We start from the raw sequence: 144179 nt of genomic DNA on the forward strand, positions 1-144179 counted from the left end.
GTAACCCGAGGTAAGGCTCACCGAGACCCCCAAGCGTTCCATGAACGCCCCCCAGACTCTGGAGGTGAACTGGGGACCTCGGTCAGACACTATATCCTCAGGAACCCCATAGTGCCGGAAAACGTGGGTGAATAGGGCCTCAGCGGTCTGTAGAGCAGTAGGGAGACCCGGCATTGGGAGGAGACGACAGGCCTTAGAAAACCGATCCACAACGACCAAAATAGTGGTATTCCCCTGGGAGGGGGGAAGGTCAGTCACAAAATCCACCGAGAGGTGGGACCATGGTCGTTGTGGAACGGGCAGGGGATGTAACTTTCCCCTGGGCAAATGTCTAGGCGCCTTACACTGGGCGCACACCGAGCAGGAGGAGACATAAACCCTCACATCCCTAGCTAACGTTGGCCACCAGTATTTCATGCTAAGGCAGTGCACTGTCCGGCCAATACCTGGATGTCCAGAGGAGGGTGATGTATGAGCCCAATAAATAAGGCGGTCACGAACCTCGGCAGGAACGTACGTCCGCCCCCACCGGACACTCTGGGGGAGTAGGGTCGGTACGCAGTGCCCGCTCGATCTCCGCATCGACCTCCCACACCACCGGAGCCACCAGACAAGACTCCGGCAGTATGGGAGTAGGCTCAATGGACCTCTCCTCTGTGTCATACCGCCGGGACAGGGCGTCTGCCTTACTGTTCTGGGACCCTGGGATGTATGTGATCTTAAAAACAAACCGGGTCAGGAACATGTTCCACCTAGCCTGACGAGGGTTCAATCTCCTAGCCGCCTGGATGTACTCCAGGTTACGGTGGTCAGTCAGAATGAGGAAAGGGTGTTGAGCCCCCTCAAGCCAATGCCTCCACACCTTTAGGGCCTGGACTACAGCTAACAGCTCCCTGTCCCCTACGTCATAATTGCACTCCGCCGGGCTGAGCTTCTTAGAATAGAACGCACAGGGGCGGAGTTTAGGTGGCGTGCCGGACCGTTGCGACAGGACTGCCCCAATACCGGCCTCGGACGCGTCCACCTCAACTTGGAATGGAAAAGCGGGGTCAGGATGCGCCAGCACCGGAGCCGAAGTGAACAGGTTCTTAAGTTTACCAAACGCCCTGTCCGCCTCAGCTGACCACTGCAAACGCACCGGACCCCCCTTTAGCAGGGACGTAATGGGAGCTGCCACCTGTCCAAAGCCCCGGATAAACCTCCGGTAGTAATTAGCAAAACCCAAAAACTGCTGCACCTCTTTTACAGTGTTTGGAGTTTGCCAATTACGCACGGCCGACACACGGTCAACCTCTATCTTCACACCAGACGCGGACAACCGATAACCCAAAAAGGAGACGGACTCCTGGAAGAACAAGCATTTCTCTGCCTTAACATACAAGTCATGCTCCAACAGCCTCCTCAACACTCGGCGCACCAGGGCTACATGCTCGGCTCGTGTAGAAGAGTACACTAGGATGTCGTCGATGTATACTACCACACCCTGCCCATGCATGTCCCGGAAAATCTCGTCAACAAAGGATTGGAAGACTGAAGGAGCATTCATTAACCCGTATGGCATGACGAGATACTCGTAATGACCCGAGGTGGTGCTAAATGCTGTTTTCCATTCATCCCCCTCCCTAATGCGCACCAGATTGTACGCGCTCCTGAGATCCAACTTTGTGAAGAACCGCGCTCCGCGTAATGACTCCGTCATAGTCGCAATCAGAGGAAGAGGGTAACTGTACTTAACCGTGATCTGATTGAGACTACGGTAATCAATACACGGGCGCAAACCCCCGTCCTTCTTCTTCACAAAGAAGAAACTCGAGGAAACCGGGGAAGTGGAGGACCGTATGTATCCCTGTGCCAAGGACTCGGCTATGTAAGTCTCCATAGCCGCTGTCTCCTCTTGAGACAGGGGATACACACGACTCCGCGGAAGTGCCGCTCCCGTTTGGAGATCTATCGCACAATCCCCCTGTCTATGAGGTGGTAGCCGTGTTGCCCTAGTTTTGCTGAACACAAGTGCTAAATCCTCATATTCAGGGGGAATGCGCATTGCGGGCACTTGGTTCGGACTCTCCACCGAGGTCGCCCCTAAGGAAACACCTAGACATCTCCCCTACACACTGGGCAGACCACTCCATAAGAGCCCTCTGTTGCCACGCAATGGTAGGATCATGGGCGCTTAACCAGGGAAGCCCCAGCACCACGGGATACGCAGGAGAGTCGATCAGATAAAACTGAATGATCTCCTCATGACCCCCTGCGTCGTCATCTTAAGTGGTGCTGTGACTTCTCTGATCAACCCCGACCCCAGCGGCCGGCTGTCTAGGGCATGAACAGGAAAGGGGGCTTCTACCGGCCGAAGGGGAATTCCTAACCTATAACAAAATTCACGATCAACAAAATTCCCTGCTGCGCCTGAATCTACTAGCGCCTTATGCTGGGAATGAGGTGCCACCTGTGGAAATCTCACAGGTATACACAGGTGACCAACAGAGAGCTCTGGGTAAGTGGGGCGCCTACTCACCTGAAATGACTCCCCAGTGCGTGACCTGTTGTCCCCTCTCCCAGGAGACCCTCCCCAGCACCTAGCCGCTGTGTGTCCTCCACGGCCACAGTTGGTGCAGGGGACGGCCCCCCTCGGGTTCTCTCTCCTCCTCTCCCTAGCGCCAGCACCCCCGAGCTCCGTGGGAATCGGCTCGGAGGTGCTGGAGGGTGGAATGGACGACCCCCACTGGGACGTCCCGCGGGTAGCCAGCAGGGTGTCGAGACGGATGGAAATGTCCACCAACTGGTCGAAGGATAGGTTGGTGTCCCTGCAGGCCAGCTCACGACGAACGTCCTCTCGTAGACTACACCGGTAATGGTCGATGAGGGCCCTCTCATTCCACCCCGCATCCGCTGCTAGAGTCCGGAACTCCAGGGCGAACTCCTGTGCACTCCTCTTCCCCTGTCGGAGGTGGAACAGACGCTCCCCGCCGCCTTCCCCTCAGGTGGATGATCGAACACAGCCCTGAAGCGGCAGGAGAACTCCGCGTAGGTGATGGTGGCGGCGTCTATTCCCTCCATTCGGCGTTGGCCCACTCCAACGCCTTGCCGGATAGACAGGAGATGAGGGCGGAGACGCTCTCGTATCCCGAGGGCGCCGGGTGTATGGTGGCCAGGTAGAGTTCCACCTGCAGGAGGAACCCCTGACACCCGGCTGCAGAACCATCATATGCCCTCGGGAGCGAGAGCCGAATGCCACTGGGTTCCGGTGCTGGGAGAGGAGGACTGGCCGATGGTGATGGTAAGGTGTGCGAAGGCGTGGACACCTCTCCCGTAACCAACCGGCGCAGAGTGTTGGACACCTCGTTCATGGCGGCCCCAAGTTGCCGGATCATGGAGTTTTGGTCGCTGATCCGATCCTCCAGCGACTTGGGTGCCGCTGCTGCTCCCGCTGACTCCATATGTGGTGTGTTGTTCTGTCAATGGCTGAGGTGAATGTGGTGTGGGAGTCAGGCGCAGGACACCGAAGCTTAGTCCAACAAAGTTTACTAGTGCAACACAAGGCACAATACAAATGAGCGGCCTCAACACAAACCAGAGGCGAGCGATTACGCAAACTCTGCGTAAATTACAAAAAACAACAAACAGAGAAATCACGCAGCACTAACGGACAGGCGAATAACAACACACAAACTAACCAACACAAAACAGGCAACTTATAGGACACATAATCAGACACAAACGGACACAGGTGCAATAGACAGACAAAAGCAATCAAACACTGAAACATCTAACGGTGGCAGCTAGTACTCCGGGGACGGCGAACGCCGAAGCCTGCCCGAGCAAGGAGGAGGAGCAGCCTCGGCAGAATCCGTGACAATGACCTCCTGTAGCTCAGTTGGTAAAGCATGGCGCTTGCAATGCCAGGGTTGTGGGTTCGATTTCCACGGGGGGCCAGTATGAAAAATGTATGCACTCACTAAAACTGTAAGTCGCTCTGGATGAGAGCGTCTGCTAAATGACTAAAATGTAAAATTAAGCGGATGCTAAGCTACAGGACTGTTTCGCTAGAACAGACTGGAATATGTTCTGGGATTCATCCGATGGCATTGAGGAGTTTACCACATCAGTCACATGCTTCATTAATAAGTGCATCGATAACGTCGTACCTACAGTGACCGTACGTACATATCCCAACCAGGAGCCATGGATTACAGGCAACATCCACATTGGGCTAAAGGCTAGAGCCATGTTGTCATAATAATCTAATTGAGCATTTGGCTGACCAGTGGGCCACCTTACCAAGATATGCCGGCCCAGTTTTCTGATTGGCTGAGCTGAGGTGGCGCAAATTCACATTCAAAGTCAAAAGCGCACCATCAAAAAGAGTGAGACCCGCTCTGACTCTCTGTCAGTCACTCAGTCAGAACGGAAGATCATGGATCTTTAAAAAAATGTAAGGTGGTGCCTGAAAAAGGGCACAAATATCATACCCCCCAAAAATGTCTTGGGAGTCTGTGACTTTCTCACTTATCATTATTCACGATTCATTCAGGACTATGCGTAATCATAGTAGCATCCACATTCATGTAGAAGTGTTTAGAAACATATTTACAAAAAGTAACTCCAAAATGACGCTACATTATTAACCATTCATTTCTATTGGGTCACAAAATAATCTGAAACACAACCAAAACAAACAGAAAATGCATCCAACAAGTTTGTAGAGTCACAAGCATGATGTAATCATTGCATGCTATGAATATGGGACCAAATACTAAAGATACTATACTTTAATACACATTTGAGTGAATTTGTCCTATGTACACAAAGTGCAATTATTTCTAAACGGTTCACCCGATATGGATGAAAATACCCTCAAATTAAAGCTGACAGTCTGCACTTTAACTCATAGTCATTGTATCAATTCAATTCAGCCAAAACAACCAAAAATGTGTCGCTGTCCCAATACCTTTTGGAGCTCATTGTATTCCTGTTACCGTTCCTACTTCTTCTTTTCTATTACATGGTTGTATTTTTTAAAAATATATATACTGTATGTGTATTGCACTGTTGAGGAGAGCCTGTGAGTAAGCATTTCGCAGCAACGTTTACATCCTGTATTCTGGGCATGTGAACAATAAACTTTGATTTGATGACAGCCAGGCACTAATTAGCAAAATAAGTAGTTAGGCTTTTATAAGATACAGTGGGGAAAAAAGTATTTAGTCAGCCACCAATTGTGGTACAGAGAGCTGGTAGTCCCATCCACCAAACTACCATGTGTGAAACAGGGAAGAGACTCAGGGGGTATGCTAATTTGGTATAGAGCAGACCTAACCCACTCTATTAAATTAGTCAAAACAGGAACATTTTACATCTGGCTAGAAATTAATAAGGAAATTATCTCAACAGAGAAAAATGTCCTCATGTGTGCTACCTATACACCTATACGCCCCAATAGAATCCCCATACTTCTCCATCCTAGAGGGGGAGATCAACCATTTCCAGGCCCAGGGACATGTACTAGTCTGTGGCGACCTAAATGCCAGAACTGGACAAGAACCTGACACCCCCAGCACACAGGGGGACAAACACCTACCTGGAGGTGACAGCATTCCCTCCCCTATATGGCCCCCCAGACACAACTACGACAACATAACCAACAAAAACGGGTCACAACTCCTGCAGCTCTGTTGGACGCTGGGTATGTACAGTGGGGAAAAAAAGTATTTAGTCAGCCACCAATTGTGGAAGTTCTCCCACTTAAAAAGACGAGAGAGGCCTGTAATTTTCATCATAGGTACACGTCAACTATGACAGACAAATTGAGAATTTTTTTCTCCAGAAAATCACATTTTTAATGAATTTATTTGCAAATGATGGTGGAAAATAAGTATTTGGTCACCTACAAACAAGCAATATTTCTGGCTCTCACAGACCTGTAACTTCTTCTTTAAGAGGCTCCTCTGTCCTCCACTCGTTACCTGTATTAATGGCACCTGTTTGAACTTGTTATCAGTATAAAAGACACCTGTCCACAACCTCAAACAGTCACACTCCAAACTCCACTATGGCCAAGACCAAAGAGCTGTCAAAGGACACCAGAAACTAAATTGTAGACCTGCACCAGGCTGGGAAGACTGAATCTGCAAATAGGTAAGCAGCTTGGTTTGAAGAAATGAACTGTGGGAGCAATTATTAGGAAATGGAAGACATACAAGATCACTGATAATCTCCCTTGATCTGGGGCTCCACGCAAGATCTCACCCCGTGGGGTCAAAATGATCACAAGAACGGTGAGCAAAAATCCCAGAACCAGAAGAGGATTGGGAGAATGTCATATGGTCAGATGAAACCAAAATATAACTTTTTGGTAAAAACTCAACTCGTCGTGTTTGGAGGACAAAGAATGCTGAGTTGCATCCAAAGAACACCATACCTACTGTGAAGCATGGGGGTGGAAACATCATGCTTTGGGGCTGTTTTTCTGCAAAGGGACCAGGATGACTGATCCGTGTAAAGGAAAGAATGAATGGGGCCATGTATCGTGAGATTTTGAGTGAAAACCTCCTTCCATCAGCAAGGGCATTGAAGATGAAACGTGGCTGGGTCTTTCAGCATGACAATGATCCCAAACACACCGCCCGGGCAACGAAGGAGTGGCTTCGTAAGAAGCATTTCAAGGTCCTGGAGTGGCCTAGCCAGTCTCCAGATCTCAACCCCATAGAAAATCTTTGGAGGGAGTTGAAAGTCCGTGTTGCCCAGCGACAGCCCCAAAACATCACTGCTCTAGTGGAGATCTGCATGGAGGAATGGGCCAAAATACCAGCAACAGTGTGTGAAAACCTTGTGAAGACTTACAGAAAATGTTTGACCTGTGTCATTGCCAACAAAGGGTATATAACAAAGTATTGAGAAAGTTTTGTTATTGACCAAATACTTATTTTCCACCATAATTTGCAAATAAATTCATTAAAAATCCTACAATGTGATTTTCTGGATATTTTTTCCTCATTTTGTCTGTCATAGTTGATGTGTACCTATCATGAAAATTACAGGCCTCTCTCATCTTTTTAAGTGGAAGAACTTGCACAATTGGTGGCTGACTAAATACTTTTTTTCCCCACTGTAGATTGCATACAGGTGGATTTTATTTAACTAATTATGTGACTTCTGAAGGTAATTGGTTTTACCAGATCTTATTTAGGGGCTTCATAGCCAAGGGGGTGAATACATATGCACGCACCGCTTTTCCCTTATTTATTTTGAAATGCAACAAAATAGGAAAAATGCCAAGCGGGATGAATACTTTTGCAATGCACTGTAGACCGACAGACAGAGTGACAACAGAGGAGAACAAGGAGAAGCAAAGACCAAGTGATAGTGACAGCAGAGAAGATGCAGAAACAGACAGCACAAAAGTATTGCTGAGTGATTAACCAACATTTCGTAATTAAACAACTAATTGACCGATGTCAGTTCAATTACTTGAATTCCATTTACACTGAACAAAAATATAAATGCAACATGCACCAATTTCAAAGATTTTAATGAGTTACAGTTCATATAAGGAAATTAGTCAATTGAAATAAATTCATTAATCTATGGATTTCACATGACTGGGCAAGGGCGCAGCCATGGGTGGGTCTGGCTCCCCAGTGGCCCACCCACTGGGGAGCCAGGCCCAGCCAATCAGAATGAGTTTTTCCGCACAAAAGGGCTTGGCAAAGGAAAAATGCTCACTAACAGGGATGTAAACAAATGTGTGCACAAAATAAGCTTTTTGTGCGTATGTAACATTTCTGGGATCTTTTATTTCAGCTCATGAAACATGGGAACAACGCATAGACCACATGAGAGAGGAATGTACACAACACAATGACGAGAGGGACAGTACAGTTCGTGAAAGTATATCTTATCTACTTTGAAGAACTAGTAAAATGATTTCGTCAGACAGCTCTGCAGCCTAGATACAGTGAGGGAAAAAAGTATTTGATCCCCTGCTGATTTTTTTTGTTTGCCCACTGACAAAGAAATGATCAATCTATAATTTTAATGTTAGGTTTATTTGAACAGTGAGAGACAGAATAACAACAACAAAATCCAGAAAAACGCATGTCAAAAATGTTATGAATTGATTTGCATTTAAATGAGGGAAATAAGTATTTGATCCCTCTGCAAAACATGACTTAGTACTTGGTGGCAAAACCTTTGTTGGCAATCACAGAGGTCAGACGTGTCTTGTAGTTGGCCACCAGGTTTACACACATCTCAGGAGGGATTTTGTCCCACTCCTCTTTGCAGATCTTCTCCAAATCATTAAGGTTTCGAGGCTGACGTTTGGCAACTCGAACCTTCAGCTCCCTCCACAGATTTTCTATGGGATTAAGGTCTGGAGACTGGCTAGGCCACTCCAGGACCTTAATGTGCTTCTTCTTGAGCCACTCCTTTGTTGCCTTGGCCGTGTGTTTTGGGCCATTGTCATGCTGGAATACCCATCCACGACCCATTTTCAATGCCCTGGCTGAGGGAAGGAGGTTCTCACCCAAGATTTGACGGTACATGGCCCCGTCCATTGTCCCTTTGATGCAGTGTAGTTGTCCTGTCCCCTTAGCAGAAAAACACCCCCAAAGCATAATGTTTCCACCTCCATGTTTGACGGTGGGGATGGTGTTCTTGGGGTCATAGGCAGCATTCCTCCTCCTCCAAACACGGCGAGTTGAGTTGATGCCAAAGAGCTCCATTTTGGTCTCATCTGACCACAACACTTTCACCCAGTTCTCCTCTGAATCATTCAGATGTTCATTGGCAAACTTCAGACGGGCATGTATATGTGATTTCTTGAGCAGGGGGACCTTGCGGGCGCTGCAGGATTTCAGTCCTTCACGGCGTAGTGTGTTACCAATTGTTTTCTTGGTGACTATGGTCCCAGCTTCCTTGAGATCATTGACAAGATCCTCCCGTGTAGTTCTGGGCTGATTCCTCACCGTTCTCATGATCATTGCAACTCCACGAGGTGAGATCTTGCATGGAGCCCCAGGCCGAGGGGAGATTGACAGTTCTTTTGTGTTTCTTCCATTTGCGAATAATCGCACCAACTGTTGTCACCTTCTCACCAAGCTGCTTGGCGATGGTCTTGTAGCCCATTCCAGCCTTGTGTAGGTCTACAATCTTGTCCCTGAAATCCTTGGAGAGCTCTTTGGTCTTGGCCATGGTGGAGAGTTTGGAATCTGATTGATTGATTGCTTCTGTGGACAGGTGTCTTTTATACAGGTAACAAGCTGAGATTAGGAGCACTCCCTTTAAGAGTGTGCTCCTAATCTCAGCTTGTTACCTGTATAAAAGACACCTGTGAGCCAGAAATCTTTCTGATTGAGAGGGGGTCAAATACTTATTTCCCTCATTAAAATGCAAATCAATTTATAACATTTTTGACATGCGTTTTTCTTGATTTTGTTGTTGTTATTCTGTCTCTCACTGTTCAAATAAACCTACCATTAAAATTATAGACTGATCATTTCTTTGTCAGTGGGCAAACGTACAAAATCAGCAGGGGATCAAATGCTTTTTTCCTCACTGTATATAGGATGACTGAAGACAGCACGTGGAGCACATAATGTTAGATGGCCTGGCTGGCTGACTGCTACTGCTACTGCCTGAGCAGAGATGAGATGATGACTTTAAGGAATGAAAATAAATAATAAAAACTAAATAATATACACAACTGAAATATTGTATTATTTAATAGTAATTTCCTATTTTTCTATTGATGTCTACCCAATGTGGACCTGACAGAGACAATGGGATAATTAGACACGACGGTGGTAGGCCTGATCGCTGATGACGATGAGACAGTCTATAGGGAGGAGGTCAGTGGCCTGGCAGTGTGCTGACAGGACAACAACCTCTTCCTCAACGTCAGAAAGACAATGAGCTGATCGTGGACTACAGGAAATGGAGGGCCGAGTATGCCCCCATCCACATCGACACGGCTGTAGTGGAGCGGGTCGAGAGCTTCAAGTTCCTCGGTGTACATATCACTAAGGAATTAACATGGTTCACGCACACCAACACAGTCGTGTAGAATGCATGACATCGCCTCTTCCCCCTCAGGAGGCTGAAAAGATTTAGCATGGGCCCTCAGATCCTCAAAAAGTTATACAGCTGCACCATTGAGAGCATCTTGATTGGCTGCATCAGCACTTGGTATGGTAACCTATTGGCATCCGACCGCAAGGCGCTACAGAGGGTAGTGCGTATGGCCCAGTACATCACTGGGGCCGAGTTCCCTGACATCCAGGACCTCTATACCAGGCAGTGTCAAAGACTCCAGCCACCAAAGTCATAAACTGTTCTTTCTGCTACCGCATGGCAAGTGGTACCGATGCACCAAGTCTGGAACTAACAGGACCCTCAACAGCTTCTACCCCCAAGCCATAAGACTGCTAAATAGTTAACCAAATAGCTACCCAGACTATCTACATGGACCCTTTTTGCACTAACTCTTTTGACTCATCACATATGCTGCTTTTACTGTTTATTATCTATCCTGCTGCCTAGTCACTTTATCCCTACCTATATGTACCTTGTACCCCTGCACATCGACTCGGTACTGGTACCCCGTGTATATAGCCCAGTTATCATTACTCATTGTGCATTTATACCTCGTGTTATATTTTTATAAAACATTTCTATTTTTCTCTCTGCACTGTTGGGAAGGGCCGTAAGTAAGCATTTCACTGTTAGTCTACACCTGTTGTTTACAAAGCATGTTACAAATAACAATTGATTTGAACTCTTCCAAACAAGTTGAAGTGTTGAATTGATGAAATAAATGGGTGACAAGTCAGTATTTACAAATATGTTTTCACAAAATAAAAAGGAATGATCACTGCTTCATCAGATAGAGTAATGACATACTCATACCACTATATTTGAAGAAGGGAGAGTCACCTTACATCAATAATCAAAAGTCTTTCAAGGACTTTACTTTCCGCTTTCCCGCTGAAAGGTGAATAACAGGAACTTGAGAATGAACATTTCTTACAAATGTGCTATTCCTTTTCAAGCTTACAGACTATTTTATCCTATTCTGGCTTAGACACTATTTTATCCTATTCAGGCTTATCTGACATCTCACTCTCTCACATTTGTTACAATTTAATCGACTTGCAGTGAACACTGAGCCGTGTTTGATGGATGAATTAATTTCAGTGATTGAAGGAATGCAGGAATGTAAAAAGTAAATTGTGTACAAATCTGTTCTTGTCTGACTACTCCCTTCCATCTTTGAAGAGATTGAGAACAAGAGGGTTTTTATGGTTTTACAACCGCTTCAAAGACTTGGCAGGGAAGATAGCCACACTCAAACTGTCACAATAAAACATGCACACTCACAAACCTTAAACAAATCCAAACAAAAACAGAAATACACACTTATACATTTACATTTACGTCATTTAGCAGACGCTCTTATCCAGAGCGACTTACAAATAGGTGCATTCACCCTATAGCCAGTGGGATAACCACTTTACAATATCTTTTTTTTTTTAGGGGGGGTAGAAGGATTACTTTATCCTATCCCAGGTATTCCTTAAAGAGGTGGGGTTTCAAATGTCTCCGGAGGGTGGTGAGTGACTCCGCTGTCCTGGCGTCGTGAGGGAGCTTGTTCCACCATTGGGGTGCCAGAGCAGCGAACAGTTTTGACTGGGCTGAGCGGGAACTATGCTTCCGCAGAGGAAGGGAGCCAGCAGGCCAGAGGTGGATGAACGCAATGCCCTCGTTTGGGTGTAGGGACTGATCAGAGCCTGAAGGTACAGAGGTGCCGATCCCCTCACAGCTCCATAGGCAAGCACCATGGTCTTGTAACAGATGCGAGCTTCAACTGGAAGCCAGTGGAGTGTGCGGAGGAGCGGGGTGACGTGAGAGAACTTGGGAAGGTTGAACACCAGACGGGCTGCGGCATTCTGGATGAGTTGTAGGGGTTTAATGGCACAGGCAGGGAGCCCAGCCAACAGCGAGTTGCAGTAATCCAGACGGGAGATGACAAGTGCCTGGATTAGGACCTGTGCCGCTTCCTGTGTAAGGCAGGGTCGTACTCTCCGAATGTTGTAGAGCATGAACCTGCAGGATCGGGTCACCGCCTTGATGTTAGCGGAGAACGACAGGGTGTTGTCCAGGGTCACGCCAAGGCTCTTCGCACTCTGGGAGGAGGACACAACGGAGTTGTCAACCGTGATGGCGAGATCATGGAACGGGCAGTCCTTCCCCGGGAGGAAGAGCAGCTCCGTCTTGCCAAGGTTCAGCTTGAGGTGGTGATCCGTCATCCATACTGATATGTCTGCCAGACATGCAGAGATGCGATTCGCCACCTGGTTATCAGAAGGGGGAAAGGAGAAGATTAGTTGTGTATCATCAGCGTAGCAATGATAGGAGAGGCCATGTGAGGATATGACAGAGCCAAGTGACTTGGTGTATAGGGAGAATAGGAGAGGGCCTAGAACTGAGCCCTGGGGGACACCAGTGGTGAGAGCACGTGGTGCGGAGACAGCTTCTCGCCACGCCACTTGGTAGGAGCGACCGGTCAGGTAGGACGCGATCCAGGAGTGAGCCGCGCCGGAGATGCCCAGCTCGGAGAGGGTGTACACACAACATGCAAAAACATACACATCAACGCACCCACATGCGCACAGGCACGCACACACACACACACACACACACACACACAAACACAAGCCCGTACACATTTACAGACACACACATGCACAAATGCACGAACGCACGCACACACACACACGCACACACACACACATTCAATGGAAAAGTGAGTATACACAACAGGATTACAAGTATAGACAGGCATTTTTTACTTTGGGTGAGTGTCCCTCAACAGCCAATAAGATGCTCTCTGGAGGGGGGTCAGACCAGCTCAGAGAAACTGAGGTCAGCGCCTTCGTCACATGACCTGGGTCACACCAACGGGACCAACCGGTGTGGAGGACCGAGAGGGAAATTACTGTGGAAAGCTCCCTGGGGATTGAAACAATTTCTCAGACTTTCCCAGGCTAGGATTGGGATGTTCTGAAGCATTTTCTTATTTTATAGTCTAACAGCATTTCTTCACTAATTCAATCTTCTGTGTTCGATCACTCAAGTCATGTTTGTCTTGGATCTGCATAATGTGTGCCCTGGAAACCTAATCAGGTGAACTTCAAACGTCAGATCACATTCCATTATTATGTTGTGCTATGATGATAGAGATATCGTAACTATATACAAGTTGAAAACACCAACAAATAGAATATCACTTTAAATCCATGAGGAAACGTTCGAGATAACAGCTCCCAAATGCTTTGGATCGTGCCCTAACTAAATGGACACAGTTCGAACTAACTCACAGCATGTTTAAGAACTCTTGTTACATCCTTAAAACATCCTTAAATATTGGATTATCTTCTAATTCTGCATCTGGGAACGCACAACCATTCCATCCCTCTCTTTCAAGCTAAGCTGGGTTTGATTATTTAAAACCCATTTCAAAGACACTGTTTAATGGAGAGTTAGTGTCTGTTAGTCATCAGGAATAGAATAGCCCCTAACGTTTTGCAACTGTAACTGTAGATTACGACACATTATGGTTGATTTTTATATCGAAGGCTTCCATCACTGATGAGAATATAGTAAGACCTTGGCTCTACACCAGTTTGATGAGTAAGAATGCTATGATTACATTGGCTGGTCATTCATAAATTAGTAATTACCAGAGGTGGGACAAAGTCATTGTTATGCAAGTCACAAGTAAGTCTCAAGTCTTTGCCCTCGAGTCCCGAGTCAAGTCGAGTCAAAGATGAGGCAAGTCCCAAGTCGAGTCAAAAGTCAAAGCCATCAAGTCTCAAGTCGAGTCCAAAGTCCTACATTTTAGTTTCGAGTCATTTCAAGTCCTCTTAGCAAGCCTTTGCAAGTCATTACAAGTCCTCGTAGCAAGTCTTCTCGAGTCATAAGGCGCAAGTCCAAGTCAAGTCACGAGTCATTGATGTTAAAGTCCAAGTCGAGTTGCAAGTCTTTGTACATTTTGTCGAGTCGAGTCTGAAGTCATCAAATTCATGACTCGAGTCTGACTCGAGTCCAAGTCACATGACTCGAGTCCACACCTCTGGTAATTACCATTCTACTGTAGCTTGTTCATAAATAGTAATACTGAGAAGCTGTTAAGTTGTAATGGATGTACACTATTTGACATTATAATATAACTATACTATACCATTTAGCAGACGCTTTTATCCAAAGTGACTTACAGTCATGCATGCATTTTTCTTTATGTATGGGTGGTCCTAGGAATTGAACCCACTATGCTGGCGTTGCAAGCGCCATGCTCTACCAACTGAGCTACAGAGGACCACCATGAAACACTTAGCTAACACTTGATTTCCTCTCTTGCCATTATCTTCAGTGAAAGGATGTCTTACATGAGAGAAAGAGGAAGAGGACAGGTCACTGTGAGCGTGTTGGAGAGGAAGTTGTCATAATGGAATGCATTTTCCTTCACATAATGTAATAATTCTCATTACTTACTCATAGCCTTCTCTGCGTGTGATGCTTTTGGTTACGCCCCTATGCCAATTTACCTTCACATCCACCCTAAAATAACAATAAGCTTAAATAAATAAACTTGGCCAAATAGCATAGAATTAGTATGTATGTATTATTAGTTTTTTTTACCAACACACTGTCAACATCCTGACTAAGGCTGGAACAAACATTTAAATATTGTCCCTCTTGCAGCTGTTTTTTGTTAAAAATAAAATTGATCTTTATTTGATTCAAACAGAGTGTACCATATTTGCACAGTGACTAACATCCTTTGAGCATAAACTTCACGCAGAGTTACAGGCCTACGGGTTGAAATGGAGAGTGAAGACAATGAAACAGATTATTATTTCCAAAAACCTGTGTTCCCATTGGATATCAACTGTGTTATATCGAGGAAAACAATGTTATTTTAAATTGAAACGCACCACAAAGAATTGCCTTTTACAAATCACACCCTTGTTTGCACTCAGAAAGACAGATGTCTTTGTAAGAGAGAGGGTGCTGCGTCAGTAGGCCTATAACCATGATGTTTTTCTGTTTGCAGTAAAACCCAATGCAAAGCATCAAACACCTGTTACGTGTACAAATAAACAAATAAATACAGTACACATTCAGTAGTGACATACAGGATATCATGTGGAAACAGTGTCATACAGTACAGGAAAGGTTGCAACACTCTATAAAAATATTTATGCCTCATGTGGTAAAACCCAGCTCAGGGGATGCATCCCAAATGACACCCTATGCCCTATATAGTACACTATGGGCCTGATCAAAAGTAATATAAAGGGAATAGAGTGCCATTTGGGGCGCAAGTCAAGATGTTTACCACCCCAGTGAACTTCCTCTTGACATTGAGTTTTAACATTGCTGCGGTTCGCTCTTTGAGGTTATAGATATATAGCATCCAGAAAGGACACACATCTATATTTTGCATCTTATCACAGTATGGTTTAGCTTATATTTTGACTGATGCTATGATAATTATGCTTTAAAAAAAAGTTGCTATGACTCTGAAAAAAAAAGGCTGTTAGGTTTTCCGCCCCATCTATCTATTGTATATCTACGATTGAGACTGAGACTGAACCAGAATGCTGCTGGAAACTGTGTGGCCCACATCTTCAGTTTAAACGACACAGGTTTCGATTCCGTTTCGGCAAGTACATTCAGTGGTTCATCTAGAAAAAAAAATCGGGGGTTTCAAAAGTGTAATACATTAAATGTCTTGTTTTACTCACCTCAACTACGTAGTCATACGTCAATTGTTTTATCACAGATACCAAAACTGGTCATATTTGTAGGACATCGATGATAATGGTTGCCTACCATTCACACTGTAAATAGGTTTGTGTACGCTTTTTGAGACACCACAAACACAAACAATCAACTGAACTGTGACGAATTCCCCAAAACTTAAAGATTATATTTAGCATTAAGTTCATTGTTTGGTTCATTGCCTACCAATGGAAAGATGACCTTAGTGCTAAAGATTACTTTTAAGTTTTTGGGAAACTCACCCATGACACTTTTACATCAGATTACATATCCATGTCAAGCCAGACTAGGTAGGGTCAGATCCACTAATAATTGGGTGCAAAGTTTGCACTTGTTTTTTACAGAGGAAATTAAACAGATTACAAAAGGGTCACAAAAAGGTTAAGAGAAGGATTACGTCATTATGTAAGGTTATTTTTTGTTATTTTATCCCCACAGGGAAAAAACTATGCAATCTTTGAAACTGAAATCTAGCCCTCAATGTGTGTTCAACAGTCACTAGTTAAATATAGAGACACAGGTCTTATGATCTTCTTGTTTTTCTTGCTTTGTCATTCCCCACTAATTCCTAGAAAATACATTCCATTGTTGCCACACATATAGTGTGAACAAAATGTTATTTGGATAGCCATATCTAAACTGTGCTCTTTCCATAATCTTTATACAGCATCCTATACCACAATATGAGTTTGAACATCATATAACAGTATAAAAAAATACCAAACAGTATACATGTTATGAACAGTTGTCTTAGATGTTCTTCAATTATCAAAATCTACGGTGCTGAACTAAGGTTGACATTGTGACTCAGAAAAGGCAAATGACAACCATTCCATCCCTTGGATGGAAATGCTTTGAATATGGGAACTTCTAATTATTTCCAATGGCACCTTTACTCATTGCTTATAACAGTGAATCATGTGAGAGGTATCTAATGTTGCTGAGTAGGCGTGCTGTGTGTGGAATGAGGAAATGAGTTGCTATCTGTATGGTACATTTACTATGTACTGTAGCTAAAGAGATAGACACTGGTGCTGCAGGACAGTCAAGCTTAATGCTACTCACAATAATAACTCTAATGGGAATTCTACATCTACTGTGTGTGTGTGTGTGTGTGTGTGTGTGTGTGTGTGTGTGTGTGTGTGTGTGTGTGTGTGTGTGTGTGTGTGTGTGTGTGTGTGTGTGTGTGTGTGTGTGTGTGTGAGTGTGTGTGTGTGTGTGTGTGTGTGCGTGCGTGCGTGAAATTGATAGTGCATTTTCCATGTCATCTCGTTTCTCCAAACCAAACATGAAATGAGTAATTTCATGAACACCTGCTTATTCTAACATTGTTTTTATTTTCTATCAAGGATCCCAAGTTTAGTCCATTAATTAATCACTAACTTGTAAAACACAAATAATTTGAAATGGCGTGGAAACAACATTGATTCAACCAGTGTGTGCCCAGTGGGTTGTGACTTGAATGAGGCAATTCAATAGCTAATAAAACAAGCATGAAATTCAAATGTACAAATTCCCCCTGTCAATTTTCAAGATATAAACCTCAGTAACAGTTAAACATTTAATTTGGGAGGTATTTCATGTGTCAAGTCTCGAAATCAGACATAAACAAATGCACGTGACATATAATTAGGCACGCCTCTCCATTTTTCATTATTAAATTGTGCAAACTCCAAACATATCGCAGTGCATATCGGGATAGCATTTTGCTCTGAAGCCTGCAGCGTTGCTGGCTCGGTCGAAGCGTGTACCGGAGGGTGTAATTACCCCTACTACACCTGTTATGATAATTATTTAACAAACTATTTCAGTGTCTCTGTGCGTCTCCCAAAATCAAGAAACGGACAGAGTCCAGGTCTGCATAGTCAGAGATGTTTATTCATTGAGAATTCTGCCATCACAATTTCAGGGTCCATCTTTTATACTCACACGTCTTACAAAAATCCCTCCCCTCTTTAGGCGGGCTGTAGTTATCCACTTTAAAACTGCTCTCCTGACCATCAGTTCACACTCACACACACATACATACACACACACACATGCATTCCTTAGTTATCGCCGTCACCATATTTCATACTCCTTCAAAAGTCTAACAGTTTCTCTCCTCCCTAAATTGGGAGGCCTCTTTATCTTGGTTTCTCAGTTGTCTGTAGACAGTTCTCCTTGTCCTTTGTTGTCTGGTCTAACTCTTACTCACATTGCTAAATAGTAGCTCAATGTCATAGTCTTTACTGGTCCTACACTCACACATTCTAACACATTTCACACAGTCTCAGGGTGTAATAATTAGTAATTAATAATTATTCTATCAACACCCTCGATCATTTTCACTCCGGCCCCTCCATCAGCCACGATGGATTCTACAGCTGGCTCGGGTCCATCGGGCCTCACCGCCCATCGATCCTCGGGAGGTGTGCGAGACCACTCGAGGCGAAAGAGCTGCCGCACCTCAGCCTTTGCACCAGCTGGCATCATCGGCAGCACTATGGTGAGAAACATCTCAGTTCCCGGGGGAAAACACTGTGCTATCCTGGAGCACGAGTACAGGACATTACAAGGCTGTTTCCTACTGTTCTATGACAGATGCCGGGGGCTGACGCTATCGTAGTCCATGTGGGGTCAAACGAGATTAGGAAGGCTAGCTCGGAACTGCTGAAGATTGATTTTAAAGAACTGATTCTAGCTCTGAAAGTTTCCAAAAAGCTGCCAATTATTTCAGGACCAGTAACATCGTTGGGCTGCGGCTGTGAGAGATTCAGCAGGCTACTGGCTTTACACATCTGGCTAAAAGATTACTGTAGCTCTGTAGGCATAACTTTTATAAATAACTTTGACACCTTCTGGAAACAAAAGATGCTCTACAGGAATGACGGAGTCCATCCAAATCATCTTGGAAACTGGACTCTGTCCACTCATTTCAAGGCTGCGTTGAGACAATGACTTGTCAAAGATTTTACTGAGTTACAGTGAGGGAAAAAAGTATTTGATCCCCTGCTGATTTTATACGTTTGCCCACTGACAAAGAAATGATCAGTCTATAATTTTAATGGTAGGTTTATTTGAACAGTGAGAGACAGAATAACAACAAAAAAATCAAGAAAAACGCATGTCAAAAATGTTATAAATTGATTTGCACTTTAATGAGGGAAATAAGTATTTGACCCCTCTGCAAAACATGACTTAGTACTTGGTGGCAAAACCCTTGTTGGCAATCACAGAGGTCAGACATTTCTTGTAGTTGGCCACCTGGTTTGCACACATCTCAGGAGGGATTTTGTCCCACTCCTCTTTGCAGATCTTCTCCAAGTCATTAAGGTTTCGAGGCTGACGTTTGGCAACTCGACCTTCAGCTCCCTCCACAGATTTTCTATGGGATTAAGGTCTGGAGACTGGCTAGGCCACTCCAGGACCTTAATGTGCTTCTTCTTGAGCCACTCCTTTGTTGCCTTGGCCGTGTTTTTTGGGCCATTGTCATGCTGGAATACCCATCCACGACCCATTTTCAATGCCCTGGCTGAGGGAAGGAGGTTCTCACCCAAGATTTGACGGTACATGGCCCCGTCCATCGTCCCTTTGATGCAGTGAAGTTGTCCTGTCCCCTTAGCAGAAAAACACCCCCAAAGCATAATGTTTCCACCTCCATGTTTGACGGTGGGGATAGTGTTCTTGGGGTCATAGGCAGCATTCCTCCTCCTCCAAACACGGCGAGATGAGTTGATGCCAAAGAGCTCCATTTTGGTCTCATCTGACCACAACATTTTCACCCAGTTCTCCTCTGAATCATTCAGATGTTCATTGGCAAACTTCAGACGGGAATGTATATGTGCTTTCTTGAGCAGGGGGACCTTGCGGGCGCTGCAGGATTTCACTCCTTCACGGCGTAGTGTGTTACCAATTGTTTTCTTGGTGACTATGGTCCCAGCTTCCTTGAGATCATTGACAAGATCCTCCCGTGTAGTTCTGGGCTGATTCCTCACCGTTCTCATGATCATTGCAACTCCACGAGGTGAGATCTTGCATGGAGCCCCAGGCCGAGGGAGATTGACAGTTATTTTGTGTTTCTTCCATTTGCGAATAATCGCACCAACTGTTGTCCCCTTCTCACCAAGCTGCTTGGCGATGGTCTTGTAGCCCATTCCAGCCTTGTGTAGGTCTACAATCTTGTCCCTGACATCCTTGGAGAGCTCTTTGGTCTTGGCCATGGTGGAGAGTTTGGAATCTGATTGATTGATTGCTTCTGTGGACAGGTGTCATTTATACAGGTAACAAACTGAGATTAGGGCCAGAAGAGCTTTCTGATTGAGAGGGGGTCAAATACTTATTTCCCTCATTAAAATGCAAATCAATTTATAACATTTTTGACATGTGTTTTTCTGGATTATTTTGTTGTTATTCTGTCTCTCACTATTCAAATAAACCTACCATTAAAATTATAGACTGATAATTTCTTTGTCAGTGGGCAAACGTACAAAATCAGCAGGGGATCAACTACTTTTTTCCCTCACTATACAGTTCATATGAGGAAATCAGTCAATTGAAATAAATGCATTAGGCCCTAATCTATGAATTTCACAACTGGGAATACAAATATGCATCTGTTGGTCATATATACAGTACCTTTAAAAAAATGGGCCTCACAATGGGTCTCAGGATCTCTTCACGGTATTTTTGGGCATTCAAATTGCCATTGATAAAATACAATTGTGTTCGTTCTCTGTAGCTTATGCCTGCCCATACCATAACCCCACTGCCACCATGGGGCACTCTGTTCACAACGTTGACATCAGCAAACCACTCGCCCACTCAACTTCATACACGTGGTCTGCGATTGTGAGGCCGGTTGGACGTACTGCCAAATTCTCTAAAACGACAGGTGGCTTATGGTAGAGAAATGAACATTCAATTCTCTGGAATCAGCTCTGGTGGACATTCCTGCAGTCAGCATGCCAATTGCAGGCTCCCTCAAAACTTGAGACATCTGTGGCATTGTGTTGTGTGACAAAACTGCACCATTTAGAGTGTCCTTTTATTGTCCCCAGCACAAGGGGCACCTGTGTAATGATCATGCTGTTTAATCAGCTTCTTGATATGCCACACCTGTCAGGTGGATGGATTATCTTGGCAAAGAAGAAATGCTCACTAACAGGGATGTAAACACATTTGTGCACAACATTTTAGAGAAATAAGCTTTTTGTGTGAGTTGAACATTTTGGGGATCTTTTATTTCAACTAATGAAACATGTGACCAACACTTTACATGTTGCGTTTATATTTTTGTCCAGGAGGGTTGGAAGTCATAATGTAAGTAACCTAATTTATGTCCCTCTAAGTCCCCTGTGTCGACCCTATAGCTATTGTATGACTGTTAGCACTGAGGCGGTGTGCCCTAGTAGGATGTTCGCTGTGTGCAGCTCACCCTGCACTATCAGCTCAAACGTAAATATCACTGTCATGTCTACTTCTGATAAGGCGCTCAGTAAAACAATCAAAACAATCAAGCATCCCTGAAAAGTGCTAAAAATAGCCCACATTAGCATATGTAGCCTAAGAAACAACGTTCATGAAATCGATAACTTGCTAATAACAGATGACATTCATATACTGACTACAGTGGGGGGGGGAAAGTATTTAGTCAGCCACCAATTGTGCAAGTTCTCCCACTTAAAAAGATGAGAGAGGCCTGTAATTTTCATCATAGGTACACGTCAACTATGACAGACAAATTGAGGAAAAAAAATCCAGAAAATCACATTGTAGGATTTTTAATGATTTTATTTGCAAATTATGGTGGAAAATAAGTATTTGGTCACCTACAAACAAGCAAGATTTCTGGCTCTCACAGACCTGTAACTTCTTCTTTAAGAGGCTCCTCTGTCCTCCACTCGTTACCTGTATTAATGGCACCTGTTTGAACTTGTTATCAGTATAAAAGACACCTGTCCACAACCTCAAACAGTCACACTCCAAACTCCACTATGGCCAAGACCAAAGAGCTGTCAAAGGACACCAGAAACAAAATTGTAGACCTGCACCAGGCTGGGAAGACTGAATCTGCAATAGGTAGGCAGCTTGGTTTGAAGAAATCAACTGTGGGAGCAATTATTAGGAAATGGAAGACATACAAGACCACTGGAAATCTCCCTCGATCTGGGGCTCCACGCAAGATCTCACCATGTGGGGTCAAAATGATCACAAGAACGGTGAGCAAAAATCCCAGAACCACACGGGGGGACCTAGTGAATGACCTGCAGAGAGCTGGGACCAAAGTAACAAAGCCTACCATCAGTAACACACTACGCCGCCAGGGACTCAAATCCTGCAGTGCCAGACGTGTCCCCCTGCTTAAGCCAGTACATGTCCAGGCCCGTCTGACGTTTGCTAGAGTGAATTTGGATGATCCAGAAGAGGATTGGGAGAATGTCATATGGTCAGATGAAACCAAAATATAACTTTTTGGTAAAAGCTCAACTCGTTGTGTTTGGAGGACAAAGAATGCTGAGTTGCATCCAAAGAACACCATACCTACTGTGAAGCATGGGGGCTGCCTCTCTCTCCCTATCCCCCTTCACTCCCCTTTAATGTGGCAGACATACATGTATTAACTAAATGAACAAAGGGAGAATCTGAATGTTCACAGGTTCATAGAATTCCCATTACAGTCTTGTTGCAAATAATAAATAATTGTGTACATTTGAAGCAGATTTCCGAGTGTTCTGCTCTCTGGTGCTGATAGAACAGTAGATAGAACAGGGCTGTGGCTAACTGCGGTTACAGTTTATACACACTCTATTACCCGCTCCTTTCACCATCCATCATAAAAACGGAGGTTCCTCCGGCCGTGATGGACTATCGAAATCATGAACCGCAATTCAACACTGTGTTTTTCGTCATGGGACAATTATTGCGTATGAACTCTTCCACTCTTTTTTTCAGACATAACTTTTCAACATTAAGTGCCAAGTTAGAGTCAGTTTGTCACCTTATAGCTGATGGCATTTATTACAAATAATAAGCTAACAAAAACAGAGGGGGGAGACAGGTAGATGTGTAACCTGATAGTGAAGGCAAGGATCCCATTGGAGGACTTTATGCATTCACATTGTTGTGCCTTTTACAGTTCAGGAGTGGCATGTCAAGGGTAACTTAAAACACTATTATTATTTGTTTTATCTCTATATCCTACCTCTCTCTAATAACTCACATGGAAACTGGAAACTTTGCAAGCATTTATAACATTATTTATTATGGGTGTGCGCAATGCGAATAAGAGGAACAAGAACCATTTTATAAAACTGCTCCATTGTACAAGACTGGGCTACGGAGTAATCAAGACCAATGGTGGGAATACAGTAGAAAACAACCCCTATATGAAATAGGGCCTATGCCTATTTGAAGTCACCTGTAAACTGAAGAAAAAAATACGCATTGTGTGGTTTCCTGGGTTCAAATACATTTCTGACGTAGAGACGTCACCTGCTTCAAACTTACAGTGAGGGGAGCGACGACAAAGGAGGAGTTAAACACAAGCTCCGAGCAAAAACTTCCGTTGTCAGTGTCTATGTGGACCTCGCGGTGTGCAGCACGCCTGGGACAGAAACACTTCGGATAGTAAAAAACCTAAAGTTAGTGACTAACAAAAGAGAGGAGCATGTACATTCAAACACGGAGACATTCGGTTGTTATTCAAGCGTGTATCGGTTAGTTAAGACAATAGAAATTGGGGAAGTATGGATTTGCAAGTTATTGAACGACTTGGAGAGCGCGCACCTACGGAAAGGGTAACCACATGCAAATGGATTGGGAGAGGAGGACACTGGTGAATAAGTGACTATTTCATTCCATAAAGACAGTGTGAGAGAATTGTGACAGGTATGAATAATGGCACGATGAAAGATGGGCCCCGGGAGCCTACTATCCCGGTGATTATGTTCATATTAGGAGTGGTGGGGAATGTCATCGCCATCGTGGTGCTCCGAAAGTCTCGGAAAGAACAGAAGGAGACCACCTTCTACACGCTGGTGTGCGGGCTTGCGGTGACCGACCTTTTGGGCACGCTGCTGGCCAGCCCCGTCACAATCGCCACCCGTGTGCAAGGGAAGTGGCCGGGAGGAGAGTCACTGTGTCAGTACTCCGGCTTCATCCTTCTCTTCTTCTTTCTGGTCGGCCTCAGCATCATCTGTGCCATGTCCATAGAGAGATACCTGGCTATAAATCATGCATATTTCTACAACCATTACGTGGACCAAAGACTTGCTGCGTTGACGCTTGCGGGAATCTACATCTCCAACGTGCTGTTCTGCGCGCTGCCTGCCATGGGACTCGGTAAGGTGAAAAAGCAGTTCCCAGAGACCTGGTGCTTCATCGACTGGCGGACTAACGACTCCACGCACGCCACCTTCTCCTACATGTATGCCGGGGTGAGCTCTTTCCTCATCCTCACCACGGTCATATGCAACGTGCTGGTGTGCGGAGCGCTGATTATGATGCACAAGCGGTTCATCCGCAGGACATCGCTGGGTACGGACCAGGGAGGTCGCATAGCGGTCCTCAGGCGCAGACGGAGCTTCCAACGCATGGCCGGCGCAGAGATCCAGATGGTCATTCTGCTCATCGCTACCTCCGTGGTGGTTCTCATCTGCTCCATACCTTTAGTGGTAAGTGATTTGACGCCTTGCCGAATAATGATTGCAATAGTTTGATTGATTTGAAGTTGCGCAACATTTTGGTCTCACGTTTGTATCTCTCGTTGTGTGTGCGCACTGTGCAGGAATGGATAACCTGGTACCGTCCAATTAAAAGGCACGACAAAAGTATGGGTTGTCTCGACCCTAATCAATGCAAACATTAATGCCAAGCACAGTGCGTTCTGGTTGGTGTGGTGTCATTATTTGTTGTAACACCTTTATGCATCAGCATACGCATTCATAATTGGAGGGAACATGCCCAAAATGAGATCCTAAATGCACTCCTAATCGAATAAAGGAATATGATAGGCTTAATGTTAATTATTGTGTTATTAAAATGTTATTACTGTTATTGTTCCGCCGGTTGTCTGCTGAGGTGTTGTTAGGCCTACTGAGACTATTAACTCTAATGTCAACTTCTGGCACTCTTGCGTTAAGAGACACTTCCTTATTTTTAGAAAAATAAGAACAAATAAATATAATTGATCTATTAATCTACCTTTTCCATTTCCAGTTTAGTCATTTAGCAGACACTCTTATCCAGAGTGACTTACAGTTAGTGCATTCAGATAGCTAGGTGAGACAACCAAATATCACAGCAGTACATTTTTTCTCAATAAAGAAGTTATCAGCAAAGTCAGCGCTTTTTTAGATGGGCAGGGACTCTGCCTCAGGGGGAAGATCGTTCCACAATTAGATTTTATGTTGTTGCTTTTATCTTTAGATGCCAGTCACCAAAAATATAAGGACTAACTATAAGAAAACATTAAAGAGAACCCCTTGGGTTAATAAGATCTAATTTTAGAGAATAGATAACAGGTAGGCTATGCAAATCCTTCAGCCCTCTATGGGCTGATTTAGCACAAAGATAAGGAAGACAGGCTAATACATGCTTTCTGTGTGTGTGTGCGTGCGCATGTGTGCACAGGGGTGTGTATATGTGCAGTGTGTGCATAACCACACCTCTAACCACCTTGAGAAATGCAAATGAGGCAAAAAAGTATACCTGTTGCCCCACCTGGGCGTAAGTCCTTTTATGTGAGAAGGGCGTAAGGCAGTGGTGATATTCAAACTTTTTTACTGGGGACCCCATTTTTTTGGGGCCAGAATTTCTGGGGACCCCACCCCAAATCAAATGACAGAACCCACTGGGCATATGGTTGAATCAACATTGTTTCCACAAATTACGTTGAACCAACGTGGAATAGACATTGAATTGACTTCTGTGCGAAGTGGGAACCTTAATAACCTTCAATTCATTGCATTTTCATCACTCTTATCAAAATTAAGACAACCAATAAATACATTTGCTCAATAACATTTTCTTTTTTTTCCAATTACCTTTCTTAAAAACGTTTTTATGTTGTCCCATACAATCTGTTCTCGTAATTCTTGGTTCCCAAAAATGTGGCAGTGCAGTTCCCCGGCTTTGAATACCACTGCAGGGTGTTAAATTGGAACTATCTTCATCATGATACTCATAGAAAATAATAGTACATAGAGATTTCGTTAAAAAAAAAATCTGACATTGATTTATTTATCAAGATGAGTCCACATGTTGGTCTCAAAGCAACACGATGGCACTGTCCTAATGAAAACGGTGCTGAAATTATCATCTAGTTGACCACACACACCTATATTGCTTTACATTTATTATAATGGTTGGATGACTTGCAACAGGTGTAAATTGTGATCACAAAGTCAGACATAGCTACGACCAACCTTAAGATCAACTATTTTTACCAACAAGCTCTCTCAGTCTCACTACAGAATTAGATATTCATCCACGTTCTCCAAACGTCAAATGTAGAAGTGTTTTTGTTGGTCCTGCTGCTCTGTGTTGTTCAATTTCTCCAAACGTCACATTTCAAACCTCTTAAATGTAACCAAATGTAATCGAAAATGTAATCTAGGTCATCCCCAAAAGTAATTATTTATCATGAGAGGGCCATAAACAATAACTAGTAATGCTGCATACTCCAAGAAAGGTTTAAATCTAATCTTTCTGGTAAAAAAGTTATAAATTGCAGTACAAATATGATAAATATGAAATATTTTATATGATGTATTTCCTATTCAACAAAACTGTAAGAATAAGGCTTGAAAGTACTTATATTTTTTATAAATATAGTATAATCAATTTGTAAAGCAACTAACTATAAGATTTAACCTTCCTTATACAGTAACTGTAAAATACATATTTGTATATTTAGTGTTAAGAGAAAATGTGCATATTTTCTAAAGGTCTCTCTTGATCAAAATATCTGCCCCATCGCTGTGAACGTTTCACAGAGTTCTAGCTTGGCTTCCTGAACTCGTTAGGAACTCACCTTTCATTTCATATTAATATTGTCTGTCTATAACAAACGGAACGTGTTTTTTGTTTAAAATCTATCAATTATTTTAGATTACTGGCTATAAATTGATATCTGAATGTGCTACAGTGACGAAACCACTCTCTCCTGCAGCGTTACAATGTAAGGATTCCAGGCATATGCATTGTTAGTGGCTATGATGTAGGGTTCAGCCAGGAGTTGATGGACAGTTGGAAGAGCAAATTAAATGGTAGGAGGGACATCCCAGTGGTGTCAGATTTCACATCCTGCTTTACACAGGCAGAAGAGACATACTTCTGTGTCCATGAGAATCAGGGCTACCACTCAATGCAAGCCATTTCGATCTACGGTGTCCACATATTGATTTAAACACAAAAAAATGTCGTACCAGAACCACGCAGGTCCCCCAAACAGGGGACATTACATCTGTTTCCCACAGACATTGCGCATTGCGACATGGTACTTGAAGGAGAAACGTAGTTGAATAATTGGGTACACTGTTTAGATTGAGCACATCTAAGCAAAATCTATACTTAGTCATGACGATATAAACGGATGGATGTGTTCTAGACAGGCAGACCACTTAGAAGTTAAGTCATGGGGAACATTTTTATTTTACCTACACAGCCTTTCACCAAATTGACAGGAGTTTCATGATTTTTTTTTCTGGGTGTGGATTATCCCTTTAAGCCTTCTTGAATGTAATAGCGCTCACTGTTGCCCCTAGTGGCCAGTTTTGAAGGCATTTCGCGACATTCTCAGGATATGGATAGACATCCAATTTCGACATCAATCTTGAACGATCTCCCTGATTTTGAAGTCCAACTGGTTCAACCGGCCCCAGATGTCATCAGTGAAGCCTTCTGTCTGTGTATACTTGTTATACAAGGCTTACAGATATGGATTTTATGAGTTAAAAGCTCTCCCATGGTGACAATATCAACTGGACATGCAGACATAGTAAGAGCGAAAACTAGTTATGTCCATCCACTTGTGTCTTATGGGACCTGTCTGTCTGCTGCTCAGCCAGTGTCAAACATTTCCACTGAGCTCTGTCCTCTGTACAGAGTCCTATAAGCCGTCCTCTCCCCATGCACTGCAGGACAGTTACAAGAGGATACTGTAAGGACAGTGACTAGAGACAGTACATCCTGCAAGCTCAAAAACAATCCACAGAGAAAATGAAAAAAATTAACTGCAAGGCACTGAAAAGGATCAATGATATATTCTGTTCTATAAACCGTCCCCATGCCACATTTGAGAGTTAGTTACATGTAAGGACATACCCACTAGAGACAGTACATTTAATATGGCAAGCTTCAAAAACACCAGGGGAAACAACTGAAAAGATGAACAGAGGTCTTAAGGTCTGAACAAGACCCTGTAGTCTATAATGAGATATGGAGTTCTATCTGCCATCCCAATGCTCTGACTGAGAGCTAAGGACAGAGCCACTAGACAATTCATCCTGCAAGCTTCAAAAACATGAACTGAAAGGCAGAAATGAACATTTGAAGAAGACTGTAGTTCTATAATCAGTGTCCCAGAGTTCTCTTTCCTATTGTATTTTCCGTGAACAACCCCAGGGAGTCACCCTTATAATCTTATTTTATCGTATAGTCATAACTAACCCTGTGCCTGACAGTTATTTCACTTCACTTACATTGACATTGTCTGAGATAGGTTGTTGATTGGACCTTTGGGAGAGCCAATAGCCAGAGACGTTCATATGATTGATGATTAACCTGGGGGTGGGGTTGTGTTTTCATTGGCTCTCTGCCCAGGCTTCTGTGCCACTGTCTGCTGGGCAGATACTAGTGCTGCTAGCTACAATGCGCTCTACTGCCCATCATATGCCAACATAACAATGACATACCCAAATAGGTTAGAAGCTTTGCTTTCATAGCAACCATGATAGTTTGTTATGTACGCATGTATATATTTTTCTTGTGCAACAATAACATGACAAGCAACTGCAGTGAAGGAAACAAGTATTTGATCCCCTGCTGATTTTGTACGTTTGCCCACTGACAAAGAAATGATCAGTCTATAATTTTAATGGTAGGTTTATTTGAACAGTGAGAGACAAAATAACAACAAAAAAATCCAGAAAAGCGCATGTGAAAAATTTTATAAATTGATTTGCATTTTAATGAGGGAAATAAGTATTTGACCCCCTCTCAATCAGAAATATTTCTGGCTCCCAGGTGTCTTTTATACAGGTAATGAGCTGAGATTAGGAGCACACTCTTAAAGGGAGTGCTCCTAATCTCAGTTTGTTACCTGTATAAAAGACACCTGTCCACAGAAGCAATCAATCAATCAGATTCCAAACTCTCCACCATGGCCAAGACCAAAGAGCTCTCAAAGGATGTCAGGGACAAGATTGTAGACCTACACAAGGCTGGAATGGGCTACAAGTGAGAAGGTGACAACAGTTGGTGTGATTATTCGCAAATGGAAGAAACACAAAATAACTGTCAATCTCCCTCAGCCTGGGGCTCCATGCAAGATCTCACCTTGTGGAGTTGCAATGATCATGAGAACGGTGAGGAATCAGCCCAGAACTACACGGGGTGATCTTGTCAATGATCTCAAGGCAGCTGGGACCATAGTCACCAAGAAAACAATTGGTAACACACTACGCCGTGAAGGACTGAAATCCTGCAGCGCCCGCAAGGTCCCCCTGCTCAAGAAAGCACATATACATGCCCGTCTGAAGTTTGCCAATGAACATCTGAATGATACAGAGGAGAACTGGGTGAAAGTGTTGTGGTTAGATGAGACCAAAATGGAGCTCTTTGGCATCAACTCAACTCGCCGTGTTTGGAGGAGGAGGAATGCTGCCTATGACCCCAAGAACACCATCCCCACCGTTAAACATGGAGGTGGAAACATTATGCTTTGGGGGTGTTTTTCTGCTAAGGGGACAGGACAACTTCACTGCATCAAAGGGACGATGGACGGGGCCATGTACCGTCAAATCTTGGGTGAGAACCTCCTTCCCTCAGCCAGGGCATTGAAAATGGGTCGTGGATGGGTATTCCAGCATGACAATGACCCAAAATACATGGCCAAGGCAACAAAGGAGTGGCTCAAGAAGAAGCACATTAAGGTCCTGGAGTGGCCTAGCCAGTCTCCAGACCTTAATCCCATAGAAAATCTGTGGAGGGAGCTGAAGGTTCGAGTTGCCAAACGTCAGCCTCGAAACCTTAATGACTTGGAGAAGATCTGCAAAGAGGAGTGGGACAAAATCCCTCCTGAGATGTGTGCAAACCTGGTGGCCAACTACAAGAAACGTCTGACCTCTGTGATTGCCAACAAGGGTTTTGCCACCAAGTACTAAGTCATGTTTTGCAGAGGGGTCAAATACTTATTTCCCTCATTAAAATGTAAATCAATTGATAACATTTTTGACATGCGTTTTTCTGGATTTTGTTGTTGCTATTCTGTCTCTCACTGTTCAAATAAACCTACCATTAAAATTATAGACTGATCATTTCTTTGTCAGTGGGAAAACGTACAAAATCAGCAGGGGATCAAATAAATGTTTCCCTCACTGTAGGTTTAGGTTAATGATATTCACGTGTACAGATATAAGCAGGCTGGAAAGCTACTTCAATAGGATTCAATTAGGATAGTTCAACAGGATTCAATATGGGAATCCTATTGAACACACCTACTGAAGCTTCAAAGGTACACCATCCTCATAAATACACTGAATAACCAATAACCCTCCAACCCTGTCCCTCTCCCTTCCTTCCTCCCTCAGCTGCGGGTGTTTGTGAACCAGCTGTCCATGGTTGCGTTCGACGCCCATTCAACTCCCCTAGAGAAGAACCCAGATCTCCACGCCATCCGCATTGCCTCCATCAACCCCATCCTGGATCCCTGGATATACATCCTGCTGAGGAAGACTGTCCTGCTGAAGCTGGTGGAGAAGATCAAGTGTCTGTTCTGCCGCATAGGCGGCCGGGGGCGGGGCTCAGGGGTCAGGGGTCAATTCCGCTGCGGAGGTGAAGGTCATCCGAATTCGTCCATCGTGTCCCGGGATTCGCCGTCGCTGGTGTCACGCGAGCTGAGGGAGGTCATCAGTACTTCACAGACATTTCTTTACCTGCCGGAGGGGACCGGGGGGGGGGCTAGAGGGACAGGGGGAGAGGGAAGACCCAGCCCCCCGGCTGTGGAGCGCTCCCTGCTACAGGACCAACAGACACCAGGGGGGAAGGGGATGCAAAAGGATTCCAAAAAGGGCACTTTAGGTCCCAGTATATCAATGAGGACAGATGGGACAGTTGACCCTTCACCTCTGAACAGGGTGCCATCGGACAGAAAAGACAAGACTCTACATGTGACGTTTACAGACGAGACACTGAACTTACAGGAGAAATGCATCTGACGGACATAAACACAAACTCTGCAAGAGTGGCGGATAACACAGAAAAGTCACAGAGGGGAAAAAGGACTTCTAATAGCATTAAAGGTTGGGACTTCTGAAGGGTTGAACTCATAAGGAAAATGTTTTCCTGTGTATTGTTTGTATAAAAACAAGTACATAAAACAAATAAGACTGGGAGTCGGTTTAGTTAATCAGTGATGCTCCTAGCTGAAGCATGATATCCTGTTTAGGGTTCGGACAAAATGTCAACACGGTGCCAAAGTGGATTGTAGGAGATTGGATCTATTTACATAGATCATATATTGGATCTATTCTATATGTCACAGTCTTATTACAAGAATACCAATATAATATACATATACCAGCACACACATCAGTAATGAACATAAAATGTTATTTGAACTTTATAAAGACAATAAGGATATTTCATTGCACTTTTCAAAAACTCAAACCCACTGAAAGTCACTGAATGCTACCATGCTATCATAGTTCTATCCGGGATCCTTGGGACGTCCATACGCTAAACCCTAACCAAACCAGAACATTTACCTAATCCTAACCTTACATTTTTTTTAATTTCAACTACAATGGGGTAGGGACGTCCCAACGATCCCGGAAGGCAAGGACCACTGCTTACCACTGGCCTCCACCAAAACAATTGTTGTGATATACTGTATAGTCCTGAGGCTACAATGTGAACTGTGTCCCATAACATTAATTTATTTTAGAAAGTAAAAAATAAATGTTTCTTCTCTATGAGAAGGTCTAGTTAGTTTTTATCCACGTCAAATTGTTGCAAAATGGATTGAAATTGTGTGCTACATTTCAACATTTGCAAACAATTGTATCATATTTGTTTACTTGGCAGCTTCACAACAATGCCTGAAGTATAAAAATCCAGCAAGAATATTGAGCATATAATCCCATGCATGAATTTTTATTTTAAACACATTTTATTCTAGGTAGCTAGTTATGTATAGGTAGCTATCAAGTAAACACCATTTAAAGACTCAAAACAACAAAAACGAAAGACCCATTTCAGTCCATAAGAGCCATTTCAGTCCATAAAATCAATTTCAGTCCAAAAAATGTTACTTGTACTGAGCTTGTACAGATAGGATCTTAATTTGACCTGTATTGTCGCAGCAAAATAATCCTGCAGCAACAGGATTTGGACGTTTAGTCCATAATGTTGCCTAATCGGTGGTTAGGCTATTAGCTGGTCAAAATGAGGCTACATGAAAAGTGGAATAATGTTAATATAACCATGTGTTAGTGTGGGTTTTCAGTGAATTTATGTAACTCACGAAGATCCTCTGCATTTCCTGCTGCAGAAAAGAGTGATCAAATTAAGATCCTACAGCTTGTATGGTTGAAATAACAAAGGGGATTTACATTGCTGTTGTCTTTTGTTTTGTTCAAATGACACTTTATATGTGCATGGCATTACTTTCCCCCCAATTAAATGATATCAGTGCAGAACTGCAATGTGTTTTTGGATGATTTGCTTTTAATGTGGCTAAAGAAAAGAGAAACTGTATGTTTCTAATATTAAAATATTAAATTAAGGATTTCAAAGTTTAAAATGAACCAGCTCACACAAGTCTATCTGTTCTGACACCGAGCAACATTACGGTATTGCACTCCTATGATTGCACCCCCTCACGACAAATTTGACTGACATCTCATTACTACTAGGCTAACCAAACATTGCATCAAGCTGCTATATGACCATGAGAAGTACGCTATATAGAAACTCTGGCTGCCCCTCGACACCTCCATGTTGGTTCAATCCTGTCTACACTTCTTCTTAAGTAGAGAGAAACTCCCTCAGAGCTTGATGGTGGAGGAGGGTCATATTGGACTGAGCAAAATACAATCAACCTGAACCAGCCTTTTACTGACTACCTAAACTCACAACAACTTTGACTAACATTATTATCAATAAGCAGTCATTGCATAAAGCAGTTATGGCCATGAGGAGTGGAGTGAAATACCCACAGAGCTCGATGAGGAAGGTCGTAAGTAGGCCACAGGAAAACGCAGCAAAACACATGCAGCCAACCTGAACCAGTCTTTACGACTGATCTGGTAACCGGACTACCTGATCAAAGCCTAAGTTATCAACTCAGGCCAGCCCACTGATGGCACTAAAACTAAACATCAATACTGATTACAGGATTAATCTGACAGAGGTCACAGATCATTGATCAATATCAGTCACATCCTTCAGAAGTTATATTTTTCAGAGGACTTGATCAGGTAGTCAGTTTATCAGGTCAGTCGTAAAGACTGTTTTAGGTTGGCTGCATATGCTTTGCTACATTTTATTCAGAAGTAAGCAGCTTTTTCAGATTTTGTACTGTACTGTACATCCACAAGTAAAAAACATTTGTAGCCTACCAAATTTTGTTCAATCTTTTCCACGACTTACGCTGGGGGAGTGAATACTATAGTCCAAATATAGCATATAGCAAATAAAAGGCTAATTCAATTTGCAATGTTACTTGTAACCAATTGATTTATTTTCAATTGACACATTACAGGTAAAATGGATACATCTTCTCATTATTGACAAAAAAAGTATTACTACATCAGCTGGGTCAGTTACAGAAACATCAATATAATTCAGATTATACATGAGCATTCTCATGGTCTAAACAGTTGTTCCCTCTCCCACTATTTGTTCACAGCTCCTATCACCCCCCACATTACCAGTGAATGAACTCAGTCCTATAAAATGAATGACTGTTACTAACACAGTCAGGCCCCATTTTGACAAGCTACCACAATCTTATGCTCCAGACTTGTTTTGAGAATTTTTGTGGCAGGTATTTAAATGATTTGAACGGTTTTGACAACATTACCAGAGTTTTGCACTGTAAATACATACTCTCAGTGTGGTTGACTTGTTGAGAGAACAAAGTCTGCTTTTACCCATAGTTGCCGCTTCTTTGCCTACTTCCATTATCGTAGTGATGATGACCAAAACACATTTCCTACCAATGGTCTGTTACAATGATATAGGCACCGTTTGTAGTTCTTTACCAAGAACAATTTATTATTGTCTAATGATAAAATGTTCCTGACGTGTAATGCCCTATTTAAATCATAAAGCCTCCCCTGAGATTCATGTTCTAGTATGAGGCCAGTTCCCTCTGTCAGAATACTCCTTTAAAGCTGTATTACTAGGAAATATATTTCAGAGAGATACAGATGACGAAATGGTCTTAATATGATTTTAATACATGAATCCTCTCAGAAACCTGTCTCCTCTTTCACAGCGCCTCTCTTTTAATATCGCCAATAATATACCCCTAAATCTGATAGCCTGTTTTAGTCATACAAAACCCTTTGAGTGTCCCATGAAAACAATCTTGCTATTAGAAGATGCCATTCAAATTCAATGACTGTTCAAGCTGCTAGACTTCTCAGCATGGCCAGTCCAGGCTGACTGCACAGAGCTTTCAGCGCTAGCCTGCTGCTGGCATTAAAGCCCAAGGTGGATATATTGTTTTAGCAGCTCACCCATCCCCTATCCCCTATGGAGGGTCATATGACACACAAATTCTAACACTCAGCTGGAATTCTGGGAATACTCATGCAATATTATTTCTCTGTGGGGTTTATTTCTCTGTGTTACCATGGAGACAGAGTTTCCCAACAGATAAGACCAGTCCGTTAGTCATTATAAAATAGCACTTCCAACTGCGACTTTATGTTGCATGAAACTGCAATTCAAAAAGGTTTATTTTTTAATAACAGCTTGACTGACGCGATTGACTCAAGTGAGAGGAGCTTTCCAGGGAGAACTTGAGACATTCCAAAAGACTAAGGGGCAGTTTCCCGGACAAAAAAGCAAGCTCAATAGAGAATCTCCATTGAAAAAGCTTTTTAGTCCAGGATTAGGTCAAATCTGTGTCTGGGGAAACCGGCCCTGAATGTGTCTAAGATAAATGGGACTGAAAGACATATTCCAAACACAACAGGATCCTTTTTTTCCAGGAGGAGGATTAACCAAAATGAGTGACTATTGACCTCTCGAGTGCCAAATTATAATAAAAAATATTTTTGGTTATGCTCAAATCCAGTATTTTAAATGCCAGTAATATGAGAGCATTGATAAACAGTGAAAGCATAACACACAAAAACAAACATTTATTTGATTAAATCTACCTCTATCACCCACAGTCTGTTGTTGACTAAAACAGAAAACCATAACGACATGCATAAGAATAAAGACTCAAAACATCAAAAACAAAAAGACCAATTTCAGTCCATAAGATCCATTCTAGTCCTTAAGTCCTTAACAGACATCTCATAGTCCCCGTGCTTTGACCAACTGATCCTGTGATGAAGAGGGTGTGTCCCCTGACCCCTCCTCCTCCACGGGTACCTCCCTGGAATTCCCCTCAGTGTCGACAACCACGACTGTCCTCTTCAGTTCCTCATAGCGTCTCTGTCTCTCGGCTACGGCAGTGCAGGCCACCACCACCTCGTCTGACTCAAAGTCGTAGTCCTGCTGGAGCTCTGGAGGGTTCAGGAGATCCCGTTGGGCCTCCTCCTCCCGTTGGGTCTGGTCCTGGGCCGCCCGTCTCTGCTGCTGCAGCCGCCGTGCCCATGCCAGGTCATCCGACCAGAGGGGGCGCTCTGACGGACAAAGGTGGACCGCTACCTGGAAGGACCTCACCGCCTGTGGAAAGGATGAAGACTTTTGTGGTATTTTCCTTTCTGTTAACATCTTTTTATTGACTTAAGATGAACACAAATGACTGGTAACGAAGGACAAATCTTTTTGTGGGGAAGACTGAAGGCTTTGAAAGGAAAGGTGTGTAGTTTTTGTGTAGTTCTGTCCTTGAGCTGTTCTTGTCTATTGGTGTTCTGTACAATGTCATGTTTCATGTTTTACGTTGACCCCAGGAAGAGTAGCTGCTGCTTTCACAACAGCTAATGGGGATCCTAATAAAATACCAAATACCAAAGCATTGACGTGATATGACCATTGGAGAAGCTTGATGAGTAAAAACAACTGTACTGTTTTGGTTGTCCCCAGGGGTCCTGTTTCTATGTACTTTGCTAGTGAATGGCCATCAGTCCCTTTCACTGGGAATGGGGTGCAGTTGTCTTAAAATGGGAATCATGGAAATGTACAAAGTTAAGGGAAGGTCTCAAATGTACCTTTATGTTTTCAAACGGGGTGGTTTGTGTTTTTTATACTACTATCCGGAAAGATTCAGGGCTTTGCATTGAAATCAGACACGTATTTATTCAATTCAGTTGATTTAGATCTGCTCTGAGAGTAACAGGAGTAGTGGGTGTTGTTGGTCACAATGCCTGCTGAGAAGAACCAGAAAACAGCTCCAATGCTATAGGGAAATCCATATGTTGACGGTTCGTTCATATTACAATCAAAGATCACTCTACTAGATGGTCTACAGTAAATCAGTGGCACCACATCATGTCAAATTGTGTACAACTAAAAGTCAAAGGAGGTCAAAGAATCTATAGCACTCTCTTTTCAGTTCCATCATCTGTAAAGAGTGAACTGTAAATTAATGTCGTAATAGATCTGTTTCCTAGTATCCCTATGTTCCGTAATAAATACGTTTAAAAGGATCAGTATGCAAGTCTGCCGTTTCTGCATACTAATTCCTCTAATTTGATGATGTGAGGAAGCGTGAGACTGGCAACAATGTGTCTATATGAAATGGTAGCTCTAGTCTATCATCAGAATGTCAGCGACAACAAAACCTCATTCCTGTCACATTAGTTTCATTACAGAGATTCACCGTGTCATTACTACGGCCTCCATCCTTCATTCATTTGACCAGGCATAAGTACATCGATTTACACATAATTGTCTAACTCTGGAGGAGGGCAAATCATACTTCACACGGTAATGGGGTAATAAATCAAACCATTGCCCTGCCAGTGGAATTATGAAATTAATCTTTCAATCTCACACTAAGTGCTTTTCATGATAATTGTTGAGTTTGCAAATTATATCTGATCATGACCAAAATGAGTTGAATACCATTAGAAATGCATTGTTGAATCCCTTCCAGCCATCTCTGGCCAAGCTCAAATTAATAACAAAGTATCTCAGACCAAACTCAAATGTGGCTGACGCTGGTTCAGTAATGACCAAGAATACTTTTTTTACATTTACATTTTAGTCATTTAGCAGACGCTCTTATCCAGAGCGACTTACAGTTAGTGAATACATTTTTTTTTTTTTTATAATCTCATCCGCCTCATTCTAACCTAGAGGCCTTGATCAGCATCAGTGTTTACACAGCAGTAGATGAATAAGATAATATACAACTTTATTTATCCCCTTGGGTAATAAGATTCTTATATATAAAATCTTAAATCAGATAACTGCTCTTATCCCATTACTCCACCCGCAACCTCAGGCTGAGCGATAGCCAGCTCCTCCACACACCCCAGGACCAAGCTTCGCTCCATGGGGGGATTGGGCTCACTACCTGGGAAAACTCCAGGCCCTGGTTATTTAGATATACACTCCTTATCCCATGGTTGGTGAAGATGCTTCCTCTTGCCCTCTCTCTAGCTCTCTCTCATTCGCCATCTCTCCTGCACACTCTGTCTCCTTGTCTCTCGCTCTCCTGCTTCTCCTGTTTTCTCTCTCTCTCCTGCTTCTCCTGTTTTCTCTCTCTCCTGTTTCTCCTGTTCTCTCTACCACCCCTCTTATTCTCCTCAAGGTCCAAACGAGACCACGATGTGATTCACAGAATGGTGAATCGATTTTACAAGCCACCATTACAGGACTCGGCAATCACACCTGGACTATTATGGCCTGTATCTGTATGTTAAAAGGATGGGACTTAAGCAACTTTCTGTCTCTCTAATCTCCTCAAATACCAGTCTTAAAGGAAACCTCAGCTCTTAATAGGTCAACATTCCTGAAACGGACTGGTTTGGTTTGCCCAACTGCAACAAGTATGCAAACAAAAATACTATAAAAGGCTAAGTCAAGCGAAACTTTCAAGAAAAAAAGGTACTCTGGCAAGTCAAGACTCATAGGGTAAATGGTTTGTATCCACACAGTTCTTTCAAAAGCACAGATCTTTCAAAGATGGAATTAGGTCTTCTGTGCTCCTTCCTTCACTCGTTTCAACAACGATCCCCCAACCAAATAACGTAACCGTTTTATTATTATAGCATTATTATAGCACATATGCCATTCAGAGTCAATCAGGGCACTAGGTAAATACAGAGAGAAAGAAAGATAAATAGGAGGAAATACAGAGAGGGAGAAATAGAACAAGAGAAAACAGAGAGGGAGATTGAAAAGAGAGAGAAATGGACAGAGAGAACAGTGAACAAGAAAAAACAGAGGGCGAGCAAGAGAGAAATGGAAAGACAGAGAACAAGAAAAAACACAGAGAGAGAGAGAGAGAGAGAGAGAGAGAGAGAGAGAGAGAGAGAGAGAGAGAGAGAGACACTTGTGTATGTGAAGCCAGAGATCTCTGCGCCCGTCTTTGTGCAAACAGGGTGCTACTCAAACATGTCAATGCACACAACATCCTGAAACGCGACTGAACAAGACCCTCTAAATATAGACTGCCATTTTCTCCTATCCTCTTAATACCTCTCCATTATATATGGAAGCGTGTATATATTTGGCGAGCTGTAGCTCAGGAAACTTTCAACACTTCCCATTGTTGTTTTGGGTTGCCCTGGGACATTAGAGATGTAGAGATGTACACACAGGGGCAGTTTCAGAGTTCAGCTAGTTGTTTCTTCTCTCCTGTCTCAATGGCAGAGCAGCAGTCCAACTGTGATCCAGCCAGGTTTCATACAGATCCATACAGGTTCAGGCGTGCATTGTGGGGCACCTTAAGTGATCTTCCATGCCCTAGGCACTTGGGTGTGCTTTAAAAGAAGAGCAACTTTATCTCAGAGGGAACAGGGAAAAGTTAGAAATAAGAGCTCAGGGTAATGGCTGACATATTAGTGTCTGTGGGGATGACAGACAAGCTAGGGCCGTTTCCCTACAGTCTCCGTTCCGAACAGTCTCACCTCCATACAGTCTCACTACCTTACAGTAACATGTGAGACATGTACGACTCAGCCACCTGCTAAACCTTGTATTGATGTCAGAGGGAGAAGTGCATTATGCACTCATATCTTTGTTTTTCTGTGCATGGATCTCAAGTTAGGTTACCTGCATCTGAGCATAAAACACAACTTGTGTGCTTTTCACACTACAGAGCCAAACCTTGCCGAGCAAACCCTAGCAGAGCCAACCAAACTGTACCAAGCTGGCCTGGTTACACATCCTCCATAGTTGCTGGAACTGTGCTCAACAGGACCATGTGAAAAGAAAATATCAGAGACAGCACAGTTTGTTTAGGGTTGGCACGACAGTGTGAAAAATGTGTAGGTGGTAAAACTGACCAGGTCCACCTCTCCCAGGCTGAGCTGGGCACGGCCCAGGGTCTGCCAGCCCTCCCACCACAGGGGGCGGAGCTTCACAGCCATCTCTGCTGCCTGCACCGCCGGGAACACCTCCTGCAGAATGGTCAGCACCTGCAGGTCAGAGGGCAATGGTCAAAGACTCTGCATAAAGGGTCATATTTCATGGAAGTATCATGGAAGTAAATTGTATGTGTGCCGTCAAGGGGGAAAAGTCACATTTGCATCCAGAATACAAATATAATAAAGCACCATTCTATTCAACTTTAGCAACAGATAAATAAACAGATATGGTGACACAGGCAACACAGGGTAACTCACAGAATGGTGGGATTCACATTGTGTCACATTGTTTTTAACTGTTATTCTAAGGTAGACATTATATTCAATGGACAATAAAGTTAGTCCTCAACATTCATGCCTCATGCAGCTTTACAGACAGACATCAGTGGAGTGATGACTGGGCTGCAATGGGATCTCATACCAATCAAAACTTTCAAAGGAGAAAGTGACGAACACAGAAGGACTAGGCTTTCAAAGGAGAGTGTGATGGACAGACACAAAGAGGACTGTGCATGTCATAGCGAGGCTAATTGAGTTAGAGGAAGGTGATAAGAGGAAGTGAATGGCAAATGTCTGTCTCACAGTCTTCTGGCTCTGACAGAGCAGTCTAATGAGACATACTCCGATAGCTCGTCTTGCAGCATGTGGAGAACGCCCAACTGACAGAGGCTGGACTAATGGGGACAGATATTTTTATTGCACCGGTCAGAGTGTTAAAACTGAGCTATTCATTTGTAATGAAACACATGAATATAATTTAATGAGGGAGGGAAATGTCTCCTCTGCTACACAGCATACAAATAGAGTTCTGTGTGTTTCTGACCCCTATGTGTCCCTTTTAAAACATGACTAATAAAGTTATGTAGCAGCCAAAGATATAGCAGAGTATTTGAGAACTTGGCTAAATGAGGATGCGTAATTAAATTATCCTCAGATGTAATATCATGGTTGATAATGTCAGCCATTAAAGGCGTGGAGGGAAAATGCTGATTGGAAAGGTTAAGGCTATATATAAGGATAAAGTAAATTGTGCTACAGATACTGTTGGAGTAGTGCGGGGACACGTGGTGTGACTATAGATCACAGTCAGGGATAGCCAGCTGCTCTGCTCTATGATTCTCCCCACCCCCTCCCCCCATCACATCTCTGTTGGTTAGCTAGTCTGATCTCTACTCTCATTGACACCTGGGTGTCAGGGAGGGAGGGAAGAAGGAAGAGAGGGAGAGAGAGAGACAACCAAATTACACCCAACCAAATTAGGAGAAAACAAAAAGAGAATTATTTGACACATTGGAAGGAATTAACCAAAACACTGAGCAAACTGGAATGCTGTTTGGCCCTAAACAGAGAGTACATAGGGTAGAATATCTGGCCACTGTGACTGACACAAGGAAAGCTTTGACTATGTACAGACTCAGTGAGCATGGCCTTGCTATTGAGAGAAGACAGGCTATGTGCACACTGCCCACAAAATGAGGTGGTGCCCACACTGATACTCCCAGTGGAGCCCAGGCTGGATAGTTTCCACGGTGTCATCACCATGCCGACCAGACCACCGTCCTCTGCTCTCACTTTAAAGCATACCAAATGTTGCAGCTGGGAGAGGGTTAGGTGAGAACTGAGAACATCCTGATGACATGGGATCACGAACACGTCAACATGCACACACACACAGTGACACACACACACACACACACACAATCTTTGACCATCTAGAACAAAAATGTCTATCCTCTACTCACTGTCCTTGTATGAAGAGATTCACTTTGAAATCTCCAGCTGTGTAGTTTCACAGCAGGCTGTGTTTTTCATGGCACAGCTCAAGTACAAAAATGTCCTAAACTTAATTGATCACCTGTCAGAGAGCTTCCAGGAGTAACTTACTTCTGACAGTTTGTATCAGGAAGTTACAGTCGACAGACAGACTATGTTTGTACTGTACCAGCACAGAGAACAAGAAAGAGACAAAAAAGGATCATACAAAACAACATGTTCTGTGTGTAGCAGAGACAGACTGAGGCAATTGTTTTCTGGCTGTATCTTGCCGTATCTGGCCCCATCTGGCTGTATCTGGCCCCAACTGGCTGTATCTGGCCCCAACTGGCTGTATCTGGCCCCAACTGGCTGTATCTGGCCCCAACTGGCTGTATCTGGCCCCAACTGGCTGTATCTGGCCCCATCTGGCTGTATCTGGCCCCATCTGGCCCCAACTGGCTGTATCTGTCCCTAACTGGCTGTATCTGGCCCTAACTGGCTGTATCTGTCCCTAACTGGCTGGCTGTGGTCTGAGGACTGGAGAGTTGGAGAACAGGATAAGTGGCTGACAGCTGTGGTACTGTAACGTACCTGGGACGTCAGCTCCTACAGTAGAGGCTTAGAAGGGGCTGAGGAAGAGGAGGAGGAGGGAGAGCAGCAGGAGGAGGAGGAGCAGCAGGAGGATAAGTGGCAGAGAGCTGTAGTATTGTAATGTACCTGGGACTTCATCTCATACAGTAGAGGGTTGTCTGGAGTCAGCTGGATGGCTTCATCCCACCTCTTAATGGCCTCCCAGTGTCTGAGAAGAACACACACACACAATGGCCTTCCATTATCACAGTCAGGGTTGCAAACTGTACTCACACACAAACACGTTGCATACAAGCAATCTGGGAATATCTCGACTACTATACTGTGGCTATACCAGGCTTACAGAAGACGAGAGAGTACAGGGAAGAGAACATTACAAAGACCACATCAAGCCTAGAATCACTGTTCAGCTTAGTGGTGTTGATCTCTCTACGTGCCTCACCTGTTTGATGCCCCACCAGCGTGAACAGACGGAGCTATATTGAGCCATGACAAACAGCATAACATCAGACTCATTGTTGTGTTAATGTAAATGTAAATGTAAATGTGTTAAAGTGTTCCGATGTGGATGGGCAGCAAGATCATAAGAAGTATTGTTAAGCCCTTGATACAACTATCTGGTTAAGAGTTAGTCTGACGTCTGTCTCGGAGGCTGAATGACCCACTACGGACAGATAGACGGATGGACAGACAGACATACAGATGAGGATCAGCCAACAGACTGATCCTGTAACCCAACACCAATGCCCACAGATAGCCTTCAGTTTTATTAACCTTCATTGTGGAACGCAAACACACGCACTCACTGTATGAACAGCTTACGATTGATAAAGAAAATCCAATAAAGGTTATGGAAATCAGACACTCCCTGTGTGGTTGTCCCTCATCTGAGGAGAATATTAAATGTATTATTAAAGGGATTGTTAGCTTTTAAATACCATATGATATCAGTGGTAATCTATGGTTCAAGAGGAGTTACTTCAGCTATATTTATTGTCTGCTGTAGTGTCGATGTGGCTATCAACCCATCTTCTTCACCGGTCATTCAACTAGGACTCTGAAAGGAAATGGTTAAAATAATCTTGAGTTAAACTAGCAATTCAGAGATGACTACCATTGGCCGTCTTTCCACAGTGATTCAAGTTTTTCCACCGTGATTTATTCATTTTTCGAGGATATCTTTTGTACCTGCTTAGAAACATTGGATGTGCGAATAAAACCAAGCCAGCAGCACCTGTCCCGAGTCCCTTCTCTACTCTAGCCACAGCAAACATACCCAGAGGTAATGTGGTGTAGTGTACAGGCCTGAAATAAACCTGTGAGGTAGCTATGATCTCACCCCCTCCACAGCAGGTCCAATGGATGTACACACAGACTGCACAGTCTGCCTGGCCTTAGTGGCCTAGGCCTTCCTGAGGAGTGAGGACATCTGTCTGTCTGGACATCTGTACGTCTCTCTGTGTCTCGTCTGAGTAGCAGGAGCAATGTGCTTTCTTACCAGCTTTAATCAAGCATTCTGCAAAAACATTAAAATTATAATTGCCAATTCAAACTTTGCATCTATTACAGTTTGGTAATTGGTATTGGAGTGTATAATGGAAAAGCCAACCTTATTGTCTCAGAGTTAACCTCTTAATGATCGGACCCTTTTTTCAATTTTCGCCTAAAATGACATACCCAAATCTAACTGCTTGTAGCTCAGGACCTGAAGCAAGGATATGCATATTCTTGATATCATTTGAAAGGAAACACTTTGAAGTTTGTGGAAATGTCAAATTAATGTAGGAGAATTTAACACATTAGATCTGGTAAAATATACTTTTTTTGCATCATCTTTGAAATGCAAGAGAAAGGCCAGACAGTGATTTAGGATTCTAGATGTAATTTTGATGTTGTGCACTAGATGGCAGCAGTGTGTGTACAATGTTTCAGACTGATCCAGTGAAGAATTACATCACCACACAATATTTTGTATGAAGTCTGCCAGTTTTCCCAAATGTGCCGAATTGGTTTTCAAGTACGTAACTATAGAGAACATACAAAAATGCTATGGTAATACAACATTTAAGTTTGCACACTTCCAGGAATGTCATACATGATGGATTATTAGCTTCCCTACAGAAAAGACACTAACAGTCACACATCTAGATGGCCGGGCGGGGTGGGTGTGGAGCCAGAGGTCAAACTGTAGAGCCCAGTTCCTACATTTGAATATAAAAATTACAAAACTACACTACATGTTATCTCTGGGACCCTCAGGATGACAAATCAGAGCAAGATTACTGAATGTAAGTACATTACTTACCTTCAGAGGTGAATGTACCAAACCAGTTGCCGTGATAAAAGTGTTTTGTTGTTGTACACTATCCTCAAACAATAGCATGGTATTTTTTAGCTGTAATAGCTACTGTAAATTGGACACCGCAGTTAGATTAACAAGAATTTAAGCTTTCTGCCCATATAAGACATGTCTATGTCCCGGAAGGTTGTCTGTTGTTTACAACACCATTCTAGTCACATATCGCATATTGAGCAGCAACCGTCCCGTATAAGGGACACCGATCGAATAGAGGTTAAAGAGCTTCAGTAATGAGTTTGTTTCCTGCAGACTAAGGACACACCATAATGTCTTGTATGGTCAGACTAATAAGCTCTCCCTGTCTCACCTAAACAATCCTCTGTCGCCTATGTCAACATTGCCTGAAGAATAATTGAGTTAACACTAGTGATGGGGAAACAAAATAGATACAGTTACATATCGCAATATTATTTCTGGAAGATATTATATTGATATTTGACTCCAAGTATAGATGAAAAAATATATTTTTAAAACTCCTGTATTTTTCATCCTATAGCTAGCTTGTTCTCCATCTTCTTTTTAAATAGTGAGCCAACATGTTCTTAGCCCTTTAATCAAAATGTTTTCTCATGCACTCTCTTGTCCCTCTGCAGCAGACATATAGTGAGCAATATATTTGGAACATCAAATCGCAAACAACATCGCAGGATCGAATCGCAATACATAAATAATAGGGAGAATGGCAATACTTATCGTATCGGCACCTAAGTATGGTGATAATATTATTGGTCCCTGGCAATTTCCAGCCTTAGTTAATACCATACAGACATATCCAAACAAAATAATTACATCTAATACCTACAATCATACCTCTGTCGTAAGTCATTCAGGTTATGGACTAAGATGTCAATCCTGATGACCTATGGATGTAATGATGTAATGATCAAATGGGATCAAACCACACCATCTAGCCTAGCCATATGTACTTCAGGAAGAAAGCAATAAGCTAAACAAACTAGGCCATTATGTGGAAATGTCATATTTTGAATGATGACGCAATAATAAGCACAGCAGGTATTAACAACACACAAACACATACCCATGATGTCAGCGATACAAATAGGGCGTTCTTTGTTAAAGTGTAAACTCAAAGTTAGAAGATGATGTACCTGGGAATGTTTTACATTATTGTTTACCCAAAATCAGTGTGACTGGGTGAGTAATTTAGTCAGAAACAGCAAAAGAGGATGTTGAGCCCATAGAATGCGTGTGCAGGATTTAATCAGATCAATTTTCTTCTGGCTGATTCACCCAGATGTCCATACACTCGCGCACACGTGTGTATAAACTGCAAAAAGCCTCAGCTCACAAACAAGTAGTTAGCTAATAACAGGGAGATGTCCTATTACATCAGGGGGATCCAACCCTCAGTAATGACAGGCTAACATCAGGGTCAATGTGTTTAGAGGTGGGGAAAACCACATCCCTTCCCTGACTGTCCAGTTCCAGGATCCAGTTCATTAGGCACCAAATGAGAAAATTGACTGAAACGGTGAGGGACTAAGTGGACTTACCGGTCCAATGAGGTCATCATTGTAAATAAGAATTTATTCTTAATTGACTTACCTGTATAAATAAAAGGTGGAAAAAATATCTGTTGCAAAACATTTTCAAATGGTTCCCTGCATGCCCTAATGAATAGCACCCACCGCCAAACCCTTGGCCAGCCACACTAAACCAGAGACATCAAGATACATAATTTCCTAAGCAGAATCCAGTTACTTCTGACTACCCATCTATCTACTCTACACTTGGTCACCCCTGGCAACATGTGTCTGTTAAAGTAGGAGGAGCAACATCATCTAATGTCAGGTGTCTGAGCATTCATTGGCTGAAAGGTAAATTGTTATGTACAAAGGTCCCATACTGTACAAGCATGATGACAGACATGATGTATTTCATATCTAGCCTAATACTTGTGTGTTCATGTGAGTGTGTGTTGAATCACATTCGACCCCCACTACAAGCCTGATAGTTATATGTGAGCTGAACATAATTTCTCTATTGATTCAACTGATTATTGGGAATATTTTCCCTCTATTCAATTTCAGTGACTAATGACTAGTGAGTCAAATTGGATTGTCTTCATCATGTCATTGATAACTCATAAAATGACTCATTAAAAAAAAATTATGCACAAAGACATGCAGTACAAATGGCTGCATGACTACAATACAGGGTAACTCTGTATGCAGTCAGTCTACTAGATAACCACAATGTACACACGATGACAAAGAGCATTGAGGTTGACTATAGCTCAGCATCTGACTCAGCATTGAGTACACCAACTTCTTCTGAATATCTTATTACAATTCAATTATGAAAAACAGTGTTGAAAGCTGCATTTGTTCCTAGCATCATCCCACTTAAGGACAACTATGGAACAGAGAACCGAATGATCACACTGACATAGCGGTCTAGTAATTACTATGTGGATGCGTCCCAAACGGCACTCTATTCCCTATATAGTACACTACATTTGACCAGAGACCTATGGGCCCTCATTAGTAAAAAGGGTGCCATTTCAGACAGCCTTTGACTGTCAGCTCCCTCCAGCTAAACACTTACGCGGTTGAAGACAAAGAATGATTGATCATATTAATTTCACTGGCATGGATAAAAAGCTTATGAATATCTGATGCTGAAAGTCTGATGAAAGATGAACTCAGAGAGGGAGGGTGGGAGGGAGAGAGCTAGAAAAGAGAGAGAGAGAGAGAGAGAGAGAGAGAGAGAGAGAGAGAGAGAGAGAGAGAGAGAGAGAGAGAGAGAGAGAGAGAGAGAGAGAGAGAGAGAGAGAGAGAGAGAGAGAGAGAGAGAGAGAGAGAGAGAGAGAGAGAAAGAGAGCGAAAGAGAGAGAAAGAGAGCGAAAGAGAGCGAAAGAGAGGGTGGGTTGGTAGGTTGGAGAGTTTGGATATGACAGAGTATCTGGGTCTTGGGACAGTACTGGATAGCTGATATGAAGAGTCTTATAAATATATACAGTATTTCTATGATCATAAACTAATATTATGGATTAGGCTACTAACAAGCCTTAAAAACAAACAATGATCTCTTAAACAATAATTATGTTGTAATGAGCAGAAACAATCAGTTAATTGATTTATCTCTTATCAAACATACTGGTTTCAAATATGTATTACTAGCCTTAAAGATATTCTCTGGTCCTTTTGTATACTTAGCCAGTAGTTCTGAAAGTAGCACTCACAAGCCAAAAGTCGTCCCCAAAAATTGCTTACTACATCACATACCGTATGTGCAGATATGTGAATCACATCATTGCCATCTCTCTCGCTGCTGTGTGTGCATCTTGCTAGCCGTCACTCAAATGGCGAGGGGCTGAATCTTACTGGTTTGAACTCTAATTGCTAGAGGGCTGGCCCACATGGGGGAAAATGGCGCTGCACTGCTCCCAGTAAACAATTACTTTGAAACTAGGGATTATGTGTCTAATTGAGGTAAAACAGCAATTCTGCTCACAGATTATGAATGTACAGTTGAAGTCAGAAGTTTACATACACCTTAGCCAAATACATTTAAACTCAGTTTTAACTCATTTAATCCTAGTAAAAATTCCCTGTCTTAGGTCAGTTAGGATCACCACTTTATTTGAAGAATGTGAAATGTCAGAATAATAGTAGAGAGAATGATTTATTTCAGATTTTATTTATTTCATCACATTCCCAGTGGGTCAGAAGTTTACATACACTCAATTAGTATTTGGTAGCATTGCCTTTAAATTGTTTAACTTGGGTCAAACATTTCAGGTAGCCTTCCACAAGCTTCCCACAATAAGTTGGTTGAATTTTGGCCCATTCCTCCTGACAGAGCTGGTGTAACTGAGTCAGGTTTGTAGGCCTCCTTGCTCGCACACGCTTTTTCAGTTCTGCCCACAAATGTTCTATAGGATTGAGGTCAGGGCTTTGTGATGGCCACTCCAATACCTTGACTTTGTTGTCCTTAAGCCATTTTGCCACAACTTTGGAAGTCTGCTTGGGGTCATTGTCCATTTGGAAGACCCATTTGCGACCAAGCTTTAACTTCCTGACTGATGTCTTGAGATGTTGCTTCAATATATCCACATAATTTTCCTTCCTGATGATGCCATCTATTTTGTGAAGTGCACCAGTCCCTCCTGCAGCAAAGCACCCCCACAGCATGATGCTGCCACCCCCGTGCTTCACGGTTGGGATGGTGTTCGTCGGCTTGCAAGCCACTCCCTTTTTCCTCCAAACATAACGATGGTCATTATGGCCAAACAGTTCTATTTTTGTTTCATCAGACTAGAGGACATTTCTCCAAAAAGTACGATCTGTGTCCCCATGTGCAGTTGCAAACCATAGTCTGGATATAGATACTTTTGTACCTGTTTCCTCCAGCATCTTCACAAGGTCCTTTGCTGTTGTTCAGGGATTGATTTGCACTTTTCGTACCAAAGTACATTCATCTCTAGGAGACTCCTTCCTGAGCAGTATGATGGCTGTGTGGTCCCATGGTGTTTAAACTTGCGTACTATTGTTTGTACAGATGAACGTGGTACCTTCAGGCGTTTGGAAATTGCTCCCAAGGATGAACCAGACTTGTGGAGGTCTACAATTTTTTTTCTGCGGTCTTGGCTGATTTCTTTTGATTTTCCCATGATGTCAAGCAAAGAGGCACTGAGTTTGAAGGTAGGCCTTGAAATACATCCACAGGTACACCTCCAATTGACTCAAATGAGGTCAATTAGCCTATCAGAAGCTTCTAAAGCCATGACATCATTTTCTGGAATTTTCCAAGCTGTTTAAAGGCACAGTCAACTTAGTGTATGTAAACTTCTGACCCACTGGAATTGTGATACAGTGAATTATAAGTGAAATAATCTGTAAACAATTGTTGGAAAAATGACTTGTGTCATGCACAAAGTAGATGTCCTAACCGACTTGCCAAAACTATAGTTTGTGAACAAGAAATTTGTGGAGTGGTTGAAAAACTAGTTTTATGACTCCAACCGAAGAGTATGTAAACTTCCGACTTCAACTGTATGAACTACACATTGACACATCCGGCCCAAAGCAGGAGGTTTAAAAATACTTACTAGTAGCCAAAGTTCCAGAGCATGTCTTTAATCCATTCACATTCTCTAACTATATTTATTACAATATCAAAATGTGCCACAGAACAAATTCTGTTTGGTTTAAATGCATGAAATGTGGTGCAAAATAGTTACGTGTCAAGACAAACAAAATGGAAATGTTACGATTGTCTTTATCTATCATACTCCCAGCGTCAATCAAATTTGGGATTTTGAGAAAATGTGAAATTATTATTAAAATCATTCAGCATATGTATTTTGAAATACATTTCAGAATAAAAATTGTTTAAAAGCATATAGTATTGTTATTTGACCTGTTCTAAGCCCATATATGCCAAATATATGATTAAACTCATTGTCGTTTGTGAACTACAGCCCTTTCTGTACCATACTATATTTAGTCTCTGGTCTCAAGGGGCTCCGTTTTTTAATATATACACATTTCAAGAATCAAGTCATGTTCAAATAATCAGATGAGGGCCCGTATCCACAAAGCATCTCAGAAAAGGTCCTAGGAATCCTGTTAAAACCAGTTTCAAGACAACAACAAAAATCCCAGCTCAGAGTAGGTTTTAGGATGATGTTAAGACACTGCCCAGACGAATGAGCCAGGAGTAAAATCAACTCATAAAGGTTTAATCTCAGCTGGTAATCATGACAGTTTGAGGTACCGCAAAGGAAAGATAGTGATGATGCTCATTGACATTGTTGCAAATGATTGGGAATATGACTTGATTCACACATTACTTGATTCTTGAAATGTGTATATTAAAAAAACACGGAGCCCCTTGAGGCATCGCCATCTGTGAACTCTATAGGTAACACGCTTCAAAGAACCACAGTGAATGTGTCTGATCATCAAATGTTGCAATGGTAAATGTTTTGCAACAAAAACGGGGGACAGACATACCTGAATGAAACAGGGAGGGACCTACCTGAATTTGACCAATAGAAACTCTCGTTTGCATTTTCCGTTTGGAGTAAACATATTTTTTGTTGCAAAATTACACCATAGGCATCAAGTCACTTGCTGATAATGTTGCATACAACATTGCATTCAAACATTTTTATCGAACACAATCAAAGTTAACATAAGCCCTAGATGCCTTCAATTGCCCAACTTATAGGCATGCCCAATTAAAAAATGTTTTAACAACATGATGTTGAGCTCCAAATGGATAACTTGAAATAACATGATGTAGGAAATTAAATAATCGAAAGAAAAACATGTTTATTTATTAGCCTAGTGGTTATAAGTATTTTAGGCATATACAGTATAATTGTGAAATTGGCCTCATGTGAAATCATTGTCAAAAGCGCAAGAGATACTGTTACATGTAGGTGGGTAGTTGTCATATAGACAAAACAAAAGAGAAAAAAGTATTTCCTCTAAAAGTGAAAGTAAAAAAAAACTAGTTACAATAAACTATGGCTGTGTTCAAATACCCATACTAACATATTGCATACTACATACTTAATGAGTAAATACTACATACTATTAGTTCATTTTAGTATACTGTAAACGAACGGTATCCTTTCAGTTGAGCGTACTAGCGCTACGCCCGTCTACCGGAAGTTGATGCTGTTGCTATGCAACCTCTTGCTAGCTTGTTAGTATAACACATTACTAACTAGACATCTTACGACTTCATTAACAACGTCCATTGAGAACGCACAACGACTATACCCCTTAGCTAAGCGAAGAATGACGTGAATAATCAAGTCAATAAACGTTGGGTAGTTAGTTAGATAGCATATAGTTAATATACTGGCAAGTTTGATGTATTAGTAGCCAACTAACGTTAGGTAGCTCGCTAACATACCGGTACATACTGCTGTAATGATATGCAATGCGGTTCTTAAGGATAGCATAGCTAACAAATTGTCAGCCAACATAACGTGTAACGTAACTTATTTTAAAAGTAATTACTTTATTACATTTTCTTAACATTTGTCATAATTAAAGCAATGAATTTGTGTCCGCTCTCGTCAGACTTATTTTCCACAATTTTCTTCAAATCTGAAAACGCTGTGAAGCCACGTCCATTTTCTGAAGAATTGCATTATGGGCCCTAAAATACGGAAATAGTGTCCACTGCTTGTTTACTTTGTATTTTGGCGAATGTAGTATGAAATCCGGGAGCTTTTGGCATACTAACTATATCCATACTATGACAAATAAGCATACTACATACTCAATTTACGTCACAAATAGTACGGTTAGTGCGGTTAGTATGAGTATTCGAACACAGCTTTTGTCTAAACAACTCAAAATGTTATGGCCACCTTCAAGTTTGAGTTTATATCAAACTTAAATGAACCATTTCATGCATTAGTGCCTTGAATTTGTCTTCTGGTGTGACATTCTAATGTATGTTATTATAAAGGTTGAATGATTCTCAAATAGTTAAGAAAAATATTTGCACTAATTATTTAGTTACTTCTGTCTTTAAAATCAGTAATCATATAATGGAATTTCAAATGAAAAAACACAATTTCCTTGTATAATGATGATACTCAAGTGTCTCACTAATACATTTTGGGTAAGGGGAACTAGCTGAATCATCAGATAAATAATAGTCAAAGCTTTTCTTTTAGGTTATTTACAGAAAAATAAGTCCTGGATGCTTTGCAAGCAATACACAACAAGAAATCCACAGGGGCCGACCAATTGGATCCCAGTCTGCTTAAGTGTGCAGCGTCCATCATTGTTAGTTCAATAATCCACATTTTTTATTTAACTATTTTATCAGGAAATATTCCAAAAGTATGGAAAGCAGCTTGTGCTTTCCAAAAGCAGGTCTTTAGAAATGTTTGCTAATTTATTAAAAATAGAAAACTGAAATATACATAAGTATTCAGACCCTTTACTCAGTACTTTGTTGAAGCACCTTTGGCAGCGATTACAGCCTCGAGTCTTCTTGGGTATGATGCTACAAGCTTGGCACACCTGTATTTGGGGAGTTTCTCCCATTCTTCTCTGCAGATCCTCTCAAGTTCTGTCAGGTTGGATGGGGAGTGTTGCTGCACAGCTATTTTCAGGTCCCTCCAAAGATGTTTGATCAGGTTTAAGTCCAGGCTCTGGCTGGTCCACTCAAGGACATTCTGAGACTTGTCCCGAAGTCACTCCTGCGTTGTCTTGGCTGTGTACTTAGGGTTGTTGTCCTGTTGGAAGGTGAACCTGACTAGTCTCCCAGTCCCTGCCACTGAAAAACATCCCAACAGCATGATTCTGCCACCACCATGCTTCACCGTAAGGATGGTGCCAGGTTTCCTCCAAATGTGACGCTTGGCATTCAGGCCAAAGAGTTCAATCTTGGTTTCATCAGACCAGATAATCTTGTTTCTCATGGTCTGAGAGTCTTTAGGTGCCTTTTGGCAAACTCCAAGCGGGCTGTCATGTGCCTTTTACTTTGATTGGTGGAGTGCTGCAGAGATGGTTGTTCTTCTGGAAGGTTCTCTCATCTCTACAGAGGAACTCTAGAGCTCTGGCAGAGTGACCATCGGGTTCTTGGTCACCTCCCTGACCAAGGCCCTTCTACCCCGATTGCTCAGTTTGGCCAGGCGGCGAGCTCTAGGAAGAGTCTTGGTGGTTCCAAACTTCTTCCATTTAAGAATGATGGAGGCCACTGTGTTCTTTGGGGACCTTCAATGCTGCAGAAATGTTTTGGTACCCTTCCCCAGATCTGTGCCTCGACACAATCCTGTCTCGGCGCTCTATGGACAATTCATTTGACCTAATGGCTTGGTTTTTGCTCTGACACGCACTGTCAACTGTCGGACCTTATATAGACAGGTGTGTTTCCTTTCCAAATCATGTCCAATCAATTGAATTTACCACAGGTGGACTCCAATCAAGTTGTAGAAACATCTCAAGGATGATAAATGGAAACAGTATGCACCGGAGCTCAATTTCGAGTCTCATAGCAAAGGGTCTGAATACTTATGCAAATAAGGTATTTCTTTTTTACAAATTTTATACATCTGCAAAAATTTCTAAAAACCTCTTATCGCTTGGTCATTATGGGGTATTGTATGTAGATTGCTGAAGAATTGTATATATTTAATCCATTTTAGAATAAGGCAGTAATGTAACAAAATGTGGAAAAAGTCAACGGGTCTGATACTTTCCGAAGGCACTGTAAACACCATTGGTCAATCTGTTAAAAATTGTAAACTTAATCTATATGCGGATGATACTATTATGCATGCTATTGCCCCAACTGTTGATCTGGCTGTGTCAAAACTACAGTCAGATTTTATAGCAATGCAGGAATCCCTTGCTGATTTAAAACTTGTGCTTAATACGGGCAAAACGAAATACATGTTTTTAATAGGGCTGTCAAAAATAGCGCGTTAACGACGTTAATTAGTTGTTTGCTGTTAATTACGTCAATTTTTTTAACGCATTTCACGCATGCGCAGTGTGACAAATTATTCAGGTCAGGAAAGTGGTTGGGAGCTAGAGGCGAGATGGAGCAAGGTGAGCAAAGTGGGCCTATTGACGGATTCAAATATAAAAAGAATGATGATGGTACAGTTAACAAGTACAAAGTTATTTGCAAGATTTGTAAGAAGGAGTTTCAATTTCACCGGAGCTGTTCAAGCTTGAAGTACCATGTCAACGCCAAACATGCGTTTGCTGGGCCGTCAGATTCAGCAAGTGGTTTGCGCCAGACCACGCTGAATGTTTGCAGGCAATTAACAAAATCAACCTCAGATAATTTGACCAACACAATAGCAAAATGGATTGCAAAGGATTGTAGACCCATTAGCATTGTAGAAGACTCAGGTTTCCTTGATGTTTTGCAAGTGGCGTCTCAAGACTCATTCTATAAGCCACCGTCAAGAGCCACAGTTATGAAGAAAATCCACGAGCTCTATGAAAACGAAAAAGAAAAAAGGAAAGAGGTCTTGGCTCAAGTAAATCATGTGTTAATAAACAGACATAATATGAAAATTATGTATCTGTGTCCTGTTATTTATCTTTTGGTATGCATTTCAGAAAAAAAATGGTTAGGATTCAGGTGTAATTGCAAATAGTGATTAATCATGATTAATCCACTGAAAATTCTGATTAATTTGCTTAAAAATTTTAATCATTTGACAGCCCTAGTTTTTAAACTCTCGTAAGAAGGTTTTAGATTAACTTCATGTTCACTCATTAGAAGGTTCTCCAATCAAACGTGTTCCCGCATATAAATACTTAGGCATTTGGATTGATATTGATTTGACGTTTAAAAAACATATAGATGAGTTGGTTAAGAAGCTAAGATTTAAAGTTGGCTTTTTCTACAGAAACAGATTGTGCCTTTCTCTAAGCAATAGGAAGCACATTATTCAGTCAACCTTTATATCTGTTCTTGATTATTGTGATATTATTCATCAAAGTGCAGCTGCTACTACTCTTAAACCTTAGGATGCCATCTATCATAGTGCCCTTCATTTTGTTACAGGTGACAGTTCTGATACTCATCACTGCATCCTGAATCAAATGGTTGGCTGGACTTCGCTAAAGACCCTTAGATCTCTACATTACTACCTTATTGTTTACAAGGCCCTACTGTTTGTATGTATGTATGTATGTACAGTGGGGAAAAAAATATTTAGTCAGCCACCAATTGTGCAAATTCTCCCACTTAAAAAGATGAGAGAGGCCTGTAATTTTCATCATAGGTACACGTCAACTATGACACACAAAATGAGGAAAAAAAATCCAGAAAATCACATTGTAGGATTTTTTATGAATTTATTTGCAAATTATGGTGGAAAATAAGTATTTGGTCAATAACAAAAGTTTCTCAATACTTTGATATATACCCTTTGTTGGCAATGACACAGGTCAAACGTTTTCTGTAAGTCTTCACAAGGTTTTCACACACTGTTGCTGGTATTTTGGCCCATTCCTCCATGCAGATCTCCTCTAGAGCAGTGATGTTTTGGGGCTGTCGCTGGGCAACACGGACTTTCAACTCCCTCCAAAGATTTTCTATGGGGGTTGAGACCTGGAGACTGGCTAGGCCACTCCAGGACCTTGAAATGCTTCTTACGAAGCCACTCCTTCGTTGCCCGGGCGGTGTGTTTGGGATCATTGTCATGCTGAAAGACCCAGCCACGTTTCATCTTCAATGCCCTTGCTGATGGAAGGAGGTTTTCACTCAAAATCTCACGATACATGGCCCCATTCATTCTTTGCTTTACACGGATCAGTCGTCCTGGTCCCTTTGCAGAAAAACAGCCCCAAAGCATGATGTTTCCACCCCCATGCTTCACAGTAGGTATGGTGTTCTTTGGATGCAACTCAGCATTCTTTGTCCTCCAAACACGACGAGTTGAGTTTTTACCAAAAAGTTCTATTTTGGTTTCATCTGACCATATGACATTCTCCCAATCCTCTTCTGGATCATCCAAATGCACTCTAGCAAACTTCAGACGGGCCTGGACATGTACTGGCTTAAGCAGGGGGACACGTCTGGCACTGCAGGATTTGAGTCCCTGGCGGCGTAGTGTGTTACTGATGGTAGGCTTTGTTACTTTGGTCCCAGCTCTCTGCAGGTCATTCACTAGGTCCACCCGTGTGGTTCTGGGATTTTTGCTCACCGTTCTTGTGATCATTTTGACCCCACGGGGTGAGATCTTGCGTGGAGCCCCAGATCGAGGGAGATTATCAGTGGTCTTGTATGTCTTCCATTTCCTAATAATTGCTCCCACAGTTGATTTCTTCAAACCAAGCTGCTTACCTATTGCAGATTCAGTCTTCCCAGCCTGGTGCAGGTCTACAATGTTGTTTCTGGTGTCCTTTGACAGCTCTTTGGTCTTGGCCATAGTGGAGTTTGGAGTGTGACTGTTTGAGGTTGTGGACAGGTGTCTTTTATACTGATAACAAGTTCAAACAGGTGCCATTAATACAGGTAACGAGTGGAGGACAGAGGAGCCTCTTAAAGAATAAGTTACAGGTCTGTGAGAGCCAGAAATCTTGCTTGTTTGTAGGTGACCAAATACTTATTTTCCACCATGATTTGCAAATAAATTCATTAAAAATCCTACAATGTGATTTTCTGGATTTTTTTTTCTCAATTTGTCTGTCATAGTTGATGTGTACCTATGATGAAAATTACAGGCCTCTCTCATCTTTTTAAGTGGGAGAACTTGCACAATTGGTGGCTGACTAAATACTTTTTTTCCCCACTGTATGTACAGTACCAGTCAAAAGTTTGGATATACCTACTCATTCAAGGGTTTTTCTTTATTTATTATTTTTTACATTGTAGAATAATAGTGAAGACATCAATACTATGAAATAACACATATGGAATAATGTAGAAACCAAACAAGTTTAAACGAATCAAAATATATTTTATATTTGAGATTCTTCAAATAACCACCCTTTGCCTTGATGACAGCTTTGCACACTCTTGGCATTCTCTCAACCAGCTTCATGAGGCAGACACCTGGAATGCATTTCAATTAACAGGTGTGCCTTCTTAAAAGTTAATTTGTGGAAATTCTGTCCTTCTTAATGCGTTTGAGCCAATCAGTTGTGTTGTGACAAGGTATACAGAAGATAGCCCTATTTGGTAAAAGACCAAGTCCATATTATGGAAAGAACAGCTCAAATAAGCAAAGAGAAATGACAGTCCATCATTACTTAAAGACATGAAGATCAGACAATATGGAAAATGTCAAGAACTTTGAAAGTTTCTTCAAGCGCAGTCGCAAACACCATCAAGCGCTATGATGAAACTGGCTCTCATGAGAGGACCGCCACAGGAATGGAAGACCCAGAGCTACCTCTACTGTAGAGGATAAGTTCATTAGAGTTACCAGCCTCAGAAATTGCAGCCCAAATAAGTTACAGACACATCTCAACATCAACTGTTCAGAGGGGACTGTGTGAATCAGGCCTTCATGGTCGAATTGCTGCAAAGAAACCACTACTAAAGGACACCAATAATAAGAAGAGACCTGCTTGGGCCAGGAAACACGAGCAATGGACATTAGACCAGTGGAAATTAGTCCTTTGATCTGGAGTCCAAATTTTAGATTTTTGGTTCAAGGCAAACTTAACAAGCATGGCTACCACAGCATCATTCTGCAGCGATACGCCATCCCATCTGGTTTGGGCTTAGTGGGACTATCATTTGTTTTTCAACAGGACAATGACCCAACACACCTCCAGGCTGTGTAAGGGCTATTGTACCAAGAAGGAGAATGATGGAGTGCTGCATTAGATGACTTGGCCTCCATAATCCCCCGACCCCAACCCAGTTGAGATGGTTTGGGATGAGTCGGACGGCAGAGTGAAGGAAAAGCAGCATATGTGGGAACTTCTTCAAGACTGTTGGAAAAGCATTCCAGGTGAAGCTGGTTGAGAGAATGACAAGAGTGTGCAAAGCTGTCGTCAAGGCAAAGGATGGCTATTTGAAGAATATATTTTGATTTGTTTAACACTTTTTTGGTTACTACATGATTCCATATGTGTTATTTCATAGTTTTGATGTCTTCACCTACTATTCTACAATGTAGAAAATGTGTCCAAACTTTTGACTGGTACTGTATATGTAAAAAGAATATGTACAGTGAGGGAAAAAAGTATTTGATCCCCTGCTGATTTTGTACATTTGCCCACTGACAAAGACATGATCAGTCTATAATTTTTATGGCAGGTTTATTTGAACAGTGAAAACGCATGTCAAAAATGTTATAAATTGATTTGCATTTTAATGAGGGAAATAAGTAATTGACCCCTCTGCAAAACATGACTTAGTACTTGGTGGCAAAACCCTTGTTGGCAATCACAGAGGTCAGACATTTCTTGTAGTTGGCCACCAGGTTTGCACACATTTCAGGAGGGATTTTGTTCCACTCCTCTTTGCAGATCTTCTCCAAGTCATTAAGGTTTCGAGGCTGGCGTTTGGCAACTCGAACCTTCAGCTCCCTCCACAGATTTTCTATGGGATTAAGGTCTGGAGACTGGCTAGGCCACTCCAGGACCTTAATGTGCTTCTTCTTGAGCCACTCCTTTGTTGCCTTGGCTGTGTGTTTTGGGTCATTGTCATGCTGGAATACCCATCCACGACCCATTTTCAATGCCCTGGCTGAGGGAAGGAGGTTCTCACTCAAGATTTGACGGTACATGGTCCCGTCCATCGTCCCTTTGATGCGGTGAAGTTGTCCTGTCCCCTTAGCAGAAAAACACCCCCAAAGCATAATGTTTCCACCTTCATGTTTGACGGTGGGGATGGTGTTCTTGGGGTCATAGGCAGCATTCCTCCTCCTCCAAACACGGTGAGATTAGTTGATTCCAAAGATTTCTGTCTCATCTGACCACAACACTTTCACCCAGTTCTCCTCTGAATCATTCAGATGTTCATTGGCAAACTTCAGATGGCCCTGTATATGTGCTTTCTTGAGCAGGGGGACCTTGCGGGCGCTGCAGGATTTCAGTCCTTCACGGCGTAGTGTGTTACCAATTGTTTTCTTGGTGACTATGGTCCCAGCTGCCTTGAGATCATTGACAAGATCCTCCCGTGTAGTTCTGGGCTGATTCCTCACCGTTCTCATGATCATTGCAACTCCACGAGGTGAGATCTTGCATGGAGGCCCAAGCTGAGGGAGATTGACAAGGTATTTTGTGTTTCTTCCATTTGCGAATAATCACACCAACTGTTGTCACCTTCTCACCAAGCTGCTTGGCGATGGTCTTGTAGCCCATTCCAGCCTTGTGTAGGTCTACAATCTTGTCCCTGACATCCTTGGAGAGCTCTTTGATCTTGGCCATGGTGGAGAGTTTGGAATCTGATTGATTGATTGCTTCTGGCTCCCAGGTGTCTTTTATACAGGTAACAAGCTGAGATTAGGAGCACTCCCTTTAAGAGTGTGCTCCTAATCTCAGCTCGTTACCTGTATAAAAGACACCTGGGAGCCAGAAATCTTTCTGATTGAGAGAGGGTCAAATACTTATTTCCCTCATTAAAATGCAAATGAATTTATACAAATTTTGACATGTGTTTTTCTGGATTTTTGTTGTTGTTATTCTGTTTCTCACTGTTCAAATAAACCTACCATTAAAATTATAGACTGATAATTTCTTTGTCAGTGGGCAAACGTACAAAATCAGCAGGGGATCAAATACTTTTTCCCCTCACTGTATGTATAGGATGCATTAAAAAAAAGAGACCTAGGTCTCAATAAGTCTTCCATTTTAAAATAAAAGGTAAATAAATAAATAAGATTCACAGTAATTTCACTAAACCTACAGTGGGGAAAAAAAGTATTTAGTCAGCCACCAATTGTGCAAGTTCTCCCACTTAAAAAGATGAGAGAGGCCTGTAATTTTCATCATAGGTACACGTCAACTATGACAGACAAATTGAGGAAAAAAAATCCAGAAAATCCCATTGTAGGATTTTTTATGAATTTATTTGCAAATTATGGTGGAAAATAAGTATTTGGTCACCTACAAACAAGCAAGATTTCTGGCTCTCACAGACCTGTAACTTCTTCTTTAAGAGGCTCCTCTGTCCTCCACTCGTTACCTGTATTAATGGCACCTGTTTGAACTTGTTATCAGTATAAAATACACCTGTCCACAACCTCAAACAGTCACACTCCAAACTTCACAATGGCCAAGACCAAAGAGCTGTCAAAGGACACCAAAAACAAAATTGTAGACCTGCACCAGGCTGGGGAGACTGAATCTGCAATAGGTAAGCAGCTTGGTTTGAAGAAATCAACTGTGGGAGCAATTATTAGGAAATAGAAGACATACAAGACCACTGATAATCTCCCTCGATCTGGGGCTCCACGCAAGATCTCACCCCATGGGGTCAAAATGATCACAAGAACGGTGAGCAAAAATCCCAGAACCACACGGGGGGACCTAGTGAATGACCTGCAGAGAGCTGGGACCAAAGTAACAAAGCCAACCATCAGTAACACACTACGCCGCCAGGGACTCAAATACTGCAGTGCGAGACGTGTCCCCCTGCTTAAGCCAGTACATGTCCAGGCCCGTCTGAAGTGCATTTGGATGATCCAGAAGAGGATTGGGAGAATGTCATATGGTCAGATGAAACCAAAATATAACTTTTTGGTAAAAACTCAACTCGTCATGTTTGGAGGACAAAGAATGCTGAGTTGCATCCAAAGAACACCATACCTACTGTGAAGCATGGGGTTGGAAACATCATGCTTTGGGGCTGTTTTTCTGCAAAGGGACCAGGACGACTGATCCGTGTAAAGGAAAGAATGAATGGGGCCATGTATCGTGAGATTTTGAGTGAAACCCTCCTTCCATCAGCAAGGGCATTGAAGATGAAACGTAGCTGGGTCTTTCAGCATGACAATGATCCCAAACACACCGCCCGGGCAACGAAGGAGTGGCTTCGTAAGAAGCATTTCACGGTCCTGGAGTGGCCTAGCCAGTCTCCAGATCTCAACCCCATAGAAAATCTTTGGAGGGAGTTGAAAGTCTGTGTTGCCCAGCGACAGCCCCAAAACATCACTGCTCTAGAGGAGATCTGCATGGAGGAATGGGCCAAAATACCAGCAACAGTGTGTGAAAACCTTGTGAAGACTTACAGAAAACGTTTGACCTGTGTCATTGCCAACAAAGGGTATATAACAAAGTATTGAGAAACTTTTGTTATTGACCAAATACTTCTTTTCCACCATCATATGGCAATAAATTCATTAAAAATCCTACAATGTGATTTTCTGGAAAAAAAATTCTCATTTTGTCTGTCATAGTTGACGTGTACCTATGATGAAAATTACAGGCCTCTCTCATCTTTTTAAGTGGGAGAACTTGCACAATTGGTGGCTGACTAAATACTTTTTTTCCCCACTGTACATACATAATCCTACACAATTCGGGAGTGGATAATATGTGTGCCTGCTGCCTTCCTTAAATGTGGTAGCCGTTTCTCAGGCTCCCTCTCCGGAATCAAACCCTGATTCCCTGTTACCTTTGGTCACCATGGTAGGCACAGAAACTACCATTGAACGTTGATAGGGGAGACATTTGAATGAGATGCCAGTGCAACAAAGGGTCGCCAAAAGCTTCCGGGGCAACCGAAAGCACCCCGTATGGGTTTTGGGTCTGATAAATGCATGTGTCCCCGAAGGTCAGCACTCTTAGCTCTAGAATTGCCACAGTTATCGAGGAAACATTGAAGCGATCAATGGAACCATAACTGATTTAATGAGCCATTCACGGTTTCACTGTACCGACCATGTGTACTAAGACTGTCTTAATCTTTGGGACAAGAATATGGCAGGATCAACCAGGTAGAGCAAGGGGGAACAGTCTCCCAAAGAGGCACGGCTGATGGGGCCCTCCCAGGGAGGATCACGTATGCCATTCGGTCAGAAGGAGTGAAACTGGTAGGACAGACAGAGAGGGACCAAGGCGATAGATGGTCTAATGCAGGTACTGAGAACCAGGAATGGGAAAACCACAGCTAGCCCACAATATCTGTCTGCACCATCACTAGAGCCAAGTAAAATAGCTAGATCCTCCCCAGAGACAGAATCAGACCCAGAGGTTGCTGGAGCAATGTTCACCTGCCGAGAGCGAGAAACCAGGTGTGGGAGAATGAATACATACTGTAAATATTGCACTCAGAACCACTTAAAAGGATCAAAATTGCAATAGGATACAAATAAGTCTCACGCAAATAAGTGTTATTTGATGAAAAATAAGTCTAAAAAGGTCATTATAGAAATGTATTAATGGATTATGTACCCCGGACACCGTTGGAAATCTCAGGCTGTTTGGTCCATTTTGGCCTTTATTGTTAACACTAAGCCTTCCATATGATTTCACCACAACATCTTTTTACTGCTTTTTATACTTCAGTTGTCTTGATGTTTTTTTTCATACATATACTGAACAAAAATATAAAAACACATGCAACAATTTCAAAGATTTTTCTGAGCTACAGTTCATATAAGGGAATCGGTCAATTTAAATAAATTCATTAGGGCCTAATCTATAATAATAATAATATGCCATTTAGCAGACACTTTTATCCAAAGCGACTTAAAGTCATGTGTGCATAAATGTTTACATATGGGTGGTCCCGGGGATCGAACTCACTACCCTGGCATTACAAGCGCCATGCTCTACCAATTGAGCTACAGAGGACCACCCATATCTATGGATTTCACATGACTGAGCCAGGCCGACCCACTGGGGAGCCATTCCCAGCCAATCAGAATGAGTTTTTTTTCCCACAAAAGGGCTTAATTACAGACAGAAATAATCGCTGCCAAAGGTGCTTCAACAAAGTACTGTGAAAAGGATGATATTTCCTTTTTTTGGTGTGATATCCAATTGCGATCCAATTACGCTCATCTCATCGCTTCTTAAAACCTGCCCACTTAACCCGGAAGCCAACCGCAGCAATGTGTCGGAGGAAACATTGTTCAACTGACGACCGAAGTCAGCCTGCAGGCGCATGGCCCGCCACAAGGAGTCGCTACAGCGCAATCAGCCAAGTAAAGCCTCCCCGGCCAAACCCTCCCTTAACCCGGACGACGCTGGGCCAATTGTGTGCCGCCCTATGGGACTCCCGGTCACGGCCGGTTGTGACACAGCCTGGGATCGAACCCGGATCTATAGTGACGCCTCAAGCACTGCAATGCATTGCCTTAGACCGCTGCGCCACTCGGAAGCCACAGGTTTTTATTTTTTATATATTTATTTGTTTTCGCTTTGTTATTATGGGGTATTGTGTGTAGATTGATGAGGGGAAAAAACGATTTCATCCATTTTAGAATAAAGCTGTAACGTAACAAAATGTGAAAAAACTCAAGGGATCTGAATACTTTCCAAATGCACTGTATTTCTGATAAAGCTTACAATCTGTTCAGGCCATGTGCTCCAGCCATGTCTTCTGTACTTCCTCATTGCAAGAGAACCCTCCCCAGCGAAATGTTGCCCAAATGCTGGCTCGTTATTTAAATCTCAGAATTGTGTCCCACCAAGTGAACAAGGCTTTTAGGGATAAAATGTAATCAATCAGAACATGAATAGACTTGGGGACTATTGTTTCTTGAAATAAACTTCTGTGTTATAACTGAAAGAGTACATGAAGAGAATCTTATTAATTTTTTCATTAATTTACTTCAGTTCATAGTTCCATAACCTCACCTGGGACAGTCACACCATTGGACAATTGTCACGTTTGGTTCAAAATTGTAAGAAAACAAATAATATGCAGCATGAATTTACTCAAGTAAAAAAACAAAGCTTTGAGTGTTCTATCAATTTTAGCCAATTTAAGTTAAATTGATGTTTGCCAAAAGGGGCGCATCACGTCAACTACCCAGGTCTTGATTATTTATGGATTGATCATATAGAAATATGGGAAAATTATTTGAACAAAACCAAAGCTATTGCATATGGCACAGGAACCACGGACTCGCTGCATATATATATATATATATATATATATACACACATACAGTGGATATAAAAAGTCTACACACCCCTGTTAAAATGGCAGGTTTTTGTGATGTAAAAGAATGAGACATAAATCACGTCAGAACTTTTTCCACCTTAAATTTGACCTATAACGTGAACAATTCAATTGAAAAACAAATTGAGGGGAAAAAAATAAAATTTGAAAACTCACAATAACCTGGTTGCATAAGTGTGCTTTGTTGAAGCACCTTTTGATTTTATTACAGCACTCAGTCTTTTTGGGTAGGAGTCTATTAGCATGGCACATCTTGACGTGGCAATATTTGCCCACTCTTCTTTGCAAAAGCGCTCCAAATCTGTCAGATTGCGAGAACATCTCCTGTGCACAGCCCTCTTCAGATCACCCCAGAGATGTTCAATTGGATTCAGGTCTGGTCTCTGGCTGGGCCATTCCAAAACGTTAATCTTCTTCTGGTGAAGCCATGCTTTTGTGGATTTGGATGTGTGCTTTGGGTCATTGTCATGCTGAAAGGTGAACTTCCTCTTCATCTTCAGCTTTCTAACGGTCGCCTGAAGGTTTTGTGCCAAAATTGCCTGGTATTTGGAACTGTTCATAATTCCCTCCACCCTGACTAAGGACCCGGTTCCAGCTGAAGAAAAACAGCCCCAAAGCATGATGCTGCCACCACCATGCTTCACTGTGGGTATGCGCCAAACATACAGTTGAAGTCGGAAGTTTACATACACTTAGGTTGGAGTCATTAAAACTAGTTTTTCAACCACTCCACACATTTCTTGTTAACAAACTATAGTTTTGGCAAGTCGGTTAGGACATCTACTTTGTGCATGACACAAGTCATTTTTCCAACAATTGTTTACAGACAGATTATTTCACTTATAATTCACTGTATCACAGTTACAGTGGGTCAGAAGTTTACATACACTAAGTTGACTGTGCCTTTAAACAGCTTGGAAAATTCCAGAAAATGATGTCATGGCTTTAGAAGCTTCTGATAGGCTAACTGACATCATTTGAGTCAATTGGAGGTGTACCTGTGGATGTATTTCAAGGCCTACCTTCAAACTCAGTGCCTCTTTGCTTGACATCATGGGAAAATGAAAAGAAATCAGCCAAGACCTCAGAAAAATAATTGTAGACCTCCACAAGTCTGGTGCATCATTGGTACCACGTTCATCTGTACAAACAATAGTACGCAAGTATAAACACAATGGGACCACGCAGCTGCAATACCGCTCAGGAAGGAGTCACCTAGAGATGAACGTACTTTGGTGTGAAAAGTGCAAATCAATTCCAGAACAACAGCAAAGGACCTTGTGAAGATGCTGGAGGAAACTGGTACAAAAGTATCTATATCCACAGTAAAACGAGTCCTATATTGACATAACCTGAAAGGCCGCTGAGCAAGGAAGAAGCCTCTGCTCCAAAACCACCATAAAAAAGCCAGACTACGGTTTGCAACTACATATGGGGACAAAGATTGTACTTTTTGGTGAAATGTCCTCTGGTCTGATGAAACAAAAATAGAGCTGTTTGGCCATAATGACCATCGTTATGTTTGGAGGAAAAAGGGGAATGCTTGCAAGCCGAAGAACACCATCCCAACCGTGAAGCACGGGGGTGGCAGCATCATGCTGTGGGGGTGCTTTGCTGCAGGAGGGACTGGTGCACTTCACAAAATAGATGGCATCATGAGGAAGGAAATATATGTGGATATATTGAAGCAACATCAAGACATCAGTCAGGAAGTTATAGCTTGGTCGCAAATGGGTCTTCCAAATGGACAGTGACCCCAAGCATACTTCCAAAGTTGTGGCAAAATGGCTTAAGGACAACAAAGTCAAGGTATTGGAGTGGCCATCACAAAGCCCTGACCTCAATCCTGTAGAAAATGTGTGGGCAGAACTGAAAAAGCGTGTGCGAGCAAGGAGGCCTAAAAACCTGACTCAGTTACACCAGCTCTGTCAGGAGGAATGGCCCAAAATTCACCCAACTTATTGTGGGAAGATTGTGGAAGGCTACCTGAAACGTTTGATCCAAGTTAAACAATTTAAAGGCAGTGACTTGGAGAAGATCTGCAAAGAGGAGTGGGACAAAATCCCTCCTGAGATGTGTGTAAACCTGGTGGCCAACTACAAGAAATGTCTGACCTCTGTGATTGCCAACAAGGGTTTTGCCACCAAGTACTAAGTCATGTTTTGCAGAGGGGTCAAATACTTATTTCCCTCATTAAAATGCAAATCAATTTATAACATTTTTGACATGCGTTTTTCTGGATTTTTTTGTTGTTATTCTGTCTCTCACTGTTCAAATAAACCTACTATTAAAATTATAGACTGATCATTTATTTGTCAGTGGGCAAACGTACAAAATCAGCAGGGGTTCAAATACTTTTTTTCCCTCACTGTATATCACAAACCCCCAAGGTGCCTTATTGCTATTATAAACTGGTTACCAACGTAACTAGAGCAGTAAAAATAAATGTTTTGTCATACCCTTGGTATATGGTCTGATATACCACGGCATTCAGCCAATCAGCATTCAGGGCTCGAACCACCCAGTTTCTAATGTAGAATATACTCTAGGAGTGTGTGTGATTGTGAGTGGATTTATATAGATATTGTTTATATATACAGTGCTATGAAAAAGTATTTGCCCCCTTTCTAATTTTCTCTACTTTTGCATATTTGTGATACTGAATGTTATCAGATCTTCAACCAAAACCTAATATTAGATAAAGGGAACATAAGTGAACAAATAACACAAACAATTACATATTTATTTCATAAACAAAGTTATGCAACACCCAATTCCCCTGTGTGAAAAAGTAATTGCCCCCTTACACACAATAACTGGTTGTGCCACCTTTAGCTGCAATGACTCCAACCAAATGCTTCGTGTAGTTGTTGATCAGTCTCTCACGTCGCTGTGGAGGAATTTTGGCCCACTCTTCCATGTAGAACTGCTTTAACTCAGTGACGTGTGGGTTTTCAAGCATGAACTGCTCGTTTCAAGTCCTGCCACAACATCTCAATTGGGATTAGGTCTGGACTTTGACTAGGCCATTCCAAAACATCCAATTTGTTGCTTTTTAGCAATTTCATGTAGACTTGATTGTGTGTTTTGGATCATTGTCTTGCTGCATGACCCAGCTGCGCTTCAGCTTCAGCTCACAGAAGGATGGTCTGACATTCTCCTGCAGAATTCTCTGATACAGAGCAGAATTCATGGTTCCTTCTATTAAGGCAAGTCTTTCAGGTCCTGAGGCAGCAAAGCATCCCCAAACCATCACACCACCACCACCATGCTTGACCTTTGGTATGATGTTCTTACTGTGGAATGCAGAGTTTGGTTTTCGCCAGGCATTATTGGAACCATGTTGTCCAAAAAGTTATACTTTTGAATCATCTGTCCATAGAACGTTCTTCCAAGAGTCTTGATGATCATCCAGGTCCTTTTTGGCAAACTTGAGTCAACTTTTTGGATGAGATGGGTTGCAAAGAAAAAGCCATATCTCAGAGTGGCCAATAAAAAGAAAAGATTAAGATGGGCAGTCTGAGATATGGCTTTTTCTTTGCAACTCTGCCTAGAAGGTCAGCATCCCAGAGTCGCCTCTTCACTGTTGACGTTGAGACTGGTGTTTTGCGGGTACTTTAAAATGTGCAGTTCTGTAACACAACACAATGCCACAGATGTCTTAAGTTTTGAGGGTGCATGCAATTGGAATGCTACTGAAGGAATGTCCACCAGAGCTGTTTCCAGATAATTTAATGTTAATTTCTCTACCATAAGCGTCCTCTAACGTCATTTTAGAGAATTTGACAGTACGTCCAACCGGCCTCACAACCGCAGACCACGTGCATGGCATTGTGTGGGCAAGCGGTTTGTTGATGTTAAAGTTGTGAACATAGTACCCCATGGTGTTGGTGGGGTTATGGGATGGGCAGGCATAAGCTATGGACAACGAACACAATTGCATTTTATCAATGGCAATTTGAATGCACAGAGATACTGTGGCGTGATCCTGAGGCCCATTGTTGTGCCATTCATCCGCCGCCATCACCACATGTCTCAGCATGATAATGCACAGCCCAATGTGGCAAGGATCCGTACACAATCCCCAGAAGTGAAAATGTCCCAGTTCTTCCATGGCCTGCATACTCACCAGACATGTCACCCATTGAGCATGTTTGGAATGCTCTGGATCAAAGTGTACGACAGCGTGTTCCTGTTCCCGCCAATATCCAGCAACTTCGCACAGCTATTGAAGAGGAGTGGCACAACATTCCACAGGCCACAATCAACAGCCTGATCAACTCCATGCGAAGGAGATGGGTGGCGCTGCATGAGGCAAATCGTGGTTACACCAGATACTGACCCTTCCCAATCATGTGAAATCCATAGATTAGGGCCTCATGAATTTATTTCAATTGATGGATTTCCTTATGTGAACTGTAACTTAGTAAAATCTTTGAAATTGCTGCATGTTGCATTTATATTTTTGTTCAGTATATATTCTTCAAGCATCAATGGGTACATATAATTAATTCAGATGTCCAAAAATGGATGTAGCAACTGCAGATTGCCCATTTAACAAGGACCCCAAGACCAGCGGAAGCAAAATAGGTCTACAACATCAAAGATCCACCATCATATTTTACAGTAGGTATGATGTACTTTCTGTATATGCTTTTGTTTTTCGACGCAAAACCCACCACTGGTGTGCGTGGCCAAAGAGCTCTATTTTCATGTCATCTGACCACAAAATCAACATCTTGCAATGGCCATCTCAGTCTCCAGACTTGCACCCCATTGAAAACCTGTGGTTTGAATTAAAGAGGGCAGTCCATAAGCGCAGACTAAGGATATCAAGGATCTGGAAAGATTCTGTATGGAGGAATGGTGTAAGATCTCTCCCAATGTCTTCTCCAATCTCATAAAACATTTGAGAAAAAGGCTCAGTGTCGTTATCCTCGCAATGGGAGGGTGCTCTCTGAGCAAATATAATATAAATTGTCCTTTTATAAAAATTGTACATACAATATAGCGCAGTATTTGTATTATTTATTTTATATAGTATTTTTTGCTCATCTTTATCAAGGGTGCCAATAATTTGACAAAAAATATTAAGATCTGATTATTTGAACATGTATTCACATAACTTGATCCATGAAATGTGTAAAAAACAGTAACCCCTTGTGTTGAGGGTTAAATGTCTTTCTCCAAGGGGGTCAGAAAAGATGTCATTGCTGCTATTTAATGTAAACCTGTTAAGTGTCCCCGGACATGTGAGCCTAGGTGGGATTAAAATCCCACTCAAAAACATCTGTCCCAAAGGCCAAAGGGATTACAGACACAAAAGGCTCACCTGGTAAAAAAACAAACATTTGGTAGCCTACTATATTGTTACCCTATTTATTTGGAGAATTATAAAAAGGTTAATGGAGCAAACATGAAAAACATGTTCTTGATGTCAAAAGCGTAAGACTTAGGATGCCATTGGGACACATTCAATATAGGAGTTACATTAATTTTCTGCCTACCTAATACCTTCCCATTATAAAGTAGTTGAGAGCCTTCCCAGTTCAGTGGCTCCCTCTTCTGGACACATTTGGCAACGCAGCACTTTGGCTTGTCCTCAAAAAGGCCACGCTCACAAGGCCAGAATTGATTACTTCCAGAAGCTGCTGCTCGCTGACATTTCAGGGAACAGGGACACAAGCATTGATGAGGATCACAGTAAATTTCCTGGATCAGTCTCAGGTTTAGATGTTTGCGCAGATCCAGTCTAGCTAAATGAGAGATCCATCCATGGCAGAGAGCTCTTCTTTTAGAGAGCCATTCTTCACAGGCCCTGGCACCAGTTTGCTGGGAGCCTCAACCGCTGGCACCAGTCTGCTGGGAGCATCGACCCTAACACCAGTCTGCTGGGAGTCTAGACCCCTGTCTGCGTCACTCACAGGCCCTGGCACCAGTCTGCTGGGAGCCCGATCCCTGCCTTACAGGCACTCCTGCAGCGGTTCCAAAATGGGTCCCAGCCAAAGGGAATATCAGTACAGTCTGAGTGACTGTGTGTGTGTGTGTGTGTGTGGGTCTGGCCAGCATGCTGATGGAGGATTACTCTGCAGCATCTGGGCTTGAGCTGGTCAAAACGACCTGATTAATGAATGTCCGATCTCATGGAACATTGCCTTGACATGGACAAACACTAGGGATGCACATTTTGGTCAATTTTGTTGCTGACTAACCGACCCTCATTAACCGGTCAACAAACGGTAAAAAAAATTCCAAACAGTAAAATGACGTGACCAACAGAGAATACTATGCATGCATACAACTAACAGACATTTCTCAATAAGAGCTTAAAGGGTAGGTAGAATTAACGTACCCATATGTAACATATGGATTTGCATTAGAATACGCATCAAAACTCCCAATGCAAAGTTACCTCACTTTTCAATTTTTCCAGTCATTACATAAAACTGATCAGAATTCCGAAGAATGACGAAAAAACATTTGCGGGGTGTGACGTAATATGGAGGACCCGACAAACCAGCCTATTCCCTATAACGTAAACTCCAACAGTAATAACTTCAAATGTATAACCTCATATTAAACCAAATCATTTGCACTCATGACTACTGGTTTCAATACCATTTTCTGCCAACTTACAAGGAAACACTTTATGAATTTAATGTTGCAAATCAGCTTGCAAGGTCGCTAGCCAACTAGCCTGCTAACGTTAGCTCTACTAGCCTGCTAACCTTACGTATGTGCGGCGTGAGTCAGCCAGTTGCTATCAACACCTAGGTTACAGCTACATTAAAGTAAACGAAAAAGTTGTGGAAATACATAACACCATCTAACAGTTATTAAATAATGTTACTGGTATATGCAGTTCTCTTTGCCAGCAAGCCAGCCAGGTAAAGTTAGTTATTTTAGCTAGCTAGCTAGCCTAGCCAGCTAACTAGCCAAGCTAGCCAACCACCATGGTCGACATAGCTAAGTAGTAAGCCAGAGAACAACTAGTCTAGCACAGGCAGGAGCCCACAGAACACAACAACAAAAAGCCAGCTGATATAAAGTAGAGAGAGGAGACTTACCTATTGATGGCTGAGTTAGCTACCAAAATCAAAGAAGAGGCAAGGAGAGACCTTCAGAGGGAGAGGCCGTTTCACTGGCCGCGGAGAGTCAGCTAATCCAATAGCGATATAGTGAGGTAAAATGTTGTATTTCTTATGGATCCCATTAGCTGCAGCCAATGCAGCAGCTACTCTTCCTGGGGTCCAGCAAAATTAAGGCAGTTATATACAATTAAAAACATTACATTACATTTCACAACAGATTTCACAACACATTAAGTGTGTGCCCTCAGGCCACTACTCTACAACACAAAATCCATGTGTACGTGTGTGTATAGTGCGTATGTTATTGTGTGTGTGTATGCGTGTGTGTGTGTCTCTTCACAGTCCCCGCTGTTCCATATTCTAATTTTACTGCTTGCTGGAGTTACTTGATTTGGAATACAGTTCCATGTAGTCATGGCTCTATGTAGTACTGTGCTCCTCCCATAGTCTGTTCTGGATTTGGGGACTGTGAAGAGAACTCTGGTGGCATGTCTTGTGGGGTATGCATGGGTGTCTGAGCTTTGTGCTAGTAGTTTAAACAGATAGCTCAGTGCATTCAACAACCTCTCACAAATACAAGTAGTGACGAAGTCAATCTCTCCTCTACTTTGAGCCAGAAGAGATTAACATGCATATTATTAATGTTAACTCTACGTGTTCATTTTAGGGGCCAGCCGTGCTGCCCAGTTCTGGGCCATTTGTCTTTGTTGCACCTGACCAAACGACTGGACAGTAGTCCAGGTGTGACAAAACTAGGGCCTGTAGGACCTGCCTTGTTGATAGCGTTGTAAAGAAGGCAGAGCAGCGATTTATTATGGACAGACCTCTCCCCATTTTAGCTACTGATGCATCAAAATGTTTTGACCATGACAGTTTACAATCCAAGGTTACTCCAAGCAGTTTAGTCTCCTCAACTTGCTCAATTTCCACATTATTTATTACAAGATTTTGTTGAGGTTAAGGGTTTAGTGAATTATTTGTCCCAAATACAATGCTTTTAGTTTTTGAAATATTTAGGACTAACTTATTTATTGCCACCCATTCTGAAACTGACTGCAGCTCTTTGTAAAGTGTTGCAGTGATTTCACTTGCTGTGTTAAATCAAATCAAATCAAATGTTATTGGTCACATGCGCCGAATACAACAGGTGCAGACATTACAGTGAAATGCTTACTTACAGCCCTTAACCAACAGTGCATTTATTTTAAACAAAAAAAAGTAAAAATAAAACAACAACAAAAAAAGTGTTGAGAAAAAAAAGAGCAGAAGTAAAATAAAGTGACAGTAGGGAGGCTATATATACAGGGGGGTACCGTTGCAGAGTTAATGTGCGGGGGCACCGGCTAGTTGAGGTAATATGTACATGTGGGTAGAGTTAAAGTGACTATGCATAAATAATTAACAGAGTAGCAGCAGTGTAAAAAGGATGGGTGCAAATAGTTTGCAGTGCAAATAGTCTGGGTAGCCATGATTAGCTGTTCAGGAGTCTTATGGCTTGGGGGTATGAAGCTGTTGAGAAGTCTTTTGGACCTAGACTTGGCACTCCGGTACCGCTTGCCGTGCGGTAGCAGAGAGAACAGTCTATGACTAGGGTGGCTGGAGTCTTTGACAATTTTGAGGGCCTTCCTCTGACACCGCCTGGTATAGAGGTCCTGGATGGCAGGAAGCAGAGGGCCGTACGCACTACCCTCTGTAGTGCCTTGTGGTCGGAGGCCAAGCAGTTGCCATACCAGGCGGTGATGCAACCAGTCAGGATGCTCTCGATGGTGCAGCTGTAGAATTTTTTGAGGATCTGAGGACCCATGCCAAATCTTTTCAGTCTCCTGAGGGGGAATAGGCTTTGTCGTGCCCTCTTCACGACTGTCTTGGTGTGTTTGGACCATGATAGTTCGTTGGTGATGTGGACACCAAGGAACTTGAAGCTCTCAACCTGTTCCACTACAGCCCCGTCGATGAGAATGGGGGCGTGCTCAGTCCTCTTTTTTTCCCTGTAGTCCACAATCATCTCCTTTGTCTTGGTCACGTTGAGGGAGAGGTTGTTGTCCTGGCACCACACGGCCAGATCTCTGACCTCCTCCCTATAGGCTGTCTCATCGTTGTCGGTGATCAGGCCTACCACTGTTGTGTCGTCGGCAAACTTAATGATGGTGTTGGAGTCGTGCCTGGCCATGCAGTCATGGGTGAACAGAGAGTACAGGAGGGGGACTGAGCACGCACCCCTGAGGGGCCCCCGTGTTGAGGATCAGTGTGGCAGATGTGTTGTTACCTACCCTTACCACCTGGGGGGCGGCCCGTCAGGAAGTCCAGGATCCAGTTGCAGAGGGAGGTGTTTAGTCCCAGGATCCTTAGCTTAGTGATGAGCTTAGAGGGCACTATGGTGTTGAATGCTGAGCTGTAGTCAATGAATAGCATTCTCACGTAGGTGTTCCTCTTGTCCAGGTGGGAAAGGGGCAGTGTGGAGTGCAATAGAGATTGCATCATCTGTGGATCTGTTGGGGCGGTATGCAAATTGGAGTGGGTCTAGGGTTTCTGGGATAATGCTGTTGATGTGAGCCATGACCAGCCTTTCAAAGCACTTCATGGCTACAGACGTCAGTGCTACGGGTCGGTAGTCATTTAGGCAGGTTATCTTAGAGTCCTTGGGCACGGGGACTATGGTGGTCTGCTTGAAACATGTTGGTATTACAGACTCAGTCAGGGACATGTTGAAAATGTCAGTGAAGACACTTGCCAGTTGGTCAGCACATGCTTGGAGTACACGTCCTGGTAATCCGTCTGGCCCTGCGGCCTTGTGAATGTTGACCTGCTTAAAAGTCTTACTCACATCGGCTACGGAGAGCGTGATCACATAGTCATCCGGAACAGCTGGTGCTCTCATGCATGCTTCAGTGTTGCTTGCCTCAAGCGAGCATAGAAGTGGTTTAGCTCGTCTGGTAGGCTTGTGTCACTGGGCAGCTCGCGGCTGTGCTTCCCTTTGTAGTCTGTAATAGTTTTCAAGCCCTGCCACATCCGACGAGCGTCAGAGCCAGTGTAGTACGATTCAATCTTAGTCCTGTATTGACTCTTTGCCTGTTTGATGGTTCGTCGGAGGTCATAGCGGGATTTCTTATAAGCGTCCGGGTTAGAGTCCCGTTCCTTGAAAGCGGCAGCTCTACCCTTTAGCTCAGTGCGGATGTTTCCTGTAATCCATGGCTTCTGGTTGGGGTATGTACGTACGGTCACTGTGGGGACGACATCATCGATGCACTTATTGATGAAGCCAGTGACTGATGTGGTGTACTCCTCAATGCTGTCTGAAGAATCCCGGAACATGTTCCAGTCTGTGCTAGCAAAACAGTCCTGTAGCTTAGCATCTGCGTCATCTGACCACTTTTTTTATTAACCGAGTCACTGGTGCTTCCTGCTTTAGTTTTTGCTTATAAGCAGGAATCAGGAGGATAGAGTTATGGTCAGATTTGCCAAATGGAGGGCGAGGGAGAGCTTTGTATGCGTCTCTGTGTGTGGAGTAAAGGTGGTCTAGAGTTTGTTTTCCTCTGGTTGCACATTTAACATGCTGGTAGAAATTAGGTAGAACGGATTTAAGTTTCCCTGCATTAAAGTCCCCGGCCACTAGGAGCGCTGCATCTGGATGAGCGTTTTCCTGTTGATTAATGGCCTTGTACAACTCATTCAGTGCAATCTTAATGCCAGCATTGGTTTGTGGTGGTAAATAGACAGCTATGAAAAATATAGATGAAAACTCTCTTGGTAAATAGTGTGGTCTACAGCTTATCATAAGATACTCTACCTCAGGCGAGCAAAACCTCGAGACTTCCTTAGTATTTGATTTTGTGCACCAGCTGTTGTTTACAAATATACACAGACCGCCACCCCTTGTCTTACCGGAGTCAGCCGTTCTGTCCTGCCGATGTAGCGTATAGCCTGCTAGCTGAATGTTATCATTGTCGTCGTTCAGCCACGACTCGGTGAAACATAAGATATTACAGTTTTTAATGTCCCGTTGGTAGGATAACCGTAATCTTAAGTAATCCACTTTATTTTCAAATGATTGAACGTTGGCTAATAGGATTGATGGAAGAGGCAGTTTACTCGCTCGCCGTCGGATCCTTACAAGGCACCCCGATCTACGTCCACGATATCTCCGTCTCTTCCTCACGCGAATGACGGGGATTTGGGCCTTGTCGGGTGTCTGTATGATATCCTTCGCGGCCGCCTCGTTGAAGAAAAAATCTTCGTCCAATACGAGGTGAGTAATCACTGTCCTGATATCCAGAAGCTCTTTTTGGTTATAAGAGACGATGGCAGAAACATTATGTACAAAATAAATTACAAATAACGCGGAAAAACACACATAATAGTACAATTGGTTAGAGGGCTGTAAAACGGCAGCCATCTTCTCCGGCGCTGTTATCTGGTGTGTATAGTGTTGAACCATCAGCATACAGACACAGGCTTTACTCAGAGCCAGTGTCAGGTCATTAGTAAAGATTGAAAAAAGTAAGGGGCCTAGACAGCTGCCCTGGGGAATGCCTGACTCTAACTGGATTATTTTAGAGAGGCTTCCATTAAAGAACACCCTCTGTGTTCTGTTAGACAGGTAATTCTCGATCCACAATATAGCAGAGGATGTAAAGCCATAACACATATGTTTTTCCAGCAGCAGTTTGTGATCGATAAAGTAAAAAGCTGCACTGAAGTCTAACAAAACAGCTCCCACAGTCTTTTTATTATCAATTTCTCTCAACCAATCATCAGTCATTTGTGTAAGCGCCGTACACTTTGAATGCCCTTCCCTATAAGCGTGCTGAAAATCTGTTGTTCATTTGTTTACTGTGAAATGGCATTGTATCTGGTCAAACACAATTTTTTCCAAAAGTTTACTAAGGGTTGTGTTAAGAGTAGTAGGCTAAGGCCCAGTTCTCTGTGACATTTCGGAGGGACATTTGCATACACCCACACACACACACTTATTAAGAAGTTTCACTTTCACACACACACACACACACGGAGCACAAAGAAGAATGAACATTAAGAGAAAATTGACATTGACTAAGGAAATGAAGAAGAAGAAGTAAAATAAATGAATTGGGACTGGAATTTACCAAAATAATGATTAAAGGTTATGTTAAATGTTAAAGTTTGAAAGTATGGGGAAATGTACAGTGGAAGATATTATTAAAGGGGGATTAGAGTAATGCAGTAAAATGGTTAACAATGTTATAAAGTTGTTTGCATTAAAGTCGAACGCTGCTGGCACCCGCCCACCCGACTAGAATCACTAGATCTCGACGGGTCTGACCTAGAGTATGTGGACAACTACAAATACCTAGGTGTCTGGTTAGACTGTAAACTCTCCTTTCAGACTCACATTAAGCATCTCCAATCCAAAGTTAAATCTAGAATCGGCTTCCTATTTCGCAACAAAGCCTCCTTCACTCATGCTGCCAAACATGCCCTCGTAAAACTGACTATCCTACCGATCCTTGACTTCGGCGATGTCATTTACAAAATAGCCTCCAACACTCTACTCATCAATTTGGATGTAGTCTATCACAGTGCCATCCGTTTTGTCTCCAAAGCCCCATACACTACCCACCATTGTGACCTGTACGCTCTTGTTGGCTGGTCCTCACTACATGTTCGTCGTCAAACCCACTGGCTCCAGGCCATCTATAAATCACTGCTAGGCAAATCCCCGCCTTATCTTAGCTCATTGGTCACCATAGCAGCACCCACCCGTAGTCTGTGCTCCAGCAGGTATATCTCACTGGTCATCCCCAAAGCCAACACCTCCTTTGGCCGCCATTCCTTCCAGTTCTCTGCTGCCAATGACTGGAACGAATTGCAAAAATCTCTGAAGCTGGAGACTCTTATCTCCCTCACTAACTTTAAGCATCAGTTGTCAGAGCACCTTACCGATCACTGCACCTGTTCACAGCCCATCTGAAATTACCCCACCCAACTACCTCATCCCTATATTGTTATTTATTTTGCACCCCAGTATCTCTATTTGCACATAATCTCTTGCACATCTAGCATTCCAGTGTTAATAATAATTGTAATTATTTTGCACTATAGCCTATTTATTGCCTTACCTCCATAACTTGCTACATTTGCACACACTGTATATATATTTTCTGTTGTATTTTTTTGACTTTGTTTTTTTACCCCATATGTAACTCTGTGTTGTTGTTTTTATCGCACTGCTTTGCTTTATCTTGGCCAGGTCGCAGTTGTAAATTAGAACTTGTTCTCAACTGGCTTACCTGGTTAAATAAAGGTGAAATACAAAATAAAAAATAAAAAATAAAAAAGTATGATGCATATAGACTAGGTTTGTCAAGCCTATAGGGACAAGGCTGTAGGGCCTGTAGGATGTTGATAATGAAAGGTTATAATGCTGAAATGTTGTAATGATGGGATGTTTAACTTGTTGGATATCTAAGAGGTAATGGGAGTAATAAATTAGGTTAGAGTGGGATTGCAATGGAGCTAAGTGGGGAATGGTAATGTTTAAAAATTAATGTTTTAAAAGTTAAGGTTAATAAAGTACATTGAGAATGCTAGCCTGCATTGGAAATTCCCTGGTCAGAGCGGCCAGGAGGAGACATCCTGTCAAGGTGGGCATCCTGTGTAAGCGAATGTCCTGCCTAGGCGAGGAAAGGTGCGATGTCGGCATTAGGTGTTAACCACTGAATGCGTCAACGGAGCAGGTGTTAGTCACGATGAGTTAGCAGAAAGAAGAATGGAGAGAGAACTCTCCTTGAGCTTGCTAGAAGAACCTGTTGACTGCTGGAAGAAGATTTTTGCTGTAGCTTTTTAGCTTAAAATATTTTTTGATTTTTATTATACTTTTTATCAGTTAAAGTAAAATTCTAGGAGGAATCCTTACGGTTACCTCATTGATAGAGGTTTGGTAAATTAGTTGTTGGTTTTAGACGCCATCTGAGGGACTGATCATCCTGAGGGGGGAGCCAAAAAACTGTTAATAGAGTTGTAGAAGGTAAGAAACTGTTTTTCTTGTTATTAAATATTGTGCTTCTCATAAAATTGTAATAGACAAAAAACATTTTATTGGGACACCCCAACAGTGGTTTAGTTAAGGGCACTGAAGGGGGTCTATCAATTTAATTTACTGTCAATTTTTACTGATCATTTGATTTGTGATATTGATTTGTGATTGATTTATTGCTTGATTTGGGATTTTTAATGCCCGTTTCTGGAATTTTCAATAAACTCGCTTTATTGTTCTGAAACCCTGTGTCTTTAAAGAGTCAAGTGCATGTCGTTTCACTCTAGGTTTCCGGAGTAGACTCGATTGATTGAGGACCCGAGTAGCTGGTATAAAAGGAACCTAACCTGAGACCCAACTATAGTGACTGAGTGCATTGGTAGGAGTCGTAGTTAAGGGTGTCTCTGGGCTAAAGCCAACACAGAGGAGGGCGACCCGCTCATGGTGTGCCGAGGTTGAAACTCTGGCCCGGACGATCCTGAGAAGGCGCGGGTTTATAAGGTTCAGGGTGAGGGAGCGTAGGCACTCGACTTTGGGGATAGCCCACTTTACTGTAAGGCCCTTACTGTTGAGCTTGAGGAACAGTCCCTAGCTGTAGACTAGCTCAGTGGTAAAGCAGAGCAGCATCTATCAGATCTGTAGGGATTCATGAGGACTGATAACTGACCTGCTATTGGGTAGGCAGGGGCGAATTGAATTGTTAATCCTGCAGAAGTGGTATTTTAGCTTTGACAGTTGGTAACAGGCTGATTGGTCGGCTGTTTGAGCCAGTAAAGGGTGCTTTGCTATTCTTGGGTAGCAAAATTACTTTTGCTTCCCTCCAGGCCTGAGGGCACTAGTTAGTGAATTTTTATAGGTCGTTGCGGTTGAATGATTAACAACGAATCACGATTTTCGATTTCGGTTTTGATTATTATTTTAAACATTAAATGCACTATGCATTATGTGGGTTGGATGCTGTAACAACACATAATAAAACTATTAATAAAAGTCCCATGATTGTAGTGACTGCCCATTACTGCTTATCACTATTATTTATTCACATTACTTTAATAAAATATTTCAGTTGTCTATATTACATTTGTTATTATTACTTTATTATTTCATTCCAAGTCATTATCTCTACAGAGCTGCTGCCTATGCTGTCTGACAAAATCATTATTTCAGTCCTTCTTCAAAGTAAATAAGGCATACTTTTATGACTGCTGAATATCAATGGTCTATCAATCACTTAGATCATGTATTTTCTGGTAAAAATACATTGAAGCAACTGCTCTCTATGTAACCCTGTTGATAGCTCATTCTTCTGGTCTCTTACGTAGCAGGCGTAAAAGAAACACAGACCGGACTCGTAGGCGCGCAATGGATTATGATCATTGTGGTTAACTATCACGTTTTCTGCACTAAACTATGTAGAACATTGGCCTGCTGGAAACTACAACTCCCTACTACATTGCACAGTTCTGGATCTGATTTATATCTAGAGAAACTGCAGTACAATGTGCTCATTGAGCCCACAGAAGAAGAAGAAGAAAAAAAAATGGAATTCAAATAACTGAACAAAATGGAATTCAAATAATTGAACCGATGTCGATCAATTAGTTGTTTAAAAAACGATTAAATCGCTCAGCACTAGAGGGCACACACTTTCCTGTAGGCTTAGATTGAAGAGATGGCAAATAGGAGTGGCAATATCTTCAGCTATAATCCTCAGTAATTGTCCATCCAAGTTGTCAGACCCAGGTGGCTTGTCATTGTTGATAGACAACCATTTTTTTCACCTCTTCCATACTCACTTTACAGAATAAAAAATTACAATGGTTCAGAATTTGTTGTTGGCATGCCATGCCTAAATTTGCTAATCTTGCCAATGAAGAAAATCATTAAAGTAGTTGGCAACTTTAGCCAGCTGGAACTAGCTAGGTAGCACAGGTTCTCCATATGAAGATGAGAAATAGTGCATTGTGGGTAGTTCCAAAGATATCTGGAAATAAGTTAATAAATATGTAAAATACGCTCAAACATAACTAAGATCGTGACTACAACTAAGTTACTGAGTCTTTGACCATACCATGTTGTTACTTTGGTGAGTAAAAACTTGTGCTTCCTACCCTTTAATGGAAGCATGCAACAATAGCAAGCCTATCGTCTTACAGTCAAAGTGCTATAACCTATTATTGAACATACAACTCCTGTAATGAAGCAGCTAATTAAACATAATTTTCAAACATTTGCCAAAAATCCATTTGCGGGAAAACACAGTTCTAAAGAGCCCACCTACTGCGAGCTTCTGGTCAACGAAAGAAAGTTGATATGAAAATCAACAGGAGAGAAATGCTGATCTTTATAAAATAATTGCCTCAACGTTTCTATGGTTGGATTTTTGCTAGGCTACTTTGAAGCAACGTAAGATATGCCTCATTATTTGAAGTAAAGTAAAACGTTTAGGTTTCAAACAATTATACTGCCTCAAGCTCACATTGCAAAGTAGTGAGTGATGAGCTGAAGCCTGCCTACCATTGTCTATAGCCTATGCACTCTAATGGCAAATGACGAGTTAAGAAATAAAAATAGTATATCTTTATAATCGTGGCAATCAAAACAGTTTTAACACATGATTGCATTTACAATTGTTATTTATTGCGCAATGACTTATAAAATACATTTTGAGGAGCTGCTCACTGTCTGACAGGTGATAGCCTAGTTTGAGGCGCGGAAAAGCCTATGTACAGTGGGGGAAAAAAGTATTTAGTCAGCCACCAATTGTGCAAGTTCTCCCACTTAAAAAGTAGAGAGCGGCCTGTAATTTTCATCATAGGTACACGTCAACTATGACAGACAAATTGAAGAAAAAAATCCAGAAAATCACATTGTAGGATTTTTCATGAATTTATTTGCAAATTATGGTGGAAAATAAGTATTTGGTCACCTACAAACAAGCAAGATTTCTGGCTCTCACAGACCTGTAACTTCTTCTTTAAGAGGCTCCTCTGTCCGCCACTCGTTACCTGTATTAATGGCACCTGTTTGAACTTGTTATCAGTATAAAAGACACCTGTCCACAACCTCAAACAGTCACACTCCAAACTCCACTATGGCCAAGACCAAAGAGCTGTCAAAGGACACCAGAAACAAAATTGTAGACCTGCACCAGGCTGGGAAGACTGAATATGCAATAGGTAAGCACCTTGGTTTGAGGAAATCAACTGTGGGAGCAATTATTAGGAAATGGAAGACATACAAGACCACTGATAATCTCCCTCGATCTGGGGCTCCACGCAAGATCTCACCCTGTGGGGTCAAAATGATCACAAAAATCCCAGAACCACACGGGGGGACCTAGTGAATGACCTGCAGAGAGCTGGGACCAAAGTAACAAAGCCTACCATCAGTAACACACTACGCCGCCAGGGACTCAAATCCTGCAGTGCTAGACGTGTCCCCCTGCTTAAGCCAGTACATGTCCAGGCCCGTCTGAAGTTTGCTAGAGTGCATTTGGATGATCCAGAAGAGGATTGGGAGAATGTCATATGGTCAGATGAAACCAAAATAGAACTTTTTGGTAAAAACTCAACTCCGTCGTGTTTGGAGGACAAAGAATGCTGAGTTGCATCCAAAGAACGCCATACCTACTGTGAAGCATGGGGGTGGAAACATCATGCTTTGGGGCTGTTTTTCTGCAAAGGGACCAGGACGACTGATCCGTGTAAAGGAAAGAATGAATGGGGCCATGTATCGTGAGATTTTGAGTGAAAACCTCCTTCCATCAGCAAGGGCATTGAAGATGAAACGTGGCTGGGTCTTTCAGCATGACAATGATCCCAAACACACCGCCCGGGCAACGAAGGAGTGGCTTCGTAAGAAGCATTTCAAGGTTCTGGAGTGGCCTAGTCAGTCTCCAGATCTCAACCCCATAGAAAATCTTTGGAGGGAGTTGAAAGTCCGTGTTGCCCAGCGACAGCCCCAAAACATCACTGCTCTAGAGGAGATCTGCATGGAGGAATGGGCCAAAATACCAGCAACAGTGTGTGAAGACTTACAGAAAACGTTTGACCTGTGTCATTGCCAACACAGGGTATATAACAAAGTATTGAAAAATCCTACAATGTGATTTTCTGGATTTTTTTTCCTCATTTTGTCTGTCATAGTTGACGTGTACCTATGATGAAAATTACAGGCCTCTCTCATCTTTTTATGTGGGAGAACTTGCACAATTGGTGGCTGACTAAATACTTTTTTTCCCCACAGCATGCTGTGCGTGTGATAAATATACTGAACAAAAATATAACCGCAACATGTAGTGTTAGTCCCATGTTTCATGAGCTGAAATAAAAGATCCCCGAAATTTCCCATACGCACAAAAAGCTTATTTCTCTCAAATGTTGTGCACAAATTTGTTTACATCCCTGTTAGTGAGCATTTCTCATTTGCCAAGATAATCCTTCTACCTGACAGGTGTGGCATATCAAGAAGCTGATTAAACAGCATGATCATTACACAGGTAATGATGAGATCCTGAGGCCCATTGGTGTGCCATTCATCCGCCGCCATCACCTCATGTTTCAGCATGATAATGCACGGCCCCATGTCGCAAGGATCTGTACACAATTCCTGGAAGCTGAAAATGACACACTCTCTCTTGCTTCTCCTTCATTTTGGAATAAATTAATTTGTTCAAAATTATTCAACTATTATCTTTCTCTCTCTTTGAGTCAACTACTCACCACATTTTATATACTGCAGCGGTAGCTAGCTGTAGTTTATGCTTTCAGTACTAGATTAATTCTCTGATCCTTTGAGTGGGTGGACAACATGTCAGTTCATGCTGCAAGAGCTCTGATAGGTTGGAGGACGTCCTCCAGTAGTGGTCATAATTACTGTGTAAGTCTATGGAAGGGGGTGAGAACCATGAACCTCCTAGGTTTTGTATTGAAGTCAATGTACCCAGAGGAGGACAGAAGCTAGCTGTCCTCTGGCTACACCATGGTGCTACCCTACAGAGTGCTGTTGAGGCTACTGTTGACCTTTTTTTGCAAAATAGTGTGTTTTAGTCAATTATTTGGTGACATATGACTATTAGTTTCGTTGTATCTAAAAGGATAACTATATATTTTTCATTTTTTTTATTTATCACTGAGGATTATGGTCCTCCCCTTCTTCCTCTTATGAGCCTCCACTGGTTTGTACTCCTTCCAAAAATGAAACAAGACCATCAGGACCATGGACAAGGCCGGCCCGTCACCCTCACCTGCCCTCTTGTGCCAGCACCGTCCCCTCCTCCTTCAGCCTGTTGCTCTTTACAGCGCAGTCCTCTAGGAGGACTTCACGTCGCCGCTTGATAGCATGTAGCCAGTCCACCTCGTCCACTCCATCCTCCTCTGGCTTCTCCGCCGCGGCTTCAAACTGCTGCACCGCTGCCTTGCACACCCGCTCGCCCACTTTCCTCTTCCAGCCGAACGAAGCCATCCTGTACAGAAACGAGAGTAAATGAGCTGAAACCTCTACATGCAAATAGCTCGCTACTACTGCTAACAGACACTTGAGACTTGTAACCTGTTTACGTTGAATTAGGTAGCTAGCAAGCGTGTAAATTGAAAGGGGAAGGGCTATACGTCCAGGGTAGGGGAGGGAATGGCCGGCAGGGGATGTAGCTCAGTTGGTAGAGCATGGCGTTTGCAACGCCAGGATTGTGGGTTCGATAAAAAAATAATGTATGTGCTAACTGTAAGTCGCTCTGGATAAGAGCGTCTGCTAAATGAACCAAAATGTAAATGTAAATGTATACGGATACTCTTACGTGCAAACCAACTAGCCAAACCATTAACCCTGACCCAGCTAATTTTAACAAATTCTGAAAATAACGTTAAATATTAGTTTGCACGTCAGGAGTGTCTTAGCTAGCATGCTAATGTTAGCTAGCTAGAAGCTGGCTAGCAGATAGGTACAAGCGCTAACGTTTGATAACTGTAACTAATTATTTATCAAATGCATTTGATTTAACATCATTTAAACGCAGTTACCTGTGCTGCTGTAGCGATTGCTGAGCTTTCAACTTTCTGTTTAACCCGGAAGCTCTTGTGATTGTAAACACAGAAATGTAAAGGGACAGTACAAATCTTTAGAAGTCATTTGAAGGGTGCATGAAAGGAACAGCACAGCTATTTTGAAAAGTCTGGTCTAGATATGTGTGGGGCAGTCTTCCTCTTTTGTCAGTTTTAAGTAGATAGCTCTGCTTTTCCAAACATACATCTGTAGTTGTTTTATATAGCTACATGCTTCCAGGTCTTTTGCTACTCTTTAAATCTGGGAAGGATGTATATTTGCAGCCATGCATCATAGTATTGATATACAACTTTTTATTCTACAAATTGTCCAATGCCTCCAACAGAAACAAGGGAAGACATGAAAACGTGTGCAATTTAGCTGTTTATTAGGCAGTTGTGTGTACAAATGATTTAAACACTCACTGTCCATTTGATACATTTACATTGGTCATTATAGTAGTAGGGTCCCTTTACAAACCAAATAAAATTAAAACAAGGTTTCTTTACTAAAGCAGTTAAGACAGATACTATTACATATTTATCCTGCAAAGTCAGCTCTTAACGCTCCCACTCAAAAGGAGAAAAACTACTCACTACTCACCAAATGTGCAACTTACTACATCACAAGCCGTTAGAAGAACATGGTCGAAAGAGAAAGACACAGGGTCATTGCACTTCCTCAGTAAACCGTTAGAAGAACATGGTCTCACACTAACTTATTTCAAACAACCCCACAATTCACCTTACTATTTGGAATAGAACTTGCAACTGTCCTTGAAAACTAAAAAAAAAAAAGTTTGTTTGGAGTCCTACAAATATTTTAATAATAATTTGGTCTACAAATTAGACCTTGCAGTAACATAATCCATAGGCATCATTTCTTCAGACCAAAACCAGCCCCACACAATATTGAGGCTAGAAGTAGATAGATAAATGTTTTTATATTCACTGATATAAAACTGATCAACAGTACTGATAATGATAAGGCAGCCAACAGAATGACGCAATCGAAGAGACATTGAATGAGATTCAAACTCTCTTTAGTTTGAATCTCATTCAATGGGGGGGGGGCAAGAAAAGTGAAATAGTGATTTTTGTTGTTGTGATTGTTTCCTTCATCAATTTACATTGTCCATGCACATGTACTTGCTGCACATCACCACTCACAATGGTCCCAATCTCTCAATGTGTAACTGATGGATAGGCATGTGTACAAACTGAATGTTGGTCAAATCCTGCTAAAAGGCATGTCACTCAGTCAAGACACATTTATGAATGCATATAGCCCTCAACCTCTTAAAGATAAATTGGTAAAATGAAAAAAACAAAATGGTATATTTGAATTAAGTATAGGTACGTCTCATTTTGACTAGCATGGCAAAGAACTCTTGGGAGAGAGTGAGGAAAAACAATGTGTATAGAATAACTGATTTTTAAAAAAACTGATATTGATTTAAGAAAGCAGTAAAAGGAATAAAATGTCATCCAGCAATATAGTCGTATGCAAAAAATAAAGAAAAATAATTCAGTCCATAATTATTTATCTCAATATAATCTACAATTCCCACTTAAAGCACTGATAAATATATCCAAATGCATGTTTTTTATTTATATATATAAAAATGTAGAGGACAAATAAATCCATACAAGCATTTTTTTTTTTTTTTTACAACAATGACAAAGAACATGGACATCTAGTCTTAAAACTTAATTCAATTAACAACAAAACAGCTAAACAAAAATGTGGATTAAGTACCAACTCCTTTTTCCACCCTGATGCGATCGAGAGAGAAAGATACAGGGTCATTTGCTTTTGTTTTCTCTACTGAAAAAAAGGACAGCAAAGCCCACTGAGTACAGTAAAGCAAATTCAGTGTATCACTCAGACTTAGCATATATATATATATATATATATATATATGGGTGGAATGTGATCTAAGAGGGGGAAGAAATCATCGTCTGCCAATTATAATGATCGTGAAAATATAAAACCATCTCTAAAATAGTATTCTGTCATCATGAATATAATAAAGTGGCTTGGTCATTGTCATTCACCTTTCCCTACACCCCACCCCTCTGCTCTGACAACAACCCCCAAGTGAGTCAGGGTAGGTGCGAACTGAACCTGCATCATCAGTGCCATGGAACAACCCTAGCCAGTTCCCCCGCCCATGGTGGGGATGAACCGAGCCATGAATCGGTTGCATGCTTATTGCTTATAAAGACACTCAGAGAGAAAAAAAAGGCGAACGTTTTGACTTGATTGTGAGCTATCGTGCAAGTAGCTTGATGAGATTGGCGCACATCTCAAAGAACTCTATGGTGTGGCTGCCGGGCCGCGGGTACGCTGTCGTCAGGGCGAGGTCGCCTCCCGTTGAGTCGACAGAGGAGGTGAGCGAGGAGGTCAGGGAGCTCTCCGAAGCCTTGGTGGGGGTGGGAGGGATGGAGGTGGCAGGGGTCGGGGTAGCATCCTCCTTAGTCCCCTCGGTTTGGGACCCCCCCTCTGCAGCAGTGTCGTTCTTAAGTGCCGTGCGGTAGTTTCCCAAAGACCCAGACCGGTGAGGAGTGGCAGTCCCAGATTTAGCCTCCAACATGTCATCTACAGACAGAGAGAAAAGAAAGAGGGAAAAGAGAAGAGAAAGAGACAAATGTTAAACACACAGAAATACTTAGGTGGTTACAACTAAACACACAAAACAAACAAAAGCCACTATAGACAGACCTGTGCCATGTCTGTAAGGTGATCAAAAAAATATGAATTATTTTTTGAAGTCGGACGAGTAAATTTGCATTGCACTCAGCAGGGAAAGCCTCTTATGTGTTGGCAATTTTCTGTGATGGTGTAGTCGGCAGTGTAGAAAACCACTTCCAAGTTCTAGACATGTTCTCATTAAGTCCAGGTTGACGTACTGTCTATGCTACGGAAGTCCAGGAGGTAGGTCCTGCTGTCCACCTGGTAGAGCTGAAGGCTCATCTTGGTCTGCATGCCAGTCACTGGGTTCTTCCTCTTTACACGCAGGTAGTACGGATTCACCACCTGGGGAGGAGGATATGGAGATTAGTGATGCATTCAACGATGTCAGAAGCTGGGTGTAATATGTCATAGATATAACATACAGCATAGAATATTACATTTTCAATATGGCTGCTGTAGCTGCTTCAGTGGTGATCTGTATTTAAGTGATTTCAGTGAACGTTTAGAACATGTTGCCTTTCGTCATCAAAATGGGAACTTTTGTGTATAACAGCAAAAAAGATTACGAAGAGTGTAGCAAATGTGAAATGGCTAGCTAGTTAGCGGTGCGCACTAGTAGCTTTCAAATCGGTGACATCACTCGTTATAAGACCTAGAAGTAGTTGGCTTTTGTGGCACAACAGGTAACGATGCTTTGTGGGTGACAGTTGTCGATTTGTTCAGAGGGTCCCAGGTTGGGGCAAGGAGAGGGACGGAAGCCACAATGTTACAAGAGCACAATATCAGCACTTTTAGAGTCTAGGCAGAACAACAGTGGTTAACTTTGTGGGACTGTATGTGAAGCTCAGTATGTTTTACTACTGTGTACCCAAACACATAAAACCATAAATAGCTGCTTTCCATCTATCAGGGCAAGAGAAGTATAAACAGGAAACCGAGCATTTCCTTCAGAAATTGCACTCTCATTTATCCTCAACATAACTTAAAAATGAGAGTCAGTCAGCTGATATAGTTTTAAAGTCTAAAGGTTGTGCCGTACTAAAATAGAACCCAATAGAAGAAGGAAATAGCCTCATTCCATTCCAGGTCAAGTAGAATTAGACCTGACAGAGCCAGCAGTTCACACCAAGCAGAAAAAGACAAATAATGGCATGTTAATTTTAACAAAGAACCAGGTCCACCATTACAAATACTTGGAGAAAACAAAACAGCAAAAGGTTTTACTGAGTTACAATTCATATAAGGAAATCAGTCAATTGAAATAATTTAATTAGGCCCTAACCTGTGGATTTCACATGACTGGGAATACAGATATGCATCTGTTGGTCACATAACATATTTTTTTAAAGGTAGGGGTGTGGATCAGAAAACCAGTCAGTATCTGGTGTGACCACCATTTGCCTCAAGCAGCGCGACATCTCCTTCGCATAGAGTTGACCAGACTATTGATTGTGGCCTGTGGAATGTTGTCCCACTCCTCTTCAATGGCTGTTGTGAAGTTGCTGGATATTGGCGGGAACTGGAACACGCTGTTGTACACGTCAAATAGAGCATCCCAAACATGCTCAATGTGTGACATGGCTGGTGAGTACGCAGGCCATGGAAGAACTGGGACATTTTCAGCTTCTAGGAATTGTGTACAGATCCTTGCAACATGGGGCCATGCATTATCATGTTGAAATATGAGGTGATGGCGGCGGATGAATGGCATGACGATGGGCCTCAAGATCTCATCACGGTATCGCTGTGCATAAACATTTCCATAGATAAAATGCAATTGTGTGTAGCTTATGCCTGCCCATACCATAACCCCACCACGGGACACTCTGTTCACAACATTTTTAGTCATTTAGCAGACGCTCTTATCCAGAGCGACTTACAGGAGCAATTAGGGTTAAGTGCCTTGCTCAAGGGCACAGACAGATTTTTCACCTAGTTGGCTCGGGGATTAGAACCAGCGACCTTTCGGTTACTGGCACAACATTCTTAACCACTAAGCTACCTGCCGCGTTGACATCAGCAAAGCGCTCGCCCACACGACGCCATAAACGCTGTCTGCCATCTGCCCGGTACAGTTGAAACCGGGATTCATCAGTGAAGAGCACACTTCTCCAGCGTGCCAGTGGCCATCGAAGGTGAGCATTTGTCCACTGAAGTCGGTTACGACGCCAAACTGCAGTCAGTTTGTGCAGAAATTCTTTGGTTGTGCAAACCGTTTAATAATAATAATAATAATAATAATATGCCATTTAGCAGACGCTTTTATCCAAAGCGACTTACAGTCATGCGTGCATACATTTTTTTGTGTATGGGTGGTCCCGGGGATCGAACCCACTACCTTGGCGTTACAAGCGCCATGCTCTACCAGCTGAGCTACAGAGGACCAGTTTAATCAGCTGTCCGGGTGACTTGTCTCAGACGATCCCGCAGGTGAAGTAGCCGGATGCAGAGGTCCTGGGCTAGCGTGATTACACGTGGTCTGCGGTTGTGAGGCCAGTTGGACGTACTGCCAAATTCTCTAAAACGACATTGGAGGCGGCTTATGGTAGAGAAATGAACATTAAATTCTCTGGCAACAGATCTGGTGGACATTCCTGCAGTCAGCATGCCAATTGCACGTTCCCTCAAAACTGTAGACATCTGTGGCATTGTGTTGTGTGACAAAACTGCACATTTTAGAGTGGCCTTTTATTGTCCCCAGCACAAGGTGCACCTGTGTAATGATTTACATTTACGTCATTTAGCAGACGCTCTTATCCAGAGCGACTTACAAATTGGATCATGATCATGCTGTTTAATCAGCTTCTTGATATGCCATACCTGTCAGGTGGATGGATTATCTTGGCAAAGGAGAAATGCTCACTAACAGGGATGTAAACTAATTTGTGCACAACATTTGAGAGAAATAAGCTTTTTGTGCATATGGAAAAGTTCTGGGATCTTTTATATCAGCTCATGAAACATGGGACCAACACTTGACACCATGCGTTTATATTTTTGTTTAGTATACTTTATTTCCCAATTCCAAATAAACCTTGAGCCCCTACCCCTTGACAGATCTATGAGGAACCCTTGATGGTTTTCTGTGTATTTCTCCCGGACCTCTTTACCCACTCCTTCCCTCCCCCTTCTGCTCTTCCTTCACACCATCCTCTTCCCCACTCTACGATTCTCCCTCCATCACTCCCTTCCTCACCTTCCACTCGTAGTCCAGCTGCTTCATGGCCCGGCACACCTCAGACATAATATCACTGGGCCTGCTCTGGCTCCTGATCCCCAGGTGCCACTTAGCCCGCCTCACCCCTTGGTGCTTCGATTTCTGGGGGTTTAGTTCGTCCAGCGTATGCCTCGGCCTGGGAGGGGTCTCCGCTGCCAGGAACGGCTGCATGCGCTCGGGGTGGGGCTTAAGGCCTGCGGCGGCCGCGGCGGAGGCGGTCAGGTGCTGATCCTCCAGGAAGGAGTCTGGGGGACTGGAAGCCAGGTAGAAGTCTTTGGCCTCGGACATGATGCGGCGGTTGTCGATGATGAGGTGGTAGGCCACAGCCAGGGGGTCATGGTGGTTGCGGCTGTACAAGCAGGTCAGGATTTCCTCCTCAGTGCACTCAAACTTCTCACACACCTCCTTCAGGGCCTCGTCGTCAATCATGTTGTTGCTGTAGGACGGGTCCTCTGGGAACAAGTACTTGGGGAGCTCCTCTTTGAACCATTCATCCTCTCTGTGGCAAGGGAAGACAGAGCATGGTTAAAGTCAGGGTCAAGGTATTCTTTATTATCCCATAGGGACATTTGTTTACTTAAGAGGGCAGCTAGAAAACGTGTGGACCAGGAGGGGTGGGTTCACTTTGTTAGTGCTGGGCTGGAACTAAAGCCTGCACAGAGAAGGCAGGAGCTGCCCCAGGACAGGAGTTTTCCACCTCTATGATAGGTAGTACAGCGTGAAAACTAACACAGTTGCATTTTTGTTTTTAATGTATTTTATCTTCCATTACACTACTGCAGAGTGTATTAAGGTGTTTAAATGCACTTAGTATTTGAATGGAACGCATACAGGCGAAGTTGATTTCTTGTCCCTTCTTACCGGATCTCTTTGATGGTGGCTCTCTTCATGGGATCCACCTGCAGCATGTGTTTGAGCAGGGCGATGACGGAGGGGTTCAGGTACTGAGGCGTGAAGAAGATCCCGTCACAGATCTTCTTGAAGAGCGTTGGCACATGGTCGTCATCGAAGGGCAGCGTCCCACACAGCAGGGCATACAGGATCACCCCACTGCTCCAGATGTCCACCTCAGGACCTGCATATAACCTGGCAGGAAACAGGTAAATCAAACACATTTATGAATCCCTTTAGATCAGGGATGGGCAACTTTGATGGGGGTGGGGGCCACAAAAAAAAAAAAATAATAATGGAGGGGCCGCAGTGGCTCGTGGGTCTGCACACCCACATCCCTCCTCCCACCTTGCGAGCAAAACATTTTAGCTGCCTCCCTCGTGACAGTGAAGACAAAAAATTTACGTTTTAAAGTACATTTCTTGCAATTCTAAACATTTTGCCATGGGGCGGAGAATAGTTTTTGCCGTTTTACAGCTAATTTCCTGCAATTCTACACATTTTGCCATACGGTGGAGGCAAATGTTTGCAGTTTTTAATATGATAACTGATGATCAAATGGGCCCCACCGTGGTCGGTAATTCGACCATGCTTACTACAAGTTTAGTTAGCTGGCCGCTAGACTAACTTACCAATCTAAAAGATTTTAGCTGACATGGGCTAATTGAGTGACTGCTGATGCACAACCACATTTCAAAATTGCACCTTGTGTATTCTATTATTCTAACTCTCAACAGTAAGTTGAGACACAGACTGAGTTCCTAAAAAAATGTATACAAATTATTTGGGTTTAATATTTTGTGTGAAATTGGTCCGCGGGACACCAGTTGCCCATCCCTGCTTTACATCAACAGTTGCCGCAAAGTTGTTTACAGTAACACAGTCTAGACTCCAAAGAGCAACCAGAAGCATAGAGGACAAGACTACCTGCATTTAACCTGGGAGGACAGACAGATGGAGGGGGGAGAAGACAGTTCATGGACATGAACCAAGAGTCTTTTAGTACGGTGAATATTGAGTGAGACATTTATCAAGAACGGGAGGGTCTTTCACCAAAGCAAAACCGTGAAATTTAACAGTCCTTTTAACATGAACAGCCTTCCTTATTGAAATGTAACAGCAATTTTCGCAGACATTAGCACATTCCCCATCACGTCTGCCATAGTTTTAGTGTGAAAGAAAAGGCGAGGACAAGACTACCTTCCAGAGATGACTTCAGGGGCAGCGTAGTTCGGAGAACCACAACTCGTCCTCAGAAACTCTCCGTCCGACATCATGTTTGACAAACCTACAGAAAACACCAGACAATATCACATAATGTCCAAAGGTAGTGCACTATATAGGAAATAGGGTGTCATTTCAGACATACCCTTTCCAGTAACTATGGTGGATGCGTAACCAAGCCAACCCAGTACAGTTAGGCATGGCTCGATTTGGAAGTGTAAATCAGGTATAGGTGTAGAAAGCTGCCGGTCGATTTGTGTGGGGTTAGGGTTGAGGGTGACAGTGACTTGCCAAAGTCAGCGATCTTGGCGTTCATCTGTGCATCCAGCAGGACGTTCTCAGGCTTCAGGTCTCTGTGCACCACCATGTGTCTGTGGCAGTAGTCTACTGCGGAGATGATCTGCTGGAACAAACGACGGCTCTCCTTCTCATCCAACTGGAGACACACACACACACACGAAACGCAGACATAGAAACACACACGAGAGGTGAGATATTTCACTTTTAGCTGTCCATTCAGTGTCTATTTCAGTATTGTAAGTAACCACTCTGGATATTTGGTCAGTGACTTTCCTTGAATTATTTAGTAGTCCTTAAAAACCACTTAGAAAGAATGCAGTGCAGAGATCGAGCTTTGTGAATTATGTTTTTGTGTACGGAAGGAGGGGTAGTCCATACGAGAGGCAGGCTATAACATGACTATTGACACAACCATTATACTACCCAAGTCTCATGACGACAGACAAGTAACTAGCTAAGTGATTAAGATTCAGGTGAGCAAAAGACTACCTACAATCCAAAACAACAGTTCATTTTAGCAGATAGACAACATATTTTAACAGATAGGCTTAATGAGGCTTAATGTACACTGCTCAAAAAAATTAAGGGAACACTTAAAACAACACAATGTAACTCCAAGTCAATCACACTTCTGTGAAATCAAACTGTCCACTTAGGAAGCAACACTGATTGACAATACATTTCACATGCTGTTGTGCAAATGGAATAGACAACAGGTGGAAATTATAGGCAATTAGAAAGACACCCCCAATAAAGGAGTGGTTCTGCAGGTGGTGACCACAGACCACTTCTCAGTTCCTATGCTTCCTGGCTGATGTTTTGGTCACTTTTGAATGCTGGCGGTGCTTTCACTCTAGTGGTAGCATGAGACGGAGTCTACAACCCACACAAGTGGCTCAGGTAGTGCAGCTCATCCAGGATGGCACATCAATGCGAGCTGTGGCAAGAAGGTTTGCTGTGTCTGTCAGCGTAGTGTCCAGAGCATGGAGGCGCTACCAGGAGACAGGCCAGTACATCAGGAGACGTGGAGGAGGCCGTAGGAGGGCAACAACCCAGCAGCAGGACCACTACCTCCGCCTTTGTGCAAGGAGGAGCACTTCCAGAGCCCTGCAAAATGACCTCCAGCATGCCACAAATGTGCATGTGTCTGCTCAAACGTTCAGAAACAGACTCCATGAGGGTGGTATGAGGGCCCGACGTCCACAGGTGGGGGTTGTGCTTACAGCCCAACACCGTGCAGGACGTTTGGCATTTGCCAGAGAACACCAAGATTGGCAAATTCGCCACTGGCGCCCTGTGCTCTTCACAGATGAAAGCAGGTTCACACTGAGCACATGTGACAGACGTGACAGAGTCTGGAGACGCCGTGGAGAACGTTCTGCTGCCTGCAACATCCTCCAGCATGACCGGTTTGGCAGTGGGTCAGTCATGGTGTGGGGTGGCATTTCTTTGGGGGGCCGCACAGCCCTCCATGTGCTCGCCAGAGGTAGCCTGACTGCCATTAGGTACCGAGATGAGATCCTCAGACCCCTTGTGAGACCATATGCTGGTGCGGTTGGCCCTGGGTTCCTCCTAGGGTTCCTCCTAATGCAAGACAATGCTAGACCTCATGTGGCTGGAGTGTGTCAGTAGTTCCTGCAAGAGGAAGGCCTTGATGCTATGGACTGGCCCGCCCGTTCCCCAGACCTGAATCCAATTGAGCATATCTGGGACATCATGTCTCGCTCCATCCACCAACCAGAATTAAAGTGGAAAACCACACTACAGGCTGATCCAACTTTGATGTAATCCCTACAACGCCTGGGCATGCTCCTGATGAGGTGGCGGATGGTCTCCAGTGGGATCTCCTCCCAGACCTGGACTAAAGCATCCGCCAACTCCTGGACAGTCTGTGGTGCAACGCTCATTTTGACTTGTTTTAAGGACATTACATCAAAGTTGGATCAGCCTGTAGTGTGGTTTTCCACTTTAATTTTGAGTGTGCCTCCAAATCCAGACCTCCATGGGTTGATACATTTGATTTCCATTGATAATATGTGTGTGATTTTGTTGTCAGCACATTCAACTATGTAAAGAAAGAAGTAAGATTATTTCATTCATTCAGATCTAGGATGTGTTATTTTAGTGTTCCCTTTATTTTTTTGAGCAGTGTAGAATAAGCCCTAATGTCTGTTTTGTTGTTGAACCAAAACCAGGTCCATAATTTTCATAAAGTTTACATACATTAGAGTGTGTTTTCCTCAGAGGGGGGTCTTACCTTTCCATTTTTGCAGATGTAGTCAAAGAGCTCTCCTCCGGACACATACTCCATCACCATGAAGATGTCTGTTGGGGTGCTGATCACCTGGTACCTACAGCCCCACAGGAGAAACGACAACAGTCACACACAGAAAATAGTCTAGTCATGATTGGACCAAGAGATTTCCCTGACCATGCGACCCACCTGATCAGGAAAAAACTCTGGGCTCTACTCATAAACACCAGAGAAAACAGTCAAGGATCACCAAACTTTGACAAACCTATAATAAAAAAAGCTATAGCTATATTTCAGCTTTACCACAGCAATAAAAAGGAAGAAAATTGCAATATAACATCAGAATGAGAGGTAGGTGTTTTAGGACAGATGAATCCTCTCAAAAGCCATTAATTGATTCTAAACCTAGAGGCAGGATAACTCCTTTGTGGGCCATTGGGTTCAATGACTGGACGGTGTGAGGGAGACTGGCCACAAGCCATGGAACACTTCAACTTGCTAAACATAGGCCTACTTCACTAGAGCAAACCTCCGCTACATTTCTTCATTCATGTGTCACATATTGGTAACACAAGGTTATCAACACAAGTGTCGTATAAAACACAGCAGCTTCAGAAAACTCACTCTTGTAAAACTATTTCTACTGGCCTCTACGGACAAGACGTCAGTGAATACGGGGGGGAAAGGGCAACTCTTTCCTCATTCTTGTGCAGCATTTTGAGATTTTCAACTTGACTCCAAGGGGTACACGTTAAAAGAAAGTGTGAAAATTCTGGCCTAGTCACAAGGGAGCAGGCCCCCAGAAATGCCCGAACAAGGCCTACACAATGATCCTCAGTGGAGCTCACAGCCAGGTCATGGAGACTACTCATGTACGGGGACTTTTCATTCAGTCAATAGTAATAGGACTAGTTCGAAAAAAATACAAACAAAACAGCCGGAAACATAAGGGAGATCTGACCCTTCATAACCAATGAGCTAAATCATGGAAACACTGCATTTAATCAAGATACTCTTTGAAAAGGTAGGTTTTCAGACGTTTTCGGAAGATGGGCAGGGACTCAGCTGTCCTGACGTTAGGGGGAAGCTTGTTCCACCATTTTGGTGCCGGGACAGAGAAGAGCTTTAACTGGGATGAGAGATGTCAAGGGGGGGAAAAAGACAGAGGATGATGGAGAAAAAAAAAAAGAGAGAAGTCAAGGGATGAATAGAGATGGTGAGAGAGATTGAGGGGAGAAGAGAGAGTATCAGAGATGCAGAGATAAAGAGAAAGTGTGATCTACTCTATAAAACCCACCATTTAAGTCCTAAAATAGCTCTCTGGGGGAATACGTAGGGGGCCGTGCGATGGAGCGAGCTGTGTAATCTAGGACTTGCAGCTTAATAATGCGTGATGCCTGAAAAGATGGAGGTTCTAGGAGGTTCTAGATTTACAGCTTAATGATGCAGGGATGCCTGAAGAGCTTGAGGTTCTAGACTTACAGCTTAATGATGCAGGGATGCCTGAAGAGCTTGAGGTTCTAGACTTACAGCTTAATGATGCAGGGATGCCTGAAGAGCTTGAGGTTCTAGACTTACAGCTTAATGATGCAGGGATGCCTGAAGAGCTTGACGTTCTAGACTTACAGCTTAATGATGCAGGGATTGAAATGTTCCATCCCGAGAATAAATCCCTTTTCTCCCGGGTAACCCGGTATTTCCCGCCAAAACCGGAAGTGTCATTCAAAAGCATATAAATGTCGATTTGATTAGAGCTTTGATCAGAATGAAAATTCAAACCTGATGCTACATAGCCCGATGAGCCACATATTTAAAAAAATATATGAGCCCTACATTAAATGACATTTAATGAGTCCAAGCCCAAATGATTGTGCCGTTATCCAATACAAATACACTGAACAGAAATATAAACGCAACATGTAAAGTGTTGGTCCCATGTTTCATGAGCTGAAATAAAAGATCCCAGAAATGTTCCATACAAACAAAAAGCGTATTTCTCTCAAATTTTGTGCACAAATTTGTTTACATCCCTGTTAGTGAGCATTTCTCCTTTGCCAAGATAATCCATCCACCTGACAGGTGTGGCATATCAACACGCTGATTAAACAGCATAATCATTAAACAGGTGCCCCTTGTGATGGGGATAATAAAAGGCCACTCTAAAATGTGCAGTTTTGTAACAGAACACAATGCTACACGTCTCAAGTTTTGAGGGAGCATAAAATTGGCATGGTGACTGCAGGAATGTCCACCAGAGCTATAGCCAGAGAATTCAATGTTCATTTCTTTACCATAAGCCGCCTCCAACATCATTTTTAGAGAATTTAGCAGTACGTCCAACCGGCCTCACAACCGCACGCCTGGTGTATGGCGTCGTGTGAGCGAATGGTTTGCTGATGTCAACGTTGTGAACAGAGTGCCCCATGGTGGCGGTGGGGTTATGGTATGGGCAGGCATAAGCTACGGACAACTAACACAATTGCATTTTATCGATGGTGATTTGAATGCACAGAGATACCGTGATGAGATCCTGAGGCCCATTGTGAGGCCCATTTTTGTAAAGGTATCTGTGACCAACAGATGCATATCTGTATTCCCAGTCATGTGAAATCCATAGATTAGGGCCTAATTTATTTATTTAAATTGACTGATTTTCTTATATGAACTGTAACTCAGTAAAATCTTTGTTCAGTATATGATATAGGCTACTGCACATTAAGCATGACAGAAAAACATAAAAGCCCATAGATGTAGCAAGCTATATGCTCTCTTGGGTAAATAAATGAAACTAGCTCCAGTAGGTTAATCTTTTTGTGTGTGGACTGTATTACAGTACTGTATTGTATTATACTGGATTATATGACTGGAATTACACACATGATAAAGCAGAAGAGAACATGCAAATCTGGTGCAGCACATGCGGCCTACAAAGTTACAAGTATAGGCTAGCGAATTTGATTTTAATTTAGAAATTTAATAGGGCCTATTTGTATAATTTGTAAGCTGACGTATATATACACCTTCCATAATATTTCCCCTAATGTTATTAGCCTACCTCTTTCTCTCTCTATTGTTGCTTCATTCCTTCCTCGCTTTCAACAGTTAAATTAAATACGTTTTGTTGTCCTTATCTTCATCATTCTAATGATATCCTTGAATAATATAGGACTAGAATTAGTTGCAGAAGGCTTTACCTTCTCTTTGTGAACATTGAATGCTATAGCCTACCGCCATCATGCGTTCAATTATTATTTCAAACTACCCGTGAGTTCTATTGGCTGCTGTATTTAACATTAATCAAGAAAGAGCTTGCGTCCCTCTTCGAATAGTCTATTGGTATAAGTATTATGTCCAGCAAGCTATTCTAGTCTAGCTTTTCCTGCATGGGACTCCAAGAGCTAAGGAGCGTTTTTTAAGGAAAGGCCAGCAGAGCACAGGTGCTTGCTTACTGCGCAAGAGACAGAGGCTACAAGTTAGAAGCGCATTATGCATAACCCATCATTAATTAGCTAAATATAAGGCTAATACTGCATTGAATTATATTACCTGAAAGAGGTAGGCTAGGACATCTATATATAGGGCTATATATCAATCTAGAACAGGATTATCTATTTTGGATGCAATATGAATGGAGTTGATGGAGAGAGAGAGAGAGACTGTGAGAGTGCTCGCGCGTGCACTGATTTAAAGCAACAATATTCTAGGCTGTTTTAAAACTCTCTAGCTGCAATAAAAAAGAGAGCCAGATGGAGATGGGTAAATTAGACAAGCATTCTGTCTTTATATTACTGTATTATAGGCTATTTGCAGCAAATGTAGGCCTACCTGTCACAAGAAAAAAAGTTACCATGATGAGATGATGTCTACATGCATTGTGAACTGCGCTCCATACTGAGATGGGCGGTCCCTGAGCGTTGATTCATCATGCAGAGGCCGTGGAGAAGCCAGATTTAGACATTGCATATAATTTAACAGTTCCATTTCACGCCATGCTGTTCATATATATATAATGTATAATAATTTACTGGTTTCTCGCAGTTATTTATCCCAGGAAAAGGGAGTGGTTTAGGGCGGTAAATCCCAGTAAATCTCAGTAACCGGGTTCCCGCCATTGAACCATATTCTAAACTTACAGCTTAATGATGTGTGGATGCCTGAAGAGCTTGAGGTTCTGGATCTCTCTACGGATCTTCCCCACCACATCCAGACTGCGGATCTTCTGTCTGTTCAGGATCTTCACAGCCACCTGGTGTTTGGTCAGCTCATGCTGCCCCACTACAGGAGAGGAGAAAGGGCAGGGGAGAGAGAGAGAGAAGGCAGGGGAGAGAGAGGGAGGGAAGATAAGGGAGAGCAGTACAGGAGTAAGGGGGAGCGAGGGATGGGAGGAAGAGTTAGTAAATACTGTAATAAGAAACCAGGCATAAAAACGATCTTAGCAGCCACAAACTGCTACACAATGACACATGCAATGCAACACTGTGGTTAACAGCAGAATGACACTTGCAATGCAATTGTGGTTAACAGCAGAAGGAAACGTCTTATTCTGCATGGCTTATAGGCCCAGGCCTACATCAGTTTACAGATGTAAATTACTGTGTAGCCTACACCAAGGTTCAATGCAAAAAGTAAGCAAATATAGGCCTACCTAAAAACTGGTCAGAAGAACAAGTGAAAATGTACTTGACTGAACAGAGGGGAATCAGAACGAGTGAGGGGATGGGGCGTGTACAAATAGCTGCTATTGATTAAACTGTTATGCTGGTGATGCATTAACCCAGCAGCCAGTCGCCTAGAATATAATCATGGAGTAAATGTCCCAATGTGCAGTGTGCTCCATCCTGACCACTGGGACAAAGTAGAAAAGATATTAACAGTCTATAGGCCTAGAGTAAATGGCCCAATGTGCAGTGTGTTCCATCCTGACCACTGGGACAAAGTAGGAAAGATATTAACAGTCTATCTATAGGCCTAGTTGGTGGTGGCTTGATAATAGAATTCTGTTCTCAAATACCAAGGAAATGTACCTTTTCTAGTTGGAAATGGGCCTAACAGATTATGGCCTAGCAGCTAGGCTATACAAGTCAGTTTGGTCCTCTACTGAAAGTTTGGACATAACGTTAATCAACGTTAATCATTTTAGGCGATGTGCCATTAGAAAATGATTTTGACATGGTGTAGATTGAGAGCAACCCAGGGACAATGCTCCACCCAATTATTGAGGATAAACAATGGCTAATGTCAACACTACTACTGGGATGTGGTGGGAGGGTATTTGTAAAGACGTTTTATGTCCTCATTAATAATTCAGCCAGGCCCAGTATAGTTCAGTATGTATGGTTTCCATCAAATACACTTCCATTAATGTTGACCCTGGGGGATCAAGACTAACGTTAACGGGTCAGTTTGATTTGATTTAACTAACGTTAGTTAGCTGATGTAGGCTTCCTGGCTGAGAAACCACTCATTTAACTTAGCATTGGTTAGCAATTTGAAGATTATGCTAGTTGGCCAACTATCAAGTAAACTTGGTTAGTTTAAACTGTCACTCGACCACATAACTAGCTGGCAGGCTAGCAAACATTCTTGTTAGAACACATGATACAGCACTATCGTTTGATAGATTAAATGTACACCGGCTAGTTAACTCAGCCAGGCTCTATAATCAAACAGCTAACCTTAGCGAGCTAGCATAGTTCGCTATATTTAGCGGCCAACAAGTGCTAGAGAGAAACATCCCATCCTCTCTCGCGGGTATCCGGTCGAAACTTGACAAGAAAAGTAATCACACTTACCTTTAACTTTCCCGAACGTCCCCACTCCAAGTGTGTCTCCAAGAATATAGTGTCCAATTTTCACTCTGCCTTCATGTTTCTGTTTTTCCGTCGCCATCTTTCCCGCAGTGGCCTAGCTTAGCCTTGCTACTGTGCTGTGCTGCTGCTGCGAGCAGACTAGCAGAACCGAGCAAGCAACTGCGACTGGGTCGTCACTAGTTACCACAGCCACAAATGGCTAAACCCCGCCTATTTCTACAATGTATCTTCTTAACATCTGATTTCAAACTTAACCTTAACCACACTACTATGCTTATGCCTAACCCTAACCTTAAATTAAGACCAAAAAAAGACAATTTTTGTTTTCATTAATTTTTACGATTTAACCAAATTTGACTTTGTGGCTGTGGTAACTAGTGATAACTCCGCGACTGCGAAGAGGCGTGGAAAAAATACCCTTCCGGTGTCATCATTGGGACTAGTTGAAGTGGGTTTTCAAAATAAAAGTCTAGACAAATTGCTGTCAAAGTGTGTGTATGTGCAATGGTGTAAAGTACTTAAGTCAAAATGCTTTAAATTACTACTTTTTTTGGGGTATCTGTACTTTACTTTAAAAAGATAAGTTAAAAAGTTAAAAAGTTACGTTTAAAAAGTGCCCTCAAAGCTCATCATTAAGCTAAGGATCCTGGGACTAAACACCTCCCTCTGCAACTGGATCCTGGACTTCCTGACGGGCCGCCCCCAGGTGGTAAGGGTAGGTAACAACACATCTGCCAAACTGATCCTCAACACGGGGGCCCCTCAGGGGTGCGTGCTCAGTCCCCTCCTGTACTCCCTGTTCACCCATGACTGCATGGCCAGGCACGACTCCAACACCATCATTAAGTTTGCCGACGACACAACAGTGGTAGACCTGATCACAGACAACGATGAGACAGCCTATAGGGAGGAGGTCAGAGACCTGGCCGTGTGGTGCCAGGATAACAACCTCTCCCTCAACGTGACCAAGACAAAGGAGATGATTGTGGACTACAGGAAAAGAAAGAGGACTGAGCACGCCCCCATTCTCATCGACGGGGCTGTAGTGGAACAGGTTGAGAGCTTCAAGTTCCTTGGTGTCCACATCACCAACGAACTATCATGGTCCAAACACACCAAGACAGTTGTGAAGAGGGCACGACAAAGCCTATTCCCCCTCAGGAGACTGAAAAGATTCGGCATGGGTCCTCAGATCCTCAAAAAATTATACAGCTGCACCATCGAGAGCATCCTGACTGGTTGCATCACCGCCTGGTATGGCAACTGCTTGGCCTCCGACCACAAGGCACTACAGAGGGTAGTGCGTACGGTCCAGTACATCACTGGGGCCAAGCTTCCTGCCATCCAGGACCTCTATACCAGGCGGTGTCAGAGGAAGGCCCTCAAAATTGTCAAAGACTCCAGCCACCCTAGTCATAGACTGTTCTCTCTGCTACCGCACGGCAAGCGGTACCGGAGTGCCAAGTCTAGGTCCAAAAGACTTCTCAACAGCTTCATACCCCCAAGCCATAAGACTCCTGAACAGCTAATCATGGCTACCCGGACTATTTGCACTGCCCCCCCACCCCATCTTTTTACGCTGCTGCTACTCTGTTAATTATTTATGCATAGTCACTTTAACTCTACCCACATGTATATATTATTTCAACTACCTCAACTAGCCGGTGCCCCCGCACATTGACTCTGCACCGGTACCCCCCTGTATATATAGCCTCCCTACTGTTATTTTATTTTACTTCTGCTCTTTTTTTTCTCAACACTTTTTTGTTGTTGTTTTATTTTACTTTTTGATTAAAAATAAATGCACTGTTGGTTAAGGGCTGTAAGTAAGCATTTCACTGTAATGTCTGCACCTGTTGTATTCGGCGCATGTGGCCAATAAAATTTGATTTGATTTGATTTGATTTACTTTACTATTTACATTCCCAAAGAAAATATTGTACTTTTTACTCCATACATTTTCCATGACATCCAAAAGTATTCGTTACATTTTAGCAGGAGAGGAAAATGGCCAAATTCACGCACTTATCAAGAGAACATCCCTGGTCATCCCTACTGCCTCTGATCATTTTCTATTAAGGTATCTTTACTTTTAATCAAGTATGACAATTGGGTACTTTTTCCCACCACTGTGTATGTGTGGGTATGTGTGTGTGTGTGCATAAACACATAATCTGGGCTGTAGGGCCCTGGCCCCTGCAATGTAGCCTATTGTAAAAATGTTGTTTAATAAAACCTTAAAACATATTCCCCCTCTTATCATCTAAGTGATGATCACTGATCAATAATCAGTCCGACCAATGACTGTTTATACTGTATGAGTCTGACTCATGCGCATGTCTACTTTGCAGCCACCAGATGACAGTCAAACTCAATGTTTGAGTTGATTAGAAACGTGAAACAGTATCGGTTCAATCATTGCTGTGTCTCCAGTAGATCAGTAGTCCGTGTATTTCCAGAGAGGAGAGGGAGGCCTGAGAGTGGGACTATATAACACAGAATAAAGGTTACAGCCACAGACACAGATAAGCCTCTGGCAGGACTACTAACAGTGATTGTTTTGTGCATCATTTCCTTTCCAGGGCTGCGTCCCAAATGGCACCCTATATCCTTACATAGTGCACTACTTTTGACCAGAGCCCTATGGGAATAGGGTGCCATTTCGGACATAGCCAGGGACTAGAAGCCTACTCAGAGATTGAGGCACAGTTGCTTGTACAGCTAGCAGTAGCATGTACAGTCAGTACTAGGGAATGGGATTGAATGGAAATCATCAGCAGACAGAGAAAAATCCTAGAAAGAAATCCCACTAATGGCTCATCCAGGTCGCTGTGATTTCTGAACCCTAGACGAGATTACTGTAATATAATATCTGAATTATCCCACCACTCGGTGGTGTCACATTATAAATAGTTGAATGATGGATGGATGGATGGATAAAGATAAAATGAGAGAGCAGAGGAGTGTGCAACAGTGAGAAATCAAAGCCAGAAATGTATGATTGACGCAGACTTTTCACTGTACGGAGGAGGAGAGGAGGACCTTTAATATCTTGCTCTCTCAATCATGCCTAATAATGTTGAGCTTTGAAGCTCAGTAGGACTGACCCTGGATTAGAGATAGAGACCTCAGAGAGAGAAAATAAAGAATAGAAATAGAAAAGAGAGAGGGGTTGATGAGGAAGGAAGGAATGGTGATGTTGAAAGCCTGGATTGATCATAGAAAGAAAGCGAGACAATAGAAAGAGGGGTTGAGGAGGGAGGGGTGTTGTTGAAAGCCTGGAACGATAGAAAGAATGAATAGAAAGAGAGCAAAAATAGAGAGAGGTTGAGGAGGAGGGAGGGGGGTTGTTGGGAGCCCCAGCCCCGGATGTTGCATGTCCACCACACAGCAGGGTACCTGCCACAGGGAATCAGACCAGACCAGGCTGCAACCAGACAGACAGACAGCATTGATGTTTTAAAGCGTTTGAAGTGTTTCTCTAGTCTATCTAGACTGTGTCAGTCGGAGAAAACCTGGGACGAAACATTGCTTTAGACGCAACCTGTGAGAAAATAGCAGCAGTAGCAATAGACAGTACACATCTGTAAGTCTATGTTCATCAGGATACTATCACACAGGCCTATAGGATGCAGCAAAAGATGTAGCTGTTGGAGATGTGCCTTTTGGAGAATAGATACAGATACTACTTTATTGACTTTCCCCATTTAATATCATAGTCAGGGAACAGTGACAAAGCAAAGCACGTAACAAGAGCACCAGGGCTAAAGGCAGCCTATGGAGTAGTAGAGCATTTTGTTTGGGTGAATTTCAGATGCCAGTCCTAACTCCTACCTCAGTAGGACTTTAGCCGCTGTCGTTGAACAGGCCTTTGGCAGCAGTGGCAGGTGTTTACAAGGAGAACTGATGATTATTTTAATTACACAAGTGCTTATGGTGCTTTTTATCCCATCAGATTCCCTCGTTAATGTGCTGGGCTTGTTAGTGTATTCCCTCTGTATCCAAATTGCTCCGAAAGATTAACATATTTTCCCAGAAGCAAGCAGTATGCTTTCTGGGTGCCATGTGTTTACAAACCAATGAACAGTAGAAGTCAATAGCCATGCATTTGTGAACATATATGGAAAGTGAGATCCCCGTGTCGAGATGAGATTTGCTTGCAATGTGCATGTTAATTTGACTAAGTGGCTGCACTACTAGGCCTACTATACTGCCAACTTTTAGCTGTGTGTGTGTTTTCAGAAATACACAGGATACATATGTGTGGAACACAGTGCTTGACTTGGGATGAAAGAAGTGTAGGAGCTGTCTCTTTCCAAGTCAGTCCATTAGACTTTGTTCACCGAAATTCACAAATGACATTATGCTATAGAGACCTCTGATTATTCACTGTTAAGGGTTCATACACATTTTCCATGACTTCCCCAAATGTTCATGACTATTATTATAGCCTACATGAAAAAGTAACCATTACTTGATCCCATGTAGGCCTACAATATCCTGCCGTTGTGCCCTTGATCAAGGCACTTAACCTCCCACAAAGTAGAACTGCACACCCAGTAGCGATCCTGGAGGATGGTTGCCACCCTTGATATAAAATATTGCAACATTACAACCAAATACTTTTGTCTTTATGAAATGATTCCCTCATTCAATGAATAAGGGTGAAACTGATAAAGGTGGGCAACTTCAAAGCAAGGTATCTAAATGTTTATATATAAGGCTAAAATATGAATATTTCAGAGGAGATCTATGCACAGCAAGTTATTTGTCAATTAAGATATTCTTAGAATATGTTTGTTGTCGCAATTACATGGCTACGGTTTAATAGAGGGGGAATCCCAGTTTTCCAACCGTGCAGATTTATTTGAAAGGGGACAATGGCATTAATGCTTAGTTAACTATAGTTAACTTGCGAGATAACTGCTACACGTTGTTTTGAATTGGCTATCTAGTTAGTCTTGTCTGTCATTATTTTATACTTGCTGCTGAAATGTTGCGCTCTCTCTCCTCAGACAATGGCCCACTCGAACTGGCACACACAGACACTCACTGAAAGGTCATTCGGATCATGGCTGATGTCTTTTTTTTGTGTGCCTTCGTGAATTACATTAACAAAAATTATGCAACTAATTTCAATGACTTTACAAACCCTAATTTGACACTTGGAATCCCGCATCATGCGCATTTTCAATCGGCACAATCTCGGACAGCCTACTGTCACGCACAGATTCACAGACTAGCGGCAAATAAACTTGAACAAAGCAGAAATAAGGAAATTAATGCCCATTTGCCATTGCTATTCAATGCAGATCCCGCTTTGATCAATCTGTTTAGCCTCAGTGTGTGAATCTGGGCCGGCTATAGTCTGCTTTGTTTTTTAGAGGAGCGGGTACGCAATTCCCAAACATTTTTAAGTGCCGGTATGGCGCTCCCGCCCGATCCAGCCCAAGTCGAGCACTGGTGGAACGGTTTCACAGTGCCAGTTATTAATTATTTCTCTACGTAAATTACTGTAACAGTCATACTCTGGGGCTACAGTAACTGTAAATAGGATTAAACTAAGGCTATGGTTTATAGTCAATGAAGCAACTAAATAAAAATGCGTTAAAACATGTTTTTTTCTTAGAATAACCAAATCCATGTCCATTACGTTTATGTGAATTAAACACACTGTAACATAAGGGAATCCTGTCTGTTCCTAAAAGTTACAGCATCAAACCTCTATACCCTTCAATCTACAAACACTACTGGAAAAACTGGAAAGCTGGTTTCAGTGTTTGATGGAATATTTCCTTCAATCTTTGTCAAACAACTATTCATACAACAGACTACCCAAGAACAAATATGCCAGTGTAACAGAAATACCTTTATTGCTTTGGTGTTGGCGAAAAAAACTAAACAAAAATGTGTATAATATTGGTGGTCATATGAAAATAACACTAAAAAGACCTCCACTACACAACATACTGGGAATAAAAGTACATAGCTGCCGTATTAAAAAACATGCAAAGCTAATATATTAAACTACTACAGTTACTATTATATTCCATGTTAAGCGTGAGTTAGAGAAAATAAAAAATAATAGAAGAGCAACACTGAGGCACATAACAAATTGGAGAATTTATGGGACGAACAAATTAACCCGGACTGATAGGGGGAATAACAAAGTAGTAAGAAGATGAGGAAGAACAGAATGAGACGAGAAAATAACAAGATTAAAGTAAAACATGGCAAGATGGAGATAACACAATTTGAAATGGGACAGGTTCATAACATTTTACACAGACAAGATAGAAAAGAGTAGCACTATGGAGACTAGGATAGACAAACGGGGACATTTGGGATACTGGCATGATTGAACTGCATATCTAACATCACTTCATAGATGTACTGTATATGTATTCGGAGATCCAGTCATTCAAAGCAGTATCTGAGACAGCCTAGACCTAGGGGAACATTACCAAAAAAGGAATCCCTAACCCCCTCTACTCTTCTCTGACTTCTATCCACATTACTTTAGGCACTTGGAAAGAATGTGATTTCATCATAATTTATAATAACATGCTGAGAATCTTCAGTGCGTGCCTGTGCCTTAAAACCAATCTTTCATAAATCCACGTGAAGTGCTACTCATGAGACTCCACCAACCCCATTCACCCCGCTCCTTTAGGTTGAGGAAGCCGGTGTCGATCTACAACACCGGATCTAGTCATACCCTTAACCTAATGCCCCCCAGACCCCCTTCCTAATCCTAATCCCAACTACAGTAACCCACCTCTAGTCTGGAAGAATGGGGTTGGGCCATAATCTGTCACACCTGATATACAGTGAGACGATGACCAAGCGGTGTCTGCAGCATGGCAATAATCCATCATGTGGGATGATGTTGACAACTGTATAAAAGGTGTTCCAAAAACGGTGCTCTTTTTATTCATTGTGCTTCATAACCAGCATGGTACTTTCACACGATTAAAAATATCAAATCTAAAAGAGGAACTAGAACATTTGGTGGGGGTGGGGGGAGTAAAATGAGGGAGAGAGGGAGGGGTGGAAAAGAAGATGTGAATGATTTGGGTTAGTTTCCCTAATAACTGTTCACAGCTAACAAGCAATTTTCCCTTAGAAACCTCTAACACTACAACCAGTAAAAAAAATAGGTGTGTAAACTCTGCCGGTCGCAGTGAAAAAAGTAATGCATCCTATACTTTCAATGTATTTTTCTGCAAAAGGTGTATAAACTGCGTTTACTTGCGTTTACCCTCCACTGCATCACTGACTACAACTATACTGAATTGATTACATCTGTAAAACGGTTAATACTACATCAAAATCATGATAAAACAGGACCACTGATAAATTCACTAGTATCCACACACACAGACCGCTTCATAAAGGATGAGTTGTTGACACACAATCTTCGCATTAACACATTACACTTGCACATACATACTGAGGATATCACAAAATGGTCACCTCTGTTAGTTTGATCCCAGCAAACAACAACAGTTTGCTCATTCACAAAACGACTCAATTACACGGTTATCGCCAAGGGGTTACGAGAGTTCACACTAATTAAAAATACTTATTTTCTCACCGTCGTCATCATCGATATAGATATATACATGTACGTACTGGTCATAAAAAAGCTAAATCTGCCTTAACATCTTCACAGCAAATATATATAGAGATTGTTCATTCTCTTTTCCCCCCACATGTTTTGAACGCTTGCGCGTCCTGAGGTGGGGAGTTGATAAGGCTATGTACACGTCCCTGGCTGAGGGCAGGGGCCCTGGTAGGGGCTTAGAATGGTGATATAGTCTAGAGGTTCTGGATGTCCAGGGTCTATGGCAGGCTGGCTATGTCCCGTTTGGGTGGAGGCCCATCAGGCTTACAGATGGCTCCATTAGCCTTGTCCTCGAAGATCATCACCCTGCAGAAAGAATGAGAGGAGGGGGACAGATAGAAAGGGAGAGGGAGAGAGAGAGAGAGTGAGAAGAAAGAGAAAGAACAAGAGAGGTCAGCGGTGGACTGCAAAACAAACTCAAAGCTATGCCAGTCTCCCACAGTTAAGGGAATAGTACGGACTTCATAAGTAGGTGCTTTTCTAGAAGTACAGTACCAGTCAAAAGTTTGGACAAACCTACTCATTCAAGGGTTTTTCTTTATTTTTACATTGTAGAATAATAGTGAAGACATCAAAACTATGAAATAACACATATGGAATCATGTAGAAACCAACTAGCCACCCTTTGCCTTTATGACAGCTTTGCACACTCTTGGAATTCTATCAACCAGCTTCACTTGGAATGCTTTTCCAACAGTCTTGAAGGAGTTCCCACATATGCTGTGCACTTGTTGGCTCCTTTTCCTTCACTCTGAGGTCCGACTCATCCCAAACCATCTCAATTGGGTTGAGGTCGGGGGATTGTGGCCAGGTCATCTGATGCAGCACTCCATCACTGTACTTCTTGGTAAAATAGCCCTTACACAGCCTGGAGGTGTGTCGGGTCATTGTCCTGTTGAAATGGCGTATCGCTGCAGAATGATGCTGTGATAGCCATGCTGGTTAAGTGTGCCTTGAATTCTAAATAAATCACAGAGTGTCACCAGCAAAGCACCCCCACACCATAACACCTCCTCCTCTATGCTTTACGGTGGGAACTACACATGCAGAAATCATCCGTTCACCCACACCGTGTCTCACAAAGACACGCTGGTTTGAACCAAATATCTTCAATTTGGACTCCAGACCAAAGGACAAATTTCCACCTAATGTCCATTGCTCGTGTTTCTTGGCCCAAGCAGGTCTCTTCTTCTTATTGGTGTCCTTTAGTTGTGGTTTCTTTGCAGCAATTCGACCATGAAGGCCTGATTCACACAGTCCCCTCTGAACAGTTACTTGAACTCTGTGAAACATTTATTTGGGCTGCAATTTCTGAGGCTGGTAACTCTAATGAACTTATCCTCTGCAGCAGAGGTAACTCTGGGTCTTCCATTCCTGTGGCGGTCCTCATGAGAGCCAGTTTCATCATAGCACTTGATGGTTTTTGTGACAGCACTTGAATAAACGTTCAAAAGTGCTTGAAATGTTCCATATTGACTGATCTTCATGTCTTAATGTAATGATGGACTGTCATTTCTCTTTGCTTATTTGAGCTGTTCTTGCCATAATATGGACTTGGTCTTTTACCAAATTGGGCTATCTTCTGTATACCCCCCCTACCTTGTCACAACACAACTGATTGGCTCAAACGCATTAAGAAGGAAAGAAATTCCACAAATTAACTTTTAAGAAGGCACACCTGTTAATTGAAATGCATTCCAGGTGACTACCTCATGAAGCTGGTTGAGATAATGCCAAGAGTGTGCAAAGCTGTCATTAAGGCAAAGGGTGGCTATTTGAAGAATCTCAAATATAAAATATATTTTGATTTATTTAACACTTTTTTGGTTACTACATGATTCCATAGGTGTTACTTCATAGTTTTGATGTCTTCACTATTATTCTACAATGTAAAACAATTTAAAAATAAAGAAAAACCCATGAATGAGTAGGTGTGTCCAAACTTTTGACTGGTAGTGTACATTGCACAACAATGTCAAATGGGGGGTTTCCAGCTGTTTTTAAGCAGCACACACTCACAAGCATGAAACATACATGCCCAGACAAACACACTAAGCACTTAGGCTATAGCAGGATTTTGGCCATGCACCGAGGGATGGGGTTTGGGGAATGTGGTTGGCAACCACATTCCCCCCAAGCTGAGAGCTGGGCAGGATTTAAGATGGTTGCCTTGCGGTGTCCACTTAGTGTCCCACACTACCGACAGTCACTAACGAAGACAGTGTCCATAGCCGAATACCCATACTAGCGTACTAATAGCATACATTTTATAGTAGGTGAAATTGCAACATTTGTACTCCGAATGGGTCATCTAATTCGCAGGTAGCTTAGTGGGTAAGAGCTTTGTGCCAGTAACCGAAAGGTCGCTGGTTCTAATCCCCGAGCCGACTAGGTGAAAAATCTGTCGATGTGCCCTTGAGCAAGGCACTTAACCCTAATTGCTCCTGTAAGTAGCTCTGGATAAGAGCGTCTGCTAAATGACTAAAAATGTAACATTTTTAAATGTAATTCGTTCATTTTGGTATAGCACTTCAATTTACCTGATTATCAGCTATTGTCAAACACCTGAGTCTGAAAAAACGAGTGAACTAGATCAATCAAATGAGTATTCAGTTTAAGTATGTAGTACGTTAGTATGAGTATTCGGACACCACCGGTTACTAATGACAGTCCCTAATGAGCGGCCAGGCCAGAGAAGGCGATCAAAACAGGACACCCTGCTGAATTTAACAAGGGGCTTATGTCACCAACCTGACACACTGATCTAAATAGAGAGAGAGGGAGATAGAGAGACTAAACAGATTGGGATAGAGGGGATGAGGCACAAAAGGGAAAGAGATAAACAATAGTGAGTCAATAGGGGAATATGAGAGACAGGAGTGCAAATACAAAGACAGAAAGAATGAATGCTGAAAAAAATAGAGAAATGAAATAGATGGAGAGACCATGAAAGGCCTTGAGAGAATGAAGGAGGGAGCCAGGGAGGAAGGGAGTAAAACAAAGAAAGGAGAAAGACAAAGGGAGCGAGGGAGAAAGGGAGCGAGCAAGGGAGAGAGAGAGAGAGAGCTGACAGGTTCTATTCAGAGCGAGCAGGCATCTTTACTTTACTTTTTTGGTTAACCTCAGCAAAGCTCCTATAAGCTCATAATGAGCGCTGATCCCCATGGAGGCCAAACCGCTGCCACGGCAACTCAAATGCTGGTGCACGCCTCCCTGGCAACCACTCCCCACTCTGTTCCTGACTAACTTACCCAGGGTTCCACTGGATGGCACAATCAGCTACCTACAGCTGTATCTGCCTTACAGTGACTACTGGATCAGTGTGTTTGAGGGGATCAGCCTGAGCAATGCACTGCACAGATTTGCTCATCTAAATCATGTAATGGGATGCAGGATGATTTGTATTGTAGATAAGTAATTCTGCAAAGCCTTGCTCAGGCCAAACCTCTCGCGAACACCCACTACGCCTCTAAATTCCCTTCTGACAACGCAGCCTCAGTCGTCAGGCACAGTCACACCGGTTCCACTAAAATAGCCGGGATTATCTAATTGGCTGGCTGGGCTCCATGAGGAAAGAGAGGGATTCCTCATCTCCCTGTAAGGTGGTTCACACACTAACCCTGTCAAGCCTATCACACTGACCATAACTAGGATTCACTCTGAGGACAAGACAGAACCATATACAGTTATTGATCAACTACTTACGCCATGGTCAACCTCTGTAGATCTAACCTTATATTCATAATAACTAGGCTAACTACACAATGCTATGGTAATAATCACTAGTTAACTGATACGGACAAATACCTCACTATCAATACTCTTCAGATAATCCCTCATTCTTCAAGTTAGAAATATGGTGTGGTCCTCTGTAGCTCAGCTGGTAGAGCACGGCGCTTGTAACGCCAAGGTAGTGGGTTCGATCCCCGGGACCACCCATACACAAAAATGTATGCACGCATGACTGTAAGTCGCTTTGGATAAAAGCGTCTGCTAAATGGCATATTATTATTATTATTAAATAAACAGAATAGATACATAATTGTCCTCTGGTGCCATGAAGAGGAATGTTTTACAGTGGGGGAAAAAAGTATTTAGTCAGCCACCAATTGTGCAAGTTCTCCCACTTAAAAAGATGAGAGAGGCCTGTAATTTTCATCATAGGTACACGTCAACTATGACAGACAAAATGAGAAAAAGAAATCCAGAAAATCACATTGTAGGATTTTTAATGAATTTATTTGCAAATTATGGTGAAAAATAAGTATTTGGTCAATAACAAAAGTTTCTCAATACTTTGTTATATACCCTTTGTTGGCAATGACACAGGTCAAACGTTTTCTGTAAGTCTTCACAAGGTTTTCACACACTGTTGCTGGTATTTTGGCCCATTCCTACATGCAGATCTCCTCTAGAGCAGTGATGTTTTGGGGCTGTCGCTGGGCAACACGGACTTTCACCTCCCTCCAAAGATTTTCTATGGGGTTGAGATCTGGAGACTGGCTAGGCCACTCCAGGACCTTGAAATGCTTCTTACGAAGCCACTCCTTCGTTGCCCGGGCGGTGTGTTTGGGATCATTGTCATGCTGAAAGACCCAGCCACGTTTCATCTTCAATGCCCTTGCTGATGGAAGGAGGTTTTCACTCAAAATCTCACGATACATGGCCCCATTCATTCTTTCCTTTACACGGATCAGTCGTCCTGGTCCCTTTGCAGAAAGACAGCCCCAAAGCATGATGTTTCCACCCCCCATGCTTCACAGTAGGTATGGTGTTCTTTGGATGCAACTCAGCATTCTTTGTCCTCCAAACACGACGAGTTGAGTTTTTACCAAAAAGTTCTATTTTGGTTTTATCTGACCATATGACATTTTCCCAATCCTCTTCTGGATCATCCAAATGCACTCTAGCAAACTTCAGACGGGCCTGGACATGTACTGGCTTAAGCAGGGGGACACGTCTGGCACTGCAGGATTTGAGTCCCTGGCGGCGTAGTGTGTTACTGATGGTAGGCTTTGTTACTTTGGTCCCAGCTCTCTGCAGGTCATTCACTAGGTCCCCTGTGTGGTTCTGGGATTTTTGCTCACCGTTCTTGTGATCATTTTGACCCCACGGGGTGAGATCTTGCGTGGAGCCCCAGATCGAGGGAGATTATCAGTGGTCTTGTATGTCTTCCATTTTCTAATAATTGCTCCCACAGTTGATTTCCTCAAACCAAGGTGCTTACCTATTGCAGATTCAGTCTTCCCAGCCTGGTGCAGGTCTACAATTTTGTTTCTGGTGTCCTTTGACAGCTCTTTGGTCTTGGCCATAGTGGAGTTTGGAGTGTGACTGTTTGAGGTTGTGGACAGGTGTCTTTTATACTGATAACAAGTTCAAACAGGTGCCATTAATACAGGTAATGAGTGGCGGACAGAGGAGCCTCTTAAAGAAGAAGTTACAGGTCTGTGAGAGCCAGAAATCTTGCTTGTTTGTAGGTGACCAAATACTTATTTTCCACCATAATTTGCAAATAAATTCATAAAAAATCCTACAATGTGATTTTCTGGATTTTTTTCTCTCTCAATTTGTCTGTCATAGTTGACGTGTACCTATGATGAAAATTACAGGCCTCTCTCATATTTTTAAGTGGGAGAACTTGCACAATTGGTGGCTGACTAAATACTTTTTCCCCCCAATGTACCTGTCTTGTCTGCATCTTCCCCTATCAATGAGGACCCATGGGGCGGCGCATAATTGGCCCAGCGTCGTCCAGGGTAGGGGAGGGAATGGCCGGCAGGGATGTAGAGCATGGCGTTTGCAACGCCAGGGTTGTGGGTTCATTTCCCATGGGGGGCCAGTATGAAAAATAAAATAATGTATGCACTCACTAACTGTAAGTCGCTCTGGATAAGAGCGTCTGCTAAATGACTAAAATGTACATGTAAATGTAAATGTAGGCTAACATGCAGAGTACCGGTAATAATTCGATATTAAACTGATTATGGCAGTAGGCAGATTATGCAATAGTCATGGAAACACCTTATTCTGTTTATCTTAATTGGTGTGTAGTCAAACTTGAAGTAAGAATACATAAATTAAAACACCTGATTTTCTGAGCAACCTTTCAAATTATTAGGAAACGTAAACCCCTTAAACGGCATTCCAGCTATGTATTTGATCTGCGCATGTGCTAGCACCAGCCGAGCGAGCCTCACTCTTTAACGCGAGTGAAGTGAGTTCGGAAAAACTGAAAATATTCATCTTATAAATATTTTTCACATACAGACTTTATATGTCCGAACTCCGAATGAAATAGTCTTCGCAAAAATAACATGGTGACTGTGGTAGAACGTTTATTTTGATGGCGATTTTCTGCATTTATCAAAAGTCCCATCAGTAGCGTGATTTCAGATGTGTCCATGTAAACAGGATTTCTAGGGACATCGTTCTTCTTGCAAAGCATTTAAACGTTTGTATCAAATTATTATAAAAATCTGACTATCCACAATAAATTGCATTATTGTGTGCATGTAATCATGCTCAATATTCTACTACTGTTTCCCAGAAGAGCAGTGATTTCACCGCTTGTGCTATAGTGGTGCCCAACCCAAATTATTTTCCTGTAATTGCAGCAAAACCAGTTGTTCCCCTGCCAAGAAACTGTGAATAACAGTTTACTAACTATATAATAGCTCCTGTTGTCTGCCCGCAAACCCCTCACTCTCGCTCGCTCCGTCTTCCGATCTCTCTCTCCAACTCTCACTCTCCTTTCCAGGAGAAACGACATAATATAATACAACAAGAGAGACGTTGTAGATCGCTGTGGCGAACTTGGACAACATCCAATCAGATGCATGTATTAAAGGCTGGAGCGGGAGAACGTTTTTTGAAAAGGGGGGTGGTGTTCTTCTCAAATCACTCAGAGAATAGAGTTTAGCAACATTTACTATTTTTTTCTCTCTCTTAGGGCAGTGAATGAGGCCCTATCTAATTCACTCTCAATGGAGAGGAAGGCTGACAACTGCACACCACATGAGAGGGAGCGATAGAGATAGAATCAAGGCCAACATCTTGTTAGTCCAATTGAACAAGGCAACAGTATGGAATTAAATGACTTCCCCTCTATATAATAAACACTCAAACATGTCTAATATATCAGTCAGAATAATTAGGCTATAACTTTCTGAACCTTCCTCTCCTCTCTTACTCTCCCCCCCTTTCCCTCCCGGCAAGATGTTCATAATAATATAATAATAATATGCCATTTAGCAGACGCTTTTATCCAAAGCGACTTACAGTCATGCGTGCATACATTTTTGTGTGTGGGTGGTCCCGGGGATCGAACCCACTACCTTGGCGTTACAAGCGCCGTGCTCTACCAGCTGAGCTCCATCCTACAGCTGTAGAGGTGAACATGGATAATTACACCAGCTGGTTCAATTAGGACAGGGTCCTCACCCCTACAGCTGTAGGATGGAGCAGAGAGCGAGAGAGAGAGAGAGTGAGAGAGAGAGAGAGAGAGAGAGAGAGACTAATGAAGAAAGGGTGGAAGGAGGAGAGAGACGAATGAAGAAAGGGTGGAAGGAGTAGTGGAGAACAGTTTTGTTTCCTCCTGATGATGATTAGTGTATTTTATATTATGAGGAGATTTGCCTGGTTAAGGGTCTGCCTGGCCAGCTTATTCCAGTTAGAGCTGACACGCAATAGCAAACATACACTGACCAGCCCCTTTGATCTCTGCCCAAACCCACCCCAGGATGTTTTCCTGTTTGAAAAGGGCTTACACATGCTAAAGTAACCCCGCCCAAAACACTTGTTGCCTGGCTTTCCAAGGTCCATTCCTCTTCCGACTCACAGATTTTCCCCTTGACAGTGTTGCCCTTAAGTGAAAAGTGATTTTTACAGGGTGAAGTTTTGGACTGTCCTCAACATTGTCTGTTTCCTGCTCCTCCCACCATGAACACCAGAAGGTGTTTTGCTACCATGGCGATTTAACGCTGGTTCAGTACTAGAATTTTTGTTAAGTTCGGTACTTCTGTTAAATGTGTCTCACGTGATTGAGAGGATCAAGTCTGTCTATCGGAGGAGCCCCTTTATAACGTGAAGAGCAAAGTGCCTGCTCTACTTACTCATTCATTGCTAGAGCTGTCTGGGCTGCATTGTTAGCTCCCCTCATGCTGCACAGACGTTAACACACTTGAATAATGTGACACAGCATGCAGAAATCTAAAAACGGTTCATTACTGTTCGCAAAACAATGTCCATACATTCTAGACCACTTTTACAATGCAAGATGATAACGGTAGCTTCCAGCTATCATGTTACTGAATGCATCTAGATATTTTCAGATTTCGTTATCAGCAAATGTTGCGAAAAGTACAGTAAATGTAAAATGCACATAAAATCAACAGTGTAATGTTTGGATTCAGTCTTGTGTAAGGTGAACTGTTGTGTCCTCACCTTTAATCTAATACTTTTTCCATAATATCCAAACTGTTCTCTTTAAATTCCTACCATGGTTATGCATATACTTTCATTTTACATTTACATTTTAGTCATTTAGCAGACACTTATCTAGAGTGACTTACAGGAGCAATTAGGGTTAAGTGCCTTGCTCAAGACATGTTTCTTCTGTAAGAAACATTTCAATTTAGCCCTATCCAATTTACACGAGTGTATGTAGTTAAAGAGACAGAGCACACTTCTATGCAAACGTTGTTGATCAGTACAATAAAATGTTCTCCTTGCAGCTGCCAATAAAATAAGTCCTAAATGGAAGGGATTGTTTGTAATCTGTAGCCCCATGATATCTGCCAAAACAAGCCCAATAACTCAATGCATGCACTCCTATTGAATAATACGCATTCACGTGTATTGTGAATAGACCTAGGCTAGATTTTGATTTACCCAGTTTATCAATAGAGATTTACAATTCAAATAAATGATTACCGTTATGTAGTTAGATTGGTAAAAACAAAGTCAAATTGACTGTATGATTGTATAATTGATTCATTAATGAATACATGGCTGTCTCAAATTTTTTTTACATAGAAATGTTCAAATGTAATGATATTGAACTCAAGATGCCCAACGATTGAACAGAGCAGTAGCTGAGTTTATCTGTGCCATTCTGTGACTTAGGCTAATACACCTTTATTTTGGTGGTATTGTTTTGGTATCGAGTATCGTGATGGTATCGAGTATTGTGATACTAAACGTGGTATCGGTGCTGAAGTCAAAGTTCTGGTATGGTGACAACACTAACACACACACAAGCACTCACTGTACACACACACTATACACACACACAGAAGAAAAACAACAGATGCTAATGAAATATGACGCAATACAAAGCACATATGTCGGCAACAGGTGCCGCACACACCCACCAACCCAATACACCCCAACACACACACACACACACACACACACACACACACCACAAACACTCACAGTTTGAGAACGGCCGAGCGCTTGCCCAGCATCATCTTGACAAAGTCTCTGTAGTTGATGCTGTCGCTGATGCCTTCGGTCACCTCAGAGATCATTTTCTTCATTTCCAGGTGGGTCTTAGGAACACCCAGCTTCTCCATCATCCTCTTCAGACCCATCATATCTGGAGGACAACACAGGAGAAAGGTTAACACACACACATAAACGAGAACGACAGACACACAACACCTGGAAAACACACCTACACAAGCAGCCAAATGTGCTTGCCTGACACACAATGGTGACACATGAACCCCTCATAGACCTCTAGTTCATCCCATAAAGACAACACACTGAGGTCTTAACCAATGTTCCCTCAAAAAATGTTGGCACTGAGCAAATTTCAGGTCTGCTGAGCGCAAACTTGAACGTTGTAAAAATTCTGTGCAACTTCCAGTGCGCGTTTACTGTGAACATTGAGGCTGTACCCGCTTTAAGTTACAGTTTTAACAGTGGCCATGTAGGCTACTGTGGCTATTTGATCATAATGTAGGCCTACCAGTGTGGCCTACCATCAAAAACAATTGAGAAAATGCATCCCATAACATTTCAACATGGAAATAGTTGTTCTATCATTCAGCCAATGTATGGTGTTCAATGTAGGCATATATTGCAGGGCTTGACATTAACCTGTTCATCCACTTGTCCTTCAGACAAGGAGGTGACTGAACATGTTGTTGTGTTGTTTGATGCAAGAAACTACTTTACAAAATAAAATACATTATTATTCCCCTACCATTATTACAGAGAATCAGACAAATTACCCTCTGCCTATTGGCTACTTATTCAAGCCTGTCTCAAAATACAACACTGCCCCTTTAAGACAAAAGAAAAAAAGCCTCTTTACCTGCCTCGCTTTTCAAAGATGCCTAGAAATGCACACATTTGGTGCTCTTGTAGGAAGCAATCACTCCAATATTAGCAATATTAGACACTTTCAATGAGTTCGGGCTGAGTAGTGCATGTCAATGCAATAGAATCCTACTACGATGCGTTCTGCCTACAACAAAATCTCTTGCATAGATCATTTTGTTTCGGTACGTTGCATTGAAAGTGTCTAATATTGCGTTGATTCGATCACAATTGCCACAGTAAAGATAAACATTGATAGTGTTAACAGGGAAAACTATAGAACAGTGGTCACCAACTTTTTTTTGAGACAAGATCACTTTCTGAGTCAAAATGCAAGCCAAGATCTATCAGTCAGATTTTTTTTTAACATCAATTAAAAAACGCAAGCCTATGCAACATTAACCAATTAAAAACAGTACTGTAGCAATGAGGTTTGTGGAGTAAGCTATAGGCCCAATACATTATCGGCAGGTGAGGTGAGTAGTCATGCTGTACTTCGCTCCGCAGGTAATATGACACATTACATTACAATGGAACGATTTGATTAGTGTAATGTTGGCTAGCTACATAGTTGTATTTGTATCAAAGATAAAGGTGTAGTATAGAGTAACTATCGAGGTTAGCTAGCCAGCTACATTCGTTCGCAGCGACGCCGTTTTTCAAACAAAGTCAACACCGCAGCCATTGCTAGCTAGCCAACACTACCAGCAGTACTGTAGCAACTAAATACAATATCCTTTTAGCCAGCTACATTCGTTCGCAGCGACGCCGTTTTTCAAACAAAGTCATCACCGCAGCCATTGCTAGCTAGCCAACGCTACCAGCTAGCAGTACTATAGCAACTAAATACAATATAATTTTAGCCAGCTACATTCGTTCGCAGCGACACCGTTTTTCAAACAAAGTCAACACAGCAGCCATTGCTAGCTAGCAGTACTGTAGCAGCTAAATACAATATCTTTGTGCTAGCTAGCCAACGTTTAATTATTGCTGCGTTATGAAAGGAACTAGACACGGACACGAATTATCTGTTTAGTGTGTTAACACACTATTGGTAGTTTGTTGTAACCAAGTATTGGTGCTAAACCGTGTGTTATTGGATGCTAGCATGCTATTTATTTTTTTATTTTTTTCTTTCTAGGGGGGATGGATCAGCTTAATATTGCAGATAGATTGCATCTTCTATCAATGTAATTGTCTGCATCACTTCCAATCCCCCATGTTTTATTTTATTTTTTATATATATATTCCCCTTTATTACTTTTCAACCCCACCATCCTTTCCCTACTTGGAGTAAATTAGTGAACAACAACGCCCAGGCCTCTACTTCCGGTCTATACTTACTATCTACACCTTATGGACAGAGTTAATTTTACAATAATTCTATATCTATATATATATATATATATATATATATATATATATATATATATATATATATATATATATATTTATTTATTTTTTGCTCCTGAACTTCTTCTACTCTCAACCTCTCCGATCATTTTCATGATGTCCATCCGGTTTGCTTCTAAATGCCATATCTTTCTAACTGTGCTCTTTCCCAAAAGCTCCCAACATACAACCTATATACTTATTATGGACACAGTATGCTTACATTATTAGCTATCTTTGTTATTATTTGTTGTTATTTGTTATTAGTCCCATCCTTCAACTCTATTCAATACCTCCCATCTATCTCTTAACACCATCCATATAGGATTTCTATTTGCCATATATATTTCAACCGTACTGTGATGTTTTACAAAAGTTCTGAACCTTTCTATTCTCATTGCTTCTACAGATTGTGAATTAAAAATAAACATTTTTGCTAAAAGTATTATTATATTATTGATTGATTGACTATGACTTTTCAGATCACCCAGTAATGCTATCTGCAAGGTTAGTTCCAGGTAAATATTGCAATCCTTTAGCCATTCCTGGACCTGTGTCCAAAAACAAGCTACAAATGGACAGAACCAAAACAAATGATCTAATGATTCTATCTCTTCACAGCAAAATCTGCAGAGCTAGCATGCTAGTTAGCTATGGCGTCATAGTTAGCTAGCTGAATAAAGTAAGTTGAGTCTATTCCTTGAAACATTGAACCGCTGTAGTTTACAACAATTCTAATTTCTAAAGTGGAAGTTGGGAGAGTTTTATTCGGGTGTTTCAGTGAAACAATTATAGTCTCTGAGGTGGAAGTTGGGAGAGTTATATTTGGGAGTTGTGGTGAGGGAGGCCCCGCTCTCTCCTTTCCCTGATGTTTAGTTCATTTCATTCCGATCTCCTCTGCATTATTGTAGCCATTTGCTACAGCCTGTCAACTATGCCTCTGCCTATCCCTGTTCTCTCCTCTCCGCACAGGCTACACAAACGCCTCACACCGCGTGGCTGCTGCCTCTCTAACCTGGTGGTCCCTGCACGCACCACACACCTGGAGTTCCAGGTCTCAGGCAGCCTCTGGAACTGCCGTTCTGCTGCCAACAAGGCTGACTTCATCCCAGCCTATGCTACCCTCCAGTCCCTCGACTTCCTTGCGCTGACGGAAACATGGATTACCACTGAAAACACTGCTACTCCTACTGCTCTCTCCTCGTCTGACCATGTGTTCTCGCATACCCCGAGAGCATCTGGTCAGAGGGGTGGTGGCACAGGAATCCTCATCTCTCCCAAGTGGACATTCTAAATTTTTCCCCTAACCCATCTGTCTATCTCCTCATTTGAATTCCATGCTGTCACAGTCACTAGCCCATTTAAGCTTAATATCCTTGTCATCTATCGCCCTCCAGGTTCCCTTGGAGAGTTCATCAATGAGCTTGACGCCTTGATAAGCTCCTTTCCTGAGGATGGCTCACCCCTCACAGTTTTGGGGGATTTCAACCTCCCTACGTCTACATTTGACTCATTTCTCTCTGCCTCCTTCTTTCCACTCCTCTCCTCTTTTGACCTCACCCTCTCACCGTCCCCCCCACTCACAAGGCAGGCAATACGCTTGACCTCATCTTTACTAGATGCTGCTCTTCTACTAATCTCACTGCAACTCCCCTCCATGTCTCCGACCACTACTTTGTATCCTTTTCTCTCTCGCTCTCCTCCAACACTACTCACTCTGCCCCTACACAGATGGTAATGCGCCACCGCAACCTTCGCTCTCTCTCTCCCACTACTCTCTCCTCTTCCATCCTATCATCTCTTCCCTCTGCTCAATCCTTCTCCCTCCAATCTCCTGATTCTGCCTCCTCAACCCTCCTCTCCTCCCTTTCTGCATCCTTTGACTCTCTGTGTCCCCTATCCTCCCGGCCGGCTCGGTCCTCCCCTCCAGCTCCGTGGCTTGATGACTCATTGCGAGCTCACAGAACAGAGCTCCGGGCAGCTGAGCGGAAATGGAAGAAAACTAGACTCCCTGCGGACCTGGCATCTTTTCACTCCCTCCTCTCTACATTTCCTTCATCTGTTTCTGCTGCTAAGGCCACTTTCTACCACTCTAAATTCCAAGCATCTGCCTCTAACCCTAGGAAGCTCTTTGCCACATTCTCCTCCCTGCTGAATCCCCCCCCCCTCCTCTCTCTCTGTGGATGACTTCGTCAACCACTTTGAAAAGAAGGTTGACGACATCCGATCCTCGTTTGTTAAGTCTAATGACACTGCTGGTCCTGCTCACACTGCCCTACCCTATGCTTTGACTTCTTTCTCCCCTCTCTCTCCAGATAAAATCTCGCGACTTGTGACTGCAGGCCGCCCAACAACCTGCCCGCTTGACCCCATCCCCTCCTCTCTTCTCCAGACCATCTCCGGTGACCTTCTCCCCTACCTCACCTCACTGATCAACTCATCCTTGACCGCTGGCTATGTCCCTTCCGTCTTCAAGAGAGCGAGAGTTGCACCCCTTCTCAAAAAACCAACACTCGATCCCACTGATGTCAACAACTACAGACCAGTATCCCTTCTTTCTTTTCTTTCCAAAACTATTGAGCGTGCCGTCTTTAGCCAACTCTCTTGCTATCTCTCTCAGAATGACCTTCTTGATCCAAACCAGTCAGGTTTCAGGACTGGTCATTCAACTGAGACTGCTCTTCTCTGTGTCACGGAGGCTCTCCGCACTGCTAAAGCTAACTCTCTCTCCTCTGCTCTTGTCCTTCTAGACCTGTCTGCTGCCTTTGATACTGTGAACCATCAGATCCTCCTCTCCACCCTCTCCGAGCTGGGCATCTCCGGCGCGGCTCACTCTTGGATTGCGTCCTACCTGACCGGTCGCTCCTACCAAGTGGCGTGGCGAGAAGCTGTCTCCGCACCACGTGCTCTCACCACTGGTGTCCCCCAGGGCTCAGTTCTAGGCCCTCTCCTATTCTCGCTATACACCAAGTCACTTGGCTCTGTCATATCCTCACATGGCCTCTCCTATCATTGCTACGCTGACGATACACAACTAATCTTCTCCTTTCCCCCCTTCTGATAACCAGGTGGCGAATCGCATCTCTGCATGTCTGGCAGACATATCAGTATGGATGACGGATCACCACCTCAAACTGAACCTTGGCAAGACGGAGCTGCTCTTCCTCCCGGGGAAGGACTGCCCGTTCCATGATCTCGCCATCACGGTTGACAACTCCGTTGTGTCCTCCTCCCAGAGTGCGAAGAGCCTTGGCGTGACCCTGGACAACACCCTGTCGTTCTCCGCTAACATCAAGGCGGTGACCCGATCCTGCAGGTTCATGCTCTACAACATTCGGAGAGTACGACCCTGCCTTACACAGGAAGCGGCACAGGTCCTAATCCAGGCACTTGTCATCTCCCGTCTGGATTACTGCAACTCGCTGTTGGCTGGGCTCCCTGCCTGTGCCATTAAACCCCTACAACTCATCCAGAATGCCGCAGCCCGTCTGGTGTTCAACCTTCCCAAGTTCTCTCACGTCACCCCGCTCCTCCGCACACTCCACTGGCTTCCAGTTGAAGCTCGCATCTGTTACAAGACCATGGTGCTTGCCTATGGAGCTGTGAGGGGAACGGCACCTCCGTACCTTCGGGCTCTGATCAGTCCCTACACCCAAACGAGGGCACTGCGTTCATCCACCTCTGGCCTGCTGGCTCCCCTTCCTCTGCGGAAGCATAGTTCCCGCTCAGCCCAGTCAAAACTGTTCGCTGCTCTGGCACCCCAATGGTGGAACAAGCTCCCTCACGACGCCAGGATAGCGGAGTCACTCACCACCTTACGGAGACATTTGAAACCCCACCTCTTTAAGGAATACCTGGGATAGGATAAAGTAATCCTTCTACCCCCCCCCTAAAAAAAAAAAAATAATAATAATAATTTGTAAAGTGGTTATCCCACTGGCTATAGGATGAATGCACCAATTTGTAAGTCGCTCTGGATAAGAGCGTCTGCTAAATGACGTAAATGTAAATGTAATTATCACCGCATATTGGCTTTGCTTGAATTGCCCTGCCAACACATTGTTGTTCGGGACATTTTTTTAAACATTATATAAAAAAAATTGAGGTAGGCTATATGATCACACCGGTAATAGATCCGTTGTTGTATTACTTGTGAGGCACAGCTGAGGGAGCATACATTTAAATAATTTGCGTTTTATTTTACTTGGCTGATGGTGCCTGCATCTGATGGTCAGTCTCAGTGGAGGGAGAGAGCAGCAGATTGAGAGTCCGCCTCTCAACATCACTCCGCTCTCCCAGAGAAAGTGAAATACATCTCGATATTAAAAAAGACCCAAGCCGCTAATAACAACAACGCAAGCCTATAGATACACTTTCCTACTCATTCATTACTGCAAGTTGTAGCGCTGAGTGGAAATAGGTAGAACGCGCATTTTATGGCTTATAAAAGTGTTGAATACAAAGTGTTGACAGTGCTGAGTAAGAACTTAAACATGAACTCACTCATAAAAACAGCAGCTCTTTGCTGTATTCGTTGACAGTCTCTCTAGTCATGGTTTTAAACGTTTTGAAATCTCACAGTATCAACTTTGCAGTAGCTTTATTTTATGCCTGCTACGTTACTTCAGACACTGTATTCTGAGCCATCCGATTGGCCAGCGGTAGGCCTATAGTGCACTTGATTTGCTCTCTGGGTCCGCTGGGAAGGCAGAGTTTGTATCTTCAGACACATGAAATGGGTTCAAAATGGCAACAGTTCGCCTACCCGGCACGCAGGGCAACTGAATCGGGTGCACCTACCGCCACAGCCCGAGACTAATTTAAAAAAATTGGAACAAAAGGCTTAATCGTTGTGTTTTTTACAGAAATGTTTGGCGATTGACTAGGAATGCCTTGGATCACGATCGACCGGTAGGTGACCACTGCTCTACAAAGTTGAGTGAAGTTTAATCTCGTGCTGATATTTCTGCATGACAGTCCCGGGGAGCTGCGGGGCAGTCTCTGGGTTACAGCGCGCAGCTTAGAGGGAACATTGGTCTTAACTACTGCTCAGTGATCCCACAAACACAAATGGGTAAATGATCCTTGTTCTGACTGAAGCACTGCAGTTGTGTATCACTGGTGAGCACCTGGCTACTTGCTGGTTCCACTACTCACCAATCTCTCCCTGGTCGTTCAGGTCAAACTCTGCATATTTGTCTGCAAAACAAATCAGCACAAAACGGCATGGTTAGCGTGCGTTGTTAACACACAGCAGACTAAATAAGGAGTGTGGTGAATCAATTTAACACCCCCTCATACCTCCCCAGAGACACTTGGTCACATAAACAACACTCCTACATCAGACAACACACACCACAACATTCTCATAAACACACACACAAAAAAAATATATATATACACACACACACACACACACATACATACAGTTAGCGAAAAAAGTTTTTGATCTCCTGCTGATTTTATACGTTTGCCAACTGACAAAGAAATGATCAGTCTATAATTTTAATGGTAGGTTTATTTCAACAGTGAGAGACAGAATAACAACAAAACATCCAGAAAAAACATGTCAAAAATGTTATAAATTGATTTGCATTTTAATGAGGGAAATAAGTATTTGACCCCCTCTCAATCAGAAAGATTTCTGGCTCCCAGGTGTCTTTTATACAGGTAATGAGCTGAGATTAGGAGCACACTCTTAAAGGTAGTGCTCCTAATCTCAGCTTGTTACCTGTATAAAAGACACCTGTCCACAAAAGCAATCAATCAATCAGATTCCAAACTCTCCACCATGGCCAAGACCAAAGAGCTCTCCAAGGATGTTAGGGACAAGATTGTAGACCTACACAAGGCTGGAATGGGCTACAAGACCATCGCCAAGCAGCTTGGTGAGAAGGTGACAACAGTTGGTACGATTATTCGCAAATGGAAGAAACACAAAAGACCTGTCAATCACCCTCGGCCTGGGGCTCCATGCAAGATATCACCTTGTGGAGTTGCAATGATCATGAGAACGGTGAGGAATCAGCCCAGAACTACACGGGAGGATCTTGTCAATGATCTCAAGGCAACTGGGACCATAGTCACCAAAAAAACAATTGGTAACACACTACGCCGTGAAGGACTGAAATCCTGCAGCGCCCGCAAGGTCCCCCTGCTCAAGAAAGCACATATACATGCCCGTCTGAAGTTTGCCAATGAACATCTGAATGATTCAGAGGAGAACTGGGTGAAAGTGTTGTGGTCAGATGAGACCAAAATGGAGCTCTTTGGCATCAACTCAACTCGCCGTGTTTAGAGGAGGAGGAATGCTGCCTATGACCCCAAGAACACCATCCCCATCGTCAAACATGGAGGTGGAAACATTATTCTTTGGGGGTGTTTTTCTGCTAAGGGGACAGGACAACTTCACCGCATCAAAGGGACGATGGACGGGGCCATGTACCGTCAAATCTTGGGTGAGAACCTCCTTCCCTCAGCCAGGGCATTGAAAATGGGTCGTGGATGGGTATTCCAGCATGACAATGACCCAAAACACACGGCCAAGGCAACAAAGGAGTGGCTCAAGAAGAAGCACATTAAGGTCCTGGAGTGGCCTAGCCAGTCTCCAGACCTTAATCCCATAGAACATCTGTGGAAGGAGCTGAAGGTTTGAGTTGCCAAACGTCAGCCTCGAAACCTTTAATAACTTGGAGAAGATCTGCAAAGAGGAGTGGGACAAAATCCCTCCTGAGATGTGTGCAAACCTGGTGGCCAACTACAAGAAACGTCTGACCTCTGTGATTGCCAACAAGGGTTTTGCCACTAAGTACTAAGTCATGTTTTGCAGAGGGGTCAAATACTTATTTCCCTCATTAAAATGCAAATCAATTTATAAAATTTTTGACATGCATTTTTCTGGATTTTTGTTGTTGTTATTCTGTCTCTCGCTGTTCAAATAAACCTACCATTAAAATAATAGACTGATCATTTCTTTGTCAGTGGGCAAACGTACAAAATCAGCAGGGGATCAAATAATTTTTCCCTCACTGTGTACACACACACTGAACAAAAATGTAAATGCAACATTTGAAGTGTTGACCCCATGTTTTATGAGCTGAAATAAAAGATCCCAGAAAATGTTCAATATGCACAAAAAGCTTATTATTTCTCTCAAATGTTGTGCATAAATTTCTTTACTTCCCTGTTAGTGAGCATTTCTTCTTTGCCAAGATAATCCATCCAACTGACAGGTGTGGCATATCAAGAAGCTGATTAAACAGCATGATCAATACACAGGTGCACCTTGTGCTGGGGACAATAAAAGGCCACTCTAAAATGTGCAGTTGTGTCACACAACGCAATGCCACAGATGTCTTAAGTTTTGAGGAGCGTGCAATTGACATGCTGACTGCAGGAATGTCCAACAGAGCTGTTGCCAGAGAATTGAATGTTCATTTCTCTACCATAAGCTGCCTCCAACATCATTTTAGAGAATTTGGCAGTACAGTCGTGGTCAAAAGTTGAGAATGACACAAATACTAATTTCCACAAAGTCTGCTGCCTCAGTTGTGATTATGGAAATTTGCATATATCCAGAAGGTCATGAAGAGTGATCAGATTAATTGCAATTAATTGCAAAGTCCCTCTTTGCCATGAAAATGAACTTAATCCCCAAAAAACATTTCCACTGCATTTCAGCCCTCCCACAAAAGGACCAGCTGCCATCATGTCAGTGATTATTTCGTTAACACAGGTGAGAGTGTTGACGAGGACAAGGCTGGAGATCACTCTGTCACGCTGATTGAGTTAGAATAACAGACTGGAAGCTTTAAAAGGAGGGTGGTGCTTGAAATCATTGTTCTTCCTCTGTTAACCATGGTTACCTGCAAGGAAACATGTGCCGTCATCATTGCTTTGCACAAAAAGGGCTTCACAGGCAAGGATATTGCTGCTAGTAAGATTGCACATAAATCAACCATTTATTGGATCATCAAGAACTTCAAGGAGAGAGGTTCAATTGTTGTGAAGAAGGCGTCAGGGCGCCCAAGAAAGTCCAGCAAGCGCCAGGACCGTCTCTTAAAGTTGATTCAGCTGCGGGATCGGGGCACCACCAGTGCAGAGCTTGCTCAGGAATGGCAGCAGGCAGGTGTGAGTGCATCTGCACGCACAGTGAGGCAAAGACTTTTGGAGGATGGCCTGGTGTCAAGAAGGGCAGCAAAGAAGCCACTTCTCTCCAGGAAAAACATCAGGGACAGACTGATATTCTGCAAAAGGTACAGGGATTGGACTGCTGAGGACTGGGGTAAAGTCATTTTCTCTGATTAATCCCTTCTCCGATTGTTTGGGGCATCCGGAAAACACCTTGTCCGGAGAAGACAAGGTGAGCGCTACCATCAGTCCTGTGTAATGCCAACAGTAAAGCATGCTGAGACCATTCATGTGTGAGGTTGCTTCTCAGCCAAGGGAGTGGGCTCACTCACAATTTTGCCTAAGAACACATCCATGAATAAAGAATGGTACCAACACATCCTCAGAGAGCAACTTCTCCCAACCATCCAAGAGCAGTTTGGAGACGACCAATGCCTTTTCCAGCATGATGGAGCACCTTGCCATAAGGCAAAAGTGATAACTAAGTGGCTCGGGGAACAAAACATCGACATTTTGGGTCCATGGCCAGGAAACTCCCCAGACCTTAATCCCATTGAGAACTTGTGGTCGATCCTCAAGAGGCAGGTGGACAAACAAAAACCCACAACTTCTGACAAACTCCAAGCATTGATTATGCAGGAATGGGCTGCCATCAGTCAGGATGTGGCCCAGAAGTTAATTGACAGCATGCCAGGGCGGATTGCAGAGGTCTTGAAAAAGATGGGTCAACACTGCAAATATTGACTCTTTGCATAAACTTAATGTAATTGTCAATAAAAGCCTTTGACACTTATGGAATGCTTGTAATTATACTTCAGTATACCATAGTAACATCTGATAAAAATATATCATAACACTGAAGCAGCGAACTTTGTGAAGACCAATACTTGTATCATTCTCAAAACTCCAGAGTACAGGCCTCGGTGTAACGCTCATTCCTTCGACAAAACCGCGACTCGTCAGTGAAGAGCACTTTTTGCCAGTCCTGTCTGGTCCAGCGACGGTGGGTTTGTGCCCATAGGCAATGTTGTTGCCGGTGATGTCTGGTGAGGACCTGCCTTATAACAGGCCTACAAGCCCTCAGTCCAGCCTCTCTCAGCCTATTGCGGACAGTCTGACCACTGATGGAGGGATTGTGTGTTCCTGGTGTAACTCGGGCAGTTGTTGTTGCCATCCTGTACCTGTCCCGCAGGTGTGATGTTCGGATGTACCGATCCTGTGCAGGTGTTGTTACACGTGGTCTGCCACTGCGAGGACGATCAGGTGTCCGTCCTGTTTCCTTGTAGCACTGTCTTAGGCGTCTCACAGTACGGACATTGCAATTTATTTCCCTGGCCACATCTGCAGTCCTCATGCCTCCCTGCAGCATGCCTAAGGCACGTTCACGCAGATGAGCAGGGACCCTGGGCATCTTTCTTTTGGTGTTTTTCAGAGTCAGTAGAAAGGCCTCTTAGTTTCCTAAGTTTTCATAACTGTGACCTTAATTGCCTACTGTCTGTAAGCTGTTAGTGTGTCTTAACGACCGTTCCACAGGTGCATGTTCATTAACACACACAAAACAAAAATATAAAACGCAACATACAACAATTTCAAAGATTTTGCTGAGTTACAGTTACAGTTCATAAGATAATCAGTCCATTTAAATAAATAAATTAGGCTCTAATCTATGGGGCGCAGCCATGGGTGGGCCTGGGCATAGGCCCACCCATTTGGGAGCCAGGCCGACCCACTGGTGAGCCAGGCCCAGCCAATCAGAATGAGTTTTTCCCAACAAAAGGCCTTTTTTACAGACAGAAATACTCCTCAGCACCCCCAATAATCACACCAACTGTTGTCACCTTCTCACCAAGATGCTTGGCGATGGTTTTGTAGCCCATTCCAGCCTTGTGTAGGTCTACAATCTTGTCCCTGACATCCTTGAATAGCTCTTTGGTCTTGGCCATGGTGGAGAGTTTGGAATCTGATTGATTGATTGCTTCTGTGGACAGGTGTCTTTTATACAGGTAACAAACTGAGATTAGGAGCACTCCCTTTAAGAGTGTGCTCCTAATCTCAGCTCGATACCTGTATAAAAGACACCTGGGAGCCAGAAATCTTTCTGATTGAGAGGGGGTCAAATACTTATTTCCCTCATTAAATGCAAATCAATTTATAACATTTTTGACATGCGTTTTTCTGGATTTTGTAGTTGTTATTCTGTCTCTCACTGTTCAAATAAACCTACCATTAAAATGATAGACTGATCATTTCTTTGTCAGTGGGCAAACGTACAAAATCAGCAGGGGATCAAATACTTTTTTCCCTCACTGTACATACTATATTACGTCAACTACCTTGTACCCCTGCACATTGACTCGGTACTGGTACTCCTTGTATATAGCCTCATTATTATTTTTATTGTGTTACTATTTCCTTTTTTATTCAGCAAATATTTGTCTTACTTTTTAACTCGTAAGTAAGCATTTTACTGTAGTCTACACCTGTTGTATTCGGTGCATGTGACCAATAAAATTAGATTTGAACAGTAGGTCCATAATCCTGACCTTCCAACAATGAACAGACCCTCCCATTTGGCCTGGCCTTGAGTTTAAGTTACGATACTGTTACGATACGGACAGATTATTAGGTACACCCATCAAGTACCGGGTCGGACCCCTCTTTGCCTCCAGAACAGCCTGAATTCTTCAAGGGAATGGATTCTACAACCTGTCGGAAACGTTTGTTGCTCAATTGTTATCAATGGACCTAACGTGTGCCAGGAAAACATTCCCCACACCAGTACAACACTGTCACCAGCCTGTACCAGGCAGGATCGGTCCATGGACTCATGCTGTTTATGCCAAATCCTGACTCTGCCATCAGCATGACGCAACAGGAACTGGGATTCGGCTCGAGAATAATGTCACAGGTCTGGGTCGGATCTGATTGTCACGGGTCTCGGGTCTCGGGTAGGTGTCATTTTAACTGACTTGTCTGGAAGGAACCATACAGATCCAAAACGCGACTGCTGCAGTAGAGGGAGAGAAATTGTATAATTTATGCTGCTGCTATTTGCTTTTTGAGAGTGGCGCGTGTAGCTTGTTGTTGTTGGCCAATCATAAGTCATTAAAGCAGCAATAGGCTACAGTCACAGCCTCTGTGTGGGGCAAAAGCTAAGAGATATCTAATCAATGGAGGAAGATGGAATTAAAAGTTAAAAGGAGAAGGATAGGCTACAACATCCAAGAGCCAACAGGTAGGCTGCTACTTTATATTCTGAATAGAGTTGTTTTTTGTAACTGTGTAGGACGAGAAACTCCATGCAGCCTCAATTAGCTTAAAGTGATACTAAGAGGATTTTGGCAATGAGGCCCTTTATCTACTTCCCCAGTCAGATGAGTAGGCCTCTAGTGAAAGGCCCAGGAGGGCGGCTGTTTCTGAGATACTGGATCCGGCACGCCTGGCACCGACGATCTTACCACGCTCAAAGTCGTTTAGGTAACTAGTTTTGTCCATTGTAACATTTAATCGAAAAGTAACCGAATGCCTCGATGCCTATCTCCCTGCTTTATAAAGCAAGCCACGAGCACGTGACTCACTGTCTGTAGGAACGATCCATTTTCGTGAACAGGGTGATGTAACTAATAAACTGGCTGGTGAGTGTAGGTCAGATCCTTCATTAAGTAGCGAACTGCCCTGTGCCATTCCAATTCTCTCTCTCTCTCTCTCTCTCTCTCTCTCTCTCTCTCTCTCTCTCTCTCTCTCTCTCTCTCTCTCTCTCTCTCTCTCTCTCTCTCTCTCTCTCTCTCTCTCTCTCTCTCTCTCTCTCTCTCTCTCTCTCTCCTCTCTCTCTCTCTCTCTCTCTCTCTCTCTCTCTCTCTCTCTCTCTCTCTCTCTCTCTCTCTCTCTCTCTCTCTCTCTCTCTCTCTCTCTCTCTCTCTCTCTCTCTCTCTCTCTCTCTCTCTCTCTCTCTCTCTCTCTCTCTCTCTCTCTCTCTCTCTCTCTCTCTCTCTCTCTCTCTCTCTCTCTCTCTCTCTCTCTCGCTCTCTCTCTCGCTCTCTCGCTCTCTCCTCTCTCTCGCTCTCTCGCTCTCCTCTCGCTCTCTCGCTCTCTCTCGCTCTCGGCCTTGAGCTGTGTCGTCGTATGAACCGGGGGGGAGTAGGGGGACAATGCTGACCCTGTACGTAACCTCCTCCAGTTCCCACCTAAACACTGCTCTGTGAGTGGGCCTCTTGTCCTAAAGCCCTCTGTCAATCATCCATCCATCCGTTCACACACTGATAGTCAACTCAACAACACGTGTCCTCTTCTACATTCCTCAATGTTCTGATGTTCCAAAGGTGAGTGAAGTATCTTATCCTATCTCGGAGGCCTTCGCTATCCCCCTTTTTCCCTGTGCCCTCCTATTTCCCTCTCCGGGCTTCGTTGTGTGCATAAGGGCAAGGACAGACAGTCACACATTGTCTCGCTTTCTTCCCCACCCCTTTCTCTCTCGCCTCTTTCCCTCCCTCTTCTCTCCATGGTCAGGAGTTTGTTCTGACAGACATATTTGTGTGAGAGAGACATCAACCCCTGGAGCCTCTGAAGCGGTTGGTTTGAAGCCTCAGCTGAGACTGTGGGACGCTACATGGAAAGCATCCTGTCATTCTCCATATGTAAAAATGTATGCACACATGACTAAGTCGCTTTGGATAAAAGCATCTGCTAAATGGCATATTATTATTATTATTATATATTATTTTTCAAAATAATAATGTATTGTGCTCGACTGCTGCCCTTGCTCTTTGTTCATTCTCGCTCTCTCTCTCAAACAAGAACAATACCTCCAAACAATTGCTGTAACAACTTTTGATAGGTCTATATTATTCCTGTGTTATTAACCATATCTCAGAGGTTGACAGAGCTCTGATCTAGAAGCGCAAGATCTAAAGTGAGACAGCAAACCAGCTCTGAAGCACAGCGGCCAATCAGCAGGGAGGAGGACAGAGGGGGCAAAGGTCAGGGGACAGGAAGTCAGGGGTCAGTGAGATACCATAGAGACTAGAATGAGATTGTAGCATTGAGGACCTGCCTGGCACCCTGTATGTTTATACACCATTTCCTGCACTGTACTGAGGAGTATGAGAAATACATACAGCATTGGGGCTCTTTCTAGGTCTGGTCTCCCATGTTTATAATCTTAGGACATACAAGTATAACACACACACACACAGAGAACACTACGCTGATTGGCAACTCTCATACTCTCAGACCTGTCCGTGAACGATGACACACACACGCACGCCAACACACAAGAGTTAATGTAGACAGTTATATGGCAGGAATCTGGGAGTCTTTGAGGTAAGCCCCGGTCTCAATGCTGTGGTATGGTAGTTAATCTGGTCCTGGTTTCACTGTTATTCTACTCCCTATAACCACATGTTCCCCAGAGCCCTGGATATTACAACAACAACAACCAGAGTAGAGGAGCAGCCACATTCCTGCTGCCTGGACTGCTGGGGACCCATCGGGCCTCACAACCCACTTAGAAATCAGTACAGAACACACAGACACTAAAAAACAGACACAAAAGGAAAACATCAGCAATAACCGACTACATTATCATGCTGTTAGTTTGCCTGTCCAAGTAGACCTGGCACCATGCAATCCCACACGTAACAACACTTACACAGTAATGAGATGGCAGCACAAACAAACACATTGGCATATGGTACACACACCCCTACAGGCAACTCACTCCCACTCCTGTGATTAAGCGCTAAAATAGGACAGTGATACATCAGATATTCCAGGCCGGGTAGGTCTTTCCTGGCAGAATTCCTTACTTTTAAAAGAGTCCAGTTTTTCCGGGAGGTCCTCCTCATCCCGGTATTTCTGGTCTTCCATGTATTCCTAAGAAGGAGAAAGGAAGATGGGAGAAATAGATCTTAGAACCCAGCAGAGTATCAGGTCTAACATGGTATCAGATCCACCAAATGTTTCGATCATGGCTACCTCCCAATTATCTCTTCTTCTGCCCAAAGTGTGCACTTCACTTCTCTTCACTGGTTAATAAGGAAATGACTCAGAGGTGTAGTCCAGGGTATACGCTGGTATACGGCGTATACCTACTTATTTTTCAGTCAGCATTGCGTATACCCACTTCTAAATCCCCCCTGATGCGCATCATTCAGTAATATCTGTGAGTCAGATTGCCTATTTTCTTCCTCGGGGATAGTGAAGCCATGACCCACCCTCCTCTGCCTCTAATTGGCTGGTACTCGCTGCTTTCACTGATTAGATTGGTTAACTTTAGGCATGAGGACTGATGAGCCAATCAGAGGCAGAGTAGGCGGGTCATGCCGAGGAAAATATCGCTAATACCTCAGGTGCCAGTGAAAAAAAAAAAAAAAACTCAGGTGCCGGTGCCACTTGACTACGATAACGGCAGCAGACCAAACAACGGATGAAGAAAGGACACAAGCGGCGGTGTGCCACCCCAGTTGATGGAAGACATCATTCTGAGGTAAGTTTTAAGGTGGTTTCCAAATGAATCATTATTTTAAACTACTGGCAAATTGCCAGTGACTGCACATTTAGAGGAGAAGAGATGTTGCCGCCAATAGTTAGTGCGAGTCGGCTAACGTTATGAAGCTAGCTACGTAGATTGGGATAATGTGGGGAAACCGGGGCATTGTTGGTTTTCAGTAAGTGTTTAATCAACCCAGTTCATAAGAATTTCATACCAGACTGATGAAACTGATTATCTCAATGTTTATGAAGCTTGTTTATTATTGTAAAGGTCTAAATTATAACGTTAGCCAAGTTACTAAGCCCTAAATTATAACATTAGCCAAGTTACTTAGCCCTAACTAACCTATATGATCTAGTTTAATTGCATAGTAGCTAAGCTGGTAGTTGATTTTTAAGTAAGTTAAAACACAAGAATGGGGACAAATAGTTTAAGATTCAGCCTAAAACAATATTGAGGTCTAATCAGGCTGTCTTATTTTGTATAGGGACAGGTAACCATGAAAAGGAAGGGAGATATTGCAGACTTTTTTTGTAAAGAGGCACAAATCAGGCCCAGATCAGGCCCAGGCAGACCCCACCCCTAAAACCAGCAGCCCTGGCAGCTCTCAACCGGGAGCTAGCCAGGCAAGTCAGTGTGAGCATAGAGAAGGATCCAGTCTACCACCACCAGGTCAGAACACACAGGCAGTAAATTGCATCTCCAGTTTATTGAAAAGTGAAGCCTCACACTGTAACAAAAGGTGATTTTGACAGATTAAGCCTCATTTTGAATTTCTGTGTGATGTTATTTATTTTATTGCCCTTCTATTTATTTTGTCTGTATCCATGTTTGTTTTTTACAATGCTACTGTTATATAACATTTTGTGTTAAATTTGTTTTTTTTTTTGTTAAATAAACTCTCCCAAGTATTTCACTCACTAATCTCCTGTATGCTTCAGCTTCACTTGCTGAAAATATTTCCACTTGGTTATGCAGATTGTTAATGTAAAGAGGGGGACCCATGTCTTGCTGATGACTATTGTGATCACAGTAGTGTGTGTGTGTGTGTGTGTAAGTGTGTGAGAGAGAGAGAGACAGGGAGATGCATAATTAGTTTTGTTGTTGTCTGTAGACATCAATAATGACTGGCCAGACCTGTGGAGTGCTAAACAAACAGAAGACTTCAAATCCAAGAACCCCTGGTTGGGATCCAAAAACAAAAAATTGGGTAAGTTTAGGTAGATTGCTAGTTTGGGTAACTTCTGAAACAGTGGGCACAGATAACTTTGTGTGTGTGTGTGTGTGTGTGTGTGTGTGTGTGTAAAGGACCATGCACACGTACAGCTGTGGATACAGGAGTAGTTACATTGTTTGTTTATGCTTCGCAGGATGTCTGGTCTGTAGCAGTGTGAACTCCATTGGGATCGACAAGGAGCAAGGACAAGGTGTATCGCTCTCAAGAGAATGGATGAACTTTGAAATTCAAGTGTCTGGCCAGGGAAGTAGAACAACAAGTTTGTCAATCTTGAGAAATAAGGTGAGGAAACATGCGTTGTCCAAGGCCCACACTCAGGCTGTGAAGGTGGCAGAGCAACAGAAAGAAGCTGCCATTGAGAATGCAGTGGAGACTATGACTGAGTCCTACATGAAGGAAACTGAAGCTGTGTTTCGAACAGCCTACCATCTGGCCAAAAAGAACCGACCCTTTTCTGACCATGAGAGCCTCATTGAGCTGCAGGAACTGAATGGTGTAAAAATGGGCTCAATACTTCATTCACGTTACAGTGCAACACAAATAATACAACATGTTGCTAGTGAGATGCAGAGCAAAATCATCAGTAGCATTATAGCATCATCCAGTAAGTTAGCTGTCCTAATTGACGAGGCATCTTCTTTAAGTCACAAAGCTGTCATGACAGTTTCTATTAAAGCATCAATTCAAGAAGAAAGCCCTGAGTTCATATTCCTGGAACTTGTTGAACTGGAAAATCAGAGAGCAGATGGCATATTACAGGCGTTACTCACCTGTTTAACTAATGCTGGCTTTACAGAAGAGTGGCTTCATGAAAACTGGGTAACATTTGTATCTGATGGAGCCAGTGTCATGCTAGGAAAGAAGTCAGGAGTAGCAACCAGACTGACTTTGAGATTCCCAAAGCTTTTTGTATGGCACTGCATGAACCATAGACTTGAACTTGCTGTGTCAGATGCAGTTGATGAGGTAAACTCTGTCAATCACTTTAAAACTTTTATCCAGAAGCTATACTCTCTGTATAGTGTGTCAAACAAAAATGAACGTGAACTTGTTAATGCAGCAGCTGAAGTAGGCTCACAACTTCTTCGCATTGGCAGAATCTTGGATGTACGCTGGGTGGCCAGTAGCTTTCGGACTGTTCGTGCTGTTTGGACATCCCTGGGAGCTCTTGTGCAGCACTTTAAAAATGCTTGCAGTGATGAGATGAGGTCCACCAAAGAGAGGCAGATGTACAGAGGTTTGTTAGACCGTGTTCAAAGTCCAGAATTCATTTGTGACCTTGGCCTCATGTACGACACTCTCCATGAACTAAGTCTCCTGTCACAGGAGCTTCAGTCTCGTTCTATAACGCTCCTCAGAGCAGAGCATCTGCTGAAACGCTCAATCAGAGTGATCCAGTCATTCAAAGAGAGTCCAGGTGAGAAATATAGTGAGGCTTTAGAAGCAAAACAGACTGGGGAGTATCGGTCTATAGCCCTGAAAACAAATGCAAAGCTGAAGTCTATCAATCCAGGCCAGTTCTTACAAAGCCTTGTGAACAATCTGGAGAAACGCTTGTCTTTTGAAGATGAGACCATCATGGACCTCAGCATCCTTGATCAGAGTAAGTGGCCATCAAAGCCCAGCATCCGCCATGGTGAAGAACAAGTTAAGCGACTGTGCAAGCGATTTAACTTGTGCACAGACCAAGCACTGAATGGGATGCGGGACCTACTGGAAGAGCCCAGTAGTGAGCCCAAGGACCTAAAACCACTTATGAACTGTATGAAAACATTCCCTGTCGGTACAGCAGAGTGTGAGAGGAATTTTAGCCTTATGAACAATATAAGCTCAGACAAGAGGGCTGTCCTTCTGATCTCAAACATATCAAACTTGATGATGATTAATATCAACGGCCCACCAACTTCCAAGTTTGATCCTAGAAAATATACAAGGACCTGGTTGAAGAGCCATCGTGCTGCCTCTTCGGTGCGTTCTAGACAGTGCAGTGTGAAAGCTCCTGCAGAAAGCAAATTTGTCTGGAATATACTGTAGTATGAGCAAGGTCAGAAACCCAGTGCTGGGTTGAGAGAGTATATCACTGTTGATGTGTTGTTAATGCATATATTTTGTTAATTGTTAACTAAATATTGTTGTAACATATTTTGTTGAATGATTTACTGTAAATGAACATGTTCAAAACAAAGCATATAGCAATATGAACAAGGATGCATTGTCACCTTCAGATTTGAAGTATTTTATTTAAATAAATGTGCAAAAAATAATCGAAACACCATTTCCTGTTTGCCTCATGATAAATACATTTTACATTCATCCAGGCTGCTCTTGTGACCAGTAGTAACTACAAACTGCTCCTAATCAAGTCATGATCATTTTATAATAGTGTGCAAGTAGAAATTACATATTTTTGGGTAAACTAAATCATAGTCTTACATGTCACTGTTTCTAAAACAGGGCTTTTTTCTGGACTACTTAAAAAAAAAAAAGGTGAATACTGAGAGTATACCCACTTCTCCAGGGACCACTACACCACTGAAATGACTGGGATAAGAAATATGGTGGAAACTCCAACTATCCCATGCCTCCACCAATCCAATATTTTTTCGAATGGTGGGAAGAAGTGAACTAGTGTACACTTCAGGGGAAAGGAGATATTATTGGGACCATGCTGAAACAGGTTTCAATGTACCTGAAAGAGGTTTCAATGTGTCAGAAACTTCAGCTAATTAGCTTAACTACTGCACAGGACAATGAAATCACCTCAACCTCAAAGATGTCCTCCTTAGAGTTATTTTGTCTTGATAAAATGGAACACCCCACAAGGGTGAAGGAAGGAGGTAAGCTGCCAGAAACGTCCAGAGAAGTCAATGAAAAATGAATGGAGCAATCTGCCGTGTGAGACAGATTCTCCATGCCATGTCTCCAGGGGCTGTAAAGAAACAGGCTGCATCCCAAATGGAACCATATTCCCTATTTAGTGCACTATATAGGGAATAGGGTGCATTTAGGATGCAAACACACACAGAGTGTTTTCCTATAGGGCTCATTAAACAAGTTGGATGAATGACTGATACCTGAGTCAGTAAAGAAAGGTAGACAGCCATTGTGACTGACTGTTCAGGTGTTCTCAGGTGATGAAGATACCTTTAATGTCTGAAGGTGTGTTTGTACAGTACGTGTGTGAGTGGTATTAATGCACCCTCTGTGGAATCGGCAGAAAGCAGAAACCTTACCCGACAATCTAGACCCACTACAATTCGCATACTGCCCCAACAGATCCACGGACGACGCAATCAACATTGCACTGCCCTATCCCACCTGGACAAGAGAAATACCGATGTTAGAATGCTGTTCATCGACTACAGCTCAGCCTTCAACACCATAGTGCCCTCCAAGCTCATCACTAAGCTCAGGGCCTGTCATGCCAAATAGTGCCCCCCGTCACAATGGGATTCGATGAGTTCTAGCTTCTGTTGCAAAATTCTGACCGGATTACGTAATGAACCAACGCGTCCGTTGCTATGCTGGTTGCTTGGCTCCATTTTACCTCGTAGCGGTCGCGAAGGAAGGAGGATGCGGGTAGTTCTAGTTCTATTTCACCTCATAAGCGCTCAGTCCGCACATAATTATTACCTCAGAATTGCTCTCCAAGGACGGTGTTTTTGATGGTGACAACTTGCTGACTAACTGCTGCTTCAGAGGACCGAAAAGACTGGAAAGAGAACACTCTCGTTTTACCATATATTTATCTTTATATAAGAATATATTGTTAAATAGGAATAAATAATTTAAGCTGTTTTTAGATTGACGTTGCTAGCTACTGTACTTATTTACCTCAGCCTGTCTAGTCAGCTAGCTAGCCAGACAGTTTTATTTAGCTAACGTTAGCTAGCAATGTATGTAGCTTGCACTTCAATGGCATCCCTCGAGGAGATGATTTTATTTGATCTTTCCAACCAGGCGAAGTACTATGAAGGGACCACTGATCTCAACAAGAGGCACAACATTCAGAGAAATTCATAATTCAGGGTAACGTTAAGCAGTTAACTTCTATTGGATAACTGGACAGATTTAGCTACACTACCAGTCCAAAGTATGGATACACCTACTCATTCAAGGGTTTTTCTTTATTTTTACTATTTCTTACATTGTAGAATAGTGAAGACATCAAAACTATGAAATAACACATATGGAATCAAGGTAGGGGGGGTATACAGAAGATAGCCCTATTTGGTAAAATACCAAGTCTATATTATGGCAAGAACAGCTCAAATAAGCACAGAGAAAAAACCATCAAGCACTATGATTAAACTGGCTCTCATGAAGACCACCACAGGAATGGAAGACCCAGAGTTACCTCTGCTGCAGAGGATAAGTTCATTAGAGTTACCAGCCTCAGAAATTGCAGCCCAAATAAATGCATACCATCTGGTTTGGGTTTAGCGGGACTATCATTTGTTTTTCAACAGGACAATGACCCAACACACCTCCAGGCTGTGTAAGGGCTATTTGACCAAGAAGGAGAGTGATGGAGTGCTGCATCAGATGACCTGGTCTCCACAATCCCCCGACCTCAACCCAATTGAGATGGTTTGGGATGAGTCGGACGGCAGAGTGAAGGAAAAGCATTCCAGGTGAAACTGGTTGAGAGAATGCCAAGAGTGTGCAAAGCTGTCATCAAGGCAAAGGATGGCTATTTGAAGAATCTCAAATATAAAATATATTTTGATTTGTTTAACACTTCTTTGGTTACTACATGATTCCATATGTGTTATTTCATAGTTTTGATGTCTTCACTATTACTCTACAATGTAGAAAATAGTAAAAATAAAGAAAAACCCTTGAATGAGTAGGTGTGTCCAAACTTTTGACTGGTACAGAAGAAAGAAAGGATGAAAGTGAGAGAGAGGTGGGAAGAAAGTGGAAGATGGAGAGAGGGAAACAGAGAGAAAGACAGCAGTGCAAATGTACTTAGACTTGAGTATTTCAACAACTCTTCACTTCCAACTTGTTAGGCAATCATATGTACCTACGGGGGAAGGATGGCCAGCCACACAGGAGGCTGATTTTTACTAAGGAGAAGGAGGCCGTGCTGACCGAGATGCATGCTGGCCATTTCGGAGTGAGGCGCATGATTGTCAAAATCAACCTACGCTTCTTCTGACTGGGAATTGTCAAGGAGGTGGACAGCTGGGCAAGTGAAATAACCTTTTGTTTATCAATCACATTCTATTGTATCTGAAATTATTTTGATTTCAATGAGTGTCATATCAGAGAGAACACAACGTTTCAATTTGTCACTTTTTGCTTAAAAAGGTCAGTACCTGTCTAGCCTGCCAGAAGTTTGAGAGGGCGAAGACTGTGGCGCCGGAGTTGAAGCCCATCAAAGTTGTTTCACCATGGCACATGATTGGTAAGTGTCCCAATTCAAATTTTGCCCTGATAAGTTGTTTTGTAATGGTTGCTTTATTTGACCACAGCAGCGTTCAATATTATAGAATGTGTGTGTGTCAGTATGCTTACAAATATGAAAATCAGCATACTGTATGACACAGATATGGGTAAGAATTAAGTAATCTAATCTATAGTCCCCTGTAGCTCAGTTGGTAGAGCATGGCGCTTGCAACGCCAGGGTTGTGGGTTCGTTTCCCACGGGGGGCCAGTATGAAAATGTATGCACTCACTAACTGTAAGTCGCTCTGGATAAGAGCATCTGCTAAATTACTAAAATGTAAAATGTAATCTTCTCTCTAACACTTTAAATGTTAGGGGTGGACATCATCGGACCCATGACGAAATTCAGGAATGGCAACAGCTGGTGTCTGACGGCGACCGATCACTTTACCAAGTTGGTGGAGGCAATACCCATTAAGGTCAGTAAAGGAAGAGTACGTGCTTAACTCTAAATTCCCTTCTGTAACCCATTAAAAAGGGTGCTTGGAACCAAAAATAGATTTTCGTTTTGTATGATACCCATCAAGGACGAGACTGGCGAGGCCACCTCCAAGGCGATGATGGACATCTTCAACACCCACAGTTCTCCTGAGGTCATCTTGAGTGACTTAGGTCATGAACGCTGGAACAAGGTACGGATGTTATAGGTTATATTCTGTCACCAATGGTTTGTTTTATTTATTTTTTACAATTTGTTTTTCCATGGTACATAAGACATATCTTACATTGTCAATAGATATCGCTTTCCTACCCCCTCCTCCAGGTTTGGTGAATGGACCAACCAGACCCTCAAGATTGCCATGGGCTGGTACAAGGAAGTGTGGGCGAACAACCTGAAGGTAATTCTCTTTGCACACAACAGCAGCATCCAGGCCTCCACCGAGTACGGATGGGAGCCGCAGCTGTTGACGGAGGTAAACAATGCAATTGTATATACACAATTATTGCATATACTGTAGTCTTTCAAATTTGTGATTGACTTAGCGTTGTTGTTTGTCTATTGCTATTTTTATATAACGTACTTTCAGATCACTGAAACCCCACCTGATGTGGTGGAAGTTGTCGAACCAGATCAGAAAGCCTTCGAGGACCACCTTCAGGCACGGACTGAGAAGGATGTGGAGGTTTTTTACCAGGTAAAAATGATTGTTCACTGTTAATTAATTTTCTGGCCCTCCAAGAGATATGTAAGAAATGTATTTTTAATATAAAATATAATTGCAATTATTCCTGTTATCAATCAAGGTGAGACTGAACATGGACAAGGCGCAGGAGAAACAGAAGGAGAGCTACTGGAGCAGAATCAAGAAGGGGACCAAGTGCTACGACATCCGGGCGAATTACTTGGTTTGGAAGAAGGACGAAAGGAAGGCGAGACCTGGGAAACTTCGCTGCTCTTTCGCTCTTAGCTGGGGTCACCATATGTTAAAGTGAATATAAAAAATAACTATTTGCATTTGCACAAAAAATAACCTGAAGCTTGTTTGAGTTTCCCTAACACTGATATTTTTCTATTTGTCTTCCTAGGGTTACCTAGGTGGAAGCCAACAATCTTCTCCAGTTGGAGCAGTTGGACGGTCGACCACTAAAGGCACTGACGGCCTACACTTCGGTAAAGCCCAATAGACAAAGCATGTTAAGCTTTGGTTGACATTTGAGAAAGCAAGAAATGGTAGTTATGCTGAGCTTGTAAAAATGTACCTCTTCAATTTACCTCTCCAAATAACTTTAGGACCATCGACTGTCTGAGCCCCCCCTAGGCTTTCTTTCATGATTTGTTTTATTTTGACTGGAGCAAGATTGAGCTTATCCCTGATGTGGAAACTGCCTGGATATTCTTTCATGATGGTTTTTTCCAAATAGTAAACAAACATGCACCATTCCGCAGGTTCAGGGTTAAAGGGCGGGATAATCCATGGTTTTCTTCTGAGCTGTCTTGTATTATTCACGACCGTAATCTAGCCTGGGCTAAAGCAAGGAAATCTTGTTCTGATGCTGATTGGCTTATTTTTAGGCAGTTAAGAAACAAGTGTTCTTTTCTTCTCAGGAAGGCCAAGTCTGAATATTTTATGTCTGTTACCACTGATAACCTGAATGACCCTAGAAAGTTTTGGAATGCTATTATGTCTATGTCTGGTAACAGTAATGTTAATGAATTACCGTCATGTGTTTTGAAGGACTCTGTTGCTATATATGACAAAACTGAAATGCTGAATTGTTTCAATGAGCACTTTGTATCATCTGGTAGGCTGTTTGATTCAGTGTCCTCTGTCTCTGTACAACCCTGTGTGGATGAACCAGTGTCCTCTGTCTCTGTACAACCCTGTGTGGATGAACCAGTGAGAGCTGGTCAAACTTTTAGTTTTCTGCCATTCTCAGTGCAGGTGGTACATAAAGCCCTGAAATCCTTAGATCAAAGAAAGCCTGCAGGTCCTGATCTTTTGGATCCCTGCTTTTTAAATCTGGCAGCTGATTTCATAGCTGAACCACTTACATATCTGTTCAATCTAACCCTGGAATGTAATGAAATTCCAAAGATCTGGAAATCAGCATTTGTCCTACCACTTTTAAAAGGGGGAGATCCAACTCTTTTAAATAATTATAGGCCAATCTCAAAGCTGTCACCCCTGGTGAAAATACTTGAAACCCTTGTAAGTGAACAGCTAAAATAGTTTTTATTTACTAACTCTATTTTATCAATGTATCAATCGGGCTTCAGGAAGAAGCATAGCACAATTACAGCAGCCATGAAGGTTTTAAATGATATCACTGAAGCCCTTGACAAAAAACAGCACTGTGTCTCACTTTTTATTGATCTCTCTAAGGCTTTTGATACAGTTGATCATGCTATACTAAGGCAGAGATTGTTGAGTGTAGGTCTGTCGGAGCATGCAGTTGCATGGTTTGCTAACTATCTGTCTGATAGAACTCAGTGCACTCAATTTGATGGGCT

General features: G+C 42.7%; 5 protein-coding genes across 8 annotated transcripts in view; 2 read left to right on the forward strand and 3 right to left on the reverse strand.

Annotated features, from left to right (window-relative positions):
* The first annotated feature begins 23174 nt into the window (after positions 1–23174).
* Positions 23175–33557, forward strand: LOC121582706 (prostaglandin E2 receptor EP4 subtype-like). The gene is made up of 2 exons (XM_045225084.1): positions 23175–24500; positions 30639–33557. Exons 1-2 carry the CDS (start codon positions 23718–23720, stop codon positions 31263–31265), a joined length of 1410 nt encoding a protein of 469 aa, XP_045081019.1. The 5' UTR covers positions 23175–23717; the 3' UTR covers positions 31266–33557.
* A 211-nt stretch (positions 33558–33768) lies between these two features.
* Positions 33769–84249, reverse strand: LOC121582707 (tetratricopeptide repeat protein 33). The gene is made up of 5 exons (XM_041898723.2): positions 84156–84249; positions 83384–83602; positions 42243–42324; positions 39690–39821; positions 33769–35958 (listed from the first exon to the last, which is right to left on the reverse strand). Exons 2-5 carry the CDS (start codon positions 83599–83601, stop codon positions 35584–35586), a joined length of 807 nt encoding a protein of 268 aa, XP_041754657.1. The 5' UTR covers position 83602; positions 84156–84249; the 3' UTR covers positions 33769–35583.
* Positions 84250–85245: 996 nt separating this feature from the next.
* LOC121582705 (5'-AMP-activated protein kinase catalytic subunit alpha-1-like) lies at positions 85246–100730 on the reverse strand. Its single transcript, XM_041898721.2, has 9 exons — positions 100553–100730; positions 98894–99035; positions 94764–94857; positions 92498–92642; positions 92183–92270; positions 90953–91177; positions 90071–90590; positions 87090–87216; positions 85246–86778 (listed from the first exon to the last, which is right to left on the reverse strand). The coding sequence occupies exons 1-9, from the start codon at positions 100647–100649 to the stop codon at positions 86450–86452; spliced, it is 1767 nt and encodes a 588-aa protein (XP_041754655.2). The 5' UTR covers positions 100650–100730; the 3' UTR covers positions 85246–86449.
* A 5690-nt stretch (positions 100731–106420) lies between these two features.
* The window catches only part of LOC121582703 (allograft inflammatory factor 1-like), a 48563-nt gene continuing 10804 nt past the window's right edge, over positions 106421–144179 (reverse strand). The window contains exons 3-6 of the mRNA XM_041898720.2: positions 133850–133916; positions 125073–125114; positions 117633–117795; positions 106421–108503 (exon numbers count right to left, since the gene is read on the reverse strand). Of these exons, the coding sequence (XP_041754654.1) occupies positions 108416–108503; positions 117633–117795; positions 125073–125114; positions 133850–133916 (360 nt within the window). The 3' untranslated portion in view covers positions 106421–108415. The remainder of the gene's footprint in view (positions 108504–117632; positions 117796–125072; positions 125115–133849; positions 133917–144179) is intronic.
* Positions 134387–137808, forward strand: LOC123492579 (E3 SUMO-protein ligase KIAA1586-like). Of its 4 annotated transcripts, none has more exons than XM_045225087.1 (3): positions 134387–135277; positions 135650–135745; positions 135906–137808. In XM_045225087.1, exon 3 carries the CDS (start codon positions 135986–135988, stop codon positions 137804–137806), a length of 1821 nt encoding a protein of 606 aa, XP_045081022.1. In that variant the 5' UTR covers positions 134387–135277; positions 135650–135745; positions 135906–135985; the 3' UTR covers positions 137807–137808. The 4 variants fall into 4 exon arrangements, with proteins under 4 accessions (XP_045081022.1, XP_045081023.1, XP_045081021.1 ...); XM_045225088.1 differs by having other exon boundaries at positions 134387–135207; XM_045225086.1 differs by having other exon boundaries at positions 134387–134529.

Source organism: Coregonus clupeaformis, chromosome 15 (genome assembly GCF_020615455.1).
Source record: "Coregonus clupeaformis isolate EN_2021a chromosome 15, ASM2061545v1, whole genome shotgun sequence".
Classification (NCBI taxonomy): Eukaryota; Metazoa; Chordata; class Actinopteri; order Salmoniformes; family Salmonidae; genus Coregonus; species Coregonus clupeaformis.

Excerpts from the sequence above, each read along its gene's own strand:
- LOC121582705 (XM_041898721.2), bottom strand. The coding sequence starts at position 100,649 with ATGGCGACGGAAAAACAGAAACATGAAGGCAGAGTGAAAATTGGACAC. Across the intron at positions 92,643-94,763 it reads ACATCTGCAAAAATGGAAAG|TTGGATGAGAAGGAGAGCCG; the intron begins GTAAGACCCCCC and ends GTGTGTCTCCAG. Across the intron at positions 90,591-90,952 it reads GCCACCATCAAAGAGATCCG|AGAGGATGAATGGTTCAAAG; the intron begins GTAAGAAGGGAC and ends CCCTTGCCACAG.
- LOC121582707 (XM_041898723.2), bottom strand. The coding sequence starts at position 83,601 with ATGGCTTCGTTCGGCTGGAAGAGGAAAGTGGGCGAGCGGGTGTGCAAG. Across the intron at positions 42,325-83,383 it reads GTGCTGGCACAAGAGGGCAG|ACACTGGGAGGCCATTAAGA; the intron begins GTGAGGGTGACG and ends TGTTCTTCTCAG. Across the intron at positions 35,959-39,689 it reads GCCTGGGAGAGGTGGACCTG|GCGGTGAGGTCCTTCCAGGT; the intron begins GTCAGTTTTACC and ends TCCTTTCCACAG.
- LOC121582706 (XM_045225084.1), top strand. The coding sequence starts at position 23,718 with ATGAATAATGGCACGATGAAAGATGGGCCCCGGGAGCCTACTATCCCG. Across the intron at positions 24,501-30,638 it reads TCTGCTCCATACCTTTAGTG|CTGCGGGTGTTTGTGAACCA; the intron begins GTAAGTGATTTG and ends TTCCTCCCTCAG.
- LOC123492579 (XM_045225087.1), top strand. The coding sequence starts at position 135,986 with ATGAACTTTGAAATTCAAGTGTCTGGCCAGGGAAGTAGAACAACAAGT.